A 144,179-nucleotide genomic window follows, 5' to 3' on the forward strand; every position below is an offset into this window, starting at 1 on the left:
CATGTTATAGATCCATGGCCTCCCGAATAAAGCGTTATACCTCATGTCTCCTTCGATCACATAAAATTTATTCTCCTGGATGGTCCCGACGGTGTTTACTGGCAACATTATTTCGCCCTTAGTGGTCTCACATGCCATGTTGAATCCGTTTAGAACTCGAGCTGCAGGCACGATTTGGTCTTGTAGACCGAGTTGCTCCACGACCCTTGATCGAATGATGTTGACTATCTACCGGGATCAATTAACACACGTTTAACCCAAAATTTATTTACGAGTACAAATATTATCAGTGCATCATTGTAGGGCTGCACGATCCCTTTCGCATCCTCATCATTGAAAGATAAAGGTCCTCCGGTATGTAGTCTCGAGTTCGTTTCTTCCTAGTGATGGATACTTTGGTGTGTTTCAACGTCGGCCCATATGGGATATCAACCCCACTGATGACCATGTTAATGATGTGTTGAGGTTCTACTTGTTCTGCCTGTTTGTTAGGATCCATGTTCCTGAAATGATTCCTTGCTCGGTCACTCAAGAATTCTCGAAGGTGCCCATTGTTGAATAGACGGGCTACTTCCTCTCTCAGCTATCAACAATCTTCCGTTCTATGACCGTGAGTGCCATGATATTTGCACATCTGGTTAGGATCCCTTTGGGTTGGATCAGACTATAGAGGTCGAGGCCATTTGGTATCTTTATTGCACCCGATAGTTGATACAATGACGGCAGCATCAACACTAAAGTTGTATTTTGATAGCCTCGGTGCTTCCTTAGGCCCGACAGACTTGTCGAAGCCATTTTTGGTCATGAGTCCCCGGTTGCCTTGACCTCGGTTATTTTTCCTTTCGTTTCTCAAGGAGTTCCACTCGGACCCACTGCTTCTTAGATCTTCATTATATGGTTGATACCGATCCCTATCTGGTATTGGTTCACGATTGATGTCTCTCTTGACTCAGTCAGGGGTTCCGATGGGATAGACAGACCCCGAAGGGGGCCCGAGTTGATCATCTTCGGATTTGATTTTCGATTGATACAGGTTATACACGTCGGCCTATGTAACGATCGGGTATTCTATTAAGTTCTGCTTCAGTTGCTGTGAAGCCACCGAGCTTAGAATATTGAGTCCTTGAGTGAAAGCTTGAATAGCCCAATCATCAGTGACAGGCAGCAGATCCATTCGTTCCATTTGAAACCGTACACGAACTCTCTGAGCATCTCGTTATCCTTCTGTTTGACTTTAAAAAGGTCTGATTTCCTAGTTTCGACCTTGATGGCACCAGCGTGTGCTTTTACGAAAGAGCCTACAAGCATATCAAATGACTCAATAGAATTAGGAGGTAAGTTGTGATACCATATCATAACTCTCTTTGATAGCGTCTCCCCAAATCTTTTCAATAGAACAGACTCAATCTCATCATCCTCCAAGTCGTTCCCTTTGATAGCACATGTATAAGAGGTTACATGCTCGTTTGGGTCAGTTGTTCCATTATACTTAGGTATTTTGGGCATACAGAACTTCTTGGAGATCGACTTTGGAGCCGCGCTCGGAGGAAAAGGTTTTTGCACGAACTTCCTGGAATCCAGGTCCTTCAATATTGGTGGTGCTCCTGGGATTTGGTCTATCCTGGAATTGTAGGTTTTCACCTTTTTGTCGTTAGCCTTGATTGTTTTCTCCCCTGATTCTATCCTTTTTGTCAACTCCTCGAGCATATTTATGATCTCTGGGTTAGTCCCCGATTCATGTTCGTTCGACTTTCTGCGACCGGTTCATCCCTGCGGTTGACTTCCTAGGGTGGATCGGGCTCAACCCTGCTCGGTGCACGGCTTTGGTTCTACAATTGAGCTATCGCCGCATTTTGAGCCTGCAACATTTCGAAGATCACCCGTAGACTGATCCCATCTCCTTCGACGTTTTGTGTGTTTCGAGTTGCCGATCAGGCTTCACCACAAACGTTATTTTTGGGGTCGGTACGTAAATTTGCATCGATAGCCACATGTGAATTAGCGTCAATCGGGTCTGCGATCGAAATTTCACTGGAATCAGCATGTGGTACCTCATTTCCGGGCACTATATTATTATTTTCACCTTGATGCCCGGACTCGTAGTCAACATGCAGGGGTGCTGATTGAGAGTTCGACATTTTATATTTTAGCGTGAAATCAAAGACACTTCAAAGAGCAAGTGTAAAGTAGTGTGTGTTAGGAGATTTATATCAAATAACCACTATTATCCTTAGCCCCACAGTGGGTGCCAAACTATTTACACTCAAAATTGGATAATAATTGAATTTATACGTGGCTTTAAGGATACGTGATCTAACTTGATACAAAATGAGAAATCAGATTATATTGAAATTAATGATGAAAAAGTAAATGCAAACCACACAAGTTGAACAATCTTAGCCTTGAAGGTTGATCACCCTTGAGTCAAAAATATTTTAATCGATGCCGGAACAGAATGATGAGATAATAAAAACTAAAAATAATAGTATATTATTTTGGGATGTGTGTCACAATATGTGTAATAAATTATCAGACCCCCATTTATATAGTAGAGGAGTCCTACTCTAGGTGCATTTCTATTAAAGGTAAAAATCTTTTGATTTGCTAATTGCTGGCTCTTTGCCGATATGCGCCGAGATTCCCGCTGTAATATCCGCCCGGTCGCGGATATTTCGATCTTCCATTTGTTATTTTCGAGATCGCTCGAGGCTAAGGTTGAGACCGGACTCAAAGCTCCTCGAGGGTAGGTCTTCCGACCTCAGGTTCTAGCTTGGTGAGACTCGAGGTCAATCTCCAGTCCGTGGTCGCCACGTTCCAAGCCAAATCTACCAAGTTATAGTCAATCTCGATTTCGACCGTATACAATTTACTTTGTAAAATATTTACACTAACAACAAAATTTACTTTTTAAATAACAAATTAATCATTTAAGACAGAAAAGTGAATTTCAAAGAAAAAACTTTTTTAAAAAAAGGAAGAAGAGCACAAAAAATAAAGTGGTGGACTAACGGATGTTGAGGTCCAGAACTCAAAGTGAAAATTTTGATTTGTCTATCATCACAAACAAGAAAAAGAACTAAACGTACCTAACGTAATAGCTTAAGTTTAGAGCATTGACGGTGTCAAAAATATTTAATTTACTCCTTCCAATCAATTTAAACAATAATTGTAGTTCATTCTATTAAGTAGAACTTATTGGTGAATATCTAAAATAAATTGTAAATAACCTAATATAATATGTCGAATTATACTAAAAGAAAACCGGTGCATAAATGCTTTTGTGTTCATGCAGTTTCAGAGAATATTGTAAAAGAAATTCATTATGTTGTCGATTTAAAATTGAAGAGTGACGAAAATTAGCATAGTTTATAAATTTATTGTATAAAATAACCACAATCAAGTAACAAAAAAATATATTGTAACACTTTTCTTTATACTAATTATTTATATAAAAAATTATATAGCATATATTAATAATAAAAAAAATAATAATAAGAAGAATTTAAAATAAATTTGGTGCCTTCAAATTTTTGGGGCCTAAGGCAACTGACTCAATGTCCAAAGCCTTAGAACCGTCCCGGGAGGGAATGCACGAGAATATTTTAGATATTCCATTGCGTCATTAATATTGTTTCCTAAAATATATATTATTCCCATCTATTCAAATTCATGTGATGCACTTTCTTTTTTAGTTTGTCTTAAAAAAGTGATACTTTTCTATACTTAAAATTAATTTAACTTTAAACTTCTCAATTTACCCTTAGTGAGATGATTCATAGCAATACAAATACCTATAGCTTGTTTTAGACTACAAATTTAAAAAATCTCTCTTTTTCTCAAACTCCCACTACCAAAAAAATGCAAATTTCCAACGAAGTCTAACTAGAACTCTTTTTTTTTTTTCAAAAAAGGAAAAAAGATGTCATTTGGAGGAATGTAAACCCTTCATCTATATATTCATCACTAGCTGCAAGCCTGCTCGGTTGTTCGTTTTTAAATCTTATGTTAGTTTATTATAAGAATAGCGTTATTGGGTGTTACGTTGTTCGTTTTTAAATCCTATATTAGTTTATATTATCCAAACAATGAAGTGTTAAGCTGGGTTTGATCATAATATGATCAAGTTGGCAGCTATATATGTTGTACACTCATCCAGAGAAGAATTCAAATTAATATGATATTAATATCATCAGATTCTGATAAATGGCACGGCCACTTTTGCAATTAGAGAGGACTCCTCTTGAGATACATAATAAATATAATTGGGAGACCATTGAGTTCAATTGTTTATTGACTTTCTCTTTGTGTTATATCGAGGAAATGATCTTTTATAAACAATTACAATTTACATAGAAGGAAGTGATTCTACAAAAATATATTCTGTTTTATTTACCGTCTCTTCATTATATATTTTAATAATTTCATGTAAAAAAAGATCTTATAATTAAAAAAAAAATTAATGGACCATAAAATCAAGAAAAGACCAAGAATTACCAAAAAGTTTAACAAGGCGCGAAGCTTTCTTAATAAGCCCTTATTAATTAAAAAAAATGGAGCTTAATAGGGCTGGATTTTGTCCCTCAGAATCGAAAGAAAGGATTAAAGGAGATGAAAATATATGGAAGAATGCAATTTCTGGTGGAGGTTTCTTGGGTGGTAATTTCCCTGAATTTGATAGTTTTATACAAGATCAGTTTAATTAATTTTGTAAACCAGTATTTTTGTTCTATTGTGTTTTAGTATTTATACTTAATTTGATGATTCTCAAATTATGTTACGTTTTAGAGATCTGTTGAGTGTTGCATATACACATTTTATGTATAGTCATTTACGCATTAAAATGACTGAATGTTACTCACTATTACAGTAACATCACAAAATTATACATTAGAATAACTGAAGTTTACCAATTACAATAGTAACGTCATGAAGCTATTTTTTATCACGTTAAAATAATTGAGATTTACTTAATATATAGAATAGCAAAGTCATAAAACTGCCCCCATTTTATAAGTAAAGTCACCTTGACCGTTATAGTAGGTAAAGTTTATTAACATTACTGTTATAATGAATAAAATTAAGTTAGTTTAATGTGATAAAAAATAATTTTATGACTTACTGCTATAATAGATAAAATTCGATGATCATACGTGCAACTAACCCTTCTACTTTCTTTGTTTTCTTTCATTTCCAAGATTTATTTTGTTCTTTTTGTTGTTATCTCTTAAATGCTTTGCTAGGCTTTTGTTTCTCTACATATAATACCAACTCTCACAACAACTTCGTATTTATTATACTAAACATCAACCACTACTTCAACGTCAAGAAGAACCCAATCAAGAGATAAGCACAAAATTCACAATGAATTTAGCTAATATATCATGTCTGCAGTAGGTTACCTATCTTATTTTCGATGTTCTTGATTCCACTCATTATGAAGAGTTACCTCAAGTTACCTTTTAAATGACGGAATAGAGTAAAAAATTTCTTTACACTGTCAATGTATAAAAGTTAAAATCTTTTACGATTCCTTTAGTGACATTAATCTATACAACACTTGGTGAGAAAAATGAAGCAAATGACCCGGTTCTTTCAGAGTAGTTGAGCTCCCCATTCTCGTATTAAGATAATGGTTCTGGATCAGGGGCTGGATCCAACCTTGTTAAAACCTCGGGTTCTCCTGCAGAGTTCCTTACTATCTGTTTTTCAAACAACCAACATCAGAAATTAATATGAACTTTTGGGTTCAATGCACTATCATAAGAATTGGCATACAATTGCAGTAATTACTTTATATACACAAACTGCAGATTCAAACGCAAATATTCAAGTGCATAAATCCATCCAAGTATTCCTTATATCTTGTCAGTTCTACATTATAAAAGTACTCAGTTATCAATATAGTGAAGAAGTTACATGTAGTTGTGGCTATGTTTCGCCATTTATGAAAGCATTGATGCATTTCATGTCTGTAAGATAGTTTGTTATTTTGAATTTGGCAAGTGTGGGATTGTTCCCACATCGGAAGAGAGAAGTCTCTTTTGGAGCCTTATTAGCACTTGCCACTTTCATGTCTTTGATTTTAGGACACATACTTTTGTCTGTTTGTGAAACAAGACACCTTTTCGCAAAGGAACAGTTGTGATTTCTAGAAAAATCACAAGTATTATACAAGCTTTGTTGTATCCTGAAGAGTATCATTTTGTATTTCCCCGAATACAGTCGATTTTCACGCCTCAAAGCCATTCTGTTTATTATTTTCGTATTCTTTTCTAACAATGTCCACTAATGGGAGCATTTCTAGTCTGATACCCATCCTGAATTAATAAAGCAGCTTATAAAACTAATTGAAGTGGACTTACCAGGATCTCTTCATCAAGGTAAGAAATCATAATGAGTCTTTGAAACGCCTCACCTGTAAAAAGTAACTAGGAGTATTATATGTGACTAAAATAGTAACACAAATATTACGTTAGAAAAGGTTAAACAAGTCAGCCTTCTAAGATGCCACGATAGACCTTGCCAAGCAGTTGAAGGAACTGAACAACCAGGACGAGAAATCTGACTGGAATCAAGTATATTATCTTACACTTTAATGCAGAACAATGAATTTAACTACTCAAGATTCTGAAAACAACAAGAAGTGAAATAAAGACTCAAGATTCCGGACAAAAGTGGGAAGGTTCAAAAGATAAATCACCCTCATACATTATTATTTTTAGAAAAAGAAACATCACTCTTATATGTTAATAAGCTTAAATATGCTTGTGAAGGTGCATTATTGCACATTTAGCTCTTATCAAGATACACTATCTTAGTCTAAATGGCTTAGGATTAGTCCTTAGTTGATAACAAAGACCAAATCCTAAAGAGATATTAAATGCTTACCAAGAGGAATTTTCAACCCACTGGACACAGTATCTTTGATGGGAACAGGAAGTTGCTGGAGAGTGCTAACAGCCTGACCGAAAGCACCTCTTAGTTGCTCAGGGACGGTGTCCTCATTTACCTTCGGAGTTTCAAATATCCCTTCAACATATTCCTCTTTCATTCGAAGAGGTCCCTCAACAGAAAACTTGCTGGAGAGAACAAATCTACCTTCGATCTGCATTCCACCGTCATCATATTTGTCGTTGCTAATATTCAATGATCAGAAATATATGCAACTACTTTTCCTGATGACCAGAAATAATTATGAAGCAGCTCCTCGAGGCCTTGACTAAGTTGAGCCAAGCTGGACTAACTTGCTTAGGCCAATCAGGGCTAAGGTAATTCTTCTTACTTAGAAGTATTAGGGCTAAGCTTTGAGTGTCAGGCTAACTGAGCATGAGCATTTAGGTTCAGAACTTAGTGTAAACCAAGGAATACTCAGCCCTTTAAATTGCTTAATAGAAAACTTATTCAATAATTTACAATATGTTTGTGCGGCCTAGCGGTCAATGATTTCCGACGGCCTTCATTCTAGTTGAGGCAAAATAGTCAGGTTATTTCATCTCATTTACCTAATAATTTTTTCTTATAAGGCTCCCATATGCCTAATCCTTGGTGAAGAGAGCACCAGTTACTACAGCACATTTGATTATGTTGCTTCTTTGTTTCCTGATACTACGCCGCTAATGTCAAAGTATCAAGCTTTTCTTACGCATATTGCATTTGTTATAATCCAAATAAGGGGCTAGCTGTTAGCTTACAACATCATGTCAATCAAATGTCTATCAGTTCTTTACTCTTTAACTTTTTCCATCATTAATATTTGCTAGTTCCTTTTCGCCGTTCTTCTTTGTCCTCATCAATCCTTTGTTGCTTGATTATTTTCCATAGTTTTACAGTACACGAAGCACCGATTACCAATAACTGTGAAGTAAAGGAAGGAAAGAAAACTAGAATGCAGGCTAGAGTCCAGTTCTTGCACTGCATTGACTAAGAAAGCATAACAAACTCCATTGCTATCCTTTTCATTCCACCTTCTAATTAGTAAAGAGAAAATTCTTTTCTGTTTGACCATAACATATGTTCTGCATATGAAATGTATTGAGATAGATGAGTTACCGAATTCAGTAATTTCACATGCGCAATAGCAGTCCCGTATACATTTCTGATTAGCAGATCTAATTTTGATAGATTTGCCAGTGTCGGAGGAATTCTCCTGCAACAGCACAATATTCGTATATTAGCAGTTATTTGAATCAAACTGAACTATAACAAAATCCAGTGCATAATATTTAATATAACCGGATGTAATCCACCAAAGAAAAAGAATACTTGCCCAAATAAAAGTCTGGTAGCCAAGAACACTGGACTTGCAGCTCCAAACCACTCAAAATTCCATCGACCTTCCAAATAGGGAGACCTGGATAGCTGAAAACACAAGTAAATTATCTTATCAAGAATCTTGAACAAATGATGTTGCTCAGTCAGATTATAAAACCTTACGTTGTTGGTCGAGTTGTCGGATTAAGTCTCTCAAGGGCAATGATCCTCTCGTTCACATCAATGCGCTGTACATCTGTTGTCCTCCCAGTGACTACTGCCTCAAAACCTCCAGCATCTTTCAACTGTTGTAGAATGAAAAACATACACTAGTGTTTAAGGGACAAATACTCAGAATGCCACTATTACTATTTGGCGAGTCTACCATTTTTTCTTTCAAATATTTTCCAGTTTAGGGAGAACAACATACTTTGTGACACATAGAATAGATACGAATTAAATATAAAAACTGCACTTGTACCAGTGATTGTTTTAGTATTAGGAACCCAATTAGGAATATAAAAGTTGGACCAAATAATGTTTATCAACAAATTACCCATAATTACTAAATAAATGATCATAACAGCATAAAACTTAAAGTCACAAAAGTAAACTATAAAGTGTAAGGAAATTGGAAAAGGCACATTAATGACTCACAGCAAGAAGTAAAGATTCTTTAGCTGAAAGTCTTTCCATTTCTTTAGCAAAAGGGGAAGAAGCTCCTTCTACTACCCCACTCATGGCTCTGCAAATTCTCAATTTCTTTCGGGCATTTCGGTAATTTTCTGAGAAACTGATGGTAGAAAGTGCAGAAGGAGAAGAAGGGGGTGGAAACGACGACGACGTATACAGTGGACGCTGGCATGAAAATGGAAGTGACAAGTTTTGAGTTAAAATTGCCATTAAAAATGGAAGAATGGACTGAAAGAGAGTGAATTTGATTAGTGAGTATTTTGGAATGGAATTTATAATGTGGCTCTGTTGAAAGTTGAAACTGGTCTCTTCTCAAGATTAAATTCTAGACGTCTCTACTACTTGTTTCTAGTGTTATTCTTTGAAACTGAACTTCCTCATGGGTCCATCTCCCTCACCCACCTCTTATTTGTTTTTTAAAAAAAAAAGTTTTTACCTATTTTTATTTTGTCATGAAAACATTATTGAAAGGAGTTTGGAACTAATAGTCTAACTAGTGCTTAAGAAAATATATTTATGAAAAAGTGAACGGAAAAGGCCTAAAATATCTCTATCGTTTGTTAAATAATTTACAGGTACCCTCCATTGATCTATCCGTCCAAAAAAACATACGAAATTAATGTAGTATTTATTGTTTACTACACCCCAAAGAAAGTCATAGGCTAAAAGAATGGGTTAATGTATTTTTATGACCCAGATAAGAAAATCTACAGTCGGATCAGGTAGGTATATCGAAATAAGACCCATTTTTCGTTTCAGCCTGAGATTGTTATGTGGTTTCGTACAAAGTCAACACGTCATTAAATTGAAGGCACGCAGGTTCTGTCGTCAGACGTAGGGGTGTTGGCAATTTTATTAACAGAATTAACGTCGTGCGCTTTTTTGGACGGAAAGATAGACGGAGGGTACATGTAAAACATTTAACAAACGATAACGGTAGTTTAAACCATTTCGACAAAAATTGACGTAAAAAAACGAAGATGTATGTTTGACTTTGGTTTAGTTTGATTTTAATTTGAAAAAGTTCACAATATTTGATTTTATTTGGTATTAAAGAGGAAAATTGAACCAAACAGGCGATATGTATACTTGTAGAGCTGGCAATATCAAAGAACTCGGCCTTCGGCGGTATTGACATTGTGGCTCTGGGTTTTCCTGAAAAGTGGAAATGAAAGAGAGCCCAGAATTAGTTTGTGGCTTCCTCAATCTACAGGACAAAAACCCAGATGATATCACTTATATGGCTTTGAACATTATCATGTGAAAGAAGAATTAATCTAAATACCCGCCCACCTAATCTCTTAAATTTAAAAAAAAAAATTATATGTTATAACTAAATAATGCACCCTATTTATTATAAACCAAAATACTTTAAAAATATTATATTTATAGCACTTTTAATATTTTATATCAAAGCACAAATATATACAATTGATCCCTCAACTTTTCCCCCAACCATCTCTATTATCCCTCAACTCTCTCTCCTTTTTTCCTAACCCCCCCCCCCCCCCCCCTCCTCTCCTTGTATTTCTTTGGCCGTCGTCCAGCTCTACCGGAGCCCAACCAAACACCGTCTCTCTCTCTCTCTCCTTCTCCATCTCCACCATCAGATCCAGCCACCTCTCTCTCTTTCTTCCCTTCTCTCATCTCCACCATTAGATACAGATCTAAAAATCATGAAGTCGCGATTGGTCCAATAAAAGCAGCGAAAATAATGGAGGAGGAAGATTAGAGGAGTCACCAGATCTGAATCTAACAGAGATGCCGGAATCCATGGCTTCTTCTCCTTCTTTGTATCTCATAAATGAGTGTATTCGTCTAACCGAATTTGGTAGATACATTGTGATAGTGTATTCTCAGATTTGGTCGAATTTTTATTCTTCTCCATTTTTAGTTTTAATATAATATATACAGTATTTTGCTTGGTCGGAAGACGCCATCTCCGGGGAACTTTCTTCTCTTCTTTGCTATTGAGTCACATACAATGATACAAATATACTCAAATTTGAATGTATTCTGTATTTGTCAATGTAAATACATTTTATTTTTATGTAAGTTTGCTTGTATTTATGTATTCCGAAGGATATTTTTTGTAGCAGGTCCCTGTATTTTTAAAGTTTTTGTTACTTGAATACAACTGAATTAAATATAGTGAATTGAATACAGTGTAAAAGTAGCTACGAATGAATACTGTGAATTGAATACAACCGAATATCACCGAATTTGTGATTTTTTATTGTTTGAATACAGTGAAATTGAATACAATAAAATTAAATACAATATAAAATAGTAAAGAGTGAATATGTTAGGACCGAAAAATCAGGCGTTATGCGGAAGCTAGTAAAGCAATACCTGAACGGCGATAAATCCAACAACAAAAGAGAATATACCAAAAGAGACACAAATATTTAACGTAGTTCGGTCAATTGACCTACGTCCACAGATAGAGATGAGCAGTCCATTATATAAAAGAGAATACAAAATATCGAGAGAGCAACCTCACGAAGAGGCAAACACAAGTGACACACTAACACTTATCCCGTAAAATTCTCCCCCTAAACACGACTCTCAAACCCTATATGGCTACATTGTGGATGCTACTGAATGAGAAGGAAGGATCCTCAATTTATAGAAGTCCAAACCTTTTCCTACAAGAAAAAAGACTAGCCAAACATGAAAGAATTATAGTTTCCTTCTACAAAAAGAAAAATCCTATTATGGTAAATATGTTGCCCTTTCCTTCAAGAGATAGAAAAATCAAATATGGTAGAAAATCAAGACAAACACCTAACAGTTCTCCCCCTTGGCCTAAATTTTCTGATAAAAAACACTTGATTCACCTTATTCACATAATCTTCAACAGGCCGCATCTCCAAATCTCCACTGCAAAGTTTGTCTCAACGTGCGTAGCACTCGGGGTCAAATTTCTCAGACAAAAATCACGATTATCGTCAAATATGTTGCGGCTAGAACTGAACCCGCCAAGATGAACCTGTCTTGAACCTCGCTCTGATACCACTTGTTAGGACCGAAAAAATCAGGTGTTATGCGGAAGCTAGTAAAGCAACACCTGAACGACGATAAATCCAACAATAAAAGAGAATATACCAAAAAAGACACAAATATTTAACGTGGTTCGGTCAATTGACCTACGTCCATAGATGGAGATGAGCAATCCATTATATAAAAGAGAGTACAAAATATCGAGAGAGCAACCTCACGAAGAGGCAAACACAAGTGACATACTAACACTTGTCCCGTAAAGTTCTCCCCCTAAACACGACTCTCAAATCCTATATGGCTACATTGTGGATGCTACTGAATGAGAAGAAAGGATCCTCAATTTATAGAAGTCCAAACCTTTTCCTACAAGAAAAGAAACTAGCCAAACATGGAAGAATTATAGTTTCCTTCTACAAAAAGGAAAACTCAACTATAGTAAATATGTTGCCCTTTCCTTCAAGAGATAGGAAAATCAAATATGGTAGAAAATCAGGACAAACACCTAACAGAATATAGCTGAATTGAATACAGTGTATCCAACCGAATTGAATACGGCGGTATATACCCTATTTTTCTTAATTTTTTTGTTGTTTAAATATAATTGAATTCAGTACAATATAAAATATATAAGAACGAATACATCTGAATTGAATACAGTATATACAACTGAATTGAATACAATGCTATACATCCCATGTCAAGCAATTAGTAGCTACGGAATGTAATAAGCATTATAGCTATGTCCGGTAATAAGCCTCCAAACAATAGTCATTTCTAAAAGTTCCCTAACTTAAAATAGCTGGCAGATGTATAATAGATGTTATAATTTGATAGAAACTAAGGGTCCACCAAACTATATAGAGAACCAGGCTCTCTATTAGTTTTCACAGAACGCACGCACACAACAGTAAGTAAACGACACAGTAGAGTTTTACGTGAAAAACTCCCAGCTCATGGGATTAAAAATAACGACCTACCCTTGTAGGATTTTAACTTCACTACTGAGCAAATTTCATATTACAAACTGTTATAAACTAGGAATTAACCTCTTAATCCCTCACTAACTTGTAACAACTCTATTACAATCCCCTTTGTAATAACTCTATTACAAAGCTTACAACTCGACTAACTCTAGCCCAGACACAAACACATGATTTATGATTTTACAAAGGGCTCCTACACAATGCTTCTAACTGAGCTAAGTAGGAATTACAAGTAAATTACTTTGACAAAGGTGCTACACAACTAAGGACATATGATGACTCAATGTAGGAAACTGGTACTTTATTATGTTGCTCTTTATTCTTGACGCCTTGAATGTCACGTGCAGGTTGGCAATACACTTGAGAGAAAGCTTGATGAATTTTGGAGTGTGCAAGTGTTTTTTGTCTTTCCTTCATGTTAATATTGCATAAGTGACATCACTTGAATGATGTAAGCATGTTTGGTACAAAGGCATTCCCCATAAAGTGACTGCTCCACTGTTTGTACGGTTGCGTGTGTGCAAAGGAACAGTTGCAGTCACTTTACAGCTGTGGGGAGTTGACCGGTACTGTGAGCAAGAGAACTTATATCGATTTGTTCCTTATGTTGTTTCTTGGACTCTAAAAGTTGGAGCATGTCCCAGACTTGAGACTTGTTGATCTTGAGCACTCAGAGGATGTGGAACAGGTTCCCCATCTGGTTCTTAACATTAAGTTTGTCAGATCATCAAAACATAGCAGGACACATAACTTATCAATTTTTCCTTTTTGATGATGACAAACTTGTAATTGAAATTCCCCCTAAGCATGTGTTGTTCCACCCTTTGTTCCCCCTCAATTACTTTTCCCTCTTTTGGCATCATAAAAAGATTAGGCACAAGCAATAAGCAAAAAAGAAAGTCTAGCCTAGTTAACTCGTGCCACATGTGTGCACACAATCATGACTAAAAACATAGCAGAAGAGCAAGATATGCACAACAAAAGGACGAGAAATTCATTAATTTTGGAAATAAACAGGGTCAGTTCCATTGTTACACAATCACCACAAAATAAAAACAGCCAAAAAAAAAGTACCAGTCAGCAAACATAACCAAACATAGGAAATAGAAACAACTTGAACTTGAACTTGACACTGGGAAGGGAATGACTCTAAGGAGCACTGGAAGAGGGAGGCAGAGAGGAAGAGGCGAGAGTTCTAAGGAGGATATCCATTCGAGCATCTGCTGACCCTTGCTCATTGAGCAACCTCTCCTTCAGGTCCTCAACCTGTTTCTTGAGATCAGCATTTTCTTTGGTCAGGCGAGCAACCTCTGCACTTTGTGAGCTACTAGAACCAGGTGCCTCCTGGGCCTAACTGAGCTGACCCTCAAGGATAACATTCCTTGCCTTCAACTTCAAGGATAACATTCCTTGCCCTCAGTTAGGCCTCCTGGGCCTAACTGAGCTGACCCTCAAGGTGGCCTTTCCCAGGGGAACTTTGAAGAACTCAAAGACTTTGGTGAGAAAAAACCCATAGGACAGTCCATGATTACCATCCTTGAAATCTGCTATCTTTTTCATGTGCTCAATCATGATTCCCGGCAGATTTATAGTGGAGTATGCATCCAGAGCCTCCATGAGGAACAGATCTTCTCGTGATGTAATAGAATGTCTTTCTGCATGAAGGAGCAACACTTTGTTCACCATTTCGAATAGCAGCTGGTATACTGGAAGGAGGGCCTTCTTGTGCACCCGTTCGCCCTATTGGATTGCATCATCATTCAGAATGGCATTTCTGAAGTTTGAAGAGCAAGTCCCTTCAATAGAGGATATACCATAAGTAGGCACTCCCAAGATGGTTTCCAATACAGCCTCATCAATTACAAAGTCAACCCCATTTACCTTCAAGCAGATGTTATCATCCTCAACAGTGAACAGATCGGCATTGAAACTGTGTACCTCGGCCTCATACATTTTGGGACTCTCATGTGTGAACAGATGTGTCCACTGTTGAAATTCACAAATTTCAACCAGTTGTCGCATTCCTGTCAGGTCAAGAATGTCTGGGGCAAAGGTTCTCCCCCAAAGCACCTTCTGTTTTCTTAGATTTTCCCATCCAACATCCTTGGTCACACTAACCTTGGCCTTTTTCGAGGAACCAGGTTCCTTATTGGCGCCAGCCTTTCTATTCACTAATTTTCTAACATTTTTTCCTTTCTCAGTAGATTTCTCAGACGCCTTCTCAGACACATTCTTCTCAGACACATGTTTAGCACACTCTTCAGCCATTTTCTCATCAGACTTGTCCACCGCAATGTTGCTAACTTCCATCACACTCACATATGACTTTTTACTAGATTTTGCAACATCAGATTTTTTGGAGGATTTACGGATCAAAGGATTGGGTTCCTCATCCACCTCATCATCAATATTTACTACAAGAGTTATAGGTATTACCTCAACATGTACTAACTTGCCACCCTTCATCAACCTCCTCCTCTTCTTTTCTTTCTTACTTTTCTTCAGCACTGACTCAAAAGCTTCCTTATTTTTGCAGTCTAGTAGTGGGCCTTTTAGGAGTGAGCGGTTGGGGAGTTGCCCTTTTACTCCTATCACTAATGAAACTCGTAATAGCCATATTATCATAGTCTTTTTCACTCCCTTCATTTTCCTCCTCAGACAGAGATCTCATCTCGGGAGGAAAAATGGCCAATGGCTCAGCATAGAAATGAGAAGAGGGAGCGAGATCAGTACTGACCTGGGGTTCTTTAGAAGAACAGGGAGTTTCGTCCCAAGTAGGAGCATAGGGATCCTCTTGTGTGGAGGGATCGGGTCCCTCAGGAAGTTCCCCAGTAGTACTGTCTGGTGCCAGATTTTCAACAGGCACCAGTTCCCTTCCCTCCACCAGTAGAATATCACCTTCCCCCTTAGACCCATTTATTTCAGACACGCCTTCATACTCACCAACTACACAACCCTCAGCAGCGATTGACAACATATTCTTTATGGCCTCTTGTTCTTTCAAACCCAAGGTAAACTCAGAAGACATGGGAAGAGCATTACCTATAGAATCGACGATATTCAAATCAAGGCATGAGGTAGTCTTTGCCGATTCATCACTGTTACAACCCACTCCTTGCATATCAGAACTTTCTTCTACTGGTCAACTAGAAATTTCCTGATGTTTTTTTCGCCACTGTATCTACTTCTACCATTTTTTTCTGACGAGACAGAAGGAGAGGTCGCTGTCACAAACTTCTTGGGATTTGAAGTTTTACGACTCCGATAAGAACCAGTACTTGATTGGGTTGGGGAAGAAGTGGTAGGTGGTTGTGACTCTTCTTAGGGTTTGGGCTAGAGAGCGTAGGGGTCGTAGACTCTGTTATTATTTCGACGACAAGCGGAGATATAGTGGGGACGATGCTTGGAGCATTTTTGGCTTCAAGATTCTCAAACATAGTGGAGTTTAGTAAGGATTTATGGAAGAAGAAGATGTTTGGTTATTTAAGAGAAACGGAATTTTGGGGTGTTAACAGTTGTGAGAGTGATAGTGTTTGGATATATTAAAAAGTGGTAAGGGACCGGTTGGGAAAGGGTATTAAATTTTCTGGGTAGACGGGTCGTTTTGGAACGGGTATGACTCTTGGATTCCAAAAAGAAAAAAAGGAGCAAGCTGACATTTTAATGACGTGGCACCTTTTTTAGCCGTTAAAAAAATTATGCATAAGAGTGCAGAAGGAACCACTAACATGTGTCACGGGAACCAGGTTCCCTGACAGATTTTGTAAATGTGAGCCTCATCATACTGCAAAACTGCCATATATTAGCTCCTTGTTTGCTCTGTAATTGCCATGCGTGTCTACCTGTAACGGTATAGAAGTGAGTTAGACCTTGCCAGAAAACACTTTTTAGCAGTTTTACCTGTACATTTCTTTCATAGCCAATTATCGAGGGACCAGGTCCTCAGCTTGACTTTATCATCCCTAGTGCAAAACGATTCTTCTCAAAGTGCTCTCTGCTTAGTGCTTTGGTAAAGATATCTGCAATTTGATCTTCTATACTGCAAAACATCATACAAATAAGCCATTTTTCAACATTATCTATGAGGAAATGATGTCGCACGTCAATGTGCTTTGTTCTCTTATGTTGAACTGGATTCTTTGCCATGTTAAGAGCACTGATGTTGTCACATATTAAGGGCACACAATCAGAAAGCACACAAAATCTTCTAGTTGCTGCTTGATCCATAGTAGTTGAGCACAACAAGAGGCAACTGCCACATACTCAACTTCTGCAGTTGAAAAAGCCACTGAGTTTTGTTTCTTGTACCCCATGAAATTAGACATGAACCCAGAAAGTGTGCCATTACAGAAGTGTTTTCCTATCCACCAGATAACCAGCATAATCAGCATCAGCATACCCGATCAAGTCGAAATTGTCTCCTGATGGATAGTAGAGAACCAGGTCTTGCATTCCTTTGAGATACCTAAGGATTCTTTTGGCGGCCTTCAGATGAGATTCCTTTGGATTAGACTGAAACCTAGCACACAGTCCTACACTGAAAATGATATTTAGTATGCTTGCTGTGAGATACAAGAGTGATCCAATGATACCTCTGTACATAATCTCATTCACAGGGGGACCGGGTTCATCCATATCCAGACGAGTGGCAGTGGCAATAAGAGTATAAATAATTATTGAGATTTCCATTTCAAACCTCTTCAGAAGCTCTTTGATGTACTTCTACTTACTTATCATTATGCCCTTAGAAGTTTGCTTGACTTGCAAACCTAAGAAGAACTTCAATTCTCCTATCATGCTCATTTCAAACTCGTTTCCCATGAACGTTGCGAAATCTTCACATAGAGAATAATTTGTTGCACCAAAGATTATGTCGTCAACATAAACTTTCACAATAAGCATGTTCCTCCCCCGTTTCTTCAGAAATAAAGTGTTGTCAATTTTTTCCCTTGTAAAGCCATTTTCTAGAAGAAATTTGGACAACCTTTCATACCATGAATGAGGAGCCTTCTTTAGCCCGTATAAGGCCTTGTCGAGTTTAAAAATATGCTCAGGATGCTTATGATAATCGAAGCTATGTGGTTGCTTGACGAAGGCTTCTTTTTTTAGAAAGCCATTCAGAAATGCACTTTTAACATCCATTTGGAACAATTTGAATTCTATATGAGATGCAAAGGCAATAAGAATTTTGTTGGCCTCCATTCGAGCAACTGGAGAAAAAGTTTCATCATAGTCAATCCCTTCTTCTTGATTATACCCTTGAACTACTAGCCTTGCCTTGTTCCTTGTTGTGTTCCCAAATTTATCAAGTTTGTTTCTAAATACCCACATAGTTTCTATGACAGTTCTGTCAGCAGGTCGAGGAACCAGGTGCCACACATTGTTTCTCTCAAATTAATGAAGTTCATCTTGCATAGCAGTAATCCAGTCAACATCTTTCAATGCTTCTTTGATATTTTTGGGCTCAACTTGAGAAAGAAATGCAGAGAAGGCTAGTGAATTTCTTGACTTTGATCTAGTTTGAATCCCAGAGTCTAGAGGAGTGATCACATTTTGAAGAGGATGTTAACTTTTGTGCTTCCAGTTAGATACCTGAATCTCATTGCGAGAGGATCCAGGTACTTTTGAATGTGGTCCTTGGTTGACGTGAGATCCGCTTCTCAGCTCAGCATCTGGAGTTCCCTGGACAATATCTACCACCATGTTCACAACTTCAGTTGTTATGATTAAGGGACCAGGTTCCTCCACATTAGTTGGAGGTACATATGCACCATCATTATTTGACTCCTTGACATGACTCATCATGTCATCCTTTCCATTTGCCATGTCAATGACTTCTCCAGGAATAGTTGACTGCTCTCCGTCTTGATCCATCTTATCATGTGAATCTTTTTCACATAGGTAGTGAGATTCATCAAAGATTACATGTATGTTTTCCTCAACACATTGAGTTCTTTTGTTGTATACTTTGTAAGCTTTGCTTTGTGAAGAATAGCCTAGAAAGATTCCTTCATCACTTTTGGCATTAAATTTTCCAAGTGCTTCCTTACCATTATTGAGAACAAAACATTTGTAGCCAAATGTCCTCAAATGCGTTAGCTTGGGCTTCCTTCCGTTCAGCAGTTCATACGGGGTTTTGTTCAGGAGGGACCTGATCATGCACTTGTTCACCAAGTAGCACGCAGTGTTGATTGCTTCTGCCCAGAAGCTCTTCGTAATGCCACTGTCAAACAACATTGTTCTTTCCATGTCTTCAAGAGTCCTATTCTTCCCTTCCACAACACCATTTTGTTGAGGTGTTCTTGGAGCTGAAAAATTGTGACTTATGCCATTTCAGCACAGAATTCGTCGAATTTTGCATTGTCAAATTCTGTGCCGTGATCAGATCTTATACACACCAAATTATAGCTCATTTTCACCTGGATCTTCTTCACAAATGCAGCAAATACTGGAAAGGTTTCATCCTTGATTCTGAGAAACAGGGTCCAGGTGAATCTAGAGTAGTCGTCCACTATAACAAAGATGTACTTCTTTCCTCCTCTACTTGGCACCCTCATAGGTCCACACAAATCCATATGGAAGAGATCAAGTGGCCTTGAGGTACTCACTTCCTTTTTGGTCTTGAAAAAAGACCTGACTTATTTTTCTTTTGCACATGCATCACACATCTTGTGATCTTTGAAACTTGACATCGACAGACCACGAATCAGGTCTTTCCTGACCAATTTGTTCAGCAATGTAAAGCTTGCATGACTTAATCTTCTGTGCCATAGCTCAGCATTATCATCAACAGCACTCAGACAAGTGAGATTCCCATTTTGCAAGGACTCAAAGTCTGCAACATAGATATTTTTGTATCTTTTAGCCACGAGAACCACCTCACCAGTCACAAGATTTGTGACCGTGCATATTTTTTACACAAATTATACTTGTTTCCCTTGTCACATATTTGGGAAACACTCAGCAGACTGTACTTCAAGCCGTTCACATAGTACACATTTTCAATTGAGTGAGCAAGAGACTTCCCAATCCTTCCAACTCCCAGAATGTATCCCTTTTTGCCATTTCCAAAAGACACACTCCCTCCTTGCAGGGCTTTAAGTGAAAGGAAATTATTTGTGCTTCCAGTCATGTGTTTAGGGCAGCCACTATCCATGTACCATTTTTGGCTGCTTTCTTTCACTTCTTCCTGCACAAGAAAATCAAGGGTTAGATTTAGGAACCCAAACAAGTTTGGGTCCCTTGTAGTGAGGAAAAGATGAATCAAACTTCTTCTTGTCCAGGCAGGCAATATACATTTTTTAGTGGAGGGACAAAGTTCCTTAGCAGTAGTTACCTTTTCAACAAACACCTTGTTTTTCTGTTGGGACTGAATTCTAGCCTTACAGTTTTCTTTAAAGTGACCAGTGTTGCCACAGTGAGTACAAAGCCAGTTATCAAGGATAGTAACACACTTGCTATGTGGATTGTAGGAAGTCTTTTCTCTTTGGAACCCGACTCCATGTATGTTCCCACCATTGCTTGTATACATGGCAGTAATTGCATCAGAGGACCAGGTCCACTTTAGAGATTTTTCGAGGTCACTTTTAACTCTGTCTAGGTCTTCTTGAAGTTGCATGTTCTTTTCAAGTTCTGCACATAGACTGTCTTTTATAGTTTGGAGTTCATTTTCAAGCTTAATATGTGCCTTACTTGCAACTTCCTTTCCCTTTTAGGTGATCTCATGCCTACCTTCCCTTTTTAGTTCCTCAATTATTTCCTTTAGGTCCACGACTACTACTAATAAGTCATCTCTCTCATGCTCTATGCTAGAAATTCTTTTAGTTAGAGCTTCTTTATCATTTTTAAGCACTCAATGGTATCTTTTGAATCGACCACGACAATCACTAGATCATCCCTCTCATGTTCTATTTCTCCTAATTCCATAATTAATGTATTTTTATCATTTATAAGACTATGATAAGCATCAATTAAAATATTTTCCAAAGATATAAGCTTTTTCTTAGAGTAGGACTTCAAATTTTTATGAACGTCCAGAAAGTTTACCTCATCATCATCATCTTCATCATTTTGCCATCAAGGCAAAGATAGAGTCATATTTAGCTGCTTCACTCTCTACTGCTATCATGGAGCTGTCACCTTGTTCATCATCCTCTCCAGATTTGCTAGACGAGTCTCCCCATGCAGGAAGAGCTTGCTTCACAACATTGTCAGCGACATCCCGGTTCCTCTTGACTGCTTTGTCTGTGTTGTGTTTGTACTGATCTTGCTTGAGGAGGGGGCAATCCTTGATGAAATGTCCTGGCTTCCCACACTTATGACATAGGTCATAGCCTCTTGACTTGCTAGAGCTGCCCCTTTTTGGAATACCTCTATTTTTGCGAACCATTTTCTGAAATCCCTTTGTCAAGTAAGCCATATCAGCATCCTCACCACTTGAGTCGTTTTTGTTTATCTTGAGGACCAGGTTCTTCTCCCTTTTGGGATTTCTTCTCTCATTATCCTTCTTCTTCTTCTTCATTTCATAAGTTTTTAGATTGCCAATGAGTTCATTAATGTCAGCTTCTGCAGATCCTTAGCCTTCGTGATAACATTTACTTTGATTTCCCATAATACGCTGAGTATTTTTTTGACAAGCTTGTTTCTTGGAATGATTTCTCCCAGATAATGGAGCTCATTGATGATAGAAGTGAAGCGAGTGTGCATGTCTTAAATGGACTCATCGTCCTTCATCCTGAATAGCCCATACTCAGTGGTTAGCATATCAATCTTCGACTGTTTGACTTGAGTAGTCCCTTCTGTGCTATTTGGAGAGCTTCCCAGATCTCCTTGGCAGATTGGTAGGCAAAAATCCGGTTATATTCGTCTGGTCCAATACCACATACGAGGATCTTTTTGGCTCGGAAGTTCTTCTCTATAGCCTTTCTGTCAGCATCGTTGTATTCTTTCCTAGTCTTGGGAACTGACACTTCTGGTTCTCCAATGGTCTTCATAGGAATAAAAGAACCATCGCAGATGACATCCCAAAGTTCTGAGACTTCAGCCATGATAAAATCATGCATCCTTGTCTTCCACCATCCATAGTATTGGTCATTAAATCGCGGTGGTCTATAGGTTGAGCTTACATCATTCAAGTGATGTCACTTATGCAATATTAACATGAAGGAAAGGCAAAACAACACTTGCACACTCTAAAATTCATCAAGCTTTCTCTCAACTGTATTGCCAACCTACAAGTGACATTCAAGGCGTCAAGAACAAAAGGCAACATAATAAAGGACCAGTTTCCTGCATTGAGTCATCATATGTCCTTAGTTGTGTAGTACCTTTGTCAAAGTGATTTACTTGTAATTCCTACTTAGCTCAGTTAGAAGTATTTTGTAGGAGACCTTTGTAAAATCATAAATCATGTGTTTGTGTCTTGGCAAGAGTTAGTCGAGTTGTAAGTTTTGTAATAGAGTTATTGCAAAGGGGCTTGTGATAGAGTTGTTACAAGTTAGTAAGGGATTAAGAAGTTAATTCTTAGGTTACAACAGTTTGTAATCTGAAGTTTGCTCAGTAGTGAAGTTGAAATCCTACAAGAGTAGGTCGTGGTTTTTAATCTTGTGAGCTGGAAGTTTTCCACGTAAAACTCTACTGTGTCGTTTACTAACTGTTGTGTGCGTGCGTTCTGTGAAAACTGATAGAGAGCCTGGTTCTCTATGTAGTTTGGTAGACCCTTAGTTTCTAGATTTGAAACTTGTTGATCTTGAGCACTCTGGGGATGTGGAACAGGTTCTCCATCTGGTTCTTAACATTAAGTTTGTCAGATCATCAAAACATAGCAGGACACATAACTTATCATAATTCATGTATAATATATCTATAACTATGTATAATCAATATAATATTATCTATGTATACCGGTAAGAAAAAGTAAAATATTGCATCTGACCGGCTATTTGTATAACAATCTCGTTTGTGAATCATAGCAGTGCACGTGGCTGCTAGCTCTGAAGTGCACAGATAGCCGACTTTGGTGCCATTATTTAAGTTATGTCCTAAGTTTATAAATCTTTGTACGTTTATGGTCTATCCACTTGGGAACAACTTTAAACATGCAATTTCTGAAGTTAGTTTTGACAAAGCCTAACTTCAAATATAATGTCTGAAGTTTCAAGAGGCTGAAGTTCAACCATTTTTTCCAGCACTTCAGCCTATGAAGTTTAGTAATTTTTGCATGATTTCAACTATTTCTATCCGAAGCTCATGTACATATGGCTGAAGTTCAACTTTAGACATTTTTATCTGAAATTATACTAAAGTGAGTAGATATGTAAACGAAATTAAAAATTAGGTATAAGTTAAATTGCGGTATCTGAATATGAATATAGGATAGCCGTAAAAGTTTTACACATACCAAGAGAGTGTTAAAAATTGAAAATTGAAGATAAAGCATTTCATTTTGGTGTTTCAACGAGTCAATTACAAATAGGTCGCATTTACTTGCTGCTGAGTCAGGATGCGTGGAAATAGGTCATATACTCATTATCACGATCCCAATTTCCCTCCGTAGAATGTCGTGATGGCACCTAGTCTTTAAGATTAGGTAAGCCTAACACTTACTGAATTAATGGTAAAATTCAACCAACAACTACTATTAAATATGAAACAAAAGTTTCTATACAAGCCAACAATCCCAAAACTGGTAGTACAAGTCATAAGCTCTACTGAGTTCACTAGAAAATCACTAAGTACAATTGTTCTGGAATAGAATTAAACTGTACAAAGATAACTTCCGAAGGTGACTCTGAGGCATGAGAACGCGACAGCAGGTATATCTTGAAGTCTCCACAGCAATATTTGATCCGCTATCTAATAATCAACATACTCTGAAGTATCTGGATCTGCACAAAAATATGCAGAAGTATAGTATGAGTACACCACGGTCGGTACCTAATAAGTATCAAGACTAACCTCGGTGGAGTAATAACGAGGTACAAGTCAAGACACTCACTAGACAAAATAACCTGTACAACATAGAAGTACAAAACTAAATATGAAAAGCAGAATTCAGTAAATGGCAACAAGAATCAACAAGTGATATAAACAGTAAAGCAATAAGAACACCGTGGAGTATCATTAAAACCTAATAAGGAACACAAAGGACCATCAATTAGTCAAGCCGAACTAATACAAGTTTCACAACGAAATCACTCCGCTTTATCTCATAGTCATAAGTCACGGGGCTCAACCCACCATCATATACTCACAGCACTTCGTGCCCACATCTCACATCACAACCACACGGACAACTCACGTGCCAAAATCTCAATTCGCCCGGGATGATCACAGGCCCACAATCACAATCCGTCCGACATGGTCATAGGCTCACAATCACAATCCGTCTGGCATGGTCACAGGCTTACGATCACAATCCGCCCGACATGGTCACATGCTCAATATCAACATGAAAACAGATAATACGAGAACACATGTGCATGATCAATAAATGTCAAGTTTCATACTCATAAGCTAGTATAAATGGCATGCTACGATGTATGCTTGTGAGAGCGTACTACTGCAGCCCAAGTCAACAAGTAATATCAAAGACATCGAATAGCTCATCGAAACAACAAAAAAAGTCAAACAAGGTGTATGACAAATACAAGGAAAGCACACCATCACACGAAAATCACCAACACAATGTCTCCAAACCATCACACATCATTCCTGACATTGCCACCCTTATCTCTCTGATAGCCACCCGTATCACTCTGCCCTGACATTATCATTAGCTACCCTTATCTCTCCTACAGCCACCCGCATCGCTCCGTATAATAGCCATCATTATCACTCCGTTCAGACAATAACACAATAGTCACCCGTATCACTCCATACATTTAACAACAGTGAGATGTCACCCTTATGCCCCACATAATAACAACGGTGAAATGCCACCCTTATGCTCCGCATAACAACAACGGTGAAATGCCACCCTTATACTCCACAAAACAACAACGGTGAAATACCATCCTTATACTCCACATACCAACAACTAAACCACACAACAATTCACATTTGCTATCATCACAACAACACAACATATCAACCCGTATCACAAGTGCTCGTAGGCTACAACCTTTCCAAAGATTCAACAATATCAATATTTTTACAACAAATAGCCCACGGCTCAACACAACGTATATAGAATCTCAATAACAACAAAATGAATGAAAAAATTAACTCAACAAGGAACAACACCCCTTTAAACACAACTTCAATTAGAATAGATTAATGACTCTCGATAACTTCAATTCCAATTAATTATTTAAGGATAACCTTGATGGTGAAAGTACTTCCATGAAATGAAAAACTTCAGACTCTAGTGTATGAATTGGGCTAACAATGAAGGAGATGGCACGAACTAGTACTACGTCTAAATGCATGAGAACAACCCGGCAACAAAGGATATCATGACGACAATTTTAACTAAGAGTAGCTCCACAATAAAAGAAATCACATAATGATACAAAGTGATAACAACTCCAAATAAAGCATATAAGATCAAACTCGACAAGTAAAGAATGTGACATGTAATGATAACTTCAAATAAAGCATGTGATAGTAGATATGACGAATAAAAGATATAACATGTTCTAACAATTCAAAATAAGTATATAAAAGATGCCTAAGAGTCTAGACCGGTCAATTTCCACATATAAGCTAGTACGCACTCGTCACCTCGCGTACACGGATTTCACATGACATAAATAGTACAAACGATTCAAATCCTAAGGGGTAATTCCCCCACACAAAGTTAGGCAAGATACTTACCTCAAAGAAGCTAGACTGATACTCTAAAATGACCTTATCGTGTGAAACAACCTCCGGACGGCTCAAATCTAATCAAAATAACTTAATATTATAAATAAAAATTATAGAAAATAATTTCGGATAATAAAGCTTCGATCTTTAATGAAAACTAAAAAGTCAACCCAAAAAGTCAACTCCGGGCTCGTACCCGGAACCCGATAAAATTCATAAAATCTCAACACACATCCCGATACGAGTCCAACCATACTAAAATTATCCAATTCCGACATTAAATCGTCCTTCAAATCATCATTTTATATTTTTTTTGAAAGTTTTCACAAAAAATCTCATTTTCTCCCATTCAAACCACTAATTAAATGATAAAAATAAAGATGGAATCATAAAATAAAATTAAATATGGGTAAAGAACACTTATCCCAATCAACACGTGAGAAACCTCTCAAACATCGCTCAAATCCGAGGTTTACAACTTAAGATATGATAAAAATGGCCAAACCCTCAAAATAGTCTTCTTATATTTCTGCCGAGGTATCCCTCTTACGCGATCACGGAACAAGCATCGCAATCGCGAAGACAAGCTGCTGCCCAGAGAAAATAAGCTTCGCGTTCGCGGCAAATACCTCGCGAATGCATCCATCCTACCACGAACGCGATGAGAAATATTCCGCCAGCCCTCAGCTCCCTTACGTGAACTCGTAAACATGGACGCAAATGCGGACAACAAACAGCTGGAGCTTCATGAACGCATGACCACCATCGCGTCCGCGATGAACTAATCACTGATCTCCAGTAACACTTTGCGATCGCGAAGAACAACAGGCACACCAGAAACCAGCAACTCTAAAGCATGAAGAAATGGCCCGTAGCCCATCCGCAACACACCCGAGACCCGAGAACCCCGTCGAAACATACCAACAAATTTCATAACATAACACGGACCTGCTCGAGACCTCAAATTACATCAAACAACATCAAAACTACGAATCGCACCTCAAAGCGAACTTAATGAACTTATGAACTTTCAACTTCTACAACTCGCACCGAATCATATCAAATCAACCCGAAATGACGTCGAATTTTGCATGCAAGTCCCAAATGACACATCAGAGCTATACCAACTCCCGGAATCGAAATTCGAACCCGATATCAACAAAGTCAACTCCCGGTCAAACCTCTTAACCTTCCAAGCCTTCAACTTTTTAATTTTTACAGTACATCAAATTAATCTACGGACCTCCAAGTCCAAATCCGGATACACGCCTAAGTTCGAAATCACCATACGAAACTATTGGAATCATCAAAATACTATTCTGGAGTCGTCTTTACAAAAATCAAACTCCGGTCAACTCTTTTCACATAAGCTTCTAAAACAAAAATCATCCTTCCAAATTAATCCCGAATCATCCAAAATCCTATCGACCACACACGCAAGTCATAATACATAATACGAAGCTGCTCGAGACCTTAAACCACCGAACTGGACGCTAATCCTGAAAACGACCGGTCAGATCGTTACACTCATACATTTACCAAAAAGTAAATTCTCTGTCGTGTTGGTGTAAGAAACTAATAATATAAATTCTTACGTTAAAAACTAACTATTAGTGTATATAATTTAAATTTTTGACAGAACTAATAAATGCATGGCTTGTGTATTTTCTATAAGGTTTATCATTTAATCATTATTTTTTCACAACTTAATCATAATTACTTAATTATACTTTAATATATTTATTATCGTTTACTATGATAAATTAATATACTTTTCGTACATGTCTGGACCCGAGTAATTGTTTTCCTTTCATAAAGTATGTAACAAATATGAAGTCCGAATGTTGTAAGGCGCTTCTTAATTAATGAATAAGGTCTGATCTGCCTATCAGACCAAAATGGGTAACACCTCACAATAGAAAGATCGAACCGTTATGTGTTCCGTTTGGGCTAGTAAAGAATTTGTCAAATGTTGACAACACCAAAGAAACTCCAGTGCCTAGGCTGTCAATGGAGTTCACTCCAGAATGAATCTAAATATACACCGTCAAGAGTTGTGATAGGACGAATAGAATCGATTCACCTTTAATAGTCTCACCTTCGAGCTTTATCGGGTTAATAGTGGCTTCAAAGTGAGTATCAACATCGAGTGAGAAATAAGTAGCGCAAGCAAATATAGAGCATTAAAGTTTTAACATTTCAATTTCTTATCCTTTGGTTTACCGTCTACTCAACTTTTACATTATTAGTCAAGAAAATAACTCTTTGTTAGCTAATTATCCAATTAGTCAAACACTAGGAACTTTACTTTTAAGAAAAGGATAATGTGTATAAAGAACTTTACTCTTCTAAGCTCATTATCAAAGTTCCCAAGCCAACTTCCGTAAAGAAACAGATTCATGTATCGCAAGATCAAAGCAACCTTAATTCAATCAAACAGTAAGGGGAAGAAAAACAAATAAATAACAACGTAGTAGTACTCCGTTAATTATTTGAATTACAGAGAGAATTCATCACTTTTGTACTAGCATATAAATAATCAAAACTTCAGTGAATCCTTTGAATATTAGAAGACACGAAAAGAGGCACCAGGGGCTGATGTGGCATTCCATTGACGGGTTTAATTAAACACATAATTTTTGATGCGGAGTATAAATTAATGTATAAAAATCTACTAAAATTGCAATAAATAGTATATTGAACCCATAGTTTTAAAAATATAATGGGTTCAATACAAAAAACCTTAAATATTTAACCCATAAAATTTAAATTCTGGATCCACCTCTGAATAGAGTATATATACTTGGTTGAAATAGAGCATATATAACTAATTTTAACCGACCCAACAATTTGAAATTAAGGTATACTTGGTTGATGGACTCTTTCATGATCACTTTTAACCTCCCAACAAGAAGAGGTGATTATGACTACTCACTCTAGTATTAATCAGATCACCACCGAAAACTTTTGAATCAAAGAAAAGATTTTTTTTATCAGCAAAAATAATTTTTTTGGGTTTGTTATTCGTATTTGGTTCCCATTTTGGGGCTCCAGCTAATCCCGATTCGCGGTCACTTAAAACCCTATTAAAGGAGCAGAGACGGACCTATGCAATAGGTAGAGGCCGGGTCATCGGTAGAGGTGTACAAATGAAATCGAAAAATCGTACCAACCCGATAATCGGAGTCAAACCGAGAAAACAAACCCGACTATGGTTTTGGTTAGGTTTGGTTTGGTGTTGGAAAACAAAACCGACCATATTTGGTTTGGTTTGGTTTTAACTAAAAAGAACTGAAACCAAACCAACCCGATATTATATGTATAGAAGTTTTAAATATATTTATGGTTGTGTAGTTTATAGATATTTTTTAAGTTTTTTCATATTTTATCTTTTAACGTATTATATCAAGTTTGGACTTATAATTCTTGGATGCTCCAATAAGTTTTATAGTCCATAAATGTTAGTAACTAATTCAAATAAATCCTAAACTAAAATCAAATCAATACTAATGCTAATAAAAAATATTCAATTCAATTGTATATGAATGAAAATAGTGTTGGATATCTATTTTTTTTAGTTTTTCCATGGTTTAGATAAAATGCATAACTTATTTTTCTTTTAGTCGTTAGTCATGTAAATAATAGTACTTATTAGTCATAATTTTAAATTATGTTTGTTTTCATTATGGCTTATTAATAATATTTATTTTATGCGATTTTATTATGTTTATTGTTGAATATTTTAGTACAATGCCATGACTCATCTCATATTTATGTTATTTTATTGAAAAACACATTATATAGTTCTGTCTTACTAGAATTAAAGAAATATTTGGAGCACAAATTTTACGTTTTGTGTTATGAAGACTTTATGAAAAAAAACTGAAAAAATCCGAAATTAAAAAATCCGACTTTAATTGGTTTGGTTTGGTATTTAGATTTAATAACCCGATATAATTGGTTTGGTTTGGTAATTAGAAAATCCGAACCAACTTGACTCATGTACACCCCTAGTCACCGGCACCCGTAAAGTTTGACAAAAATTTTATATATACATTTATATGTCCTTATAAAATAGTGATATATTAATAGTGAACACTCTAGTACAAAACAGATTTTGGTTGAATCAAAAAGTGCACCCTCGACCTTTCAAATCCTGCGTCCGCCAGAGGAGAAATTACTCTCTACCCGGATTTGTTTTTATTTTTAGGTTTCCAATCCAAAACTTTTGATTACAAAACGAAATATTATATTCATCTCACCTCAATTCATGAAAAGTTTTTATGAAAAGTGTTTTTAAAGGGGAAAGGCCAAACTTGATAAAGCTTCGTGGTGACAACCGTATAGTACTTTTTGCCACATGAGTTGTCTATATGTACTTTTTTCCAACAACTATATAGCTAGTGAGTGTTTGGACATATGAATTGTAAAATAAAAAAAAAATTGAAAAATAAATTCAAGTGAAAATGGTATTTGAAAATTAGAGTTGTGTTTGGACATGAATATAATTTTGGATTGTTTTTGAAGTTTTGTGAGTGATCTGAGTGAAAATTTTAAAAAACAGTCTTTTGGAGTTTTTTAAATTTTTGAAAAATTTGAAAATTCATCTTCAAGTGAAAATTGAAAATTTTATGGCCAACCACTGATTTCAGAAAAAAGTAAAAAAATTTCGGAAAAAATTAAAAAAATTCTTATGTCCAAACGGCTCCTAGGATGGATATTTTATTCTGCAGATATATATATATATATATATATATATATATATATATATATATATATATATATATATTTATTTTATTTTTTTTCCTTCAGGGATGATGTTTCTGAAGTATAGCTATCAACATTAATGATTATTAAAGGATAGCCAATTTTTTTGTTTAAATTGCTGAATAAATATGCCAGATCATCTCTGCCATGTCTTCTTTTTCTGTTAGAACCAATTGCTTTGCAACTTCCCCCTCTCCAAACAGATTGACTTGGAATATACGATTTTAATTATAAAAAAATTTGGGAATATTTTAGTTAATTCAAAGGCGGATTTACGGCGAGTTTTGCAGGCTCAACTAACAGCTTGTTTGGATGATTGTTATCCATTGTATCGTATTGTTATTCCAAAATAATATTTATTTTAATTATTTATTTAAAATTAATTGTATTGTATTATATTGTATTGTTAAATCCATTGTTTCAGAACAATGAAAAGCCTCATTTTTGTAAAACAACCGATTTGATATGGTGGGATTTTTTTTTCTTCCAATTATGCCCTTACTTATTACTCCATAATTCTATTTTACTCTTAATTCTTTTTTTTAAACTCCAAATTTCCAACCTATTGACCTACTTTGTCTTCGTCCATCTTTTCCAGAGTTGTCCTTGTCATTCTTTTCATCTAAATCTCTATATCTCCGTTTGTTTCTTTGTCTCTTTCAATCGTTTTATGCTTATTTTTTTTTTTTTTGCTAATGATAGTTAACCTTTTTATTCCGATTTTTGCTCTTGTTTCCAAGCTACATAATTGGTGATAAATTAATAGAAAGAAGCTTTCTTAAATTATTTTATGCGTAATTCTTGATAAATTTAAAATTTAAAATAATTGAGGGTATTTTAGTAAATTTATTAGTTATAATATAGTACGATACAGTCAAATCAAACAACAAAAATATTATTTAACAACTGTAAACGATACAATCTATCCAAATATTGTATCTATAATACAATACAATACAATACAATACAATATAATACATTATAAAATGATGGGTAACAATAATCCAAACATAATGTAAATCCAATCTCCCAGCCTGTTAACACTGTTTACCCGTAAAATGGTACAGTTAAATTTGTAACGTGGTTTATAGACACGTGAATTAATTGTAAGTAAGACCAAAAATAAAATTATTAAAATAACTTGAAGAAAATACAAGTCTAATTGTGGACTTAGCTTCTCTGAAAGTAGCAATAAGAACAATATCAAGAACAGAAAAGAGAGTAATTTTATAGAATGAGAGTAGATTTAAGCTTTTACATACAGATGTTTTTCATGTTCTTCCATGGATATAAATTCTCCTAATTATAGCTCTATTTAGGAAGACAAGATCCCCAAATCAAGTTCTTCGGAACTTTGTAACGGTTGCTCATTAAATGCAGTATTAATGAGAATACTGCATTTTTACCCGGTGCCAGCTATTTGCTGACTCATGCCTTACTTGTCCTTGCTTTCACGTATCAATTCGTCATGTATCCACCTGTCGTTAATCAAATTTTACCCGGTACAAACACACACCTCATATTCCATTAAATTTAGTGCGAGATGCCTCGGCTATTCCTAAGTTTTGCTAATAAAACTTTGGAATACCAAATTTAACCCATAAAAAATAACAAAGTCTTATTTATCAAGACATGCACAAATAAAACCATAGATAATAATCAATTTAATTTGTTAATTAATTTAATGTGAGTGGACATCCACCCCCACACGCGAGGGAAAGAGGCCAACATGATCTCTCGAGAAGTGTTGGGAGGTGGTAGGGGATAATTCTTTGCTGGCCAAGGGTCCAACTACCAATTATAGGAGGAGCAACCCTTCCTCATTCCTTTCTTCGTCCCCACCTCCCCCCCCCCCCCCCCACAACGTGTCATTATTATCCTCACCTACCCCACCATGTGTTAGACAATTAAAATTATTGTCAAAGATTATGACGGAATAAATATGATCTATTAATTAAGTACGTTTTAGCTTGAGATTTTAGCTTGAGCTTTCAAAAAAAAACAAAAAACAAATAAAATAGGAAACTTCTCACTTTTAATAGATCTTATGTGCCGCAAATTCAAATTATAGAGTGAAACATTTACATTTTGACCCAATTAGAAAAATAATCTCCGAACATAATTTTGGAAAGTGTTCCTGGCGATTTTCGTGGCAAATCCTAGTGATCACCGTGAAAAAAAGTTATGGTGATTGCTATATTTTATGATAAATTATGTGATAATGATATGAAAATATTTGGCCATTGCCGCCAGAAGAGCTTTCAAAATTCTGTTCGGAAACTGTTTTTCAAGACTTTTCTTACTAGGATCAAGATTTAAACAGCAACATAAAATGATCTTATTTGTGATGATCTCCCAATTATATAATTAATCGTGCCCCTATATGAATATCGGTACCGGATATGAAATGAAAAACCCCAATTAAAATGACGAGAGCTAGAAAAAAAGTATAGAATTTGGAAAAGAAGTTGCTAAGGGCCCCTTTCACATGTCAAATTTGCCCTTTGGTCTACACTAATTGGACAACTATGTCCCATGCGTTTTTTCTTAAATTTGGACACCAATGTCTAAAAATAAGATGCTCTATTTAGTTTCAAAAATCACGAGGACAAGACGGAAACCTGTAATTAGGAAAGCTCCGAAGAATCTCTACTGCCAATGAAAGGCTATGTTTAATTTAATGTTTATACATAATTTGGGGTATTTTTTGATATATTAACATTAATAGATGATACATATATGGTATCGAAATAAGATCAACTAAAAAAATTTAAATTTTAAACTGCGCCTATAATTTTATATCAACCAACTAGAATATAAGATTTACATACAGTGTAATTCACTTTTTAAGGATAAAGTGAATCGAAATTTCATTCAATTTTTCTTCTTTGTATTAGTGGATTGATACTTTACTATCATATCTATTGCTTGTATTAGTGAGAATGCAGGGTTTCTAGTTACGTCAATTCTTGAAAGAAGTTAATTTCCTTAAACCTCGTTCTTTGTGAGATTATTTTAGAGTTTATTGGGGTAGGTGAGTCCATAAATAGGAGAAAAAGGAAAAGTCAAAAAAGGCTATTGGATTTCTATACTACAGTAAATATATATAGTTATCAAGTTGTAATTCAAGTTAATTTGAGATAAGAGGCAGGTTAGGGCCTGCAAATTAACAGAATATACAATTTGTGACAACAATAACGGATAATTAAAATTTTTTTTTTTTTTTGGATGAGGTTAACCTTCCAAAATTAGAACCCGTTGCCCAGTTAGTTTGGAGGGTGTCATCCACGTGTATGATCTGGGATCGAATGCTTTCTGGGTTGAGCCTGTCGCACAGGTCTTGCCTAGTACGGTTTACATACCCTGTGTGATTTGCAGGCTATTACACAATGAGGTTTACCCAGTGCGCACAAAGTGCTCACTCGAAGGACAGAGGCTGTGACAGAGATTGTAGCGGCTGCGGTTTCCCTCTTCCCACAAAAATAAAAAATAAAAAATTAATTATTGGAGTTTAAATGAAAAGGTTAGGGGTAAATCTGTCAAGAAAGAAATGCAAAAGTGAGACAGCTATATCCACCATGAAAATGATGCTGTCATGAGGTCCACTCAGTTGTGATATAATGATAACCAACGAACTCCTCCTCAACAGAAATTGAATTTGAGGCTCATTTAAGCTCATATTTCATTTGCTCACTTCTCCCCTTTCAAAACAAAGAACAGGGAATAATATTAGCCATCAGCAACAAATACCATATTGGAAAAATCCATTAAAGGTACAAACTTTACTTTGGATTCTTGATTTCTTTCTCATTAAAGATTGATTATTTGGAGAATTTTTTTTTTGAGTGTCCTTTGGATTGATCATTAATTTAGTAGTGTATGTGATTTTTATCTTTTTTGTTTGTTCATTTATTGTGCTGAATATCAGGTGCGGATGTAGTGTATATGTGATGGGTTCATCAGACCTATCGTATAATTTCGAACTCGAATTTATAAAGTTCAAATCCTGGATTCACCCTTTGCTGGATTTTGATTAAACTTTTACTGTTGAAGACTTTTGGATCTGCAAATGGGTTCCTCCATTTGAGTGAAATGTCAAAAGCTTGATCTAATTTTATTTACATTACTTTTTGGTTTGATTTTTCTTTTCCTTTCATTTTGTGGATCTAATTCCTTATATCTGTTCTTCCATCTTCTCCATATCTGGCTGTGTATTAGGGGAAAACAATCTAGTCTTTGAGAATTGTACCCGTGGCTGGTTATTCAAAGATATACAATTGATTAGGCATGCACCTCAATGGCAGTTCTGTTGGTCTTTATATTCAATGAAATTATTTTCACATCAAAAAGGAAAATGCCAAGAATTGATGGACAGAGTCTGATCTATGTTTCATATGTGCCCATTTCATTGGTTTTTCAAAATATACGTGCAGGTATCCGAGATCATATAAAGTGATAATATGAGGTTGTCTTTAAAGCATTTCATAATCTCAGCTATAAGCGTTAAGCTTTTATGCATGTGAATTTGATTTGCTTATTTAGCCACAGGATTTGTGCAATTAGACTGAATAGATTCATATCATATGATTTAATGCAATACCTGTTTGAGTATTTTAGGAATAATAGATTCAGAACCAGTAGAGATAAAAGAAGTTAAACATATTTTGATGCTATTGTTCTATATATTAGGATTTCCTTTTTCACTTATTGTGGTGTTTGATCTTCTATATTGTATGAGATCCTTATATGTTTTCAGTTTATTAGCATAAATATAGTCTTTTTTATTTCCAGAGAGTAAAAGATGGCAGAAGGTGAGGAAATTCAGCCTCTTGTCTGTGATAATGGAACTGGAATGGTTAAGGTAATTACAATGTTTCACTCGTCTCTACTGAATGTTTTGGTGACATTAAAGACAACATTATCCTTATTTGATCTGAAACGCTGACTGTTAATTGTGTCCTAAAATTGTTAGGCTGGATTTGCCGGAGATGATGCTCCAAGGGCTGTGTTCCCTAGCATTGTGGGACGCCCTCGTCACACTGGTGTGATGGTTGGCATGGGCCAGAAGGATGCTTATGTTGGTGATGAGGCTCAATCCAAAAGGGGTATTTTGACTTTGAAGTATCCAATTGAACACGGAATCGTTAGCAATTGGGATGATATGGAAAAAATCTGGCATCACACCTTCTACAATGAACTTCGTGTGGCTCCAGAAGAACACCCTGTTCTCCTCACAGAAGCTCCTCTTAATCCAAAGGCCAATCGAGAAAAGATGACTCAGATCATGTTTGAAACCTTCAACGCCCCTGCTATGTATGTCGCCATTCAGGCTGTTCTTTCCCTCTATGCCAGTGGACGTACAACTGGTAAGCTTTGTCTTCAGTCAACCACTTTTAAGTATGTGTATGTAGTGCTTGAATCCATCTCTTGTTATGAAGTTTGAGAATGATTTTTTGGTCCAAACATTATGTTGAATCCTGTGCGTTTTGATGCCAGGAATTGTGCTGGACTCTGGTGATGGTGTCAGCCACACAGTTCCCATCTACGAAGGTTATGCCCTCCCACACGCAATCCTGCGTCTTGATCTGGCAGGGCGTGATCTCACAGATCACCTCATGAAGATTCTCACAGAACGAGGCTACTCATTCACCACCACGGCCGAGCGGGAAATTGTTAGGGATGTGAAGGAGAAGTTGGCTTACATTGCTCTTGACTATGAACAAGAACTTGAAACAGCAAAGACCAGCTCATCCGTGGAGAAGAGCTACGAGCTGCCTGATGGACAAGTTATCACCATTGGTGCTGAGAGATTCCGCTGCCCAGAAGTTCTGTTCCAACCATCAATGATCGGAATGGAAGCTGCTGGAATTCACGAAACCACATACAATTCCATTATGAAGTGTGACGTTGATATCAGGAAGGATCTGTATGGAAATATTGTCCTTAGCGGTGGTACCACAATGTTCCCGGGCATTGCTGATAGGATGAGCAAGGAAATTACAGCATTAGCTCCAAGTAGCATGAAGATCAAGGTTGTCGCCCCACCTGAGAGGAAGTACAGTGTTTGGATTGGAGGATCTATTTTGGCCTCTCTCAGCACATTCCAGCAGGTATGCAAAATCAGGATCTCTTTACCTTTTGCAGTCTGCTTCATTTCATATTTGCAAATCTTAAAAGCTTATCCACTATCTCATCACACCATTGTCAATATTAACTTAGAGAAAAAATGCCAGTTATCTGAGAACAAATGCTGAGCAGTAGTTTATGCTAAATACTTAGTTCTTTAAACTGAATGTGATGAACATTTGTCAAGGCGGCGCATGAAAATTTACTTATGGATTTTTTTCCCAATTACAGATGTGGATCGCTAAGGCAGAGTATGATGAATCTGGACCTTCAATTGTTCACAGAAAATGCTTCTAAATACAGCATTCCGAGAAAGAGAAACAGAAGAAATATACAAACTTTCATTTTGAGAGCAGCACCGCGTCTATTGATTGCATATAATATGCTTCTCATTTGTATTTCCTTTTGATTATTTTTGTTTCTATCCCTTTATCCGAGTCAATCTCAGATATTCGGTCATTGTTGGTATGAAAAAGCAAGCAGTTCATGTTAAGAGTCAATTTACAATTAATATTTTTATATAGAGTTGTATGTGAAATGATGTTGTGATTTGGTATATGGATAAGGAGCTTGTCAATTCATTTTATATATTCTCTTGGTCTCAATTTTTTTGATATCCAAATAAGAAACAGAAAAGGGCTTCCTCTGCTATCGAATATTAGTTATAGGTATCCTTCGTCATACTATTCGACACTTTTTACCCCTACCGTTATCCATTTAAAACAATTTACCCCTGGACCCCAGCCTTCCTGTTACACGTGGCTTCATCTTGAGCCCCCAAGCCTTTTTCTTATTTTTGATTTTAAAAGCCCCATCTTAAAATTTATTACTCAAATTAATACCTCTTAATAACCCACCCTAAGGACCCCAGTAATTGAATCTCCATATTAGCTCCAGTACTTGATAACTTTTCGTAAATCGTATAGATTGTTTTCAAAAAGAAAAAAAAAAAAAAATTCAATAGTAGATTTTCACATAAAAGTTACACAAAAATTCTTTAAAATTACTTTCTCAAGAGATTGTTCCAAACATATTATCCCATAATTAATCTCAATCTCTTTTCCAAAATCTAAATCAGCACCAATCCAACTACCTTATGTTATAATCAATTACATCGTAAAGAACTGCATGTTCTTTTGAGCCTTGGTGGACAGAGGTATTCAGTACATTCGTACATGTACTGATAGAAGGTAACAAATGACCTATGGAATAGTCGAGGTGCAAACAAGCTGGTCCGACATGATTCTTATAAAAAAAGAATTCTTTTGAGCAAGCGATTAGGACAAATAGGATCATTTGGTGCCATCATTTAAATTTTGACCCCGCTACGAAGTATTGAGAAAATAGTCTTCTGTCAGAATTTTGAAACACGCTGGTCAGAATTTCTTAGGCAAGTCTTGTGCTATTCGTTAGAATTCTGACAATTGCCATAATTTCATTAGTTATGATGATCATCACAAAATTCTGACGATCGCCATATTTTGTGCAATTGGCTACCAAATTCTGAGTGATCAACAAAACTTTTTGTATTGTAGCTGAAAATTTTGGTGATTGTTAGCATTTCAGGTGCTTCAAAATTCTGACCAACGTGTTTTAAAATTCTAAGCAGCGTGCTTAGAAATTCTGATGTAGGACTATTTTCTCAAATTTTTTTAATAGGGACAAAATATTAATTTAAAAAGGTGCATCACCTTAATTTAGGGGATTTGCAGCCGTACCCTATATTTGTGCCACCTTTTAACCTATACCCTAATTTTTTAAAATTATTGATTTGGTAGCTATCTCACAAAAAATCCGTAATAATATGATAATTACACCCTTGACAAAACATATAAAATGATCTCCTGCTGAAGTTATTTAGTTCATTTGCTAAAATTTCAGACTAAACATGCTGGAGTTATTTAGTTTATTTGCTAAAATTTCAGACTAAACATGCTTAAGTTATTTAGTTTATTTGCTAAAACTTCAGACTAAAGATGCTTAAGTTATTTAGTTCATTTGCTAAAACTTCAGACTAAACATGCTTAAGTTTTTTAGTTCATTTGCTAAAATTTCAGACTAAACACGCTTAAGTTTTTGTCTTGTAGTATGCAATTTTCTAATGAGTTTTTGCTAATGCATGTTGAAGTTATTTAGTTCATTTGCTAAAACTTCAGACAAAACATACTGAAGTTATTTAGTTCATTTGCTAAAATTTCAGACTAAACATGCTGAAATTTTTTAGTTCATTTGCTAAAACTTCAGACTAAACATGCATAAGTTTTTGTCTTGCAGTGTGTAATTTTCTAAAGAGTTTTTGCTAATGCATGCTGAAGTTATTTAGTTCATTTGCTAAAATTTCATACCAAAACATGCTGAAGTTTTGTAATGTAGTCTACGGTTTTGTCCTGAGTTTTATTCAAAACTTCAGTCTAAACAAGTTGAAGTTTTTTAGTTTATTTGTTAAAACTTCAGCCTAAACATGCTTAAGTTTTTGTCCTATAGTTTGTCAATAGTCTTTTATTAAAGAAGGGCAAAATCAACTTTTTAAAATACTTTTAACAAAAAAATAGGTATGAATGCAAACGAAAAAACAAAATGGGTATAAGTTAAAAAGGGGTGACCAAATAGGGCGCCCCACACAATTTTTACCTTAATTTCGCCAAAGATTCCGAGAACCAATTACCCAACAATTATGTTCAAGGACCATTTTACATTTTCCAAAACAGTCAAGGGGTCTCAGTGCTATTTTCTCTTAACAGAAGCAGTAGCCCGAGTCCCGACGACAGTTTTTTCCGGACAAAGTAACAGAAGATTTGAGAAACTCCGCGAAACGGACTACTCTCCTAGTATAAACAGCACACCACTGTGTGTTTCTTTGTGTGTGAGAGAGAGAGAAGAAGAAGAAGATTTAATAAAATGGGGGATTACCATTTCATGTACAAGGATGTAGAAGGAGCTTCAACACAATGGGATGACATTCAAAGGAAGCTTGGAAATCTCCCTCCAAAACCCCCGGCTTTTAAGCGCCCACCTTTTACTCCTGAAACTTGCAAGCCTAAAGACAAAAATTGGATCGGCGACAAAACCCAAGATGAACTTGATGAACTTGAAGATGATCCCCAACTCAACGACGATCGCTTCCTCCAAGAATATAGGTTTCGCTCTTCTTCCCCTTTTTATTTTTCAATTTTCATACTTGATTACTTAATTTCCCTTCTTGTCTATATTTTCATTAATGGGGTGCTTATGTTTTCCTGAACCGAGGTCTATTGGAAACAACGTCTCCATCCAGATAGGTTATCTCCCCGACCCCACGGTTTGTGATAATGCGGGTATGTTGTTGTTGTATACTTGATTCCTTAATTATTCTTTTGGGTTGCTCCTGAAAGATCCCTTTAGGATATTAAAAAAGAAATCAGTTCAAGTGCCTTCCTTTTTTTCAGTTCATTAGTGTCTCTTTGTGAGTTTGTTCTCTCAATATTTTGTACTATCTTTTATACATTGGATTGTTTATCTCCTCATGTGGACGTAAGTCAAATTGATTGAACAACATTAAATGTTTGTGTCTCTTTTGATATATTCTCATTTGTTAACTGATTTATCGTCTTCAATGTTTGTTTTACTAGCTTCCGCATGCCACCTGATTATTTCGATCCTAACATATTTTGGGCTGCTGTTAGTAGACCCTCTTAAGACGGAAAGGAGGAATCATTAGTCTTAACAAAGAAATTTTTTTCATTGAATTCATTGACATCCTTAGTTGAAAGATATTTCTTTTGAATGCATGATATCACCATAGTGATGTTTGTTCTTGTAGGGATCATAGTTGTCCTTTGGTTTGTAATAAATTTGATTTCTGAGCTTCTAGTTGAAAGAGAATTACTAAGGAAAGCATTATCACAGTCGTTTTACTAGGATAAAAGGGTGGAGCAGAACAGTCCGAGCAGAAAGTAAAATATGAGGAAAATAACTTGTTTAGGACTTGTCAACAACTGGTAACTCAAAGTATTCTACACTAAAATCCAAGAATAAAGCTCCCAAAATAAAAATGATTTATGACATACACTTATCATTTACCCTTTCCCCACCGAAAAAAAAGGAAAAAGGAAATCCTGAGAAGAAAGAAACGTAAGTACTCTTGGCTAAAGATATGAGTCGCAAGTGGAATAAACTCCAAATCATTGTTCACAATGATGCTCCAACTAGGTTTGTTGAGTCATTTCATTTCTGGATTAATTCAATCTTCTTCATTGTAAACGTAGAAGCGTACTCTCCCTTCATGTCATCTTAGTCCAGTATTCAGGTTCTTCAGTTTCCAATGAGTTAGAAGGTTGGTGGCACCGACTGTTTTTTCCACTCCTAAGAGAAAATGGAAAAAACACTTAGTTTTTCTGGACGTTGAATAAAGTGTAGACTATGGACATTCCCTATTAAAGTATCCCCCCCCCCCCCCCCCCACAACAAACCCCCAACCCCAAAAAAAAAAGGACGTTCACCATCAAAGACAAACGTTTAATCGGATATTCTTAGCTTTATCACATTTGATTAGAAATATATATGTGCTTATCAAGCTATCGTGAAGTTAGAAGCTCGGAGGGCACTATAAAGAATGACGATTAAGCTTGAGAATTGAGTTGAAGTTGAGCGGTTCTTGTATTTTTTTTCTTCTTGTTTTCAAATGCTATAGGAAGAAGAGGTTGGCTGAGATAAGAGAAGCTGCTAAGATTGCACGATTTGGAGCAGTGTTACCAATTTCTGGATCAGATTTTGTGCGGGAGGTTTCACAAGCTCCAGAAGATGTTTGGGTGGTTGTGCTTCTTTATAAGGATGGGTAATTAATACGTTCATCTCTTTATTTAGTTATCCGTTCGAGCTTCAAGTATGTTTTTTCAGTACTTTTCAACTTTTCTTTCTTTAATTTTAACCCTGTGTCTGTCCTTTGTTGACGTCTCTCTTTGATAGATATTCAGGATGTCAGATACTGTTGCAATGCTTAGAAGAACTGGCAACGAGATATCCTGCAACAAAATTTGTCAAAATTATCTCTACAGATTGCATCCCAAACTACCCAGATCGTAATCTTCCTACTGTTTTGGTGTACAAGAATGGCGCACTGAAGTCAAACTATGTTGGACTTCACAATTTTGGTCGGAGATGCACACCTGAAGGTATGTTCTCATTATGTCTGTCCCCCACCTCCTTCCCCTGCCCTTCTCTTTCTTTCTATCTTTTTGATGCACTGAAGTCAAACATCTAACAGAGGACTGGCTAAAAGAATTGTCATCTTTCTTTTCACATTCCAGCAATTTCATACTTGATGTATTCTGCTACTTTGTCATTTACGCATGACTGGCAAGTTTCATTTCTTTGCACTAAGCATGGTCCTGAGAAGTGAGGCTTTATTTTTATTATTACAAGTGTGAAAGAGAAAGGGAACTTCATTTTATATAGTTGTGCATGCATTGTGCAGAAAGATGAAAGGCTAGAGATTACTGGATTCTTTAGGCTGACTAGATTAATAAGGTGCAGCTACTAGCATGGCTGATTGATAGGTGATATTCTTTCAAGTGTCTTACATTTAGTTGGCACAAATGTATTAGGTGGAAATATGCCCATTCACGTTCAAAACGTTCTTGACGTCTGACATTCTTTTGGGAAATTTTCACCTGTTACCTCTTTTTGCCTATTCATTTCTAGACAAAGATTGAGTATCTCTTGAATTCCTATAGATGTTGTAACGCATATATTTTCTCTTATATAAAACATTTGGTGAAAATAGAGGTGTGCACAATATAAGACATGACTATTAATCTTCATCGATTTCTTGGTTATGTTGGTAGCTGCTCTTTTGCTAAGTTTGCCTGCATTTTAAAGACAAATTTGGACCTTACCCTGTTTTCAGGAAGGTTTTGTCTGCTGCATCTAACCATTTTCGGCGAGTTATTTCCACATGTATTTCTATAGCAACTTTTCGTCTTTGTGCACGGTTCTAGTGTTTTCTTTTCTAGTGTTTTATCAGGTATTAAGTTTGCTTTTATCAAATTGTTCTGGTAAAAAATTGCTTCTTTTAATACTATTTGCTGGCTTGTCAGTTGGTATGATTGCTCTTCATCTATTCGGTTTTAGGTGTTGCACTAACACTCTGCCAATCGGATCCTGTACTAAATGATGGACGTAGAAAGAATGAACAATCCAGAGAAGCTGTTTTGGATGGAGTACGAAAGAGTTTCCTCGAGAAGGTTGTGGCAGAGCATGAAGATGATGATGGATCTTCTAGTGATTAATTGTGTAGTTTTCTTAATGTCTTTGTGGCTTCGTAGATCATTTGTGTTTTATAGCAGTGACTCATCTAGTGGCTACTTTTTGTTTTCAGTTTTTACTTGCCGAAATGGATTAATCCATTAGTCTGATTTGCTTGATATCAGTGAATTTCGGCAAGGATTTAACTTACATACACTGACATATGGACAATGTGAAGAATCTTTGGTATAACAGTTATTGATGATCTTGAGAAATAGTTTTCAGTTATGATGACTTGCCCAAAATTAATAAGGAAATGAGTGGAGCAGTTTAAAATCTGTTTGAGAATAACAGATTTGGTTGATATATATGAACAAACAGATGATAAATGTTTAAGTGGACTATGTCCTTATCTAAAATGAGAATTATTTACGGTGCAGAAGCACTTCTCTCTTCGTCGTTTTGAGCCGAGGGTCTTTCGGAAACAGCCTTTCTACCCTCTCGGGTAGGGGTAAGGTCTGTGTACACATTATCCTCTCCAGACCCTATTTATGGGATTTTACTGGGTTGTTGTTGCAGAAGCATTTCTCTCTGAAGAATGAACCTTTTCTTCCCAATACACACACAGACACACAAAAGGAACAAACACAAAAGAGAAAGGCAACATTCTTGCCTTGCTAATGCGAAATTTACAAGTATATTTTGCTTCCTAAATAGTTAGCTGCTTTGACAACACATTATATGAGCATTTTAAGTTTGAACATAGTTGAGGTTCCTCAGAATCTGCAGTCCAATCAGATAAACCTAAGGCATAGAAGTTATCATCTGCCACTGAGAACTGTAATTGGTGTAAGTTGGCCTTCCATAAGAGAGTCACCTACAGCTTCATTCGACGACGGAGCTCTAGCTGGCCATACAAATGCAGGTTTCTCAGCAGGAATAATTGGTAGAACTGATTCCCCTGTAAGAATCTGTAAAGCAGTTTTCATGCTTGGCCTTTCATATGGATTTGGATGGCAACAAGCTAATCCTAATATTAACACACATTCAGCTTGCCCTTCATCAAAATCTCTATCCAATCGAACATCTATGGCATCAACGATCCTTTCAATCTTATAGAGATCCCATACATATTCAATGATTCTGTTGCTGTAGATATTCTCCTCATTTTGGTTTCCAGGTTTTCGACCACAGGCAACTTCAAGAATGAGAACTCCAAATGCAAAGACATCTGTCTCAACTGCTGCTCGGCCTATAAGGAAACTTTCTGGAGCCATATAGCCAAGAGTTCCAGCTATCTCTTTCGTCGAATGGTGAGTCATTCCACTCACTTGAACTGTCCGAGCCAATCCAAAATCTCCCAGCCGAGCGTTGAGTTCTGAGTCAAGCATGATGTTGCTGGCTTTTATGTCCCTATGAAGTACTCTTTTCGCGCACCCATTATGCAGATAATCCAGTGCTTGAGCTATGCCACAGATAATGACACGTCTTTTTTCCCAACTCAAGCTCAACCCTTCTCTGATTTCACCTTTTTCTTCCCAAAATATCAACTTGTCTAAGCTCCCATTTGGCATGAACTCATACACCACAAGGAGTTCATTGCTTTCATAGCACCATCCTATCAATTTGACAAGGTTTTTGTGGTGGAGATTGCCAATGGTTGTGACTTCTGCTATGAGATCTTTTGCCCCTTGACTTGAATCTCTAAAGAATCTCTTCACAGCTACCTCTTTATCAGCTAACAACCCTTTGAACACTACTCCACATCCTCCTCTTCCAAGAATGTTCCTGGGATCAAAGTTCCCGGTCCCTCGTTTCAAGTCCTTTAACTGGAATCTCTCTGGTGCAGTAGCTGAACTCCGAATCTGTATCTCTATTTTCTCATCTTGGTCTAACACTTGCATCCTCTTCTTTTTCCTCCTCCAGGTGAAATATATAAAACCCCCAATAAGAAACATAACCAGAACCGATATTATTGGTATCAAGATCCACAACCATAATAGGCTAACATCATTATCATTAGCAATTTCTATGCTTGTAAAATTCCATGCTTTTATGCAATTCAGCTGAGTATATATCCCAGTTGAAGCTGAAAATCCCACGAAAACATCCTCGGGAAGATAGCTAGAAAGATCAAGAGGCATGGAAATGATGGGATTTATCGCGTTAACATCCCCAGTCTGATTACTCATGAATGCATAAACATTCAAGATCTTTGATTCTCCATTATACTGAACACTTGCTATAACATCAACAGCTCGTGAAAGATTAACACCACGGTCGGTTAAAGAAGCTTGATTGATAGAGTAGATGCTGTTTATGTCAATGCCAACATGATTATCATCAAGATCTTCAAAGTAACTTTTCCTTGTGTCAAATTCAACTGCAAAAATGTTGTTTGATAAAGATCCATTTGTACTTGCATTCACAATTCCAAGCCATTGTCCATCACTATTATCTGGTATAAAATCAAGACCACTTTCCTTTGTCAATATGAAAGCTAATCCTTCACCCCATGGATTACTCTGAGGAGTGATATTAATCACAAACGTGGAATTAAACGATGTTGTGATGTCCTTCTTTCGATTCCATAGCTTGAGAGGCTGTGAATACCATATTCTTCCTGATAAGTTTGTGATAGAAGCTCCACGAGCATCGCCTGTTACTTGCATAGCAGCATTCAATCCTATGAAGGAATTATCAGTAGTGATGAAATCATTTTCGGTTTGCTTGGGGAAATTTGCGTAGCTGAAACTCAGGCAATCCACCCTAATAACCAAAGATCTTTGCAAGAAAAGTGTGAATATGATCAAAAGATAAAAAAGGGAGGTTAAATAACTAATCTTGCTTAGATAAAACATATTAACATGTCACAAAACTTATGTTTTATGCTTCAATATGGCAAGTATATAGGGAAAGAATTGGACTTGGAAATTTCTATGAAAAATTGAATTAAGAAGGAAATGATCTGTTAGTGCAGGACAGAAAATTCTCAGTTGAAACAAAGGAGGTGATAATTTCTCCATTTTATGGAGAAACTTTCAAGTGATTTGATCAAAACGTTTGACTTGAATTAAGAAGTAACTTCCTAGGCGTTTCCACTTTCTTATTTTAAGCTTGGTGTTGCGCTGCATGTTTGTTAAGTAATACTTTTCTCACAGTCCCTTGCTTATCAAGAAATACTAATCCAAAGAAAGCTAGAGAGAGAGAGAGAGAGTTCATGGACATAATGTTCACTTTAATTTGTCATCTCTTCTAATTAAATTACTTGATTTGGTGTAAATATTACGTGAGGATAAATATTTTTTCCAACCAAAAGGGTTGAATTATGACATTTGAGGTTTTATCTTGAGAAAAGTCTAACTAGAGGATTATCAAGACTAACTCTTTTTCAAATATATCTTAGGTCAATACCATAGAATGTTCCAACGGTATTATTTGTAAATCAATAGTTTATAGTTAGTAGAGACTTCTAAATACTTTACAGACAAATATAAGAGGGAAATGTTTAATAGATAAACTTAACTCACTTTCGCTCAAACTTCAAACTAGTTTTCAACTGATGGATAAAGTCTCCAGAGGTTAAGTTGAATTTTATGTTTTCTTCAATTCTAATTATTTATTTGAGTAAAAATCCTATTATATTGAATTAAGCACCCATCCCCTTTTGTCATGAATATGACACATATCCCTTTTAAACGGTAGAATTAGTCGCAGTAGCTTCATTGCTATATATGACTTAAAAAAATCATGTGCCATATATAGTTTGAGAACCACACTAAACTTTTTAAAATAGTTCTGAAACCTCCAATGGCTTTTGCACAAAAAGAATTTTAATATGATTGTCAAACTGGTGATAAGGATACTGTAATAGCAAAGCAACTACACACAATGGAACTAAGTGTAGAGATTCTCCAGTATTAAGTGGTAAATGCACAAGATGGTGAAATTTTGGAAGACAAGAATATATTGACTTGCCAATAGGCGTATTACTAAGAAAATTTGTTAGCATCTATCACTTATTTCTAATGCATTTACAGTGAAATTTATCTTAGGTTGCCTCTGAACTGAACTTTGCGACATATATACCTTAGTGTGAATACTTATACGCATAGAAGAAAATTTGAACAAATGAATATAGTCAGATCTTTCTATAACAGAATCGCTATATAATAGTCATTAATTATAAAAGTCAAGTTATATAAGGAACTAATTTTCATGCTATGTTATAATATTTGTTCTCTATAACAACGCTTCGCTATAACAACCAAAAGATTCGAAAAAATGAGGTTGTTATAGAGAGGTTTGACTGTATTACCCGTTTTTCAAGGCTAATTATTTCGGGATTTAGTTTAAGGGATTGCACTAATTTGATGCCTTCTTGAAATCTATCAACTGCAGCATCGTCATTCCAAGATTTCGATCAACATTATAGTATTAAAGATCTCCAAGTTTGTTCAGCAAATTAAAGAGAAAGTGTATGTTGATCTGCAGTGATATTTTAAGGAATTAAGGAAAGCACACTCATATATGAACAGATACATAGTATATCATCATAGATTATGACAAAATCAGATTAGGTATACTGCTTAGTTCACAAAAATATATCAAGATACATACATACATACATACATACATACATGTGTGTGTGTGTGTGTGTGTGTAACATCATTTACAGTTACCTCTGGATCATCTTTGGATACTTTCAAAAGGTAACATCATTTACAGTTACCTCAAGTTATTTCTTTTAACAAACTAAATGTGCAAAACTTCTATAATCCTTGGATGTCCTTCAATAAAGCGATCAACAACATTCTCAATCTTTTCAATGTCAGCACCACATATATAATGGACAGTACTTAAAGCGGGCAATACATCCTCTGTATACCAAATAGGTGTACTACTACTTAAAAATCTTTGTTTTTCTCCCTTTTCTTGCTTTTAAAATGGGGGATCGGAGTTGCGCATGTGGAAGCAGAAAGATGGTTAAAGAGCTTCCAATTTACACTTACTTGCAGAATACATATGAACAGGGCAAACATCTGCTGCAATGACAGCTAAAAGGACCCAATTTAAATGTCTGAGAACTATGCACTTAAGTGACAGCAGTTTGACAAAGGAGTATACATACTTCATTAAACAAAACTTTTGCAGGAGACAGGAGCAGTGATAATTAACTTGAGAGAAGAATTCTGACCAAGAACTAGCTACATATTGCCTTTTTTACTTCACATAAAAACCAAAGGTTGCAATACATAAAGAATCATATATCTTAGCAACAAGATAATAAAGTTTCTGCTAGCTTAAGAGTGCGTCTGGCCTGGCCCAATGAAGACTTAGTACAGTAGATTCAAATAGCAAACCACCCAAGAAAAAAAGCTACAAATATAAACAAGTAGAAAATTAACATTGTCAATGCTTTTGCTGGATTCTTGATAATGGGTGGTCATTTTCAGCTCAAAAAGAGATAATAGGACAATAAAAGAAGCATTATGAATAACGTTAGAAAATTACAAAGACGCACCTGCCTCTAGTTTGAGCAATTTCGCCATTCGTTAAATTTTGGCAACAAAAATGTTCGCGAGAACTAGTTTTTGCCCTTCACCTCTAATCTATCAAATGAAATCTTTTGTTGATATTTACCATTATCTATATAAGTTGACATTTGGCTGACACGTACAACTCTTTTTTGGTCATGACACATATAGTTTAACCTCTTCTTCCTTTATTAATCATTTAATTGATTAATTACCACGGTGGTGAACCATTTTAGGGAGAGCCCCAGACAATATTTAGAAGGGCATGGCATTTAAGTTCTGCAAAATTCCAAGACAAAATCAATGGTAAACTAAAAAACGTCAGTTTGTTGCTCTCTAGTGCTATGTACTAAGTTACTAACTATATAAAATAAGATCGGAAATATAGGATAGCAAAAAGACACACTAATGACACAAAATTCAATTTAATTAAGCATCATTCCAATAAACCACCACTGGTCTTCTGAATTAGGGATATGAATATATGATCTCTATGTCGTAAGTTGCGACGTTGAAAATGTGATCGATGCCAGTACAAAGGCCAAAGTTAATAGACCAAATTTTAGTAGCCTAGTTAACAAGGAAAAAATAAACATAGTATTTCTCGAGACCAGGTCGAAAATACCTAAAAGGTGAAAAAGAAAATTAGCGTAATGCCAGGGCGTGAGTGGGTAGCTGGGTCGAATATGAAAGGCCAACAAATTATGGTCCCATTTGGGCAAACCATTTTTTGTTCAATCATAAATCTAGTCATCATGCAACCTAAGTTTATTTAATCTGCAATACATGAATATGATCCCTTACATTTAACGGTCTTAAATTCGAGACTTAAAAAAAATTAGGATAGAGAGCACTTTTCCTTTAATGGACCTTGCACAGTAAAATTTGAATTAGTCGGGTTCTTGGTTAGCACTTAGCGGACACCGGATAAGAAATTCAAGAAAAGGAAGAAAAAAGCTTATCTAGTTATTGTGACCCCATGCTTAATTACCACCTTTTTTCTTGTTATATATATATATATATATATATATATATATATATATATATATATATATATATATATATATATATATGGGGTCCAAAACTCCGAATAGACTCTTCCTTGTATTGTGATTGGAATCCTTTTGGAATGCCATCATCTTACCTGTTAGCCAGAAAGGCAATTTGGTTGCGTGCAGCTTGCACATGACACCACCAGCAAACAACAGCTTGGAGTTGGACTTTCTAATAAACCTCGTACGTACATGTCTTTCAAATTATACCAGATGTTTGGTCATTAAACTGGCACAAGAAAAAAGAAAAAAACAACAATCTTTAACTAATTATATGCAGTAACAATGCAAAGAATTTTTTTTTTAGTGTTATCTAACCTATTTATAGCTGGTTGTTAATAATTTCACTTATTGTTGACAATTACCTATAAGTTTTCTCGTAGGTGGCTGGTAATTTAATTATGTGTCATTGTCTGTGTATAGAAGTTAAGCTCCATTTTATGTTCTTTCATTTCTTTCATATTAAATTAACCTGACATTTGGTCGTTAAATGGCAGAAAAATAGCTAGGGGACAGGTTGATGTGCCATCCCTAAAACGATAATGAAGATGGTGGAAATAGTAATGTAAGATCGAGGTGTGATTAAATGACCAGTTTTCAGAAAAGACGAAAATAAACTGAGAATAAAAGAGTTGAAGCCTACTTAGGAAGGAGGAGCTAGCGACAACCTCCTTGCATCTTTTACACTCAAATACGCGTATAAATGCGCAAAATAATTTGAAAATTTCAGTCACGTACAGTTCAAGAATATTGGTGCAAGAGATTGTTTAGACCCTTATATAATAGGGTTTAAGGCTCGATCAATTGCCCTTGTAAAAGCTTAGATTGTTAAGCTAGCTAGCCAACTCTTATGACTCTCACATTGTTAAAATAATACTGTGTTTTCTTGTTGTATTGCTTTCTCCTTTTGTTCTTTTTCTCTTTCTCTTTCTCTTTTGCTCTACCCGTCCCATCTGTTACGTTTGTCCTTTTAATTTCTGAAGGCAATGTTTTGGGGATGCTTGATAATTAATAGTAGTAGTTGTAATTAGAATCTCCCAATTTATTAGGAGAACACAAGAATATTTGACTCGACAAAATATCTAAAAGAAACATATTGCCATTGTGTAGGATTGGTCTTTCGTCAAAATGATTATTTCAACGTTGGTGAGCTCTTAGAGAAGACGTTGTTGACGACCAGTAATCCTTTTTTTTCCTTCATAAACTACTAATTAGAGAATATTTATATAAAGAAAATCTTAATTGGTGTGTGATCTAAACGTTTAAGTTAGAAATATAATTTTATTTTAGATTTACAAGACGCCTCTTAATATGCTCTAGTCTGATTCTTTTTAATTTTTACTCGGACCAAATAGATGAAAATGCTAATAGTTGACTGTGACATTGATGAAATCTAATATCCCAAATACCCGAGCTTATGCTTGCTTTGAGCGCTCTAATCAATTGTTTTTCAAAATGCTTGAGACACGACTTCACTAATTAAGGTCAGGAACACATCACCAAGAAAAAGAACAAGAACGATATAACACACCTAGAGCAGACTAGTCCGGACTCAGGTCGTCCCAAGTCCAACTATGAAGTATGGCCTTTTAACTACATACTGGATACTCCTGTTGTGCCATTGCCATTATATTATAGGTCATTACAAAAGACACTTAAATAATTTGACATACTTTCATTGTTTAAGAATGAAATCTACAAGAAAGTTTCATACAAGATTAAAATAGCACTTGCCTCATTTCCATCCACGGCAGATCGAGACAAACCAAACTGAAGTTTTTAGATTGTGGGACTGGGACATGAGCTGCAATGCGCCTCAACTGAGTGGTTTGAGGAAACACATGCATAAAAACAAGGTTTGAAAATACTCTAGAAAAGCAGATGCTTTAGTTGTCCATACCATGTGGAGGTTAATTCTTTTATAAATTAACGGCCACAATAGTACTCTAGAGACAGAAGTTTTTGTTATCTTATTTTGTCCGTGTAAGCCGGATTCAAGATTTGAACTTTACGAAATCTGATTCAAGATTCAACTCGGTTATTTTTAAAATCTATTTTTTTTTACGTATTTAGTGGATTTTGAACACATATATAAAATCTAAATTAAAACTATTGGATTCGAATTAACCCGTAACTCCTTCACTGGCTTTGCCCCTGCGTGTGCTTCCTTCGAAATATTTTGTAACAGAAAGATCTAATAACATCACAAATTGACGTCCTATCTAAAATGGCTTTAATTTTTATACGCTTACAATATTAAGATGTTTTACACTATAAAGTTATTTGTAAACTAAAAGTCTAAAATTAACTGTTCATAAGGAGTGGTGTGGGTTCATATATAAACTGAAAAAGAAGACAAATTCACTTCCAACATTGAACTTGATTCAATTGATTTTAGAACATGCTCTTTCGTTGCTATACTATGTCAAAGTAATAAATTCCCTAGCATTGAAAGTCCTTTTTTTTTCTTCTTCTTCTAATTTTCCACCCGGTGTCGAGCATTCGCATTGGGATTCTGGCTATCCAAATTCGCTCGGTGTAAGGTCCATTAAAGGGAGCAGTGCTCCTTACCAAAAAACAAAAACCCTTATTCAGTACTCGAACCCGAAAGCATTGGTTAACAATGGAGGGATCCTATCGATCCACCCAGAACCCTTTGTGGTCTAGCAATGAAAGTAAACATAAGAATATGGAGCAGGTAATAATCTTGATGCATGAAACTAGAGGAGGAGGTACGATAATTGCTTTTCCGTATGGTATTAATCCCACTGGCGAAACTAGAAATTTTCTCAAGGGTATTCAAATTTGAAATAAGTGAAAAAATATTCCTGACAAAGGGTGTTCAATATGTGTTATATACCTCTAAAACGTAATATTTTACTTATATACATAGTGTAATTTTTCGACGAAGGGAGGTCAGTTGACCACCTTGTAACCATGTGGCTTGGCCACTGATTAATCCTATATATAACAATGTGCCATTATATTGCAAGACGCATACTTCACGAAGAACAAAAATAACATTAGCACAATCATAATGGAGGATTAATTTATCATCAATATCTCGAGGTTATATTAAGAAAGTTTTTGTACAGAATGTGCACCTGATTTTTTTTTCTTTCAAAAGACACATAAACTAAAGAATTAGTATTACGAAATATATATAGCACTATCTTTGAAAGTTTGAAATGTCAAAATATATACAAAAGAGTACTTCAAGAACTTGAGTGGAATTGTCCACGAATCAAATTGACCATACATGTCGCCAATGCATTCTCTCATAAAAAATATTCATCACATGTGAGCAACTAAGTATCTGCACATTTCTTTCCTTTATTGGTGATAAAGTTATTATTATTATTATTATTATTATTATTATTATTATTATTATTATTATTATAACAACATTAAGGAATTAATCACAAATGTGGAGGCTAGCTTGTGGCAACTGCATAAATCAATCTTTAAGCTATACCCAAGAGTAGCTCCAAAAAGAGTAAGAGAACATTAAAGCTAGCAAATGGACAAAATTCATGCAATTAAAGAACATACTATGAGCAAAATTCCTTAGCTCCGTCTTAAAGAAAAACACACAACAAATTGTAGATATACAATAAGCTTAACTATGACTTCCAACTCTTCCCAGTTATGTTGCTTGAATCCTCTAAAAATCTCGCCACATTTATGTCGGTATTCTTCCAAAATGCAAAATCTTTGAAGAACTTTGACACAAGTGCGACAATATATTTGGAGGATCGAACATCATATAGCTTCTGAGTACATGAAATGATATCCGATTGTCTTCATTTGCTAGTCTTTCTTAATATTATCAACTACAAATGCTGCAACTACATTGTCTGTTTGACCAAGTAGACTGCTTAAAGATCTAGCTTTCACCACTCTAAGCTTTTTCATCTTCTTCATTAATGGCTTTTTCTTATCATCTTCACCATAATCATGACCTTCCATATTATCATTTGACAAAGGATTCTCCTTTTTTTCTTCTTCTTTCTTCTTCTTCGCATTTTGAACACTAGTCATGCTTCTAAGTCTTCCTTTTCCCAAATGATGTTCACACAATGAATAACCCACAAGGGTTTGTTGGCAACATCTCCATCCTCTCCCGTTTACACGACTGCACCTTGATCCCTCTAATATAACACTCCCTCTTTTGTTCTTCTTATTTACACCAAAACCCTCTTTAGTAATTAGTCCATTTTCCCCCTCTTTCTCCTCTTGGCCATTTTCTTGTGGGCATTTCTTGTTTGTCTTTGACTTCATCTTAGCCTCTATTGTGTTAATATTGCTTGTGTGGTTGTAGCTGTCTCTTCTCTTTTTGAATGGAATTACTTTATCTCCTTCACACCATCTCCCATCTACTATACATATGCATGTTCAATATTATTATAGCATAAAAAGAAGAATAGTAGTAGTAAATACCTTTGATGAAGCATTAATCTTGATGGTAGGATAAGCTATGTTGCTCGGACTCTCCAAATATAGCAAAGTGCATGTCGGATCCTTTTAAAATAACGCATTTTGGAAGATCCACACGAGTGCGACAACATATTTTAGAGAGTCCGTGTGGGATAAGTAATATTGAAGATTTACCTAGATCAGGTGAAGATGATGGCTGTGGAAGCAAAGAACCTAGTTGTGGAGTTGTTGAAAAGATTTGCTTACTGAGAACAAGCAAGAACAAGAAGATCCAGAAAAGTTCGTGAGTTCCCAAATTACAAAAGGAAAGTGCACAGTGCAACAATCAGAATTTTCCGCGTGATGTGTTTTTTAATATAAATGGGGACCATGTTAAAATTTATAGGGGAGAAAAAAACAAAACAAAAGATGGAAAAATGCAAGACAACACAAAAACAAATGGATTAGATGAGATGGGAAATTGAATCATTGGATAGGAAGGTATCGTAGCTACATATTATAGCCAAAGCTAAAACAAACCTAAACAGTATTTTCCAGTTACAGTAATATTTCTTGTTTCCTCGTATTATTCACCTTTTTTTTACTATCATAGAAGAATTCATGAAAGAAATAAAGGTAATTTTTAACTTTTCTTTTTTATGCATTATATTCTTACTTGTTATCATTGTCATTACTACCAAAACTCTTCTCTTTCTCTCTCCATAATTTCTCATCTTCAGCTTCCACATCCTGCAAATCAAATCACATCCAAAAAAAGAACAGATAATAGTAAGAAAATAATAACACTATACATCACAGGCAAAGTTCTTTGGGTGCGAAACTCCATTTTAAAGAAAACAAAAGGACAGATAGAAAGACAGTGCAATTCTCGATAAAATAATTAGGCTTATTTTAGGATGCATATATGATAATAATAGCAATATTTTTACCAACCAAACAAATAATAACTCACCTTTTCTTTCATTTTCTGTTGATTACTATTGCCACCAAAGAAAACCCAACTCGTTGCTTTGCCCCTAGAAACCGCCGGTTGATCAGACGGCTGTGAAATAGTTAGATTTGGAAGATCAGACGGTAAAAATTCGTTCTTTGTTGTTTCTTGGAACGGATTTATCTCACGTTTCAGTTGTTGCACCACTACTGGCCTATTGAGTTGGGGATCTGATTCTGAAGGAGGAGGAAAACGCTTCCTGATTCTCATAACTAGATGATACCAAAGTTATAAAAAAACTATACTTTAATTGTATGTGTATATTTATGGTAAAAAAAAAAACAAAAAGGGAGGAAAAAAGGGCTCAAATGTAAGAAGCAAAAAACTGGGATTTTTCAGGTTTGATCTTGAGGATTTTGAGAAGAATTTTTGACAAAGTGTTTGTGAGTTTCTCTCTTTAACTTGGGTTTTTCTCTCTCTAGCTTTTATTTGTTGCACCACACAGACTAATAAGACCACTAGGATATAAAGAAAGAAAGAAAGAGATAGAGATAGTCTGCGAAGTGGCACGTGCAAGGAGGAACGTAGATGGTGAGCAATGGCACGTGTGTACCATTGTGGGTCCGGAGGTGACCGGCAACCGGAATCGGTACCGGATGGTGACAGAGTGGGAGTTAGTGTGTGAATGTGTGAGAGAGAGTACAAAATGATGGGAGGGTTTTTTGGGGTTTGTATTATGGTTTTACACCTTTAGATGATTAGAAGAAAAAAAGGGCATTGGGTCCCATACTAACAATTAGTTTGGACTTTCTTTCTTTTCTTTTTTTAACTATTACTCCCTAGTTTGATAGTTTGATGCAGAGAAAGAAACGAAAACTTTATAAAGAATCTATTTTAAATATACCATAATATTTATATAAATATAAGATTTTAATTTTAAAAGTATCATAATATTTGTATGAATATAATAATTTTTCCTTAAGAAAATATAAAAATATGTGATTCTTTTTAAAACATACTAATAAGAACAAAGTGTCAAATAAAGTGGAACAGATGGAGTATTTTCTTCATCCCAATTTATGTGGCGTGTTGTATTCTTTTTCTTCTGAAGCTCTACGCTCAAATCTCAATCATATAAATAGGAGAGAGAGAGGGTGTGTGTATTATCAAAGTTAGACAGAAAAAGAGAATTATATTACGGGGTAGGGTTGAATAAATGGACATATTGCTTAAAAATAGAGAAAGGAACGGAAGGAGATGACATAAGGTTTTAAGAAAATGTAGGCAAATGACATATGGCAATTTATTCTTTTATCAATTCCTTTCAAATGAGCACACATATTACCTCATATTATACATAATAGGAGAGCTGAGTAATATCATAAATGTTGGTATATAGACTACAAAAAAATTCGAATTCACATGGTTGAGAGAAAGTGAAGAAAAACTCGAGAGAGAACAAAGCCAAAAAGGAGCGCGGATGAGGGAAAATCTTTTCTCTACATTTTTTAGGGGAAAAGCAAAACAAAACATTGGCATTTTAATATGAAAAATAACGGTAAAGTTGTTTTTGTGTGATCAATATATTACGGACTCGAGCCACAGAATTAAACAATCACTAATATTTGCATTAGGGTAGGCTGTGTAAATCACACCTCTTAGGGTGCGGTTCTTTTCCGAATCTTGTGTTAATGCAGAATACTTTGTGATAGGAAAGTAACTCCATTCCATGGTCTTAGCTCGGGCAGCTTATATTTTGGGTCCTCCATTTTCTTATTCAAATTATTGAAACAAGGTCAACTCTTATTTGTTAGATTTACAAGACCATAATCCATAAAATGAGGATAATGCTGAAAATATACTTTGGAAGCCCAACTAAGAAAATATGAGGTTAGCCCGTTTCGTCAAGTCCGCCAAAGCCCTTCGCAACTTTAATTTCCATGACACATCTGCAAAGTTCATGGAAAATATAAAAGGAAAGTAAAAGAGAAAAACAGGACATATCAATTAGTGTTGTGGCTATTTACAAATTTATTTTTAGTTTTATAAATATTCTTCTTTTTTTTTTTACACATAAAAGATTATACGTAAGAGATTTATTTTTTTTAAACGAGAAATATTTTTAAAGTCGCTATTTTGGATCTGGCTAAGATAAAATAATCAGCGAATAATTTAAATGTTATGCGCATAAATAAAAGAGATCAAATACCAAGTGATTTTCAAACAAACTTTCTACAAGCTAAGGAGAAGAAACCAGAATGTGGAATCTTCCATGCCACAACCTTGCGTTTAACAAATCTTTATGGCTACTTTTGCTAGTTTTATCTGCACTCATCAGTGTTTATGTTAGTAAAATTTACCTCTAGAATTTTCATCTACGTTTGTAGTTGCATTAATTACTTATCCAATAGCATGTTTGGCCAAGTTTCTTCAAGTTCAAAGGTAATTTTTTTCAAAAAAAGTGATTTTTTTCCAAATTTGAAGTGTTTGGCCAAGTTTTTAGGAGAAAAAAGTGCTTATGAGGAGAAGCAGAAGCGGTTTTGAAGTAGTAGAAAAAAATAGTTTCTTCTCGGAAGCACTTTTTTGAGAAGCACTTTTGAAAAAAATACACTTAGAATCACTTTTTAAAAGTTTGGTCAAACACTAATTGCTGCTTAGAAGTACTTTTTAAATTAATTAGCCAAACACAAACTGTTTCTCACCCAAAGTACTTTTAAAAAAAAACACTTCTAAAAATAAGTTAATTTTTCTAACTTGGCCAAACGGGCTACAAGCCGCGTTTCTTTTGATTGGATGGAATCGGAAGGAATGAAAAGAAAAGGAAAAGAACAATGCAACAAATTACTTTGTTTGTATAGTCAATCATATATACTTACTCCGATTCAATTTTTACGACCCACCTCCTTTATTAGTCCGTTTATAAAAGAATGACATATTTCTATACTTAAAAATAATTTAATTTTAAAAATTTTATTTTTTTTATCCTTAATGAAAAGATTTTATAATCACACAAATGTTATGTTTTCCCTATAATACTTTTATCATTTAAGCTTTTAAGCAATAAATTTTAATTTTTTCTCAAATTTCGTGTCGAGTAATACCATGTCATATACGAGTAGTATATGACCAAACACAACAGTTTAGGTACCCCAAATTAGAAAGCCACGGAGTATATTCAAAATTACTGTAAAAGTTAAGAAATATATTTTTAACGTGACTTCTATATTACTCATTAGTTTTCACACTTTTTCTTTTCTTCTTCTAGCTCTTCTGTTTGCCTTTAAATTTCATATTGTAAGAAAAGATTTGGACGCAACTATTACTTGTGACAAATTTCTCGCTAGTAACTTTTCTGTTTGCCTTTAATTAGTTGACTAACCACAATAGGGTATTCACTTTCCTTTCAGGTTTATCATCACATATAACGTATTAATGTATTCCAATCAATTGTTCACTGTTACTTTTTAGAGTAAATTTCATGGTTGGTAACTCAACTTTGTATTCATTACCCAAAAGTCATTTTTCTTTTCTTTATTATGTAAAAGTCATTCAACTTTATGTTCATTACCCAAAAATTACTTTTCTTTCTCTTGTTACACAAAAATCATTTGTCTATGCTCTAGTTATCACAATAATCACTTTGACCAGATTTTACAAATTTTTCATCTGAAAAATCTATTATGCTCTTGATATTATAAATCATTCCATTTATGTAATACCTTCAATATTATATGCTACATAATATACTCTTACCCAAGTATTTTACTTATAATTGAAATAACTTGATATTATTTTTTTTTATAATATATTCGTACATTTAATTTTTTCTTAACGATAATTTTCAAGATATCTAAGTAGCATTATTAAATTTTTCAATAAATATTACCATGAACAAATCTCAAGTCCACGTTCTTAACCATGCTTAATGAAATATTTTTAATGATCAGCCAAGCCATATTCATTAATCCAATAAATAAAATACTCATATTTAGCACAATGACACACTAAATTAATACTTTCAAATAAATAATATTAACAGATAAAGTTTTAAAAATCTTAATATTAAATACATATATCTTTGAAACTTTTTTCAAATTTTGTATTGGCTATAAAAAAAATTATCATTTATTAAATAAATCTGTTTGTTATTATTTCAAATAAATATAAAAAATAAATATTTTTTTAATGGTTTTTAGATTTAAAATATATTCATGTGTAAATATGATTAAACAAATCGAGTGCCGTGAAAAAAATTAAATGTATGGATATATTTTCGAGGGTCTATTGGAAACAACCTCTCTATCCTCACAAGGTAGGGGAAAGGTCTGCGTACACACTACCCCTCTGTCACGACCCCAAATTCCCTCCGTAGGAGGTCGTGATAACACCTAATCTCTAAGACTAAGTAAGCCTATCAATGCGGAATAATCATAAATATTTGAAATAAATAAACTACTATTCAAATAATTACAACTCCCAAAACCCGGTAAAAATAAGTCACAAGCTTCTAAAAATTTATTCTCAATGTCTCTATGTATCAAGGTCTAAATAAAAATAAGAAAGCAATATAAAAATGATAGAAGGGGACTCTGGAGTCTGCGGACGCTGGCAGATATACCTCGAAGTTTCCGTGCGCAGGTAACTCACTGACGTCTAGACTGGTAAGATGTACCTGGATCTGCACAAAAAGATGTGGAGAAGCGTAGTATGAGTACACCACAGCGGTACCCAGTAAGTGCCAAGCCTAACCTCGGTAGAGTAGTGACGAGGTCAGGTCAGGCCCTACTGGAGAATAGATAATGACATAAAAAAATATTTAAATAATTTAATAAGATAAAATAACTATGAAAATGAATCAAATAGTATGTCACATTTAATGACACCAAATAATTGCAACTAATATCTCGTGGAATCAAAACAAAATTCCTTTCAACTTTATGAAAATCACAACAATTAATCGAAGGCAACTATGGCCATAAATCAATATCAACAAGGGCACTACCGAGGTACCGCCTCGTAGTCCTAAATCATAAATAAATTCACAATATCTCATTTCTTTATCTCACCGCGGGAGCCTTCACAATTTATTTTAAAGAAAACATTTTTTTCGAAATAGCATCCCGCGTTTTAGCCATCCTTATCACACCACATGACTTCTAGTAGTTCCCCCTACTAGCCACGCGTATCAAGCCACCCTTATCTCACTGCATGCATTTCAATACCCAGACCTTATACCACCGCATGCGTATCAATATGATAATATTTTACAATTTGCACCACAAGTGCCCAAATATTTTAATTTGCCAAAATAAATCAACGATATTTTTCACAATAAAGAGCTCACGGTTTATGACAACATAAATCATGAATAATATTTTTCCACAATAAAGAGCCCACAGCTCCATCACAATGAGTACAAAAATCTTATAAAAATATTCAGGAATAAATAATTTAGCAAAATAATATTTCAAAATTTTTAATACGTTGCTTTAATACCAAATTTAAAATATCAAATACTTCATATTAATAATATTTAATTTAAAGAAAATTAATTTCAAATAATACACAGAATAAAAGAAACCAAGTTTCAACCAAACAGGTAAAACAATTAGCAGAAAAAGGTCAAGCAAATTTAAAGTATACAAATCAAATCAATGATGGAGAATATAACAAGATTTAATAATTTAATTAATATGTAACAATGATCTTCATAATTTAAACACATAATCCTTCACATTTAGTCCGTGTACACACTCGTCACCTCGTGTACATGACTTTTATTACATTACAATTAATACCAATCCTAGGAAAAATTTCCCCCCACAAGGTTAGACAAGTCACTTACCTCGACTTGCTCCAATTTAACCAAGTAGTATGCTTTTTTCTCGATTTTTCGATTCCGGCCGACTCGTATCTAGTCATAATTAATTCGATACAGTCAACAAAAGTTATAGAATTAATTCTATAAGAAAATACTATATTTTTCAATAAAAATCCGGAATTAACTCAAAAAGGCCTGTGGGGCCCACGTCTCGGAATCCGACAAAAATTATGAAATATGAATGCCCATTCAATCACGAGTCTAACCATACCAAAATGACTAAATTTCAATAACGATTCGACCCTCAAATCCTCAAATCTATCCAAGAGGGTTTTCAAATGTTTTCAACTTAAATCACCAATTGAATGTTAAAAACAGTGTTGGATTCGGGTAATCTAACCAAGATTGAGTTAAGAACACTTAACCTAATGTTTTCCCTTGAAAATATATCAAAAATCACCTCTGATCAAGCTTCAAGTTGTTAAAAATGGCGAATGGGACGAAGCCCCCCTCTTTTTATAACTTACAGATCTGTCCAGGGTGACCTCGATCATGGGGTCCGATCTTGGACCTCGATCATAGGAGTCCGATCATAGGGAGTCCTATTAAGGGGAGTGCGATCATGGGGAGTCCGATCATGGTCCTCGATCATGGACCTCGGTCATGGCCTTCGACCCTGGGGCTCGATCATAGCCATCGATCCTGGCTATCGATCATGGCTTCGATCTTTATGGCCTTCGATCACTGGACTTCGATCTTGCCTTCGATCCTTGGCTCAATTTCTGGCCTTCGATATTTGGGCTCGATTGCACAACAGAAGAAAATTTGCAGCAGCTTTTGCAGCAACTGTTTAAGTCCCATTTTTAATCCGTTAACCATCCGAAACTCACCCGAGGCCCTCGGGACCTCAACCAAATATACCAACAAGTCCTAAAATATCATACGAACTTATTTGAAATCTCAAATCATATAAAACGACTCTAAAACCAAGAATTATGCTCCAATTCAAGCTTAATGAAACTTAAAATTTTCAACTTCTACATTCGATGTCGAAACCTATCAAATCAAATCCGATTGACCTCAAATTTTGCAAACAAGTCATAAATGACATAACGGAGCTGTGAAAATTTTCAGAACTGGATTCCGACCCCAATATCAAAAAAGTCAACTCCCCGGTCAAACTTTCAAACTTTAAATTCCTATTTTAGCCTTTTCAAGCCTAATTTCACTACTGACTTCCAAATAAAATTCCGATCACGCTCCTAAGTTCAAAATCACCATAAGAAGCTGTTGGAATCAACAAAATTCTATTCCGGGGTTGTTTGCAAATAATTCTACATCCGGTCACTATTTGAACTTAAACTTTTAATTTTTTATCAAAATTCCATATCTCGGGCTAGGGACCTCGGAATTTGATTTCGGGCATACGTCCAAGTCCCAATTCACGATACGGACCTATCGGAACTGTCAAAATACTGATCCGAGTCATTTGCTCAAAATGTTGACCAAAGTCAACTCAGTTGAGTTTTAAAGCTCTAATTCATATTTTAATCCATTTTTCACATAAAAACTTTCCAGAAAATTTTACGGACTGTGTACGCAAGTCAAGGAATGATAACTAGTGATTTTCGAGGTCTTAGAACACAGAATTAATTATTAAATTTAAAGATGATATTTTGGGTCATCACATTCTCCACCTCTAAAACAACCGTTCGTCCTCGAATGGAGTTAGAAAAAGTACCTGAGCTGGTGAATAAGTGTGGATAATGGCTGCCCATATCATGCTCGGTCTCCCAAGTCGCCTCCTCGACCGAATGACCCCTTCACTGAACCTTCACGGAAGCAATGTTCTTTGACCTCAGCTTTCGAACGTGCCTATCTAAAATAGTCACTGGTTCCTCAACATAAGATAGATCCTTGTCTAACTGAACCGAACTGAAGTCTAACACATGAGATGGATCGCCGTGATATTTACGAAGCATAGAAATATGGAATACCGGATGAACTGCAAAGAGACTAGGTGGTAGCGCAAGTCTGTAAGCCACTTCTCCAACTCTTTCAAGAATCTCAAAAGGCCCAATATACCTAGGGCTCAACTTGCCCTTCTTCCCGAACCTCATCAGACCCTTCATAGGCGAAACCCGCAGCAACACCCGCTCATCAACCATGAATACAACATCACGAACCTTTCGATTCGTATAAGTCTTCTCTCTGGATTGGGCTGTACGAAGTCGATCCTGAATTAACTTAATCTTTTCCAAGGCGTCCTGAACCAAGTCTGTGCCCAATAGCCTAGCCTCGCCCGGTTCGAACCAACCCACTGGACACCGGCTCTGCCTACCATACAAGGCCTCATACAGAGTCATCTGAATGCTCGACTGGTAACTGTTATGTAAGCAAACTCAGCAAGTGGTAAGAACTGGTCCCAAGCACCCCCAAAATCTAACACACACGCACGAAGCATATCCTCCAGTATCTGAATAGTGCGTTCGGACTGCCCGTCCGTCTGAGGGTGAAATGCTATACTCAACTCCACACGAGTACCCAACTCTCGCTGTACATCCCTCTAAAACTGTGAGGTAAACTGTGTACCCCGGTCAGAGATGATAGATACCGGTACAGAGTCTGACAATCTCACGAATATATACCTGAGCTAGCTGCTCTGAAGAGTAAGTAGTAATCACAGGAATGAAATCAGCTGACTTGGTCAATCTATCCATAATCACCCAAACTGCATCGAACTTCTTCTGAGTCCGTGGGAGCCCAACAACGAAATCCATAGTGATCCGCTCCCATTTCCATTCTGGAATCTGTAACTTCTGAAGCAATCCACCCGGTCGTTGATGCTCATATTTTACCTATTGACAATTTAGACACCGAGATATATATCCCACTATGTCTTTCTCCATCCGCCTCCACCAATAGTGCTATCTCAAGTCTTGATACATTTTTGTAGCATCCGGATGAATGGAGTACCGCGAACTGTGAGCCTCCTGGAGAATAAACTCACGCAAACCGTCCACATTAGGCAAACATAGCCTAACCTGTATCCGTAATACATTGTCATCTCCAATAGTGACTTCCTTGGCATCACCGTGCCGAACTATATCCTTAAGGACAAGCAGATGTGGGTCATCATACTGACGTTCCCTGATACGATCATAAAGAGAAGACTGAGAAACCACGCAAGCCAAAACTCGACTCGGCTCGGAAACATCCAGTCTAACAAACTTGTTGGCCAAGGCCTGAACATCCAAGGCTAAAGGCCTCTCTGCTACCGGTAAATATGCTAAGCTGCCCAAACTCTCCGCCTTACGACTCAAGGCATCATTCACCACATTGGCCTTCCCAGGATGATAGAGAATGATGATATCATAATCCTTAAGCAACTCCAACCATCTCCGCTGTCGCAAATTAAGATCCTTCTGTTTAAACAGATGTTGTAGACTCCGATGATCGGTGTAGATCTCACAATGGACACCGTATAAGTAATGCCCCCAAATCTTTAAGGCATGAACAATAGCTGCTAACTCAAGGTCATGTACATGATAATTCTTCTCATGCACCTTTAACTATCTGGACACGTAGGCAATCACCCTACCGTCTTGCATTAACACTGCGCCAAGACCAATATGCGACGCGTCATAATACACAGTATACGATCTTGTACCTGTAGGTAATACCAATACTGGGGATGTAGTCAAAGCTGTCTTGAGCTTTTGGAAGCTCTCCTCACATTCCTCAGTCCACCTGAACGGAGCACACTTCTGGGTCAATTTGGTCATAGATGTAGCAATAAAAGAGAAACCCTTTACAAATCGGCGATAATACCCAGCCAAACCAAGGAAACTCCGGATTTCCGTAACTGAGGATGGTCTGGACCAACTCTGCACTGCTTCAATCTTCTTTGGATCTACCTTGATCCCCTCGCACGAAACTATATGACCCAAAAATCCCACTGAATCAAGCCAATATTCACACTTTGAAAATTTTGCATATAACTTCCTTTCTCTCAAAATATGAAGCACAGTCCTCAGGTGCTGTTCATGACCTTCCCGACTCCGGGAATACACCAGAATGTCATCAATAAACACAATGATGAAGGAATCAAGATAGGGCTGAAATACGCTATTCATTAAGTGCATAAATGATGCTGGGGTGTTGGTCAGCCCAAAAGACATCACAATGAACTCGTAATGACCGTACCGAGTCCTGAAAGCAGGCTTTGGGATATCTGGCTCCCGAATCTTCAATTGATGATAGCCTGAATGTAAGTCGATCTTAGAGAATACTCTGGCACCCTGAAGCTGATCAAATAGGTCATCAATACGTGGCAATGGATACCTGTTCTTCATGGTAACCTTGTTCAGCTGACGGTAATCAATGCACATCCGCATAGAACCATCCTTCTTCTTTACAAATCAGACAGGAGCACCCCAAGGGGATACACTAGGTCGAATGAAACCCTTATCAAGAAACTCCTGTAACTATTCTTTTAATTCTTTCAACTCTGCTGGGGCCATACGGTATGGTGGAATAGAAATAGGCTTGAGTGTCTATAACAAATCAATGCCAAAGTCAACATCCCTGTCGAGTGGCATACCCGGAAGATCCGCTGGAAATACATCATGAAAATCCCTTACTACAGGAACTGATTCTACAGTAGGAGTATCGATACTAACATCTCTCACATAGGCCAGATACGCATCACACCCCTTCTCAACCATTCGTTGAGCTTTAAGAAATGAAACAACCCTGCTAGGAATATGATTCGAGGTACCTCTCCACTCTAGCTGCGGTAGACCTGGCATAGCCAATGTCACCGTCTTGGCGTAACAATCAAGAATATCGTGATAGGGAAACAACCAGTCCATGTCCAAAATAATATTGAAATCCACTATACTGAGCAATAATAAATCAGCTCTGGTCTTAAAACCACTGATAATAATTAAACACGACCGATACACACAGTCTACAATAATAGATTCACCCACGGGTATAGATACATAAACAGAAGAACTCAAGGAATCACATGATACGCCCAAATACGAGGCAAAATAAGATGACACATAAGAATAAGTGGAGCCTAGATCAAATAAGACTGACGCATCTCTATGACAGATCGGAATAATACCTGTGATAATAGAATCGGATGCAACAGTATCTGTCCTAGCAGGAAAGGCATAATATCTGGCCTGGCCTCCTCCTCTAGGGCGACCTCTACTTGCCCAACCTCCACCTCTAGCTGGATATGCAGGTGGAGTGGCAACTGGTGCAGTAATCATGGCCTGAGAAGCCTGAGGACCCTGTGGAATAGGTGAGGCCTGAGAAATCCGTGGAGGTGTACCCCTCCTAAGTATGGGGAAATCCCTCATGATATGACGAGTGTCACCACACTCAAAACAAGCCCTCAGAGGATGTGGTTGCTGGGACTGGCTCGGGCTTGATCGACTAGACTGTCCGCTGAAAGCACCCCGTACAGGAGGTACAGAAGACAATGGTGGTGCATTATATGGAACCTGAGGTCTGGGAGTAGTCAGAATACCACTGGAAGCTGGACGTGCTGAATGAATAGGACAGCTCACATAACCTCTACCATGACGGGCTGCAACTGGGGCACGGGAATTATTATATGTGCCAGAATCTCGGGGTCTCTTAGCTTCCCTCTCTTCCCTCTCCCGAGTCCGCATACCTTCCAATCTCCTAGCAATTGACACCACCTGTTAGTATGTGATGTCCATCTCTAGTTCTCGGGCCATACCGTATCTGATACTAGGGTGAAGACCCTCAATAAATCTGTGAACCCGCTCTCGAACAGTAGCAACTAATCACTGAATCAGACCGTATACTCTGACACGGTCATAGAATCCTGGTGCAACTGCTCAAACTTTGCACGCCATGCATCCCTAAGACTCTGAGGAACATACTCCCTTAAGAACATATCCGAAAATTGAGTCCAAGTGAGTGAAGATGCCTCAGCGGGACTATCCAACTCATATGCCCGCCACCACTGGTAGGCTGCTTTTCTAAACTAGAACGCCGTGAAAGAAACCCCACTGGAATCCACAATACCCATAGTACGAAGGATGCGGTGACATTCCTCCAGAAAACCCTGAGCATCCTCTGAAGCTAAACCGCTGAAAGTGGGAGGGTGGTATTTCTTATACCTCTCGAGCCTGAGCTGCTCCCCCTCTGAAACTATTGTCCTAATCTCAGGCCAAACTGGGACAACTGGGTGCACTGGTATAACCTCTGGGGCATGGTCAACTTGGGCCCGTGGTTCTGGAGTACGGGAGGCGGGAGTCTGTGCTCCTCCCCCGGCCTGAGATGTGGTAGGAGTAAGTGGAATTAACCCTGCCTGAGCTAGAGTGCCAAACATGCTCAAAAACTGAGCAAGAGTCTCCTGAAGTGCATGAGTAGTAACAGGCGTCTCAGGTGCATGTTCTCCAACTGGAGCTACTGGTGGCTCTGGTGCAGCAGCTCGTGCAGGTACTCTGGCTACACAACGTGGTCTTCCTCGGCCTCTGGCTCGGCCTCTGCCCTGACCTCGGCCTCTTGCGGCTCCAAGAGGGGGCACGAGTGTCTGATCATCGGATCCAGTTGTGCGTGTCCTCACCATCTGTGAGAGAATAGAGAGACAATTGTTTAGAACTTTGAAATCAACAAAGGCGTACGATAAGGAATCAAAGAAGTGAATATTTCCTAACAGTTCTATAGCCTCTAGAAGTTAAGTACAAACGTCTCCGTACCTATCCGCAAAACTCTACTAAACCTACTTGTGACTCATAACACCTATGAACCTAGTGCTCTAATACCAACTTGTCACGACCCCAAATTCCCTCTGTAGGAGGTCGTGATGGCACCTAGTCTCTAAGATTAGGTAAGCCTATCAATGCGGAATAATCATAAATATCAGAAATAAATAAACTATAATTCAAATAATTATAACTCCCAAAACCCGGTAAAAATAAGTCACAAGCTTCTAAAAATTTATTCTCAATGTCTCTATGTATCAAGGTTTAAAGAAAAATAAGAAAGCAACATAAAAACGATAGAAGGGGACTCCGGAGTCTGCGGACGCTGGCAGATATACTTCAAAGTCTCTGTGCGCAGGTAACTCACTGACGTCTAGACTGGTAAGATGTACCTGGATCTGCACAAAAAGATGTGCAAAAGTGTAGTATGAGTACACCACTGCAGTGCCCAGTAAGTGCCAAGCCTAACCTCGGTTAGAGTAGTGAGGAGGTCAGGTCAGGCCTTACTGGAGAATAGATAATGACATGAAAAAATGTTTAAATAATTTAATAAAATAAAATAACTATGGAAATGAATCAAATAGTATGTCACATTTAATGATACCAAATAATTGCAAATAATATCTCGTGGAATCAAAATAGAATTCCTTTCAACTTTATGAAAATCACAACAATTAATCGAAGGCAACTATGACCATAAATCAATATCAACAAGGGCACTACCGAGGTACCGTCTCGTAGTTCCAAATCATAAATAAATTCACAATATCTTATTTCCTTATCTTACCGCGGAAGCCTTCACAATTTATTTAAAGAAAACATTTTTCCCGTAATAGCATCCCGCGTTTTAGCCATCCTTATCACACCACATGACTTCTAGTAGTTCCCCCTACTAGCCACGCGTATCAAGCCACCCTTATCTCACCGCATGCGTTTCAATACCCAGACCTTATACCACTGAATGCGTATCAATATCACAATATATCACAATTTATACCTCAAGTGCCCAAATATTTCAATTTTCCAAAATAAATCAACGATATTTTTTCACAATAAAGAGCTCACGGCTCATGCCAACATAAATCATCAATAATAATTTTTCACAATAAAGAGCCCACGACTCCATCACAATGAGTACAAAAATCTTACAAAAATATTCAGGAATAAATAATTTAGCAAAATAATATTTTAAAATCTTTAATACGTTGCTTCAATACCAAATTTAAAATGTCAAATACTTCATATTAATAATATTTAATTTAAATAAAATCAATTTCAAATAATGCACAGAATAAAAGAAATCAAGTTTCAACCAAACAGGTAAAACAATTAGCAGGAAAATGTCAAGCAAATTTAAAGTATACAAGTCAAATCAATGCTGGAGAATATAACAAGATTTAATAATTTAATTAATATGCAACAATGATCTTCATAATTTAAACACATAATCCTTCACATTTAGTCCGTGTACACACTCGTCACCTCGTGTACACGACTTTCATCACATTACAATTAATACCAATCCTAGGGGAAATTTTCCCCACACAAGGTTAGACAATTCACTTATCTCGACTTGCTCCAATTTAACCAAGTAGTATGTTGTTTCCTCGATCTTTCGATTCCGGTCGACTCGTATCTAGTCATAATTAATTCGATACAGTCAACAAAAATTATAGAATTAATTCTATAAGGAAATACTATATTTTTCAATAAAAATCCGAAATTAACTCAAAAATAGCCTGTGGGGACCATGTCTCGGAATCTGACAAAAGTTACGAAATATGAACGCCCATTCAACCACGAGTCTAACCATACCAAAATGACTAAATTCCAATAACGATTCGACCCTCAAATCCTCAAATCTATCCGAGAGGGTTTTCAAATTTTTCCTACTTAAATCACAAATTAAATATAAAAAACATTGATGGATTTGGGTAATCTAACCAAGATTGAGTTAAGAATACTTACCCCAATATTTTTCCTTGAAAATATATCAAAAGTCGCCTCTGATCAAGCTCCAAGTTGTTAAAAATGGCGAATGGGACGAAGTCCCCCTATTTTTATAACTTACAGATCTGTCCAGGGTGACCTCGATCATGGGGTCCGATCCTGGACCTCGATCATAAGAGTGCGATCATGGGGAGTCCGATTAAGGGGAGTGCGATCATGGAGAGTCCGATCATGGTCCTCGATCATGGACCTCGGTCATGGTCTTCGATCATAGGTTCGATCATGGCCCTCGACCCTGGGGCTCGATCACAGTCATCGATCCTGGATATCGATCATGGCTTCGATCTTTATGGCCTTCGATCATTGGCCTTCGATCTTGCCTTCGATCCTCGGCTCGATTTCTGGGCTTGATTTCTGGCCTTCGATTTTTGTGCTCGATTGCACAGCAGAAGAAAATTTGCAACAGCTGTTTAAGTTCCATTTTTGATCTGTCAACCATCTGAAACTCACTCGAGGCCCTCGGAACCTCAAACAAATATACAAACAAGTCCTAAAACATCATATAAACTTATTTGAAATCTCAAATCACATAAAACGATGCTAAAACCGCGAATTATGCTCCAATTCAAGCTTAATGAAACTTAAAATTTCCAACTTCTACATTCGATGTCGAAACCTATCAAATCAAGTCCGATTGACCTCAAATTTTGCACACAAGTCTTAACTGACATAACGGAGCTGTGAAAATTTTCAGAACTCGATTCCGACCCCGATATCAAAAATTTCAACTCCCCGATCAAACTTCCAAACTTTAAATTCCTATTTTAGCCGTTTCAAACCTAATTTCACTACGGACTTCCAAATAAAATTCCGATCACGCTCCTAAGTTCAAAATTACCTTATGGAGCTGTTGGAATTATCAAAATTCTATTCCGGGATCATTTTCACATAATTCTATATCCGGTCACTATTTAAACTTAAACTTTTAATTTTTTATCAAAATTCCATATCTCGGGCTAGGGACCTCGAAATTTGATTCTGTGCATATGCCCAAGTCCCAGTTCATGATACGGACCTACTGGAACTGTCAAAATATTGATCCGAGTCTGTTTGCTCAAAATATTGCCCAAAGTCAACTCAGTTGGGTTTTAAAGCTCTAATTCATATTTTAATCCATTTTTCACATAAAAAATTTCCAAAAACTTTTACGGGTTGCGCACGCAAGTCGAGGAATGATAAAATAGTACTTTTCAAGGTCTTAGAATACAGAATTTATTATTAAATTTAAAGATGATATTTTGGGTCATCTCACCCTCCCCCTAGACCCCACGATGTGGGATAATACTGGGTATGTTGTTGTTGTATATTATAAAAATAACAAATAAAATAATTTAAAGTTATTTTAATTATAAGTAAAATACCTAGTTAAAAATATATTATATAGTATATAATATAGAAGGCATTACATAAATGAGAGAATATATAATGTCAAGGGCATAATAGATATTTCAAGTAAAAGTATTATAAAATTTGGTCAAGGTGACTTTTGTGATAAACATAGCAAAGTAAAATGAATTTTGTGTAACAAAAGAAAGAAAAGTGACTTTTAGGTAATGAACACAAAGTTGAATGATTTTTACGTAACAAAAAGAAGAAAAGTGACTTTTGCGTAAAGAACACAAAATTGAATGACCATCCTTAAAATTTACTCTTACTTTTTAGTAGGTGAGTTGTTAAATAGTTTAATGGATAAAACTACTCAAAACTGTTCAAATCTCTATCTTTTTTTTTTCTTTTCCTTTTCTGTTTTTTGGCTGGACCGGGAAAATTTATTTCTAGGAAATTAACTAGAGGAGCAACCACTACTAGAAAACTGTCAAAACCCATCCACCGCAAACCGATCGAAATCGATCGGAAAATAAACTGACCGATTGCGGTCGGAAAAGAGGTAAATTGGTCACAAAAGTCAACGAAAATATTTCTCACAAAGATATCAACCACCGTCGGTCGAAAAATAGTGGTCCCACAACATAAAAATAAATATTCCGACCGATGTGGGACGAAAATTGGTCAATCTTTGACTAAGACCTGGCCATACTTGCATATTATCTACCAAAATAAGTTTTGATTAAAAACTTTCAGGTATACCGACCGAAATCGGTCGGAAAGTTAAAATTATTTTTTTCCGCCCAAGTGCAATTGTTTTTTTAATATAAAAAAATTATATATATATAATTCACCGACCGATTTCGGTCGGTATTATTGTTAGATTATTTGTTATTTACAATATCTACATATATTTAACAACACACACACTCATATTGTCACAATCCAAAATTTCACATGTCGTGATGGCGCCTATCTCGATACTAGGCAAGGCAGTAACCTCAATAAATCCCATAAGTTTGAAAACATAATAATTAGATTTTTACAGAAAATCCCACAATATCTGGTACAATTACACTCCCAAAATCCGGTGTCACTGAGTACATGAGCATGTAATGATAATAAAGTCTGGCTAATAAAACACTGTCTAAAAGTATAGAACAGTACAATAACTGAAAGAATGAGAGTCAAGGTCAGCGGACTCCAGGCAACTACCTTGATAGTCTCCAACTGATAGCACTCTAAGATCTAACATTCGCCGTGTCCGAAAGCACATGGATCTGCATACGAGGTGCAGAGTGTAGTATGTGTACAACCAACTTAATAAGTAACAAAACTAACCTCTGGGCTGAAATTAGTGACGAGCTCCGCATGTACAATTCAATACATAAATAATGGTACAGAAATGAAGGCATGCTTTCAAGTTCAATAGTTAAACTCGGTACAAGCAAAAATAGATCAATACTGCATGATATGAGGAATATGACATCTCAGTGGTAAGATCTCATGTACTACTGGTCACAAATTATTCGGTCACTTGGTACGTTTTATGGTCAATCCAGCTCTGGAAAATTCCATCCTATACACACACACACACACACATTCCTAAATGTAAATGATACAAACAAGATTCATGTCCATTGAAATTCATCACAATATAAACAAGTAAGGCAAGTCCATGCCATGGGAAGTCCATCCCGAATATATAATCATCTACGCTCACTGGGGGTGTGTACAGACTCCGGGGGAGGGGGGGGAGGGGGCTCTTTCAGCCCAAGCATGATATAAAGCCGATGTGGCCTGCCGCAGGCGGGCAACCCCGATCCATATAATAATAAAGCCAATAAGGCATGTTGCGGCGTGAAGCCCCGATCCACAACAATACCTATAAGGCCTGCTGCGGCGTGCAACCCGATCCCATAATAATAATAATATATATAAAGCCGATATGGCCTGCTGCAAGCGGGCAGCCCCGATCCTATAAATATCCTCACAATGGATGAACATGACTGAGCATGAAATGTACATTTTAAAATAATTAATTCAACAGCAACACGACCCTATGGGTTCCAAAATATCGCCACGTAGCTTAAACATGATCTTTAATACGAGCTTCAGCTCAATTTCTTTAATATGTGGAGGATACGCGGATAATAACATGATTCTTTAATTTTACAACTCCACAACATTTATTTAAGTCACAATTTCTATGGTGCACGCCCACACGCTCGTCACCTAGCATGTGCGTCACCTCCAACAATTGATATAACATAAAATTTGGGGATCCATACCCTCGGAACCAAGTTTAGAAATATTACTTACCTCAAACCACGTAATTCTTTGTCACGACCCGAAATTTTCCACCAACGGGACCGTGATGGCGCCTAATATTTCACTTGCTAGGCAAGCCAACGTTAGAAAATCGTTAAACCAATTCCTTATTTCCATTCAGTAAATAATAATAATTAACTAAGATAAAATATAAGAGGTGCGGAATTCTATAAAACTGTATTAATTACTACCACCCGGATCTGGAGTCACAATTCACGAGCATTCTAGAATTTACTACAAGTAATAGTATGAAAGAAATACAACTGTCTGAATGAAAGCAAACAACAGTGATATAAAAAGCAGATGGGGACTTCAAGGTCTGTGAACGCCGACAGATCTACCTTGAGTCTCCGGACAACGGACCAATAGAAAAATCTCGATCAACCTGAGCCGGTAGCAAAGTCTGCACAGAAAGTGCAGAGTGCAGCATCAGTACAACCGACCCCATGTACTGGTAAGTGTCGAGCCTAACCTCGGCGAAGTAGTGACGAGGTTAGGACAAGACACCGACATATAACCTGAACAGTATAATCATGCTTGTGGAAACAATAGTAAATAAAGAAATAACACAGAAATAATGGGAAGGGAACATACAGTGGGGGAATACAACATAAAAAGTGAGAATAATGGAAATACAGAATTAAACCGAAAATCCTTAAACGAATTGAGCAATTAAAACAGCAAGAAAAACTGTACGGCATCACCCTTCGTGCTTTTACTCTCAACCTCACCAAATAAATAAATAGAACGGCACGACATCATCTTTCATGCATTTACTCTCAACCTCACCAAATAAATAAATAGAACGACACGACATCACCCTTCGTGCATTAAACCTCTCATAGTATACACGACATCACCCTTCGTGCTTTAAACCTTTCATAATATACACGGCATCACCCTTCATGCTTTTACTCTCAACCTCACCAAATAAATAAATATAACGGCACGACATCACCTTCGTGCATTTGCTCTCAACCTCACCAAATAAATAAATAGAACGGCAAGACATCACCCTTCATGCATTAAACCTCTCATAATATACACGGCATCACCCTTCGTGCTTTAAACCTCTCATAATATACACGGCATTACCCTTTGTGCTTTACACTCTTCCTCACAATATAAATAATGCATGCACGGCATCACCCTTCGTGCTTTACATTCCTCCTCACCAATCACAGAATCAATAACAACGGATAGATAGGAGTATCACAAAGAAACCAGTATTTTACCCATAATCAATAGCACAATGTAATCTCAACCTTGAATAAATATTCGAAAGTTACCAAATCTCAGTGAAACCAGATGTGAGTCACCCAACATTTCAAATAACCCGCTAAGCATGGATAGTAGAATTAAGGCTACAAAATAGACATGAATAGAATTTCACTCGCATACTATGACTCTACAACGACGCATAGATGCTCGTCACCTCACCTATACATCGTATTTAACAACCAAACACGTAGAAAATGAACACATAATACCTATTCCCTCAAGCCAAAGTTAGACATGACACTTATCTCGCTCCGAAGGCCACTTAATTCTTAATCACAGCTTTTCCTTTGGAATTCACCTCCAAACCACTCTTATCTATTCAAAAATGACACAACAATATCAAATATTGCTTAAGAAATCAATTATATTGCATAAATTAGATTCCCTAAATTTTCCTCCAAAAAGTTGAAAAATCAACCCCGGGCCCGCTTGGTCAAAACCCGAGGTTCAGACCAAAATCCTTTTACCCATTCACCCCCGAGCCCGAATATGTAATTAGTTTTGGAATCCGACCTCAAATTGAGGTCTAAATCCTCAAATTCCCGAAATACCTAGTTTCTACCCTAACCCCTAATTCTACCATGAAAACTCTAGAGTTTAGGTTGAAATCTTGTTATAAGATGTAAAAGATTGAAAGAAAAGAGTTAGGAATCACTTACCTATGATTTGGGGAAGATTTGGTCTTTGGAAAATCGCCTCTTAAGGTTTAGGGTTTTGAAAATATGAAGAATGAATGAAAAATCCCGTCTAAGTACCTTTTACTCAGTTGCAGGTGTCGCAATTGCGACCCGAGCTTCGCAAATACGAAGGAACAATCACAATTGCGATGCCCTTCATAATCCCGCTGCCTTCGCAAATGCGAGGAAAGTGTCGCATTTGCGACCACTGAACCTCGCAAATGCGAGTAGATGTTCGCATTTGCGAACCTGCCCTTCCCAGAATCCCTTTGCATTTGCGAAGGTAACATCGCAAATGCGAGAACTCTTGGCCCAGGCTTCTGATCGCAATTGCGATGAAAACCTCGCAATTGCGGACCCTATTATGTTCACATTTGCGATGCCTGATCTCGCAATTGCGAGATCAGAGGCCTGCAACAGGTTCAGTTATACCAGCAAAAGTTTCTAAGTTCAAAACATCCCGTGGCCTATCTGAAACTCACTCGAGCCCTCGGGGCTCCAAACCGAACATGCCCACAAGTTTAAAAATATCATACGGACTTGCTCGCGTGATCAAATCACCAAAATAACACCCAGAACTACGAATTTAGCACCAAATCAAATGAAATTCTCAAGAACTCTTTAGAATTTCTATCTTCTCAATTGGACGTCCGAATCACGTCAAATCAACTCCGTTTCTCACCAAATTTCACAAAAAGGTATTAAATATCATAACGAACCTGTACCGGATTCCGAAACCAAAATACGGACCCGATACTAACAATGCCAAATATCAATCAATTCTTAAAAACAAATAATTTCCAGACTTTTAATTTTCATCAAAAATTCATAACTCAAGCTAGGGACCTCTAAATTCAATTCCGGGCATACGCCCAGGTCCCATAATTCGATACGGACCTAGATGGACCGTCAAAGTACGGATCCGGGCCCGTTTACCAAAAATGTTGACCGAAGTCAATAAAAATTAACTTTTAAGGCAATTGTTTTTATTTTCATTAGTTTTCAACATAAAAGCTTTCCGGAAACCTACCCGAACTGCGCACGCAAATTGTCACGACCTGAAATTCCCACCTTCGGACCGTGATGGCGCCTAATATTTCATTTGCTAGGCAAGCCAACGTTAGAATAATATTATCCATTTTTAAAACAATTTTAAATTTATTAATAACAAGGAAGCAAATGCGGAAGCAAGTTTGAAATATAGTGAAATAATCCATAAAAATAATGGTATCTAAATACCATCCCAGAATTGGTGTCACAAGTGCACGAGCTTCTAGAATAATACAAATAAAGGTCTAAATAAAATAAAGTTATCTAGAAATAAATACACAGCTAAAGTAAAATAGACGGGAACTTCAGAATTGCGGATGCCATGCAGTTATACCTCAAGTCTCCTATGAATAGCTGAAATCCGAGCAAGTCTATGGCACGCCGCTGGGACCAACTCCGAAATATGCACAAGAAGTGCAGAGTGTAATATCAGTACCACCGACCCCATGTACTGGTAAGTGCTGAGCCTTACCTCGATGAAGTAGTGACGAGGCTAAGGCGGGTCACTTACATTACCTGTACGCAATATTAGTAACAACAACAATAATAGAAATAAATCATGTAACTCATTTATAAAAATTGAAGCCAACTCAGCAGTTATAACCAATTATCATTTCCATCAATGCTGTTGCAGTCTCACAATATATTCACATTCAATTATGTTGCAGCGTGCAACCCGCTCTCACAATATATTCACATTCAGTTCTGTTGCGGCGTGCAACCCGCTCCTCCAATATTTTTATTTTAATCAAGTCTGTTGCGGCGTGCAACCCGATCCCCCAATATATTCATTATAATTAATTCTGTTGCGGCGTGCAACCCGATCCTCCAATATATTCATTATAATCAATCCTGTTGCGGCGTGTAACCCGCTCCTCCAACATATTCATTTACCAACTAATGCAGGAATTCAAGAATTAATATTTCACAAAGAATAGGAGAGAAACAATTATTATAATAATTATATCATGATTTAAAATAATTTATAATTTTTTAAGTAAGCAGGCAAATAATTAATTTGACGACGTATAGACACTCGTCACCTCGCCTATACACCGTTCACATGCAATTCATATAACAAATAATTTGAGGGTTCTATTCCCTCAAGTCAAGGTTAACCACGACACTTACCTCGCGTTGTAAATTCCAACCAATTACTCAACCACAACGTTTCCTTTTAATTTTGTCTCCGAAAGATTCAAATCTATTTACAAACAATTTGATATATTTAATACTAATCATAGGAATTAATTCCATATGAATCTACAAATTTCCGGATAAAAATCCCAAATTTATTAAAATATTTGACAGTGGGACCCACGTCTCAAATCCCAGAAAAACTCACAAAATTTGAACACCCGTTCCGCTACGAGTTCAACCATACAAAAATTGTCCAATTCCGATATCAAATGGACCTTCAAATCTTAATTTTTCGTTTTTGAAAGATTTTATAAAAAGTCCAATTCCTTCCATCTAAATCCGAAATAAATGATGAATATAGACATGGATTTGTGAAATATAATCACTTTTGGTTAAAGAATACTTACCCAATTCAAAGTCGTGAAAATCCCCCTTGAAATCGCCCAAATCTGAGACTTGAAACTCAAAAATGAGTAAAAATGGCTAAGACCCGATTTTATGTATTCTGCCCAGCATTTTCACATCTGCGGGCTATATTTTCGCACCTGCGTCCACACATTTGCGAGACAAAGCTCGCATTTGCGGAATAGGGCAGCTTGTCCAGTGGTCGCATATGCGCCCAAAAATGTCGCACATGCGACATCGAAGAAGCACACAAGTGACCGCAGGAGCGGTCGTCCTCGCAGGAGCGGCTTGTCCATCGTGGATGCGGTTTCGCACCTACGCTCATTTCTCCGCAGAAGCGGAGCTCAGTAAGGCTGACCAAAGTTGCAGAAGCGACTGGAATTCCGCAGGAGCGACCACGCACCTGCGCACAAAATGTCGCAGATGCGACACACCATAACCAGCACTGGGCAGCAGGTGTTCTGTGGCTCGTCCGAAACTCATCTGGGCCATTCGGGACCTAGTACGAATATTCCAACAAGTCAATAAACATAATACAGACTTACTCGGGGTTTCTCTTCACGTCAAACAACATCAAAATTACAATGCACACCCCGATTTGAACTTTGAGTTTTAAACTTTTCCATTTTCAAATCTTATGCCAAAACATATTAAATGAATCCAGAATGACTTCAAATTTGGCACACAAGTCATAAATGACATAACGGAGCTGTTCAAATTTCCAGAATCGGATTCCGGCTACGATATCAAAAATTCAACCCCGTGGTCAAGCTTGGAATCTTTAGCCTTTAAATTGCTAGTTCCGTTAAATGGTCATAACTTGAGCTAGGGACCTCCAAATTAAATTTCGGGCATACGCCCAAGTCCCAAATTACGATACGGAGCTACCGGAACTGTTAAAATACGGATCCGGGTCCGTTTACTAAAAATGTTGACCAAAGACAACTCAGTTGAGTTTTAAAGCTCTATTTCACATTTTAATCTATTTTTCACATAAAAACTTTTCGGAAAATTGTACGGACTGCGCACGCAAGTCGAGGAATGATAAATGGTGCTTTTCGAGGTCTTAGAACACATAATTACTTATTAAATTTAAAGATGACATTTTGGGTCATCACGTTCTCCACCTCTAAAACAAACGTTCGTCCTCGAACGGAGTTAGAAAAAAAGTACCTGAGCTGGTGAATAAGTGTGGATATTTACTCCGCATGTCCGACTCGGACTCCCAGGTAGATGCCTCTACCGGCTGACCTCTCCATTGCACCCGAACTGAAGGATAACTCTTTGACCTCAACTGTCGGACCTGCCGGGCTAGAATAGCCACCAGCTCCTCCTCGTAAGTCAAATCTTTGTCCAATTGGACTGAGCTGAAATCTAACACATGGGACGGATCACCATGATATTTTCGGAGCATAGACACATGGAAATCCGGATGAACCGCTGATAAACTAGGTGGTAATGCAAGCCTGTAGGCTACTTCACCCACCCTTTCAAGAATTTCAAAGGGTTCGATATACCTAGGGTTCAACTCGCCCTTTTTTCCGAACCTCATTACACCTTTCATAGGTGAAACCCGGAGCAATATTCTTTCTCCAACCATGAATGCAATATTACAAACTTTACGGTCGGCATAACTCTTTTGCCTAGACTGAGCTGTGCGAAGTCGATCCTGAATAATCTTGACCTTATCCAAGGCATCCTATACCAAATTGGTACCCAACAACCGAGCCTCTCCCGGTTCAAACCAACCAACTGGCGATCGGCATCGCCTTCCATATAATGCCTCATATGGAGCCATCTGAATGCTCGACTGGTAGCTATCATTATAAGCAAACTCCGTAAGTGGCATGAAATAATCCCAAGAACCTCCAAAGTCTATAACACAAGCGCGGAGCATATCTTCCAATATCTGAATAGTGCGCTCTGACTGTTCGTTTGTCTATGGATGAAATGTTGTACTCAACTCCACCTGCGTGCCTAACTCACGATGTACAACCCTCCAAAAATGTGATGTAAACTGCGTACCTCGATCTGAAATAATAGACACAGGCACACCGTGAAGGAGGACAATCTCACGAATGTAAATTTCAGCTAACCTCTCTGAAGAATAGGTAACTGCCACTGGAATGAAATGTGCTGACTTGGTCAACCTGTCCATAATGACCCAAACAACGTCAAATTTTCTCTGAGTCCGTGGGAGCCCAACAACAAAATCCATAGTGATACGCTCCCACTTCCACTCAGGAATTTCTAACTTCTGAAGCATACCACCAGGTTTCTGATGCTCGTACTTAACTTGTTGACAATTCAGACACCGAGCTACATATGCAACTATATCCTTTTTCATTTCCTCTACCAATAATGTTGCCGCAAATCTTGATACATTTTGGCGGTACCTGGATGAATAGAATACCTAGAATTGTGTGCTTCTTCAAGATTAATTCACGAAGCTCATCCACATTAGTCACACAAATACGACCCTGCATTCGCAGAACCCCATCTTCCCCTACAGCAACCTGTTTGGCATCACCGTGCCACACCGTGTCCTTAAGGACAGGTAAGTGAGGATCATCATACCGCCTCTCTCTAATGCGCTCATATAAAGAAGACCGAGCGACTGTGCAAGCTAGAACCCGACTAGGTTTCGAAACATCTAACCTCACGAATTGATTAGCCAAAGTTTGAACATCTGCAGCTAATGGCCTCTCACAAATCGGAATATACGCAAGACTGCCCATACTCACAACCTTTCTACTCAAAGCATCGGCCACCATATTGGCCTTTCTGGGGTGATACAAAATGGTGATATCATAGTCTTTCAACAACTCCAACCATCTTCTCTACCTCAAATTAAGATCTTTTTGTTTAAACAGATACTGAAGGCTATGATGATCAGTAAATACCTCACATGAGACACCGTAGAGGTAATGCCTCCAAATCTTCAGCGCATGAACAATGGCTGCCAATTCTAAGTCATGAACATGATAATTCTTCTCGTGAACTTTCAACTGCCGCGATGCATATGCAATTACCTTGCCATCTTGCATTAATACTGCACCAAGACCAATATGAGATGCGTCACAATATACCATATACGATCCTGAACCTGTGGGTAATACCAACACTGGCGCCGTAGTCAAAGCGGTCTTGAGCTTCTGAAAGCTCAACTCACACTCGTATGACCATCTGAATAGGACACCCTTCTGGGTTAGTCTGGTCAGTGTGCTTGCTATAGATGAAAACCCTTCCACGAACCGACGATAATAACCTGCTAAACCCAGGAAACTCCGGATATTTGTAACTGAAGTAGGTCTAGGCCAATTCTGAACAACCTCAATCTTTTTAGGATCCACCTTTATGCCTTCTACCAATACCACATTCCCCAAAAAGGCAACCGAGTCTAACCAAAACTCACATTTTGAAAACTTGGCATATAACTGGTTATTCTTCAAAGTGTGAAGCACACTTCGAAGATGCTGCTCATGCTCCTCTCGACTGCTGGTATAAATTAAGATATCATCAATGAATACAACCACAAAAGAGTCTAAATAAGGCTTGAACACCCGATTCATCAAATCCATAAATGCTGCTGGGGTATTTGTCAACCCAAATGACATCACTAGGAATTCGTAATGCCCATACCGAGTTTGAAAAGCTATTTTAGGGACATCAGATGCCCTAATCTTCAACTGATGGTAACCAGACCTCAAATCGATCTTCGAAAAGACCTTGGCACCCTGAAGCTGATCAAATAAGTCATCAATTCTTGGCAGCGGATATTTCTTTTTGATAATGGCTTTGTTCAACTGCCGATAATCTATACACATCTGCATAGAGCCATCTTTCTTCTTTACAAATAATACTGGTGCACCCCCAGGGCGAGACACTGGGTCTAATGAATCCCTGATCAAGCAAGTCTTGTAACTGCTCTTTCAACTCTTTCAACTCTGGCGGGGACATACGGTATGGTGGAATAGAAATGGGCTGAGTGCCCGGAGCCAAATCAATACAGAAGTCAATATCTCTGTAGGGTGGCATCCCCGACAAATCTGCAGGAAATACTTCTAGAAATTCACGAACAACTGGTACTGAGCCCATAGAAGGAGCATCCGCATTGGGATCACGAATATAAGCCAAATAGGCTAGACACTCTTTCTCTACCATACGCCGAGCTTTCATATAAGAAATAATCCTGTTGGCAGAATGGCCAGGAGTTCCTTTCCACTCTAACCGAGGTAACCCCGGCATAGCTAGGGTCACTGTCTTGGCATGACAATCCAATATAGCATGATAAGGGGACAACCAATCCATACCCAAGATGACATCAAAATCTACCATATCAAGAAGTAGAAGATCCACACTAGTCTCAAGATTACCAATAGTAACCACACACGTACGATAAACATGATCTACTACAACGGAGTCTCCCACCGGTGTAGATACACACACAGAAGCACTTAGAGAATCACAAGGCACAACCAAATATGAAGCAAAATAAGAGGACACATATGAATAAGTAGATCCTGGATCAAATAGAACTGAAGCATCTCTATGGCAAACTGGAATAATACCTGTGATCACAACATCAGATGACTCGGCCTCAGACCTAGCTGGAAAAGCATAAAATCGGGGCTGGGCCCCACCACTCTGAACTGCGTCTCTGGGACGGCCTCTAACTGGCTGGCCTCCACCTCTAATGGCCTGACCTCCACCTCTAATGGCCTGAACTCCACCTCTAATGGCCTGACCTCCACCTCTAGCTGCCTGACCCCTACCTCTAGCTGGCTGAGCAGGCGGTGAAGCAACCGGTGCCAGTATAATGGCACGAGAATCTTGCCGAGATCTGTTACTCACCAATATAGGGCAATACCTCCTGATATGACCAATGTTTCCACACTCATAACACCCATCCTGATGCCGTGGCTGCTGAAGATGAAGCTGAAGCTAACCCAAATGGGACGGATAAGCGCTGTAGTAACTCTGGAGTGGTGATGCACTAATAGGAGCTGAATGTGCACTGAATACTGGCTACCCAGAGTAAGGCATAATAGGACCGTGACTCCCTGAAGCACCGGGAGAGGCATGAAGTTCTGAATGAAACGGTCTGGGAGGATGACCCCTACCAAAATTACCTCTTCTTCCAGACGAGGTACCACTGAAACCACCGAACTGACGAGGCCTCTTATCAGACCTCTGCCCTTTCTCCTGTGCAAGAACCATCTTGATCTTCCTTGCGACATTAGCAGCCGCCTGAAAAGAAATCTCACTTCCGGTCTCCTTGGCCATCTGAAGTCTGATGGGGTGAGTGAGTCCCTCAATAAACCTCCTCACTCTTCTGTAGACGCTCAAATTGCTTGCGGAATTCCTCTCTCAGTGTGATAGGGAGGAACTTTTCCAGAAATAGCTGAGAGAACTGCTCCCATGTAAGTGCAGGCGATCCAACTGGTCGGTCCAATGTATAATCTCTCCACCATCTCTTGGCAGAATCCGTCATCTGAAATACTGCAAAATCAACCCCATTGTTCTCAACTATACCCATGTTTCGCAACACCTCATGACAGCGTTCAAGATAATCCTGTGGGTCCTCAGAAGGTGTACCACTGAAGTGGACTGGAAAAAGCTTGGTAAACTTATCCAGTCTCAATAAGGCCTCAAAAGACATTGCGGGCCTATCACCGATCTGTGCCGCAACAACTGACTGAACTACCCCAACTGGCAGGGCTGTTGGAGCCTGATTCTGGGGAGCCATCTATTCCGGAGCGGGAGTAGTGGGAGTTTGTGCTCCTCCCCCAGCCTGTGAGATGGCTGGTACCACTGGAAATGTACCATTCTGGGCCACGCCCTCCATAAGACTTACCAAACGGACTAGAGCGTCCTGAAGTACTGTAGTGGCTATGAATCCTTCCGGGACCTGAACTGGTCCAACCGGTACATTCTGAACTGGAACCTCCTCCTGAAGATCCACCTGAGGTTCTACAACGGGTGCAGCTGCTCGAGCTCTGCACTGAGCTCTACCTCGGCCTCAGCACGACCTCGGCCTCGACCTCTACCCCTGGCCATAGTTGCCACCGGGGGTTCTGGTCCCTGTCCATCGGTAGAGGTGTTACGTCTTCTCACCATCTGCGAGAGAATAAGAGTAGAATGGTTTAATTATCGATGATAGAATAAAATTGAATGACAGAATAAGAAAGAAGTGATATTGTTCCTACACTTTATAGCCTCTGAGAGATAAGTACAGGCGTCTCTGTACCGATCCTTTAGACTCTACTAAGCTTGCTCGTGACACGTGACACCTATGTAACCTAGTGCTCTGATACCAACTGTCACGACCCGAAATTCCCACCTTCGGACCGTGATGGCACCTAACATTTTACTTGCTAGGCAAACCAACGTTAGAATAATATTATCCATTTTAAGATAATTTTAAATTTATTAATAACAAGGAAGCAAATGCGAAAGCAAGTTTGAAATATAGTGAAATAATTCATAAAAACAACGGTGTCTAAATACCATTCCAGAATTGGTATCACAAGTGCACGAGCTTCTAGAATAATACAAATAAAGGTCTGAATAAAATAAAGCTCTCTGAAAATAAACACACAGCTAAGTAAAATAGACGGGGACTTCAAAACTGTGGACGCCATGTAGTTATACCTCAAGTCTCCTCTGAATAGCTGAAATCCGAGCAAGTCTATGGCACGCCGCTGGGACCAACTCCAAAATCTGTACAAGAAGTGCAGAGTGTAGTATCAGTACAACTGACCCCATGTACTGGTAAGTGCTGAGCCTAACCTCGACGAAGTAGTGACGAGGCTAAGGCGGGTCACTTACATTACCTGTACACAATATTAGTAACAACAACAATAATAGAAATAAATCAGGTAACTCATTTATAATAATTAAAGCTAACTCAGCAGTCATAACCAATTATCATTTCCATCAATTCTGTTGCAGCGTGCAACCCGCTCTCACAATATATTCACATTTAATTATGTTGCAATGTGCAACCCGCTCTCACAATATATTCATATTCAGTTCTGTTGCGGCGTGCAACCCGCTCCTCCAATATATTCATTTTAATCAAGTCTGTTGCGGCGTGCAACCCGATCCCCCAATATATATATATATGTACGTCAACTTTTAAATAAGTCTGTTGCGGCGTGCAACCCGATCCTCCAATATGGACTTTTAATAAGTCTGTTGCGGCGTTCAACCCGATCCTCTAATATATTCATTATAATTAATTCTGTTGTGACATGCAACCCGATCCTCCAATATATTCATTATAATCAATCCTGTTGCGGCGTGCAACCCGCTCCTCCAACATATTCATTTACCAATTCTTATAGAAGAAATTTCTCCAATAAATGCAACAATTAATATAAAATTATAAGACAACAAGCATATAATAATTATGATTTAATTATGAAACGAACAAAGGCAAATAACAAATTATTATAGAAATCAGAGAGAAAATATGCAGTTTAATATTTAATATGCTAAATGTCAAATAACAATTAAGGCACATAATTCAAATAGCATGTAACAACTAATGCAGGAATTCAAGAATTAATATTTCACAAAGAATAGGAGAGAAATAATTATTATAATAATTATATCATGATTTAAAATAATTTATGATTTTTCAAGTAAGCAGGCAAACAATTAATTTGACGAAGTATAGACACTCGTCACCTCACCTATACGCCGTTCACATGCAATTCATATAACTAAATAATTTGAGGGTTCTATTCCCTCAAGTCAAGGTTAACCACGACACTTACCTCGCTTTGCAAATTCCAACCAATTACTCAACCACAACTTTTCCTTTTAATTTTGTCTCCAAAAGCTTCAAATTTATTCACAAACAATTTGATATATTCAATACTAATCATAGGAATTAATTCCATATGAATTTACAAATTTTCCTGATAAAAATCTGAAATTCATTAAAATATTCGACAGTGGGACCCAGATCTCAAATCATGGAAAAACTCACGAAATCCGAACACCCGTTCCGCTACGAGTTCAACCATACAAAAATTGTCCAATTCCGATATCAAATGGACCTTCAAATCTTAATTTTTCGTTTTTGAAAGATTTTATAAAAAGTCCAATTTCTTCCATCTAAATCCGAAATAAATGATGAATATAGACATGGATTTGTGAAATATAATTACTTTTGGTTAAAGAACACTTACCCAATTCAAAGTCATGAAAATCCCCCTTGAAATCGCTCAAATCCGAGACTTGAAACTCAAAAATGAGTAAAAATGGCTAAGACCCGATTTTATGTATTCTGCCCAGCATTTTCGCATCTGCGGGCAATATTTTCGCACCTGCGTCCATGCATTTGCGAGACAAAGCTCGCATTTGAGGAGCAGGGCAGCTTGTCCAGTGGCCGCATCTGCGCCCAAAAATGTCGCACATGCGACATCGCAGAAGCGCACAAGTGACCGCAGAAGCGGTCGTCCTCGCAGGAGCGGCTTGTCCACCGCGGATGCAGTTTCGCACCTATGCTCATTTCTCTGCAGAAGCGGAGCTCGGCAAGGCTGACCAAAGTTGTAGAAGCAACTGGAATTCCGCAGGAGCGACCATGCACCTGCGCACAAAATGTCGCAGGTGCGACACACTAGAACCATCACTGGGCAGCAGGTTCTAATTGTTCTGTGGCTCGTCCGAAACTCATCCGGGCCACTCGGGACCTCGTACGAATATTCCAACAAGTCAATAAACATAATATGGACTTACTCGGGGTTTCACTTCACGTCAAACAACATCAAAATTACAATGCACACCCCGATTCGAACTTTGAGTTTTAAACTTTTCCATTTTCAAATCTTGTGCCAAAACATATTAAATGAATCCAGAATGACTTCAAATTTGGCACACAAGTCATAAATGACATAACGGAGATATTCAAATTTCCAGAATCGGATTCCGGCTACGATATCAAAAAGTCAACCCCGTGGTCAAACTTGGAATCTTTAGCCTTTAAATTGCTAGTTCCATTAAATGGTCATAACTTGAGCTAGGGACCTCCAAATTAAATTACGGGCATACGCCTAAGTCCCAAATCACGATACGGAGCTACCAAAATTATCCAAATACTGATCCGAGTCTGTTTGCTAAATATATTGACCAAAATCAACTCAGTTGAGTTTTAAAGCTCTATTTTACATTTTAATCCATTTTTCACATGAAAACTTTCCGGAAAATTTTACGGACTGCGCACGCAAGTCGAGGAATGATAAATTATGCTTTTCGAGGTCTTAGAACACATAATTACTTATTAAATTTAAAGATGATATTTTGGGTCATCACACAAATCGAGGAGGGTAAAAATGAGATTTGTAAGGCTTAAGAGCTCAGATTCGAGTTCTAAAATATAAGATGACCTTTTGGGTCATCATATTCTCCACCTCTAAAACAACCATTCGTCCTCGAACGGACAGAGAAAAGTACCTGGGCTGGTGAAAAGATGGGGATATCTACCCCCCATATCGGACTCGGACTCCCAAGTGGCTGCCTCAATAGGCTGACCTTTCCACTGCATTCGAACTGAAGGGTAACTCTTTGATCTCAACTGGCGAACTTGCCGGGCTAGAATATCCACCGGATCCTCCTCATAAGTCAAATCCTTGTCCAACTGGACAGAGCTGAAATCTATTACATGGTACGGATCGCCGTGATACTTTCGAAGCATGGACACATGGAATACCAGGTGAACAATTGCTAAACTAGGTGGCAACACAAGCCTGTAAGCTACCTCCCCCACTCTCTCGAGGATCTCAAATGGCCCGATATCCCTAGGGCTCAACTTGCCCTTCTTCCCAAATCTCATAACACCCTTCATGGGCGATACCCGAAGTAATACCCTCTCTCCGACCATGAATTCCACATCACGAATTCTACGCTCGGCATAACTCTTTTTCCTGGACTGAGCTGTACGAAGTCAATCCTGTATAATCTTGACCTTGTCCAAGGCCTCCTGAACTAAATTTGTACCCAATAACCGAGCCTTCCCCGGCTCAAACCATTCAACTAGCAACCTACATCGTCTACCATATAATGCCTCATAGGGAGCCATCTGAATGCTCGACTGGTAGCTGTTATTGTAGGCAAACTCCGCTAACAGGAAGAACTGATCCCAAGAACCTCCAAAGTCAATAACACAGGCACAGAGCATATCCTTCAAGATCTGAATAGTACGCTCGGACTGTCCGTCCGTTTGAGGATGGAATGCTTCTCAACTCAACCCGCGTACCTAACTCACATTGTACAACCCTCCAGAAATGTGAGGTAAACTGCGTACCTCGATCTGAAATAATAGACACGGGCACACCGTGAATACGGACAATCTCATGAATGCAAATCTCTGCCAACCGCTCCGAGGAATAGGTAACTGCCACAGGAATGAAATGCGCTAACTTAGTCAACCTATCCATAATAACACAAACTGTATCGAACTTCCTCTGAGTCCGTGGAAGTCCAACAACAAAATCCATAGTGATACGCTCCCACTTCCACTCAAGAATATCTAACCTCTGAAGTAAACCACCAGGTCTCTGATGCTCACACTTTACCTGCTGGCAATTTAGGCACCGAGCTACATAGGCAACTATGTCCTTCTTCATTCGCCTCCACCAATAATGCTGCCTCAAGTCCTGATACATCTTGGCGGCGCCCGGATGAATAGAATACCGGGAACTGTGGGACTCCTCAAGGATCAAATCACGAAGTCCATCCACATTAGGCACCCAAATACGACCCTGCATCCTCAAAACTCTGTCATTTCAAACAGTAACCTGCTTGGCACCACCATGTCGCACTGTGTCTCTAAGGATAAGTAAATGAGGATCGTCATCCTGCCGATCTCTAATACGCTCAAACAAAGAAGACCGAGCAACTGTACAAGCTAGAACACGGCTGGGCTCGTAAATATCTAACCTCACGAACTGATTGGCCTAGGCCCGAACATCCAATGCATGCGATCTCTCACCATGGAATATATGGAAGGCTACCCATACTAACTGACTTTCTACTCAAAGCATCGGCCACTACATTGGCCTTCCCAGTATGATACAATATGGTGATATCATAATCTTTCAATAGCTCCAGCCACCTCCGCTGCCTCAAATTGAGTTCCTTCTGCTTGAACAAATACTGCAAGCCATGATGATCAGTGAATACCTCGCATGACATGCCATAAAGATAGTGCCTCTAAATCTTTAGCGCGTGAACAATGGTTGCCAGCTCTAGATCATAAACAAGGTAATTCTTCTCGTGAACCTTCAGCTGCCGCGAAGAATATGCAATAACCTTGCCACCCTGCATCAATACCACACCCAGACCAATACGAGATGCGTCACAATATACTGTATAAGATCCTGAACCTGTGGGTAACACCAATACCGGTGTCGTGGTCAAAGCAGTTTTGAGCTTCTGAAAGCTCGCTTCACACTCGTCTGACCACCTGAACGGGGTACCCTTCTGGGTTAATCTGGTCAACGGGGCTGCTATGGATGAAAACCCTTCCATGAACCGACGATAGTAACCTGCTAAACCCAGGAAACTCCGGATCTCTGTAACTGGCGTAGGCCTAGGCCAATTCTGAACAACCTCTAACTTCTTAGGATCCACCTTTATGTCTTATGCCGATACAATATGTCCCAAAAAGGCAACTGAGTCTAACCAAAACTCACATTTTGAAAATTTGGCATATAACTGATTATTCTTCAAAGTGTGAAGCACACTTCGAAGATGCTGCTCATGCTCCTCTCGACTGTGGGACTAGATCAAGATATCATCAATAAACACAACCACAAAGGAATCCAAGTAGGGTTTGAACACCTGGTTCATCGAATCCATGAATGCTGCTGGGGCATTTGTCAGCCCAAATGACATCACTAGAAACTCATAATGCCCATACCGAGTCTGAAAAATTGTCTTAGGGACATCAGATGCCCTAATCTTCAACTGATGGTAACCAAACCTCAAATCGATCTTCGAAAATACCTTGGCACCCTGAAGCTGATCAAATAAGTCATCAATTCTTAGCAGCGGATATTTGTTCTTAATAGTTGTTCATAATCAATTACCGAATTGCCAATTAACCTCATGTTAATAAAAACTCTCATTGCAAACCTTCACAATACTGATAACGAGATGCGAGGCATGAAGACCTCACAATTATTTACCCAAATTAACGAGTAACATTTAACGCCACCTGAGCGAGCATCTACCTCGTAGGTTAAAACTCAATAATTACAAAATTCAATATTTTGGCAAATATGCACAGAGAATTTCATACAAGAATTCTCAAATAAGCCTAATAGGCATGACTCCCTATTAGTACTATAGTACAAATTTAATTTCACAAGGGAGAACTTAAACACAAGAATATTTTTTCCTCATACGGATCTCATCCTTATATAACTTTCACCGTAGCTCGTAGCCCGGTTTAAACATATCGATTTATATAAAAAAATGTGAGGATCTCGTCCTCAGTTCTGGATCACAAGTAATATGCATATCATGCCAATAGAAAATTTCCATTTTATCCTTTTACATAATTTTGGTTACACAAAATCAAAACACGTAATGAACCCCACACCGGTAGAGCATATAATTCATAATTTGTAATTAATTATCCGTAAATTACATCAAAACATACCGAAATGAGTAACAGAAAGCCACATTTGGCCTCACAGCTCTTATTAGTGACCAACATGGAATTATAGGCGTAGTTATCTCCATAGAATCTCCCAATAGGAGTAAACACATAAGAAGATTATAGAATTACGAAGCTCACTCATAAGTGGAGCACAATAGGAGGACTCGTCTTGATACTCAGAATCGAATCAAGTTAAGGAAATTATTCCTTTATTTTTAATCGAGGTCGTACCCATAACAGTAGCATCTGATGTAACGACCTCCGCCATACCATAAAACAAATATAACAACAGATGGGTCTCCACCTCTAGGACACCTTCTACTCGCTTGTCCTCCACCACTAATGGTCTGACCTCCACCTCTAGGTACCTGACCCCTGCCATAAGTACCCCTACCTCCAGATGAGGCACCACTGAAATAACTGAACTGATGAGGCCTCATATCAGACCTCTGCCCTCTCTCATGTGCGAGAACCATCTCGATCCTCCTAGTGACATTAGCAGCCGTCTGAAAAGAAATTTCACTTCCGGTCTCCTTAGCCATATGATGCCTGATACGGTGAGTGAGTCCCTCAATAAACCTCTTCACTCTCTCTCCCTCAGTAGGTAGTAAAATAAGAGCATGACGAGCCAAATCCACAAAACGGGACTCGTATTGAGTAACAGTCATACTGCCCTTCTGTAGATGTTCAAATTGCTTGTGGAAGTCCTCTCTCAGTGTGATAGAAAGGAACTTCTCCAGAAATAGCTGAGAGAACTGCTCCCAGATAAGTGCAGGCGATCCAACTGGTCTAGTCAATGTATAATCCCTCCACTACCTCCTGGCAGAACCCATCATATGAAATACAGGAAAATCAACCCCATTGGTCTCAACTATGCCCATGTTCCGCAATACCTCATGGCAGCGTTCAAGATAATCCGGTGGGTCCTTAGAAGGTGTACCTCTGAAGTGGACTGGAAAGAGCTTGATAAACCTATCCAGTCTCAATAAGGCCTCAAAAGACATGGCGGGCCTATCACCGGTCTGTGCCGTAACAATCAGCTGAACAACCCCAAGTGGCGGGGCTGCTGGAGCCTGATTCTGGGGAGCTATCTGCTCTGCAGTAGGAGTAGTGGGAGTTTGTTCTCCTCCCCCAGCCTATGAGATGGCCGACGCCACTTGAAATGTACCATTATGGGCCACACCCTCCATAAGACTCACCAAACGGACTAGAGTGTCCTGAAGCACTGTAGTGGCTATGAACCTTCCGGGACCTGAACTGGTCCAATTGGTACATTCTAAACTGGAACCTCCTCCTGAAGATCCACCTAAGGTTCTACAACAGGTGCGGCTTCTCGAGCTCTGGACTGAGCTCTACCTTTGCTCCTACGTCGGCCTCTAGCACGACTTCGACCTCGTCCTTTGCCCTTAGTCGTAGCTGTCACTGGGGGCTCTGGCTCATATCCAGTTGTAAACGCAGTGCGTGTTCTCCCCATTTTGCGAGAGGACAAGAATAGAAAAGTTCAATCATCAATGATAGAATGAAATCGCACGACAAAGTAGAATAGAAGTGAAATTGTTCCTAAATTCCATAGCCTCTGAAAGATAAGTACAGACGTCTCCGTACCGATCCTTCAGACTCTACTAAGATTGCTCGTGACTCATGAGACCTATGTAACCTAGTGCTCTGATACCAACTGTCACGACCCAAAATTTTCCACCGACGGGACCGTGATGGCGCCTAACATTTCACTTGCTAGGCAAGCCAACATTTGAAAATCGTTAAACCAATTCCTTATTTCCATTCAGTAAATAACAATAATTAACTAAGATGAAATATAACAGGTGCAGAATTTTATAAAACTGTATTAATTACTACCACCCGGATCTGGAGTCACAATTCACGAGCATTCTAGAATTTACTACAAGTAATAGTCTGAAAGAAATACAACTGTCTGAATGAAAGAAAATAATAGTGACATAAAAAGTAGACGGGGACTTCAAGGTCTGTGAACGCCGACAAATCTACCTTGAGTCTCCGACAGCAGACCAATAGCAAAATCTCGATCAACCTGAGCCGGTATCAAAGTCTGCACAGAAAGTGCAGAGTGCAGCATCAGTACAACCGACCCCATGTACTGGTAAATATCGAGCCTAACCTCGGCGAAGTGGTGACGAGGCTAGGACAAGACACCCACATATAACCTGAACAGTATAATCATGCTAGTGGCAACAACAGTAAATAAAGAAATAATACAGAAATAATGGGAAGGGAACATACAGTGGGGGAATACAACATAAAGAGTGAGAATAATGAAAAGACAGAATTAAACCGAAAATCCTTAAACGAATTGAGCAATTAAAACAACAAAGAAAACTGCACGGCATCACCCTTCGTGCTTTTACTCTCAACCTCACCAAATAAATAAATAAATTGGCACGGCATCACTTTTCGTGCATTTACTTTCAACCTCACCAAATAAATAAATAGAACGGTACGACATCACCCTTCGTGCATTAAACCTCTCATAATATACACGGCATCACCCTTCGTGCTTTAAACCTCTCATAATATACACGGCATTACCCTTTGTGCTTTACACTCTTCCTCACAATATAAATAATGCATGCACGGCATCACCCTTCGTGCTTTACATTCCTCCTCACCAATCACAGAATCAATAACAACAGATAGATAGGAGTATCACAAAGAAACCAGTATTTTACCCATAATCAATAGCACAATGTAATCTCAACCTTGAATAAATATTCGAAAGTTACCAAATCTCAGTGAAACCAGATGTGAGTCACCCAACATTTCAAATAACCCGCTAAGCATGGATAGTAGAATTTAAGGCTACAAAATAGTCATGAATAGAATTTCACTCGCATGCTATGACTCTACAATGACGCATAGATGCTCGTCACCTCACCTATACATCATATTTAACAACCAAACATGTAGCAAATGAACACATAATACCTATTCCTTCAAGCCAAAGTTAGACACGACACTTATCTCGCTCCGAATGCCACTTAATTCTCAATCATAGCTTTTCCTTTAGCCACTCTTATCTATTCAAAAATGACTCAATAATATCAAATATTGCTTAAGAAATCAATTATATTGCATAAATTAGATTCCCCAAATTTTTCTCCAAAAGGTTGAAAAATTGACCCCGGGCCCGCTTGGTCAAAACCCGAGGTTCGGACCAAAATCCTTTTACCAATTCACCCCCGAGCCCGAAAATGTAATTAGTTTTGGAATCCGACCTCAAATTAAGGTCTAAATCCTCAAATTCCCGAAATCCCTAGTTTCTACCCTAACCCCTAATTCTACCATGAAAACTCTAGATTTTAGGTTGAAATCTTATTATAAGATGTAAAAGATTGAAAGAAAAGAGTTAGGAATCACTTACCTATGATTTGGGGAAGATTTGGTCTTTGGAAAATCGCCTCTTAAGGTTTAGGATTTTGAAAATATGAAGAATGAATGAAAAATCACGTCTAAGTCCCTTTTACTCAGCTGCAGGTGTCGCAATTGCGACCTGAGCTTTGCAAATGCGAAGGAACAATCGCAATTGTGATTCCCTTCACAATCCTGCTGCCTTCGCAAATGCGAGGAAAGTATCGCATTTATGACCACTGAACCTCACAAATGTGAGTAGATGTTCGCATTTGCGAAGGTAACCTCGCAAATGCGAGAACTGCTGGCCCAGGCTTCTGATCGCAATTGCGATGAAAGCTTCACAATTGCGGACCCTGTTATGTTCGCATTTGCGAAGCCTGATCTCGCAATTGCGAGATCAGAGGCCTGCAACAGGTTCAGTTATACCGGCAAAATTTTCTAAGTTCAAAACATCACGTGGCCTATCCGAAACTCACCCGAGCCCTCGGGGTTCCAAACCGAATATGCCCACAAGTCTAAAAACATCATACGGACTTGCTCGCGCGATCAAATCGCCAAAATAACACCTAGAACTACGAATTCAGCACCAAATCAAATGAAATTCTCAAGAACACTTTAAAATTTCTATCTTCTCAACCGGACGTCCGAATCACGTCAAATCAACTCCGTTTCTTACCTAATTTCACATAAAGGTCTTAAATTTCATAACGAACCTATACTGGGTTCCCGAACCAAAATACGGACCCGATACTAACAATGCCAAATATCAATCAATTCTTAAAAACAAATAATTTCTAGACTTTTAATTTTCATCAAAAATTCATAACTCAAGCTAGGGACCTCCAAATTCAATTCCGGACATACGCCCAGGTCCCATAATTCGATACGGACCTATCGGGACCATCAAAGCATGGATCCTGGCCCGTTTATAAAAAATGTTGACCGAAGTCAACAAAAATCAACTTTTAAGGCAAAAATTCTTATTTTCATTAGTTTTCAACATAAAAATTTTCTGTAAACCTGCCCGGACTGCGCACGCAAATCGAAGAGGGTAAAAATGAGATTTGTAAGGCTTAAGGGCTCAAATTCGAGTTCTAAAATATAAGATGACCTTTTGGGTTATCATATTCTTTTACTTCGCTATGCCTTTTCCTCACGAATCGGCCTCTGAACGCCTCAAATCTAGCCATAATTAATTCGATTCAGTCAATACAATTTATAGGAATTAATTCCATATGAAAATACAGATTTCACATCAAAATCCGAAATTTTACCAAAATATTGCCGTGGGGACCACGTCTCGGAACCCGATAAAACTTACAAAATCCGAAAGCCGATTCAATCACGAGTCTAACCATATCAATTTTACCAAATTTCGACATCAACTCGACCTCCAAATCTTCAAATCTTATTTTTAAATTACTAGGTCCAAATCCCCAATTTACACCTCAAAATAATGTAATCTAGTCGGATTATTCGATGATAATTCAATATTATGGAGTAGAAATGATCACAAGTGACTTACCTCAAGATTTACTGTGATTTCTTGCTCAAAAATCGCCCCAAGTCGTGTTATTTCATCCAAAAATGTTGAAATGAGCTAAAAAAATAGAACTTCTCAATAAAAACTCTATTCTAGTCGCTACAAGCCCAATTTCCGTGGCTAAAAGTGCCAAATCTGATCGTTAAAGGTGCGCACCAGAACCTGTTGCACCAGCAATATTTATTTTCACTAAAAAGGCTCTAACTCCATCATACGAGCTCAGAATTTGACGATTCTTGTTCGTATGAGTCACAAATAATAATACCAACCTAGTCCTTCAATCGAAACTCAATTCGGAGCTCATTTGCTTAATGCGATTCTAATTTTGCTCGTTAAACAATTAACTCATGTTTTGCACTAAAAACCTAATCGTGACGATGAAATTAGACCAAACTTTCCAGATCATTCCTACAATTCATTATCAAACTCCCAAAAGTATCAAAATCGAATTTTGATCTCTAGAACTAAAAATGGACCTTTGGATCATTACATGCTTATGCTGAAAAAATCAAACTCTTCCAAAACTCTTCCCCGACAGCCTATAGTATATCCACCATAACTTCTTGTACCCAACTCCAACTGCCAAATGGTTTAAATTTCTGAAAACTAGATACAAACAGCTACAACTTTCATTTTTAGATCATTGCCAAATTCCTTATATATTACGAGATATAAGCTTCCAAAGTTAGTTGTGTGCAGTAGAAATTTCTGCGATGCACACTGCTGTAGCAAAAAAACCAGCAGTTAAAAATGGCCTAGAAATAGTCCGAAACCACTCTGAAACTCACCCGAGCCCCTCCGTACCCCGTCCGAACATACCAACAAGTCTTAAAATAAATTACGGACTTAGTCGAGGCCTCAAATCATATCAAACAATACTAAAATCACGAATCGCACCCCAATTCAAGCCTATTCAAAACTAACAAATTCCAAATTCTACATTCGATGCCGAAACCTATCAAATCAACTCCGATTGACCTCAAATTTTGCACACATGTCATAAATGACATAACGGAGTTGTTCCAATTTCCAGAATCAGATTTCGATCCCGATATCAAAAGGTCAACTCCCCGGTCAAACTTTCAAACTTAAATTTCCTATTTTCTCTATTTCAAGCCTAATTTAGCTACGAACCTCAAAATAAATATCCGGACACACTCCTAAGTTCGAAATCACCATACGGAGCTATTGAAACAATCAGAATTCCATTCCGGGGTCGTTTACACATAATTCACCATCCGGTCAATTATTTCAACTTAAGCTTCCAAAACAAGAATTGTTCTTTCAATTAAATCCCGAATCATCCGAAAACCAAACTTGACCACCCTCGCAAGTCATAATACATATTTCAAAGCTGCTCGAGACCTTAAGCCACTGAACAGAACGCTAATTCTCAAAATGACAAGCCGGGTCATTACATTCTCCCCCACTTAAATATATATATTCGTCCTCGAACGTGCCAAGAGTTGTTCCTAAACCTTCAAATCACTATTTCACCTTATCACGCACATACCCGGGGGTGATCCCACATTACCATATTCTATATAGGCCTGACGACACCACATAACTGAAAATTACTAATTTAGCATTAGCCCATAAACCTTGGAATTCAATTTCCAACATCCAAAGATTTCTTTTCAAGACCCGAATCTCATATCTACACTCTGTATGAATCTTAACAAGCTGTATTAAGCTTTAGCCATAACTCCAGATGTAGTCACATGATATACCACACAATTTGCATACTTGCAATAATTTTTAATCACTGTAGCTGCTAAAAAAAACAAACCTGATACCGGTATTAACCCCATATCAAACATCACCTCATTCCAAACAATTCGTACACTGCCGATAATGAAAGAAACACGCAAAATTTCATGACCACTTACCAGATCAACAAGTCATGGAGCTTTCCCTTGTTCAACAAGTACCATAGATAATTAATTAAGCCGAATTCTAAATTATTCTTCCAACACGCTGTAATCAAACCTGATAGTAACCATTCTAGGTCCAATGACCTTATATCTCCAAACTCAATTATTCTAGCTATTCTGGTGTAATCCTGCCTTTCCGGCACAGAACATTATTTAAAACCAACTCATCAAATTCTATGAGAAGAACATATGTGTGTGCATGTGCATATTTTTCTCTCTCAAACTGCCCCGATTAGGCGATAGCATAGCATGTACAGGAATGAAACAATTAATCAGATAAATGATCAAGGAAACGGAAATTCCACACACTACACGGACAAATCACGTGCTAACAATAGAACCCGCACGGACAACTCACGCACCAATAATATAATCCACCCGGTATAGTCCCAGGCCTCCAGTACAAATATATCGTATGGGAGCATTTAAATAGGTATACAGGTATATGATGAGTAGGATAAGATTCTCATGTTCCTGGACTGGTATAAATGACATGCTAAAGTGTAGAAAGTGTACTATCGTAGCTCAAATCAAAAATCTTTCATCACTGAGGAATTTATCAAGTTCATTAAGGGAGTTTAACTCCTATGTAGCCTCAATCATGGCTCAAATAGATCATGCAATGTTACAGATATAAGAAACATCATAGCTTAAAGCTCAACAGTCGATTCCAGGCTTATTATAGCCCAAATGCAATCTGAGCATGGATAAATTGCCCTCTATAAAGTCCTCAAGGACTTAACCATAACGCATACTATTATCTAGTTAACTTGGCCACACCTTCACAGTCCGCGGCCCCGAAGCAATTTTCTTCTGAGAACTCCCAGTCCCCATATTCGTAGAACACATGAACCACCATAACTGATCACAACTCCAACACTCGAATGACTAAAACATCCTTCATGCGCGATCATCCCACTAGGAATACTTCCATAATTCTTCCATGCCACATAACAATAATTTGAATATCATCAGCCTATCAACCGGGTGAGTACCGCAATACCAATGAACATCCGTAGGTCAAAACACAATGCGCCTTCTGAAATGCGCACCATTCTCAGGAATTACCGAGCAGTTATAACATTAATCTAAATATCTGAAACTGACCATGTTGTCCATAATTCATGACCTTCCCTTCAAAACTGAACTGCCACCTTGTACATGCAATTCTCAATCCTACGGGACATACCGCCACTATTAGACCACCATACAAAAAGTACGAGAATTTCATATCAACTCTAAGTCACCAGTAGAATATACACCCGATTAGTAAGAAATCTTCCATCTGCTCCCTTCCAGGAGGAAATCACAATACACAACATGTTTCTCACACCGGTAGAAAATATCTGGATCAAACCATGGTAGAAATCATCAAGAACACTTTGAAATCTGTTTGCACATAACCAATCTATCACAACTGAATTCCTCTAACTCGACCAAGCCATGTAGGTTGCCAAACCTAAGAATATTGCCACCAAAATGTCACGACCAAAAATCTCACCTGTCGTGATGGCCCCTATCTCAATACTAGGCAAGCCAAAAATCTCAATAAACCAAAATTTCTCTCAAGTTTGAAAATATAATATTTAAATACAATACAAACACTCCCCAAAACCTGGTGTCACTAAGTACATGAGCATCTAATATGAATACAAGTCAGGAAAATATAGACTATAATAGTCTGAGACCAAATACGGAAAACAAAGAGATAGAGAAGGAGAGCCAAGGTACGCAGAACACGGCAGCTACCTCAAAATCTCCTGGGAATCAACCGCGCGAAAGGACCAACACCCGCTATGTCCGGGAACTCCTGGATCTGCACACGAAGTGCAGGGTGTAGTATGAGTACAACCAACTCAGCAAGTAACAATAATAAATAAGGAACTGAAGATAGTAACGAGCTACACAGTTATGGTTCATTTCGAGCAATTCCAGCAAAGAATAGACATGCTATCAAATCTGGCAGATAAATGTCAAATCACTTTTTTATACAGTTCCTGTTCATGTAATCCGTATATCAACAATCTTTCATAGATTTCACAATAATGACAGATAGCAACTAAGTGCAACAACAAATAGAAATCAAGTACAAACTCTTAGGACAACAATCACTCACTGGGCTCCCAGCCCTCATCACTCTCTCAATGGGTACCCGCGCTCAGTGGGGGTGTACGGACTCCGGAGGGGCTCCTACAACCCAAGCGCTATAAACTACACGGATAACTCACATGCTGTACGGATAACTCACGTGCTATAATATAAATATTTGGATCCGCACGGCCAACTCACATGTTGCACGGCCAACTCACATGCTATAGTATAATATAAGGATCCGCACGGCCAACTCACGTGCTATAGTATAATATAAGGATCCGCACGGCCAACTCACATGCTATAGTATAATATAAGGATCTGCACGACTAACTCATGTGCTATAGTATAATATAAGGATTCGCACAGCCAACTCACGTGCTATAGTATAATATAAGGATCTGCACGGCCAACTCACATGCTGCACGGACAACTCACGTGCTATAGTATCAATATCTCACAATCAGGCCCTCGGTCTCACTCAGTCATAAATCTCTCCAGTCTCTCGGGCTCTTATTAATCATGAAATCAGCCCAAATAACAATGATATGATGTATTAATAATAATAATAGAGACTGAGATAAAATGTGCAAGTAAAACCTGCGACTGAGTACATATAGCATTTAGCAGGCAGTTCAACAAGTACGCGACCCCTGTGGGTCCCAACAGTACTATCACATAGCCTAAGCATGATTTCTAACATGATTTACAGTCAAATTTTATCAACACATAGAGAGCATATAGCTAACCACAAATTATTCAACTTTACAATTTCCCGGGACGGACCAAGTCACAATCCCTTCGGTGCACGCCCACACGCCCATCACCTAACATGTGCGTCACCTCCAAAATAATCACATAATACCAAAATCCGGGGTTTCAAACCCTCAGGACCAGATTTAAAACGTTTACTTACTTCAAGACGTGAAATTCTTATTCTGCAATGTCATTTCCTCGTGAATTGGTCTCCAAACGCCTCGAATCTGGTCATATATAATTCGTTTCAGTCAATAAAATTTATTGGAATTAATTCCATAAGAAAATAATGATTTATCATAAACATCCAAAAATTAGCTCAAATATCGCTCGTGGGGCCCACATTTCGGAACCCGACAAAAATTACAAAATACGAAAGCCCATTCATCCACTAGTCTACCCATACCAATTTTACCAAAATCTGACCTCAACTCGACCCTCAAATCTACAAATCTTATTTCCAAATTTCTAAGTTCCAATCTCCGATTTACACCTCAAAATTATGTAATCTAGTCGTATTATTCGATGATAATTCGATATTATGGAGTAGAAATGATCACAAGGGACTTACCTCAAGTTTTCCTTGAAAAAATATCAAAAATCGCCTCTCCTCTAGCTCCAATTTGCCAAAAATGGCGAATGGTATGAAGTCCCTGTTTTTTATAATTCTGCCTAGACTGCCTCGATCTTGGCCTTCGATCGAGGTCCTTGATCCTGGGTCTCAATCCTGGGCCTCAATCCTAGGCCTCGATCCTGGCCCTCGATCCTGGTCCTCGACCCTGGGCTCGATCGTGGCTTCGAGCCTGATCCTCAACCCTGACTTTGATCGTGGCCCTCGACCCTGGGCTCGATCGTGGCTTCGAGCCTGATCCTCGACCCTGCCTTCGATCGTGGCCCTCGCCCCTGGGCTGGATCGTCCTCGATTCTGGGCTCGATTCGTTAACCATCCGAAACTCACCCGAGGCCCTCGGGACCTCAACCAAATATACCAACAAGTCCTAAAACATCATACGAACTTATTCGAATCCTCAAATCACCTCAAACAACGCTAAAACCATGAATTACGCCCCAATTCAAGCCTATTGAACTTTGAAACTTTCCATTTCTACAAACAACGCCGAAACCTATCAAATCACGTCCGAATGACCTCAAATATTGCACACCAGTCATAAATAATATAACAGACCTATTAAAATTTTCAGAATCGGATTTCGACCCCGATATCAAAAAGTCAACCCCCCGGTCAAACTTTCCAAAAATTTAACTTTCAGCATTTCAAGCCTAATTCCTCTACGGACCTCCAAACAATTTTCCGGACACGCTCCTAAGTCCAAAATCACCATACATAGCTATTGGAATCATCAAAATTCAATTTCGAGGTCATTTACACATAGGTCCATATCCGGTCCACTTTTCTAACTTAAAATTTTCAATTATGAGACTAAGTGTCTCATTTCATTCCGAATTCCTTCCGGACCCGAACCAACTAACTCGATACGTCATAAATCAATTGCAAGGAATAAATTGAGCAATAAATGGAGGAACAGGGTAATAATATTCAAAACGACCGGATGGATCGTTACATTCTCCCCCTCTTAAACAAACGTTCGTCCTCGAACGGGTTTAGAATAATACTTGGAGTCTCAAATAAGTGTGGATATTTGTTCCATATCTCCTGCTCCATCTCCCAAGTAGCTTCTCCGACTGGCTGGCCTCTCCACTGCACCTTCACTGATGCTATGTTGTTTGACCTTAGCTTTCGAACCTGCCGGTCTAAAATAGCCACCGGCTACACATCATAAGTCAAATTACCGTCCAGCTGTACTGTACTGAAATCCAGAATGTGAGACGGATCCCCGACATACTTTCGGAGTATGGATACATGGAACACTGGATGAACACCTGATAGACTAGGTGGCAAAGCAAGTTCATAAGCCACCTCCCCAATTTTCTTAAGTATCTCAAAAGGCCCAATATACCGAGGGCTCAACTTGCCCTTTTTCCCGAACCTCAACACACCCTTCATGGGTGAAATCTTGAGTAGAACCTTCTCCCCAACCATGTGAACAACATCACGAACCTTCCTATCGGCATAACTCTTCTGTCTAGACTGTGCCGTGGGAAGCCGTTCCTGGATTACTTTGACCTTCTCTAAAGCATCCTGAACCAAGTCAGTACCCAATAGTCTAACCTCACCAGGCTCAAACCAACCCATCGGAGACCGACACCGTCTCCCATATAGAGCTTCATACGGAGCCATCTGAATGCTTGACTGGTAGCTATTATTGTAAGCAAACTCTGCGAGTGGCAGAAATTGATCCCAAGAACCCCCAAAATCAATGACACAAGTGCGTAGCATATCCTCCAATATCTAAATAGTGCGCTCGGACTGTCCGTCCATCTGAGGGTGAAATGTTGTACTCAACTGAACCTGTGTGCCCAATTCTCGCTGCACTGCCCTCCAAAACTGTTAGGTAAACTGCATACCCCGATCTGAAATAATAGACACCGACACACCGTGTATGCGAATAATCTCGCAAATATAAATCCCAGCCACCGATCTCGCGAATAATTAGTACCGACTGGAATAAAATGTGTGGACTTGGTCAACCGATCTACTATCACCCAAACAGCATCAAACTTTCTCAAAGTCCGTGGGAGTCCAACTATGAAGTCCATGGTAATATGCTCCCACTTCCGCTACAAAATTTCAAGTCTTTGTAGCAACCCGACCCGTCTCTGGTGCTCGTACTTTACCTGTTGACAATTTAAACACCGAGATACAAACCCAACTATATCTTTCTTCATCCGCCTCCACCAATTGCTGTCTCAAATCCTTATACATCTTCGCGGTGCCTGGATGAATAGAGTACCGCGAACAGTGAGCTTCCTGGAGAATCATCTCACTCAAACCATCTACATTAGGTACACATAGCCTGCCCTGCACCCGTAATACACCGTCATCTCTAATAGTGACTTCCTTGGCATCACCGTGCTGAACCGTGTCCTTAAGAACAAGCAGATGTGGATCATCATACTGGCACTCTCTGATGTGATCATATAAAGAAGACCGAGAAACCACATAGGACAAAACTCGATTCGGCTCGAAAATATCCAATCTAACAAACTGATTAGCCAAGGCCTGAACCTCCAAGGCTAAAGGCCTCTCTGCTACTGGTAAGTATGCTAAGCTGCCCAAACTCTCTGCCTTACGACTCAAGGCATCGGCCACCACATTGGCCTTTCCGGGATGATAGAGAATGGTGATATCATAGTCCTTAAGAAACTCCAACCACCTTCGCTACCGCAAGTTAAGATCCTTCTATTTAAACAAATGTAGTAGACTCCGATGATCGGTATACACCTCACACTGGACACCGTACAAGTAATGTCGCCAAATATTCAAGGCATGAACAATAGCTGCTAACTCAAGATCGTGGACTGGATAATTCTTCTCATGTACCTTTAACTGTCTGGACGCATAGGCAATCACCCTACCGTCTTGCATAAGTACTGTGCCGAGACCAATCCGCGATGCGTCATAATACACAGTATAAGACTCTAAACCTGTAGGCAACACCAATACTGGAGCTGTAGTCAAAGCTGTCTTGAGCTTCTAAAAGCTCTCTTCACATTCATCTGACCACCTGAACGGAGCACCTTTCTGGGTCAATTTAGTCATAGGCGATGCAATAGACGAGAAACCCTCAACAAAACGACGATAATAACTGGCCAAGCTGAGAAAACTCTGAATCTCAGTAACTGAGGATGGTTTGGGCCAATTCTGAACTGCCTCTATTTTCTTCAGATCCACCTTAATACCTTCACTGGACACTATATGTCCCAAGAATGCCACCGAACTAAGCCAGAACTCACACTTAGAGAATTTGGCATAAAGTTTCTCCTCTCTCAGCCTCTGTAATACAATACCCAAGTGGTGTGCGTGCTTCTCCTAGCTACGTGAGTACACCAGAATATCATCAATGAATACCACGACAAACAAATCAAGATATGGCTGAAATACACTATTTATCAAATGCATAAATGCTGCTGGGGCATTTGTTAGCCCAAAAGACATCGCAAGAGAAATGCATAGTGGCTATAACGACTCCTGAATGCTGTCTTTAGAATATCCGAATCTCGAATTTTTAATTGGTGATACCAAGACCTCAAATCAATTTTGGAGAACACCCTCGCTCCCTGAAGCTGGTCAAATAAATCATCAATACGCGGCAATGGATATTTATTCTTGATTGTATCTTTGTTCAACTGCCTATAATCAATGCACATTCGTATAATACCATCTTTCTTTTTTTCACAAACAGAACCGGTGCACCCCAAGGTGACACACTAGGCCTAATAAATCCCTTTTCAAGGAGTTCCTGAAGTTGCTCTTTCAATTCCTTTAATTCAGCTGGTGCCATACGATACGGAGGAATAGAAATGGGCTGAGTGCCCTACACCAAGTCAATACCGAAATCAATATCCCTGTTGGGTGGCATACCCGGCAGGTCTGTAGGAAATACATCTGGAAAGTCTCGCACGACCGGTACTGAATCAATAATAGGAGCATCTGCATCAACATCTCTCACAAAGGCCAAATATGACAAGCATCCCTTTCTAACTATAAGTTGGGCCTTCAAATAAGAAATTACCCTGCTAGGAAAAAGATCTAGAGAACCCCTCCATTCAACCTTTGGCAACCCCGGCATTGTCAACGTCACGATTTTTGCGTGACAGTCCAGAATAGCATGACATGAAGACAACCAATCCATATCTAGGATTACAGTGAAATAAACCATACCAAGTAATAAGAGATCAACTCTAGTCTCCAGTTCCCCAATAGTTACCACACACGACCGATACACACGATCCACAATAATAATATTGCCCACCAGTATAGATACACAAACAGGTGAAACTAAGGACTCACAGGGCATATCCAGATAATGAGAAAAATATGATGATACATATGAATAAATGGAACCAGGGTCAAATAATATAGAAGCCTCCCTGTGGCACACTGAAACAATACCTGTGATCATGGCGTCTGAGGCAACAACATCTGGCCTGGCAGGAAAAGCATAGAATCGAGCCTGCTCACCTCTTGATCGACCTCCCCCTCTTGGGCAACCCCTAGCTGCCTGACCCCCACCCCGAGATGGCAGGGTAGGTAGTGTAACTGATGGTGCTGGTGCCGTCGGTCGAGAACTCTGTTGTGAAACCCCATTCAACAGCCTAGGACACTCTCTCTTGAAATGACCAAATTTTCCGCACTCGAAACAACCCTTCCTCTGATGGAACTGTTGCTCCTGATACCCCGAGGGATGACCTGCAGAAGCCTGTACGGATGAGGCATGATGAGAACTCTACATTGGTAGTGCACTTAATGAAGACTGGCTTGAGTGAGCACTGTAAGAACTATGGCTAGCTGATGTACCCCCTGAAGGAACACAGCCATAATCACCTGGACCACGAGGCCTCTTAGCCTCTCTCTCTCCATGTTCCTCGCTACGAACCATCTCTATCTGCCGAGCAATGTCCACTACCTTATCAAAAGTAGCACCAGATACTCTCTCCCTAGTCATAAGTAACCGCAGCTGATATATGAGGCCATCAATGAACCTCCTAATCCTCTCCCTATCAGTGGAACCAACCAGACTGCGTGACGAGCCAACTCAAAAAATCTCATCTCGTACCGTGTCACAGACATATCACCCTGGCGAAGCTACTCAAACTGTCTGTGCAGCTCTTCTCTATGGGACTGGGGTACGAACTTCTCCAAAAAGACCACAGAGAACTGATTCCAAGTAAGGGGTGCTGCGCCAACAGGCCTACGTCTCTCGTAAGTCTCCCACCATCTGAGTGCAGACCCAAAAAACTAAAAAGTAGTGAATGAGACCCCACTAGTCTCCAGAATACCCGCTGTCCGAAGCATCCGTTGACACCAATCCAGAAAATCATGAGCATCCTCTGACTCAGTACCTCTAAATAGTGGAGGTCGAAGCCTCTCAAATCTCTCAAGTCTCCTCTGCTTATCATCTGCCATAACAGGAACTACCGGGGCCTGAGTAGCTGCAACCGGCTGGGCTGGTAGTGCCCCCGGTATATGAAGTCCCTGTACTACCTGGTCTGGAGTACGGACAACGGGGGTATGAGTACCTCCCCCATCCTGAGAAATGGCAGGTACGGCCTGAGCCAAAACCACCTGAGCAAGGCCAGTGCAGGCTGCCAATATCTGGGCCAAAGTCTCCTGAATGCCTGCAATCTCAATGGGCACAGCTGGTGCCTGAGCTGATCCTGTCGGCTCAACTATATCTGGAATCTGCTCATGTGCTGGAACAATTGGTGGTACTATGGGTGTTATTCCAACTATGGTTCGAGCTACACCTCGACCTCTACCTCGGCCTCGGCCTCTACCACGGCCCCGGCCTCTCGCGGCCCTAACTGGTGGCTAACCGTCCAATTCGGTAGTACGTGTCCTCACCATATGTGAGAGAATAGAATAGTAGAAATTTAGTTTCCAGAATCAATAAATTCTCACGATAAAATACATGAAAGTGAAATTTTCCTAAGAGTTCTGCAGCATCTCGAAGATAAGTACAGACTTCTCTGTACCAATTCGCAAGACTCTACTAAACCTGCTCATGACTCGTGAGACCTATGTAACCTAGGCTCTGATACCAACTTATCACGACCCAAAATCTCACCTGTCGTGATGGTGCCTATCTCAATACTAGGCAAGCCGAAAATCTTAATAAACCACAATTTTTCTAAAGTTTGAAAATATAATATTTAAATACAATACAAACACTCCCCAAAACCTGGTGTCACTGAGTACATGAGCATCTAGTATGAATACAAGTCTGGAAAATATAGACTATAATAGTCTGAGACCAAATACGGAAAACAAAGAGATAGAGAAGGAGAGACAAGGTCTTCGGAACATGGCAGCTACCTCAAAATCTCTTTGGAATCAACCACGCGAAAGGATCAACACCCGCTATGTCCGGGAATACTTGGATCTGCACACGAAGTGCAGGGTGTAGTATGAGTACAACCAACTCAGCAAGTAAAAATAATAAATAAGGAACTGAAGAAAGTAACGAGCTACACAGTTATGGTTCATTTCGAGTAATTCCAGCAAAGAATAGACACGCTATCAAATCTGGCAGATTAATGTCAAATAAAATTTTTATACAGTTCCTGTTCATGTAATCCGTATATCAACAATCTTTCAGAGATTTCACAATAATGACAGATAGCAACTAAGTGCAACAACAAATTGAAATCAAGTACAAACTCTTAGGACAATAATCACTCACTGGGCTCCTAACCCTCATCAGTCTCTCAATAGGTACCCGCGCTCAGTGGGGGTGTACAGACTCAGGGAGGGGCTCCTACAGCCCAAGCGCTATAATCTACACGGACAACTCACGTGCCATAATATAAATATCTGAATCTGCACGGCCAACTCACGTGATGCACGGCCAACTCACGTGCTATAGTATAATATAAGGATTCACACGGCCAACTCACGTGCTATAGTATAATATAAGGATCTTCAAGGCCAACTCACGTGCTATAGTATAATATAAGGATCTGCACGGCTAACTCACGTGCTATAGTATAATATAGGGATATGCACGACCAACTCACGTGCTATAGTATAATATAAGGATTTGCACGGTCTACTCACGTGCTGTACGGACAACTCACGTGCTATAGTATCAATATCTCACAATCAGGCCCTCGGCCTCACTCATTCATAAATCTCTCCAGTCTCTCGGGCTCTTATTAATCATGAAATTAGCCCAAATAACAATGATATGATGTATTAATAATAATAATAATAGAGACCGAGATAAAATGTGCAAGTAAAACCTGCGACTGAGTACATATAGCATTTAGCAGGCAGTTCAACAAGTACGCGACCCCTGTGGGTCCCAACAGTACTATCACATAGCCTAAGCATGATTTCTAACATGATTTACAGTCAAATTTTATCAACACATAGAGAGCATATAGCTAACCACAAATTATTCAACTTTACAATTTCCCGGGACGGACCAAGTCACAATCCCTTCGGTGCACGCCCACACGCCCATCACCTAGCATGTGCGTCACCTCCAAAATAATCACATAATACCAAAATCCGGGGTTTCAAACCCTCAAGACCAGATTTAAAACGGTTACTTACTTCAAGACGTGAAATTCTTATTCTGAAATGTCATTTCCTCGTGAATTGGTCTCTCGAATCTGGTCATATATAATTCGTTTCAGTCAATAAAATTTATTGGAATTAATTCCATAAGACAATAATGATTTATCATAAACATCCGAAAATTAGCTCAAAAATTGCCCATGGGGCCCACATCTCGGAACCTGACAAAAATTACAAAATCTGAAAGCCCATTCAACCACTAGTCTACCCATACCAATTTTACCAAAATCCGACCTCAACTCGACCCTCAAATCTACAAATCTTATTTCCAAATTTCTAAGTTTCAATCTCCAATTTACAGCTCAAAATCATGTAATCTTGTTGGATTATTTGATAATAATTCAATATTATGGAGTAGAAATGATCACAAGGGACTTACCTCAAGTTTTCCTTGAAAATATATCAAAAATCGCCTCTCCTCAAGCTCCAATTTGTCAAAAATGGCGAATGGGACGAAGTCCCTATTTTTTATAATTCTGCCCAGACTGCCTCGATCTTGGCCTTTGATCGAGGTCCTCGATCCTGGGTCTCAATCCTGGGCCTCAATCTTAGGCATCAATCCTGGCCCTCGATCCTGGTCCTCGATCCTTGCTCTCGACCCTGGTCTCGACCCTGCCTTCGATCGTGGCCCTCGACCCTGTGCTCGATCGTGGCCCTCGACCCTGGGCTCGATCGTGGCTTCGAGCCTGATCCTCAACCCTGCCTTCGATTGTGGCCCTCAACCCTGGGCTCGATCGTGGATTCGAGCCTGATCCTCGATCATGCCTTTGATCGTGGCCCTCAACCTTGGGCTCGATCGTCCTCGATTCTGGGCTCGATTTTCTGTGCTCGATTCTGGCAGAAGAAATTTCCAACAAAAGGAAATTGCAGCAGCTATTGTAGTTCAATGTTTTTGATCCGTTAACCATCCGAAACTCACCCGAGGACCTCGGGACCTCCACCAAATATTCCAACAAGTCCTAAAACATCATACGAACTTAGTCGAATCCTCAAATCACCTCAAACAACGCTTAAACCATGAATTACGCCCCAATTCAAGCCTATTGAACTTTGAAACTTTCCATTTCTACAAACAACGCCGAAACCTATCAAATCATGTCCGAATGACCTCAAATATTGCACACCAGTCATAAATGATATAACAGACCTATTAAAATTTTTAGAATTGGATTTCGACCCCGATATCAAAAAGTCAACACCCCGGTCAAACTTTCCAAAAATTCAACTTTCGGTATTTCAAGCCTAATTCCTCTACGGACCTCCAAATATTTTTTCGGACACGCTCCTAAGTCCAAAATCACCATACGGAGCTATTGGAATCATTAAAATTCAAATCCGAGGTCATTTACACATAGGTCCATATCCGGTCCACTTTTCTAACTTAAAATTTTCAATTATGAGACTAAGTGTCTCATTTCATTTTGAATTCCTTTCGGACCCGAACCAACTAACTCGATACGTCATAAATCAATTGCAAGGCATAAATTGAGCAATAAATGGGGGAACAAGGTTATAATATTCAAAACGACTGACCGGGTCATTGCATAAAAACATCTGTAGAGCCTCACCACATCGTAATTATCCTCATAAATACCACAACCGAGATACCCACTCTAAATAGACCTTATGTGGACTTAAAATTGTTCTTTACCTTTCTTATACTGCAATGTAGAATCCATAGTCATACAGAATTACCACAAGTCCCAACACCATCAAATACAAATCTCAGATTCTTTCCATTCTCAATTGTCATATATACATCTCGGACCCATTAGAACCTTCTAGAGAGTCACCCACTCTGCTCAAACCTGAATTGCACTGCCCAAACGGTCAAAAAGACACATGCCCCATTAGCACAACACTCAAAGAAGTAACCCTGCCTTAACACCACCGGTCGAATTCATATTCCATGCGAGCTACATTCTTCGCAATTAACAACTTAATCATTCCATGATTTCTTTTTCATATATTTATAAGTGAATTATATCCCATATTTAGGAAATTTCCTTACTCGAGTCATCCTCGATCTCAGCCTATGCAGTCATAACTGCTCCACAAGTATGTCTCGGACCAAAACCTAAATTTAACCTATAACCATCAAATCGAATTGTCAATAGCAGGCTCCCCCACTTGGCTCAAAGTCATAGATCAAAACATTCAATAATTTACAATACCCATATTCAATTACTGCCATAACACCGTAGTGAGATTTAACTAAATTCTTCCCAAGCTCATGCAACACAACCTATATGGTACCTCAAATCGTCTACTAAGCTCGCCTTCATTCCCATGACGGCCAGGTCAACTTTCTTGACTAATTCAAATTCTAATCTCAATGCATCTACCCTACTGATAGAAAATAATATTCTCCACACAACATTATAAAGATCACACCTATGTAGTTTATTCCGCAAGTGATAACCCGCTTGTTTAGCCTCAAACTGACATCTTGATACGCCCTGCCGCATCCATAATTACTATACAATCGCTTAATCTCCCTGGGTCTGAACTCACCACAAGACATGAAAAATCTACTTAGTTCCACAATTAAACAACATGAAAAGAAAAAAAAATCTTTCAACACACTCATAACTCGGGACTATACGTCACATCAAGATTGAAATCAAGCACCCAATAGTCTTTTTTACATCCCAACAAACTTATCCCGTCATATCTGAACCATCTGGACACATTCCGCAGTCACACATACTCATCATATGGTCATTTAACCTCTCATCGAGCCACAAATTCCACTCATAGGGACATTTCCAAACATATGAGTTCAAATGTAAAACTTCACACAGTTGAAACTACCGAGTCTAAGTTGTGCTCTAAACCCGGCCTCAAGTCCTCCAAACTGGCCCATCACCAAAATACAGAATACACATCTCAAACCTTGTTCATGGAATCACAAGCCGGCGATGCACAACTGATATCGAGCACTCATATGCGCAGACGAATGCGTGGAAGGAATTCAAAGAGTTATATTTCAAGATGAATCAATTCCGCATGATAAGGAGAGAAAGATGGGAAGTTTAATCCTAAAATGCCCTGTAGCCTCTCAAAGATAAGTATGGACATCATCATATCGATCCGGAAGACTCTACTAGACACTTGCTCATGACTCGTGAGACCTATGTAACCTAGGACTCTGATACCAACTTGTCACGACCCAAAATCTCTCATGTCGTGATGGTGCCTATCTCGATACTAGGAAAGCCAATAACCTTAATAAATCCCAAATTCTTTTAAGTTTGAAAACATAATAATTAGATTTTTACATAAAATCCCAATATATCTGTTATAATTATACTCCCAAAACCCGGTGTCACTAAGTACATGAGTATCTAAATAATAATCAAGTCTGGGTGTTAAAACACTATCTAAAAGTATTAAACAAAACAATAACTGAATGAATGAGAGTCAAGGTTAGCGGACTCCAGATAGCTACCTTGATAGTCTCCAACTGATAGCACTCTAAGATCAAACATTCGCAGCGTCCGAAAACACCTGGATTTGCACACGAGGTGCAGAGTGTAGTATGAGTACAACCAACTCAATAAGTAACAAAACTAACCTCTGGGCTGAAAGTAGTGACGAGCTCCGCATGTACAGTTTAGTACATAAATAATGGTACATAAATGAAGGCATGCTTTCAATTCCAACAGTTAAACTCAGTACAAGCAAAAATAGATCAATACTACGTGATATGAGGAATATGACATCTCAGTGGTAAGACCTCATATACTACTGGTCACAAATCATTCAGTTGCTCGGTACTGTTTAAGGCTAATCCAGCCCTGGAAAATTCCACCTCGTATATATATACACACACATTCCTAAATGTAAATGATATAGACAAGATTCATGTCCAGAGAAATTCATCACAATATAAACAAGTAATGCAAGTACATGCCCTGGGAAGTTGAAACGACCCGACCGGTCGTTTTGAGAGTTAGAGCCCTGAACCCCTATTAACTTCTTTCCCCACATCTATTTCTGCTATTGTCTTGCCGGGATGATTGGTTTTGAGTTTCGGAGTATTTTGGGACACTTAGTCCCTAAATGAGAGCTTAAGCCTTAGGATTTGGACCGTAATTGGAACTATGAGAAGACGACTCTGGAATGGAATTCCGTCGGTTCTGTTAGCTCCGTTAGGTGATTTTGGGAATAGTGACGTGTTCGGATTGTGTTTTGGAGGTCCGTAGCTCATTTAGGCTTGTAATGGAGAAAGTCAAATTTTTGGAGTTTTGGGCCGGTAGTGGAATTTTTGATATCGGGGTCATTTTCTGATTTTTGAAGTTGGATAGGTCCGTAATGTGGATTATTCCTTGTGCGCAAAATTTAAGGTCAATCAGACGTGATTTGATAGGTTTCGGCATCGGTTGTAGAATTTTGAAGTTTCAAGTTCTTTAAGTTTGAATCGGAGGGTGATTCGTGATTTTAGTGTTGTTTGATGTGATTTGAGAGCACTACTAAGTTCGTATGGTGTTATATGATTGATTGGTAGGTTTGGTTGAGGTCCCGGGGGCCTCGAGTGAATTGCGAGTGCTTAACGGATCAAAAGTTGGATTTGTGTTGCTGCTGAAGTCTTCAGGCATCTGTCATTTTTGCACCTGCAGAGGAGAGACCGCAGGTGTGTGATCGCACGTGGGGAGAGGCAAGTGCAGAAGCGGATTTGGTATGTGTGGTAAGGGGTCACAGGTGCGATGGGAAATGCCGCATCTGCGATGCCCGCAGATGCGCTAAAGGATGAGTCTATTATTGTTGTATTTATGATACGTAATTTCTTTTGGCTAGATTTGGGCCTTTCAGAGCCGGATATTAATGGGAAAGGCATTGTGACCGATTAATTGAGCTTGACTCGAGGTAAGTGGCTTGCCTAACTTTGTGTGGGGGAAATCCCCTTAAGATTTTGGAACTATTATGATATGTGAGCGCCGTTTACGTGAGGTGACGAGTACGTACCCGGGCTAGTGGTGGTAAAACCCGATTTTCTTACCGAGCAGCAACATGTTTTCCAGTTATTTTGAGCTATAAAATTTTAATGAGTACTAATCTATTTTCATTCTTAATTGAGTTATTCCAATATGTGTAGCTGCCATGTTTAGTCTAATACAACATGTCTACGTGTCTTAATTGTTTATGTGAATTATGTGCAGCATGCTTAGTGAATTTCCTGCTTCTTCCCTGACTGGTACTTAGTCTAAATTGTAAGAATTTCGTGATGTAGTTGTATTTCTACCATTCGCGCTGCATATTTACTTTGGGACTACACAACGATATTCCGGGAGATCCCCCTGTACTGCATAATTACTTTGGGACTACAGAACGGTATTCCGGGAGATCCCCCTGTCTTGCATATTTACTTTGGGACTACGGAACGGTATTCCGGGAGATCCCCATGCAAATTTACTTTGGGACTACGGAACGGTATTCCGGGAGATCTCCCAGCACATTTACTTTGGGACTACAGAACGGTATTCCGGGAGATCCCCCTGCTCATTTACGTTGGGACTACGAGACGGTATCTCGGGAGATCCCCTGTTGTATTTCTGTGTACTGAGCTGTTACAATCTATGATTTCATTATTGTTAAATTTCAGCCTTTATTTTATTGTTGTATTACACTCTATATTGTTTTATTTTATATTTACCAGTAGGGCCCTGACCCGACCTCGTCACTACTCGACCGAGGTTAGGCTTAACACTTATTGGGTACCGATTTTTGTGTACTCATGTTACTCTCTGCACATGTTTTTCGTGTGCAGATCCAAGTGCACCTTATCAGCCGCACTATCAGTGAGCCGCGACAGTTTTGGAGACTTCAAGGTATATCTGCCGCGTCCGCAGACCTCGGAGTCCCCTTCTACTCTTTCCCATGTCCATTATCTTATGTATTTTTCCTTGTTAGACTCTTATGTATAGAGACACTAGATCTTTCCTTCTGTAGTTTGTGATTCACGATATTCCGGGTTTTGGGATTTGTTGTGTATTTTTGTATAGTTGGTTAAATTTATATTTTTATTTCATATTTCCGCAAAAATGTTAGGCTTACCTAGTTGTAGAGACTAGGTGTCGTCACGACGTCACACAGAGGGAAAATTGGGTCATGACAGAAGTCCATCCCGAATATATAATCATCTACACTCATTGGGGGTGTGTACAGACTCCGGAGGGGCTCCTTCAGCCCAAGCGTGATATAAAGACGATGTGGCCTACTGCAGCGGACAACCCCGATCCATATAATAATAAAGCCAATAAGTCCTGTTGTGGCATGCAGCCTCGATCCAGAACAATAAAGCCTATAAGGCCTGTTGCGGTATGCAACCCGATCCCATAATAATAAAGCCTATAAGGCCTGCTGCGGCGTGCAACCCCGATCCAGAACAATAAAGCCTATAACGGCTGCAGCGGAGTGCAGCCCGATCCCATAATAATAATAATAATAATAATAATAATAATAATAATAATAATAATAATAATAATATATAAAACCAATATGGCCTGCTGCAGGCGAGCAGCCCCGATCCCATAAATATCCTCACAATGGATGAGCATAACTGAGCATGTAATGTACATTTTAAAATAATTAATTCAACAGCAACACGACCCTATGGGTCCAAAAATATCGGCACGTAGCCTAAACATAACCTTTAATACGAGCCTCAGCCAAATTTCTCTAACACGTGGAGGATACGTGGATAATAATATGATTCTTTAATTTTACAACTCCACAACATTTATTTAAGTCAAAATTTCTATGATGCACGCCCACACGCTTGTTACCTAGCATGTGCGTCACCTCCAACAATTGATATAACACAAAATTCGGGGATTCATACCCTTAGAACCAAGTTTAGAAATGTTACTTACCTCAAACCGCATAATTCTTTTACTTCTCTATGCCTTTGCCTCGCGAATCGGCCTCTGAACGCCTCGAATCTAGCCATAATTAATTCGTTTCAGTCAATACAATTTATAGGAATTAATTCCATATGAAAATACAGATTTCCCATCAAAATCCAAAATTTCACCCAAAAACCGCCGTGGGGACCACGTCTCGGAACCCGACAAAAGTTATAAAATCCGAAAGCCTATTCAACCACGAGTCTAACCATAGCAATTTTACCAAATTCCGACATCAACTCGACCTCCAAATCCTCAAATCTTATTTTCAAATTCCTAGGTCCAAATCCCCGATTTATACCTCAAAATCATGTAATCTAGTCGGATTATTCGATGATAATTCAATATTATGGAGTAGAAATGATCACAAGTGACTTATCTCAAGATTTACCGTGATTCCTTGCTCAAAAATCGCCCCAAGCCGTGTTCTTTCGTCCAAAAATATTGAAATGAGCTAAAAACAGAATTGCTCAATAAAAACAATATTCTAGTCGCTAAAAGCCTAATTTTGTATCGCTGAAAGTGCCAAATCTGGTCGCTAAAGGTGCGCACCAGAACCTGTTGCACCAACAATATTTATTTTCACTAAAAAGGCTCTAACTCCATCATACGAACTCAGAATTCGACGATTCTTATTCCTATGAGTCACAAATAATAATACGAACCTAGTCCTTCAATCGAAACTCAATTTGGAGCTCATTTGCTCAATGTGATACCAATTTCGCTTGTTAAATAATTAACTCATGTTTCGCGCCAAAAACCCAATCGCGACTTGATGACATTAGACCAAACTTTCAAGATCATTCCCACAATTCATTATCAAACTCCCGGAAGACTCAAAATCGAATTTCGATCTCTAGAACTAAAAATGGACCTTTGAATCATTACATGCTTATGCTGAAAACATCAAACTCTTCTAAAACTCTTCCCCGATAGCATGTAGTGTATCAACCATAACTTCTTGTACCCAACTCCAATTGCCAAAGGTTTAAATTTATAAAAACTAGATATAAAAGGATACAACTTTCATTTTTAGATCATCACCAAATTCCTTATATATTACGAGATATAAGCTTCCAAAGTCAGTCCTGTGTAGCAGAAATTTCTGCGATGCACACTGCTGTAGCAAAACAACCAGCAGTTAAAAATGGTCTAAAAATGGTCTGATACCACTCCGAAACTCACCCGAGCCCCTCGGGACCCCATACGAACATACCAACAAGTCTCAAAATATATTACGGACTTAGTCGAGGCCTCATATCACATCAAACAACACTAAAACCATGACTTGCACCCCAATTCAAGCCTATTCAAAACTAACAAATTCCAAATTCTACATTCGATGCCGAAACCTATCAAATCAACTCCGATTGACCTCAAATTTTGCACACAAGTCATAAATGACATAACAAAGTTGTTTCAATTTCCAGAATCAGATTTCGATCCCGATATCAAAAAATCTACTCCCCGGTCAAACTTTCAAACTTAAATTTTCTATTTTCGCCATTTCAAGCCTAATTTAGCTACGGACCTCAAAATAAATATCCGAACACACTTCTAAGTCCGAAATTACCATACGGAGCTATTGGAACCATTAGAATTCCATTCCGGAGTTGTTTACATATAATTCGTCATCCGGTCAATTATTTCAACTTAAGCTTCCAAAACAAGAATTGTTCTTTCATTTAAATCCTGAATCATCCGAAAACGAAACTTGACCACCCTCGCAAGTCATAATACACATTTCAAAGCTGCTCGAGACCTTAAACCACCGAACGGAATGCTAATTCTCAAAATGACAAGTCGGGTCGTTACACACACACACACACACACACACACACACACATATATATATATATATATATATATATATATATATATATATATATATATATATATACACACACACACACACACACACACACACACACACAATTTTTAATGTTTTATTCTTGATCATCTTATTAGTACTTTGCTCGGATACTTCATCAGTGGATCAATTGGAAATTCAATTATATTCGACCCTAAACTTACTATAACACATTTAAAAACAAAGTATATAGTTCTATAAGATGTAGTGCTATATTAATACTTAAGTTTTAGCAACAATAACATATGTATACTTATATTAATATTGCATATGTTAATATAGCAATAATATGTATACATATGTTGTTGCTATAACTTATGTATTAATATAACATTAATATGAATACATATGTTGTTGTTACTACAACTTAAGTATTAGTATAACACTACGTCTTGTAGAACTATACACTTTATTTTTAAATGTGTTATAATAATTTTTAATCGAATATAATTGAATTTCTAATTGATCCACTGATGAAGTATCCGAGCAAAGTACCAATAAGGTAATCGAGAATAAGACATTCAAGACTATGTCGATTGTACACATCTTGAAGCATCTAGTCACTCATTATACCAGAGCATGTAGTCACTTAAACTTCAAGATTTGTTTTCTTATTTGTTCACCTATCAAGCATTCGAGCGATGTAATGAAAAGTTGATAATAAATCATCAACCCTTGTCATATATATGTAAGTATAAATAATCATATATAAAATAAAATCATACACTCTATTGTACTCTACTACACGTATATAGATATGAAGTGTAATTTATACGAAAGCACACATATGATAAATATTATAAATATAATTGATCGAGCTTAATAGAAATAATCGTTTTATCCAACATGCTATGATACAATTAGTGTCGTAGTAAATAGATAATAAAGAAGGCTCGAGCATCTGAGAGGGTGGCTCCTTGTTCTGTGTGGGTGTGTGTATATGTGTATATGTATGAATATATACATATATATATACATACATAATTAATTATATACTATATAGTACCTATAATAATTAATTATATATTTTATAGTACCTATAATTAATGTTGGAGCGACTGAGTCTAAGTATCTGCTATAACACATTTAAAAATAAAATATATAGTGTTATAAGATATAGTGCTATATTAAAACTTAAGTTGTAGCAACAACAACATATACTCGGTCTAATCACACGATTGGAGTATGTGTGTGTGTGTGTGTGTATATATATATATATATATATATGTATGTATGTATGTATGTATGTATGTATGTGTGTGTGTGTGTGTGTGTATGTGTGTATGTGTGTGTGTGTGTGTGTGTACACATTTTAAAAATAAAATATATAGTATTATAAGATGTAGTACTATATTAAAACTTAAGTTGTAGCAGCAATAACATATACTCGGTCAAATCCACGATTTATATATATATATATATATATATATATATATATATATATATATATATATATATATATATATATATATATATAGAGAGAGAGAGAGAGAGAGAGAGAGAGAGAGAGAGAGAGAGTATCTATAATTAAATAATTTCTTTTTTAAATCTAAAATTAAATTATCTACCGATTTCGGTTAGTATTTAAATTATTATTTTTAATTTAACATTAAATTACCGACCGATTTCGGTCGGAATGGTCGTGGTCAAACGGGTCAAAGGTCACTTAAACTTACATACCGAAATTTCAGACCGATTTCGGTCGAAAATATTTAAATTAGGTTAGCACCAGACAAGTTTTCCTCAATTTCACACTTTTCTCTATCTCTCTTCCATCTCTCTTCTTCTCCTCCCCACTTTCGCTATTCCCCAAAATCTCCAACCAAAATCAACTCCTATTTCCCTCCTCACTCAAAAACAAAGCACTTTGAAGTCTCCCTCCCCTCCCTCGCCACTGTTCCGCCGGCCCCACTGCGTCCTCCTCCACCCAAAATAATACCCCCTATCCTAGCATTTCAAGGTTAGTTATCTTTATTTTTTAATTTAAGTAATCTTAATTATTTTAATTGTATAAATTAGGGTTTAGTTAATATTTAATTAAATTTAGTTGTATAATTGTGAGTTGCCTTGTCATTGAACAATTGAAATATTTCATGTGTTATCATTTATCATTTAGGATTGTTCATATTAGAAGAGTTCATATTTGTACTCTAGCCCATCTTTGTGAATTGGTATTTTGTGTAATTTTGAATTTTATATTTTGGAAGACCTAGATGCTTGTCTTATGTGCCAATAGCATTTCAAGGTTAGTTATCTATATTTTTGAATTTAAGTAATTTTAATTATTTTAATTATCTAAATTAGGGTTTAGTTAATGTTTAATTAAATTTAGTTGTATAATTGTGAGTTGATGATTAAAACTTAAAATAAATTACAAGGATAAATCAATCTTATTATATGGACTTTTAAATAAATTATATCAACTGACCCCCTGAAGGAACACAGCCATAATCACCTGGACCACGAGGCCTCTTAGCCTCTCTCTCTCCATGTTCCTCGCTACGAACCATCTCTATCTGCCGAGCAATGTCCACTACCTCATCAAAAGTAGCACCAGATACTCTCTCCCTAGTCATAAGTAACCGCAGCTGATATATGAGGCCATCAATGAACCTCCTAATCCTCTCCCTATCAGTGGGAACCAACCAGACTGTATGACGAGCCAACTCAAAAAATCTCATCTCGTACCGTGTCACAGACATATCACCCTGGCGAAGCTGCTAAAACTGTCTGCGCAGCTCTTCTCTGTGGGACTGGGGTACGAACTTCTCCAAAAAGACCACAGAGAACTGATTCCAAGTAAGGGGTGTTGCGCCAACAGGCCTACGTCTCTCGTAAGTCTCCCACCATCTGAGTGCAGACCAAAAAACTAAAAAGTAGTGAATGAGACCCCACTAGTCTCCAGAATACCCGCTGTCCGAAGCATCTGTTAACACCAATCTAGAAAATCATGAGCATCCTCTCACTCAGTACCTCTAAATGGTGGAGGTCGAAGCCTCTCAAATCTCTCAAGTCTCCTCTACTTATCATCCGCCATAACAGGAACTACCGGGGCCTGAGTAGCTGCAACCGGCTGGGCTGGTAGTGCCCCCGGTATATGAAGTCCCTGTACTACCTGGTCTGGAGTACGGGCAACGGGGGTATGAGTACCTCCCCCATCCTGAGAAGTGGCAGGTACGGCCTGAGCCAAAACCACCTGAGCAAGGCCAGTGCAGGCTGCCAATATCTGGGCCAAAGTATCCTGAATGCCTGCAATCTCAATGGGCACAACTGGTGCCTGAGCTGATCTTGTCGGCTCAACTATATCTGGAATCTGCTCATGTGCTGGAACAATTGGTGGTACTATGGGTGTTATTCCAACTATGGTTCGAGCTATACCTCTACCTCTACCTCGGCCCTGGCCTCTACCACGGCCCCGGCCTCTCGCGGCCCTAACTGGTTGCTAACCGTCCAATCCAGTAGTACGTGTCCTCACCATATGTGAGAGAATAGAATAGTAGAAATTTAGTTTCCAGAATCAACAAATTCTCACGATAGAATACATGAAAGTGAAATTTTCCTAAGAGTTCTGCAGCATCTCGAAGATAAGTACAAACGTCTCTGTACCAATTCGCAAGACTCTACTAAACCTGCTCATGACTCGTGAGACCTATGTAACCTAGGCTCTGATACCAACTTATCACGACCCAAAATCTCACCTGTCGTGATGGTGCCTATCTCAATACTAGGCAAGCCGAAAATCTTAATAAACCACAATTTTTCTCAAGTTTGAAAATATAATATTTAAATACAATACAAACACTCCCCAAAACCTGGTGTCACTGAGTATATGAGCATCTAATATGAATACAAGTCTGGAAAATATAGACTATAATAGTCTGAGACCAAATACGGAAAACAAAGAGATAGAGAAGGAGAGACAAGGTCTTCGGAACATGGCAGCTACCTCAAAATCTCTTTGGAATCAACCACACGAAAGGATCAACACCCGCTATGTCCGGGAATACTTGGATCCGCACACGAAGTGCAGGGTGTAGTATGAGTACAACCAACTCAGCAAGTAACAATATAAATAAGGAACTGAAGATAGTAACGAGCTACACAGTTATGGTTCATTTCGAGTAATTCCAGCAAAGAATAGACACACTATCAAATCTGGCAGATTAATGTCAAATGAATTTTTTATACAGTTCCTGTTCATGTAATCCGTATATCAACAATCTTTCAGAGATTTCACAACAATGACAGATAGCAACTAAGTGCAACAACAAATTGAAATCAAGTACAAACTCTTAGGACAATAATCACTCACTGGGCTCCTAACCCTCATCAGTCTCTCAATGGGTACCCGCGCTCAGTGGGGGTGTACAGACTCCGGGGGGGCTCCTACAGCCCAAGCGCTATAATCTACACGGACAACTCACGTGCCATAATATAAATATCTGAATCTGCACGGCCAACTCACGTGATGCACGGCTAACTCACGTGCTATAGTATAATATAAGGATTCACACGGCCAACTCACGTGCTATAGTATAATATAAGGATCTTCAAGGCCAACTCACGTGCTATAGTATAATATAAGGATCTGCATGGCTAACTCACGTGCTATTGTATAATATAGGGATATGCACGACCAACTCACGTGCTATAGTATAATATAAGGATCTACATGGCCAACTCACGTGCTGCACGGACAACTCACGTGCTATAGTATCAATATCTCACAATCAGGCCCTCGGCCTCACTCAGTCATAAATCTCTCCAGTCTCTCGGGCTCTTATTAATCATGAAATCAGCCTAAATAACAATGATATGATGTATTAATAATAATAATAGAGACTGAGATAAAATGTGCAAGTAAAACCTGCGACTGAGTACATATAGCATTTAGCAGGCAGTTCAACAAGTACGCGACCCCTATGGGTCCCAACAGTACTATCACATAGCCTAAGCATGATTTCTAACATGATTTACAGTCAAATTTTATCAACACATAGAGAGCATATAGCTAACCACAAATTATTCAACTTTACAGTTTCCCGGGACGGACCAAGTCACAATCCCTTCGGTGCACGCCCACACGCCCATCACCTAGCATGTGCGTCACCTCCAAAATAATCACATAATACCAAAATCCGGGGTTTCAAACCCTCAGGACCAGATTTAAAATGGTTACTTACTTCAAGACGTGAAATTCTTATTCTGAAATGTCATTTCCTCGTGAATTGGTCTGCAAACGCCTCGAATATGGTCATATATAATTCGTTTCAGTCAATAAAATTTATTGGAATTAATTCCATAAGACAATAATGATTTATCATAAACATCCGAAAATTAGCTCAAAAATCGCCCATGGGGCCCACGTCTCGGAACCCGACAAAAATTACAAAATCTGAAAGCCCATTCAACCACTAGTCTACCCATACCAATTTTACCAAAATCCGACCTCAACTCGACCCTCAAATCTACAAATCTTATTTCCAAATTTCTAAGTTCCAATCTCCAATTTACAGCTCAAAATCATGTAATCTTGTCGGATTATTTGAGAATAATTCAATATTATGGAGTAGAAATGATCACAAGGGACTTACCTTAAGTTTTCCTTGAAAATATATCAAAAATCGCCTCTCCTCAAGCTCCAATTTGTCAAAAATGGCGAATGGGACGAAGTCCCTATTTTTTATAATTCTGCCCAGACTGCCTCGATCTTGGCCTTGGATCGAGGTCCTCGATCCTGGGTCTCAATCCTGGGCCTAAATCCTAGGCCTCAATCCTGGCCCTCGATCATGGTCCTCGATCCTTGCTCTCGACCCTGGTCTCGACCCTGCCTTCGATCGTGGCCCTCGACCCTGGGCTCGATCGTGGCCCTCGACCCTGGGCTCGATCGTGGCTTCGAGCCTGATCCTCAACCCTGCCTTCGATTGTGGCCCTCAACCCTGGGCTCGATCGTGGATTCGAGCCTGATCCTCGATCCTGCCTTCGATCGTGGCCCTCAACCCTTGGCTCGATCGTCCTCGATTCTGGGCTCGATTTTCTGTGCTCGATTCTGGCAGAAGAAATTTCCAACAAAAGGAAATTGCAGCAGCTGTTGTAGTTCAATGTTTTTGATCCGTTAACCATCCGAAACTCACCCGAGGACCTCAGGACCTCCACCAAATATTCCAACAAGTCCTAAAACATCATACGAACTTAGTCGAATCCTCAAATCACCTCAAACAACGCTTAAACCATGAATTACGCCCCAATTCAAGCCTATTGAACTTTGAAACTTTCCATTTCTACAAACAACGCCGAAACCTATCAAATCATGTCCGAATGACCTCAAATATTGCACACCAGTCATAAATGATATAACAGACCTATTAAAATTTTTAGAATCGGATTTCGACCCCGATATCAAAAAGTCAATCCCCCGGTCAAACTTTCCAAAAATTCAACTTTCGGTATTTCAAGCCTAATTCCTCTACGGACCTCCAAATATTTTTTCGGACACGCTCCTAAGTCCAAAATCACCATACGGAGCTATTGGAATCATCAAAATTCAAATCCGAGGTCATTTACACATAGGTCCATATCCGGTCACTTTTCTAACTTAAAATTTTCAATTATGAGACTAAGTGTCTCATTTCATTTCGAATTCCTTTCGGACCCGAACCAACTAACTCAATACGTCATAAATCAATTGCAAGGCATAAATTGAGCAATAAATAGGGGAACGAGGTTATAATATTTAAAACGACCGACCGGGTCGTTGCATAAAACATCTGTAGAGCCTCACCACATCGTAATTATCCTCATAAATACCACAACCGAGATACCCACTCTAAATAGACCTTATGTGGACTTAAAATTGTTCTTTACCTTTCTTATACTGCAATGTAGAATCCATAGTCATACAGAATTACCGCAAGTCCCAACACCATCAAATACAAATCTCAGATTCTTTCCATTCTCAATTGTCATATATAAATCTCGGACCCATTAGAACCTTCTAGAGAGTCACCCACTCTGCTCAAACCTGAATTGCACCGCCCAAACGGTCAAAAAGACACATGCCCCATTAGCACAACACTCAAAGAAGTAACCCTGCCTTAACACCACCGGTCGAATTCATATTCCATGCGAGCTACATTCTTCGCAATTAACAACTTAATCATTTCATGATTTCTTTTTCATTTTTTTATAAGTGAATTATCTCCCATATTTAGGAAATTTCCTTACTCGAGTCATCCTCGATCTCAGCCTATGCAGTCATAACTGCTCCACAAGTATGTCTCGGACCAAAACCTAAATTTAACCTATAACCATCAAATCGAATTGTCAATAGCAGGCTCCCCCACTTGGCTCAAAGTCATAGATCAAAACATTCAATAATTTACAATACCCATATTCAATTACTGCCATAACACCGTAGTGAGATTTAACTAAATTCTTCCCAAGCTCATGCAACACAACCTATATGGTACCTCAAATCGTCTACTAAGCTCGCCTTCATTCCCATGACGGCCAGGTCAACTTTCTTGACTAATTCAAATTCTAATCTCAATGCATCTACCCTACTGATAGAAAATAATATTCTCCACACAACATTATAAAGATCACACCTCTGTAGTTTATTCCGCAGGTGATAACCCGCTTTTTTAGCCTCAAACTGACATCTTGATATGCCCTTCCGCATCCACAATTACTATACAATCACTTAATCTCCTTGGGTCTGAACTCACCATAAGACATGAAAAATCTACTTAGTTCCACAATTAAACAACATGAAAAGAAAAAAAAATCTTTCAACACACTCATAACTCGGGACTATACGTCACATCAAGATAGAAATCAAGCACCCAATAGTCTTTTTTACATCCCAACAAACTCATCCCGTCATATCTGAACCATCTGGACACATTCCGCAATCACACATACTCATCATATGGTCATTTAACCGCTCATCGAGCCACAAATTCCACTCATAGGGACATTTCCGAACATATGAGTTCAAATGTTCAACTTCACACAGTTGAAACTACCGAGTCTAAGTTGTGCTCTAAACCTGGCCTCAAGTCCTCCAAACTGGCCCATCACCAAAACACAGAATACACATCTCAAACCTCGTTCATGGAATCACAAGCCGGCGATGCACAGCTGATACCGAGCACTCACATACGCACACGAATGCGTGGAAGGAATTCAAAGAGTTATATTTCAAGATGAATCAATTCTGCATGATAAGGAGAGAAAGATGGGAAGTTTAATCCTAAAATGCCCTGTAGCCTCTCAAAGATAAGTATGGACATCATCATACTGATCCGGAAGACTCTACTAGACACTTGCTCATGACTCGTGAGACCTTTGTAACCTAGGACTCTGATACCAACTTGTCACGATCCAAAATCTCTCATGTCGTGATGGTGCCTATCTCGATACTAGGAAAGCCAATAACCTCAATAAATCCTAAATTCTTTTAAGTTTGAAAACATAATAATTAGATTTTTACATAAAATCCCAATATATATGTTATAATTATACTCCCAAAATCCGGTGTCACTAAGTACATGAGTATCTAAATAATAATAAAGTCTGGCTGTTAAAACACTATCTAAAAGTATTGAACAATACAATAACTGAAAGAATGAGAGTCAAGGTTAGCGGACTCCAGATAGCTACCTTGATAGTCTCCAACTGATAGCACTCTAAGATCAAACATTCGCAGCGTCCGAAAATACCTGGATCTGCACACGAGGTGCAGAGTGTAGTATGAGTACAATCAACTCAATAAGTAACAAAACTAACCTCTGGGCTGAAAGTAGTGACGAGCTCCGCATGTACAGTTTAGTACATAAATAATGGTACATAAATGAAGGCATGCTTTCAAGTCCAACAGTTAAACTCAGTACAAGCAAAAATAGATCAATACTACGTGATATGAGGAATATGACATCTCAGTGGTAAGACCTTGTAAGAATTTCGTGATGTAGTTGTATTTCTACCATTCGCACTGCATATTTACTTTGGGACTACAGAACGATATTCCGGGAGATCCCCCTGTACTGCATAATTACTTTGGGACTACAGAATGGTATTCCGGGAGATCCCCCTGTCTTGCATATTTACTTTGGGACTACGGAACGGTATTCCGGGAGATCCCCCTGTCTTGCATATTTACTTTGGGACTACGGAACGGTATTCCAGGAGATCCCCATGCACATTTATTTTGGGACTACGGAACGGTATTCTGGGAGATCTCCCTGCACATTTACTTTGGGACTACAGAACGGTATTCCGGGAGATCCCCTGTTGTATTTCTGTGTACTAAGCTGTTACAATCTATGATTTCATTATTGTTAAATTTCAGCCTTTATTTTATTGTTGTATTACACTCTATATTGTTTTATTTTATATTTACCAGTAGGGCCCTGACCCGACCTCGTCACTACTCGACCGAGGTTAGGCTTAACACTTATTGGGTACCGGTTTTTGTGTACTCATGTTACTCTCTGCACATGTTTTTCGTGTGCAGATCCAAGTGCACCTTATCAGCCGCACTATCAGTGAGCTGGGACAGTTTTGGAGACTTCAAGATATATCTGCCGCGTCCGTAGACCTCGGAGTCCCCTTCTACTCTTTCCCATGTCCATTATCTTATGTATTTTCCTTGTTAGACTCTTATGTATAGAGACACTAGATCTTTCCTTCTGTAGTTTGTGATTCACGATGTTCCGGGTTTTGGGATTTGTTGTGTATTTTTGAATAGTTGGTTAAATTTATATTTTTATTTCATATTTCCACAAAAATGTTAGGCTTACCTAGTTGTAGAGACTAGGTGTCGTCACGACGTCACACAGAGGGGAAATTGGGTCATGACAGATGTCCATCCCGAATATATAATCATCTACACTCATTGGGGGTGTGTACAGACTCCGGAGGGGCTCCTTCAGCCCAAGCGTGATATAAAGACGATGTGGCCTGCTGCAGCGGACAACCCCGATCCATATAATAATAAAGCCAATAAGTCCTGTTGCGGCATGCAGCCTCGATCCAGAACAATAAAGCTTATAAGGCATGTTGCGGTATGCAACCCGATCCCATAATAATAAAGCCTATAAGGCCTGCTGCGGCGTGCAACCCCGATCCAGAACAATAAAGCCTATAACGGCTGCTGCGGAGTGCAGCCCGATCCCATAATAATAATAATAATAATAATAATAATAATAATAATAATAATAATAATAATAATAATAATAATAATAATAATAATAATAATAATAATAATAATAATAATAATAATAATAATAATAATAATAATAATAATAATATATAAAACCAATATGGCCTGCTGTAGGCGGGCAGCCCCGATCCTATAAATATCCTCACAATGGATGAGCATAACTGAGCATGTAATGTACATTTTAAAATAATTAATTCAACAGCAACACGACCCTATGGGTCCAGAAATATCGGCACGTAGCCTAAACATGACCTTTAATACGAGCCTCAGCCCAATTTCTCTAACACGTGGAGGATACGTGGATAATAATATGATTCTTTAATTTTACAACTCCACAACATTTATTTAAGTCAAAATTTCTATGATGCACGCCCACACGCTTGTTACCTACCATGTGCGTCACCTCCAACAATTGATATAACACAAAATTCGGGGATTCATACCCTTAGAACCAAGTTTAGAAATGTTACTTACCTCAAACCGCGTAATTCTTTTACTTCTCTATGCCTTTGCCTCGCGAATCGGCCTCTGAACGCCTCGAATCTAGCCATAATTAATTCGTTTCAGTCAATACAATTTATAGGAATTAATTCCATATGAAAATACAGATTTTCCATCAAAATCCAAAATTTTACCTAAAAACTGCCGTGGGGACCACGTCTCGGAACCCGACAAAAGTTATAAAATCCGAAAGCCTATTCAACCACGAGTCTAACCATACCAATTTTACCAAATTCCGACATCAACTCAACCTCCAAATCCTCAAATCTTATTTTCAAATTCCTAGGTCCAAATCCCCGATTTATACCTCAAAATCATGTAATCCAGTCGGATTATTCGATGATAATTTAATATTATGGAGTAGAAATGATCACAAGTGACTTATCTCAAGATTTACCGTGATTCCTTGCTCAAAAATCGCCCCAAGCCGTGTTCTTTCGTCCAAAAATATTGAAATGAGTTAAAAACAGAACTGCTCAATAAAAACAATATTCTAGTCGCTAAAAGCCTAATTTGCATCGCTAAAAGTGCCAAATCTGGTCGCTAAAGGTGCGCACCAGAACCTGTTGCACCAACAATATTTATTTTCACTAAAAAGGCTCTAACTCCATCATACGAACTCAGAATTTGACGATTCTTGTTCCTATGAGTCACAAATAATAATACGAACCTAGTCCTTCAATCGAAACTCAATTTGGAGCTCATTTGCTCAATGTGATACCAATTTCGCTTGTTAAACAATTAACTCATGTTTCGCGCTAAAAACCCAATCGCGACTTGATGACATTAGACCAAACTTTCTAGATCATTCCCACAATTCATTATCAAACTCCCGGAAGTCTCAAAATTGAATTTCGATCTCTAGAACTAAAAATTGACCTTTGAATCATTACATGCTTATGCTGAAAACATCAAATTCTTCTAAAACTCTTCCCCGATAGCATGTAGTGTATCAACCATAACTTCTTGTACCCAACTGCAATTGCCAAAGGTTTAAATTTATAAAAACTAGATACAAAGGGATACAACTTTCATTTTTAGATCATCACCAAATTCCTTATATATTACGAGATATAAGCTTCCAAAGTCAGTCCTGTGTAGCAGAAATTTCTGCGATGCACATTGCTGTAGCAAAACAACCAGCAGTTAAAAATGGTCTAAAAATGGTCCGATACCACTCCGAAACTCACCCGAGCCCCTCGGGACCCCGTACGAACATACCAACAAGTATCAAAATATATTACGGACTTAGTCAAGGCCTCATATCACATCAAACAACACTAAAACCATGACTTGCACCCCAATTCAAGCCTATTCAAAACTAACAAATTCCAAATTCTACATTCGATGCCGAAACCTATCAAATCAACTCTGATTAACCTCTGGGCGGAAAGTAGTGACGAGCTCCGCATGTACAGTTTAGTACATAAATAATGGTACATAAATGAAGGCATGCTTTCAAGTCCAACAGTTAAACTCAGTACAAGCAAAAATAGATCAATACTACGTGATATGAGGAATATGACATCTCAGTGGTAAGACCTCATATACTACTGGTCACAAATCATTCAGTTGCTCGGTACTGTTTATGGCTAATCCAGCCCTGGAAAATTCCACCTCATATATATATATATATATATATATATATATACACACACACACACACATTCCTAAATATAAATGATATAGACAAGATTCATGTCCAGAGAAATTCATCACAATATAAACAAGTAATGCAAGTATATGCCCTGGGATGTTGTAACGACCCGACCGGTCATTTTAAGAGTTAGAGCCCTAAACCCATATTAACTGCTTTCCCCATATCTATTTCTGCTATTGTATCTTGCCGGGATGATTGGTTTTGAGTTTCGGAGTGTTTTGGGACACTTAGTCCCTAAATGAGAGCTTAAGCCTTAGGATTTGGACCGTAGTTGAAACTATGAGAAGACGACTCCGGAATGGAATTCCGTTAATTCTGTTAGCTCCGTTAGGTGATTTTGGGAATAGCGGCGTGTTCGGATTGTGTTTTGGAGGTCCGTAGCTCATTTAGGCTTGTAATGGCGAAAGTCAAATTTTTGGAGTTTTGGGCCGGTAGTGGAATTTTTGATATCGGGGTCATTTTCTGATTCTGGAAGTTGGATAGGTCCGTAATGTTGATTATTCCTTGTGCGCAAAATTTGAGGTCAATCAGACGTGATTTGATAGGTTTCGGCATCGGTTGTAGAATTTTGAAGTTTTAAGTTCTTTAAGTTTGAATCGGAGGGTGATTCGTGATTTTAGTGTTGTTTGGTGTGATTTGAGAGCTCTACTAAGTTCGTATGGTGTTATATGATTGATTGGTAGGTTTGGTTGAGGTCCCAGGGGCCTCGGGTGAGTTTCGAGTGCTTAACGGATCAAAAGTTGGATTTGTGTTGCTACTGAAGTCTTCAGGCATCTGTCATTTTTGCACCTGCAGAGGAGAGACCGTGGGTGTGTGATCGCACGTGCGGAGAGGCAAGCGCAGAAGCGGATTTGGTATGTGTGGTAAGGGGTCGCAGGTGCGATGGGAAATGCCGCATCTGCGATGCCCGCAGATGCGCTAAAGGATGAGTCTATTATTGTTGTATTTATGATACGTAATTTCTTTTGGCTAGATTTGGGCCTTTCAGAGCCGGATATTAATGGGAAAGGCATTGTGAACGATTAATTGAGCTTGACTCGAGGTAAGTGGCTTGCCTAACTTTGTGTAGGGGAAATCCCCTTAAGATTTTGGAACTATTATGATATGTGAGTGCCGTGTACGTGAGGTGACGAGTACGTACGCGGGCTAATGGTGGTAAAACCCAATTTTCTTACCGAGCAGCAACATGTTTTCCAGTTATTTTGAGCTATAACATTTTAATGAGTACTAATCTATTTTCATTCTTAATTGAGTTATTCCAATATATGTATCTGCCATGTTTAGTCTAATATAACATGTCTACGTGTCTTAATTATTTATGTGAATTATGTGCAGCATGCTTAGTGAATTTCCTGCTTCTTCCCTGACTGGTACTTAGTCTAAATTGTAAGAATTTCGTGATGTAGTTGTATTTCTGCCATTCGCATTGCATATTTACTTTGGGACTACGGAACGATATTCCGGGAGATCCCCCTGTACTGCATAATTACTTTGGGACTACAGAACGGTATTCCGGGAGATCCCCATGTCTTGCATTTTACTTTGGGACTACGGAACGGTATTCCGGGAGATCCCCCTGCACATTTACTTTGGGACTACAGAACGGTATTCCGGGAGATCTTCCTACACATTTACTTTGGGACTACAGAACGGTATTCCGAGAGATCCCCCTGCTCATTTACGTTGGGACTACGAGACGGTATCTCGGGAGATCCCCTGTTGTATTTCTGTGTACTGAGCTGTTACAATCTATGATTTCATTATTGTTAAATTTCAGCCTTTATTTTATTGTTGTATTACACTCTATATTGTTTTATTTTATATTTACCAGTAGGGCCCTGACCCGACCTCGTCACTACTCGACCGAGGTTAGGCTTATCACTTACTGGGTACCGATTTTTGTGTACTCATGCTACTCTCTGCACATGTTTTTCGTTTGCAGATCCAAGTGCACCTTATCAGCCGCACTATCAGTGAGCCGGGACAGTTTTGGAGACTTCAAGGTATATCTGCCGCGTCCGCAGACCTCGGAGTCCCCTTCTACTCTTTCCCATGTCCATTATCTTATGTATTTTTCCTTGTTAGACTCTTATGTAAAGAGACACTAGATCTTTCCTTCTGTAGTTTGTGATTCACGATGTTCCGGATTTTGGGATTTGTTGTGTATTTTTGAATAGTTGGTTAAATTTATATTTTTATTTCATATTTCCACAAAAATGTTAGGCTTACCTAGTTGTAGAGACTAGGTGTCGTCACGACGTCACACAGAGGGGAAATTGGGTCATGACAGATGTCCATCCCGAATATATAATCATCTACACTCATTGGGGGTGTGTACAGACTCCGGAGGGGCTCCTTCAGCCCAAGCGTGATATAAAGACGATGTGGCCTGCTGCAGCGGACAACCCCGATCCATATAATAATAAAGCCAATAAGTCCTGTTGCGGCATGCAGCCTCGATCCAGAACAATAAAGCCTATAAGGCCTGTTGCGGTATGCAACCCGATCCCATAATAATAAAGCCTATAAGGCCTGCTGCGGCGTGCAACCCCGATCCAGAACAATAAAGCCTATAACGGCTGCTGCGGAGTGCAGCCCGATCCCATAATAATAATAATAATAATAATAATAATAATAATAATAATAATAATAATAATAATAATAATAATAATAATAATAATAATAATAATAATATATAAAACCAATATGGCCTGCTGCAGGCGGGCAGCCCCGATCCCATAAATATCCTCACATTGGATGAGCATAACTGAGCATGTAATGTACATTTTAAAATAATTAATTCAACAGCAACACGACCCTATGGGTCCAAAAATATCGGCACGTAGCCTAAACATGACCTTTAATACGAGCCTCAGCCCAATTTCTCTAACACGTGGAGGATACGTGGATAATAATATGATTCTTTAATTTTACAACTCCACAACATTTATTTAAATCAAAATTTCTATGATGCACGCCCACACGCTTGTTACCTAGCATGTGCGTCACCTCCAACAATTGATATAACACAAAATTCGGGGATTCATACCCTTAGAACCAAGTTTAGAAATGTTACTTACCTCAAACCGCGTAATTCTTTTACTTCTCTATGCCTTTGCCTCGCGAATCGGCCTCTGAACGCCTCGAATCTAGCCATAATTAATTCGTTTCAGTCAATACAATTTATAGGAATTAATTCCATATGAAAATACAGATTTCCCATCAAAATCCAAAATTTCACCTAAAAACCGCCGTGGGGACCACGTCTCGGAACCCGACAAAAGTTATAAAATCCGAAAGCCTATTCAACCACGAGTCTAACCATACCAATTTTACCAAATTCCGACATCAACTCAACCTCCAAATCCTCAAATCTTATTTTCAAATTTCTAGGTCCAAATCCCCGATTATACCTCAAAATCATGTAATCTAGTCGGATTATTCGATGATAATTTAATATTATGGAGTAGAAATGATCACAAGTGACTTATCTCAAGATTTACCGTGATTCCTTGCTCAAAGATCGCCCCAAGCCGTGTTCTTTCGTCCAAAAATATTGAAATGAGTTAAAAACAGAACTGCTCAATAAAAACAATATTCTAGTCGCTAAAAGCCTAATTTGGATCGCTAAAAGTGCCAAATCTGGTCGCTAAAGGTGCGCACCAGAACCTGTTGCACCAACAATATTTATTTTTACTAAAAAGGCTCTAACTCCATCATACAAACTCAGAATTCGACGATTCCTGTTCCTATGAGTCACAAATAATAATACGAACCTAGTCCTTCAATCGAAACTCAATTTGGAGTTCATTTGCTCAATGTGATACCAATTTCGCTTGTTAAACAATTAACTCATGTTTCGTGCTAAAAACCCAATCGCGACTTGATGAAATTAGACCAAACTTTCAAGATCATTCCCACAATTCATTATCAAACTCCCGGAAGTCTCAAAATCGAATTTCGATCTCTAGAACTAAAAATGGACCTTTGAATCATTACATGCTTATGCTGAAAACATCAAATTCTTCTAAAACTCTTCCCCGATAGCATGTAGTGTATCAACCATAACTTCTTGTACCCAACTCCAATTGCCAAAGGTTTAAATTTATAAAAACTAGATACAAAGGGATACAACTTTCATTTTTAGATCATCACCAAATTCCTTATATATTACGAGATATAAGCTTCCTAAGTCAGTCCTGTGTAGCAGAAATTTCTGCGATGCACACTGCTGTAGCAAAACAACCAGCAGTTAAAAATGGTCTAAAAATGGTCCGATACCACTCCGAAACTCACCCGAGCCCCTCGGGACCCCGTACGAACATACCAACAAGTATCAAAATATAATACGGACTTAGTCAAGGCCTCATATCACATCAAACAACACTAAAACCATGACTTGCACCCCAATTCAAGCCTATTTAAAACTAACAAATTCCAAATTCTATATTCGATGCCGAAACCTATCAAATCAACTCCGATTGACCTCAAATTTTGCACACAAGTCATAAATGACATAAAAAAGTTGTTTCAATTTCCAAAATCAGATTTCGATCCCGATATCAAAAAGTCTACTCCCCGGTCAAACTTCCAAACTTAAATTTCCTATTTTCGCCATTTCAAGCCTAATTTAGCTACGGACCTCAAAATAAATATCCGGACATACTTCTAAGTCCGAAATTACCATACGGAGCTATTGGAACCATTAGAATTCCATTCCAGGGTTGTTTACACATAATTCGCCATCCGGTCAATTATTTCAACTTTAGCTTCCAAAACAAGAATTGTTCTTTCAATTAAATCCTGAATCATCCGAAAATGAAACTTGACCACCCTCGCAAGTCATAATACACATTTCAAAGCTGCTCGATACCTTAAACCACCAAACAGAATGCTAATTCTCAAAATAACAAGTCGGGTCGTTACACACACACACACACACACACACATATATATATATATATATATATATATATATATATATATATATACACACACACACACACACACACATATATATATATATATATATATATACACACACACACACACACATAATTTTCAATGTTTTATTCTTGATCATCTTATTAGTACTTTGCTCGGATACTTCATCAGTGGATCAATTGAAAATTCAATTATATTCGACCCTAAACTTACTATAACACATTTAAAAATAAAGTATATAGTTCTATAAGATGTAGTGCTATATTAATACTTAAGTTTTAGCAACAACAACATATGTATACTTATATTAATATTGCATATGTTAATATAGCAATAATATGTATACATATGTTGTTGTTGCTACAACTTATGTATTAATATAGCATTAATATGTATACATATGTTGTTGTTACTACAACTTAAGTATTAGTATAACACTACGTCTTGTAGAACTATACACTTTGTTTTTAAATGTGTTATAATAATTTTTAATCGAATATAATTGAATTTCTAATTGATCCACTGATGAAGTATCCGAGCAAAGTACCAATAAGGTAATCGAGAATAAAACATTCAAGACTATGTCGATTGTACACATCTTGGAGCATCTAGTCACTCATTATACCAGAGCATGTAGTCACTTAAACTTCAAGATTTGTTTTCTTATTTGTTCACATATCAAGCATTCGAGCGATGTAATGAAAAGTTGATAATAAATCATCAACCCTTGTCATATATATGTAAGTGTAAATAATTATATATAAAATAAAATCATACACTCTATTATACTCTACTACACGTATATAGATATGAAGTGTAATTTATACGAAAGCACACATATGATAAATATTATAAATATAATTGATCGAGTTTAATAGAAATAATCGTTTTATCCAACATGCTATGATACAATTAGTGTCGTAGTAAATAGATAATAAAGAAGGCTCGAGCATCTGAGAGGGTGGCTCCTTGTTCTGTGTGGGTGTGTGTATATGTGTATATGTATGAATATATACATATATATATACATACATAATTAATTATATACTATATAGTACCTATAATTAATGTTGGAGCGATTGAGTCTAAGTATCGGCTATAACACATTTAAAAATAAAATATATAGTATTATAAGATATAGTGCTATATTAAAACATAAGTTGTAGCAACAACAATATATACTCGGTCAAATCACACAATTGGAGTATATATATATATATATATATATATATATACATATATGTATGTATGTATGTATGTGTGTGTGTGTGTGTGTACACATTTTAAAAATAAAATATATAGTGTTTTAAGATGTAGTACTATATTAAAACTTAAGTTGTAGCAGCAATAACATATACTCGGTCAAATCCACGATTGATATATATATATATATATATATATATAGAGAGAGAGAGAGAGAGAGAGAGAGAGAGAGAGAGAGTATCTATAATTAAATAATTTCTTTTTTAAATCTAAAATTAAATTATCTACCGATTTCGGTTAGTATTTAAATTATTATTTTTAATTTAACATTAAATTACCGACCGATTTCGGTTGGAATGGTCGTGGTCAAACGGGTCAAAGGTCACTTAAACTTACATACCGAAATTTCAGACCGATTTCGGTCGAAAATATTTAAATTAGGTTAGCACCAGACGAGTTTTCCTCCATTTTCCTCTTTTCTCTATCTCTCTTCCATCTCTCTTCTTCTCCTCCCCACTTTCGCGATTCCCCAAAATCTCCAACCAAAATCAACTCTTATTTCCATCCTCACTCAAAAACAAAGCACTTTGAAGTCTCCCTCCCCTCCCTCGCCACTGTTCCGCCGGCCCCACTGCGTCCTCCTCCACCCAAAATAATACCCCCTATCCTAGCATTTCAAGGTTAGTTATCTTTATTTTTAAATTTAAGTAATTTTAATTATTTTAATTGTATAAATTAGGGTTTAGTTAATGTTTAATTAAATTTATTTGTATAATTGTGAGTTGCCTTGTCATTGAACAATTAAAATATTTCATGTGTTATCATTTATCATTTAGGATTGTTCATATTAGAAGAGTTTATATTTGTACTCTAGCCCATCTTTGTGAATTGGTATTTTGTGTAATTTTGAATTTTATATTTTGGAAGACCTAGATGCTTGTCTTATGTGCCAATAGCATTTCAAGGTTAGTTATCTATATTTTTGAATTTAAGTAATTTTAATTATTTTAATTATTTAAATTAGGGTTTAGTTAATGTTTAATTAAATTTAGTTGTATAATTGTGAGTTGATGATTAAAACTTAAAATAAATTACAAGGATAAATCAATCTTATTATATGGACTTTTAAATAAATTATATCAAACTTAAAATAAATAACAAGGATATATGAAGCTAGTTCTCAATCTAATACTAAGTGTAACGATATAATCTAAGCTAATTGAATTCATTTAGGGATATATATGAACTTTTAAATTACTTCTTTTAATTAAATTTTAAATGAACTTATTTAGGGATATATGTGAACTTTAAAATTACTTCTTATAATTGAATTTTAAAAGAATTTATTTAGGGATATATGTGAGCGTTCAAATTAACATAACATGCAATTTATTTGTTCTCAGTGTAGATGGAATATCATAGTTGGATGTATAATAGGAATTATCCTAATCGTCGATTTTTGATGGTGGAATTTATAGAAGGGATTAATGAATTTATTAGGCATGCAATGTCACTTGAACCATTTCAAATCGGAGGGATGATTAGGTGTGAAGTACAAGTGTTTGCATTTTTTTGGATCGGAGGATGTTAAGACTCATCTTTATAAAAAAGGGTTTATGGATAATTATTTTGTGTAGACTAGTCAAGGAGAGGTTGATGGTAGTGATGGTGTATTTCATAACATAATTGTTGGTGAAAGTAGTAGGTCGGTGGGGAATAACGTTCAACATCCTAGATACCATGAAACGGTTGCGGATGCTTTTGGGATGCACTTTGAGTTTGAACCCCATGAAAGTGTTGAACAAGCTCCTAACGAAGAGGCAAAATATTTTTTTAAACAGTTAGAGGCCGCTAGTTGTCCACTAAGTGAAGGGAGTATGCACTCTCAGTTGTCTGTTGCGGTTAGATTATTAAGTATCAAATCAGATACCAATATTTCTCAAGCGGGAATGGATTCTTTCATTGGTCTTATGAGTGAACTAGTTGACCCAACTTTCAACATACCTGAAGATTTCTATAAGATTAACTGATTGGTTTCTAAGTTAGGACTCTGGTCTATAAGAATCGATTGTTGCGAAGATGGTTGCATGTTGTATTATAAGGGTGATGCAGATTTAGAAAGTTGTAAATTTTGTGAAAAATCTTGTTTTAAGCGGGTTTCCAGCGGGAAGAAGGTTGTTGTGAAGTCGATGCATTATTTACCTCTTACTCCTAGATTAAATAGGTTGTACACATTGATGAGTTATGCTCCTCATATGAGATGGCACTATGAAAATAGAAGGTCGCCTGGTGTTATGTGCCATCCTTCAGATGGGGAAGCTTAGAAGCATTTTGATAGGACGTATCCGGATTATGCTAGTGAACCGAGGAATGTTCGGTTGGGTTTGTGTGCTGATGGTTTCATGCCATTTTCTATTTTTGCAACACCATATTCATGCTAACTAGTCTTTATTACGCCGTATAATCTTCTGCCTGAAATGTGTATGACTAGTCCATATATTTTCTTAAATTGTGTTATTCCTGGTCCTCGCAATCCAAAGAGTTTGATTGATGTATATTTGCAACCTCTGATTGATGAGATAAAACAATTGTGGTATGATGGAGTTGAGACATATGACATATCAACTACGCAAATTTCAACTTGCGTGCTTTCTTAATGTGGACCATTAATGATTTTCCTGCGTATGAAATATTGTTTGGGTGAATGACTGCTGGAAAGTTAGCATGTCCTAACTGCATGGAAAATGGTAAAGCGTTCACTTTAAGACATGGCCGAAAGCAGTCATGATTTGATTATCATCGTTAGTTCTTGCCAGTTGATCATGAGTTCAGAAGGCTGAAGAACGTGTTCAAAAAGAATATAGTTGAACGTGATTTGCCGCCTCCAATTTTTCCGGTGAGGAAATTTGGGAGAGGGTTCAGAACTTCACTAAAGTTACCAAGGCCCCACCTTCTAGATTTCCTGGATATGGTGTTACTCATAACTGGACAAAACAGAGCATATTTTAGGAGTTACCATATTGGAAGGATAATCTTCTCCGACACAATCTTGATGTCATGCATATTGATAAGAACTATTTTGAAAATTTGTTCAACACAGTGATGGATGATAAGAATAAGACAAAAGATAACCCGAAGGCTAGACTGGACTTACAAGAATATTGCAGGTGACCTGATTTACATTTGCAGTCTACGAACAATGGTAAGGTGTTCGAGCCCAAGACCAGCAACATATTCACTTTGGATCAAAGACGACAGATTTGTGAGTGGGTTGCAAACCTAAAGATGCCCGAGGGCTATGCTTCGAACCTGGGAAAACGTACCGATATAGTTGTAGGAAGCTGACTCATATGAAAAGTCATGACTGTCATATCTTCATGGAAAACTTAATCCCTATTGCATTTTGCGGTTTGCCTGAAAATATCTAGAAACCCATCACAGAGATAAGTTTGTTCTTCAAAGACTTATGTTCTACCACATTAAGGGAAGAAAACTTATTTCAAATGAATCAGAACATTCTTGTAAGCAGTAATAAGCTGGAAAAGATTTTTCCATGTGGTTTCTTTGATGTGATGGAACACCTTCCAATTCACCTTGTACACGAGGTGCGATTTGGAGGGCCGGTTCAATGCAGGTGGATGTATCCATTCGAGAGGTAATGATCAAACCTTGATTTATTCTTGTAATTTTCTTTAACGTTATTGTCTAATATAACAATGTACAGAACTATCGGCAAGTGTAAACGATTTCTTAAACAGAGGAATAGGATTGAAGGATCCATATGCGAAGCCTATCTTGCAAAGGAAACTACCTATTTTTGTTCTTACTACTTCGGCAGTCATGTGCCATGTGCTAGAAATAGGCCCAATCGGCACAATGTCATAACTGAGATTGATCCATTATATCCATCAATGTCCATATTCAATCAACCAGGCCGGGGTTCTAAAGATTGAACAAAAAGGGGCCTAAGTAGTATAGAGTACAAATTAGCTTCAAATCTTGTGTTACTAAATTGTCTCGGTGTAGTGCTGATGTAAGACGGTGGTGTGATTGCCTACGCGTCCAGACAACTGAAGGTGCATGAAAAGAACTATCATGTCCACGACCTTGAGTTAGCAGCTATTGTTCATGCCTTGAAGATTTGAAGGCACTAATTGTACGGTGTCCCTTGTGAGATCTACACTGATCACTGGAGTTTGCAACATCTGTTCAAGCAAAAGGATCTTAACTTGCATCAGTGGAGGTGGTTAGAGCTACTTAAGGATTATTATATCACTATTCTATACCATCCTAGAAAGGCCAATGTGGTGGCCGATGCCTTGAGTCGCAGGGCCGAGAGTTTGGGGAGCTTAGCATATTTACCAGCAGCAGAAAGGCCATTGGCATTGGATGTTCAGGCCTTGGCCAACCAGTTTATTAGATTGGATATTTCTAAGCCGAGTCGAGTTTTGGCTTGTATGGTCTCCCAGTCTTCTTTTTATGATCGTATCAGGGAGGGTCAGTATGATGATCCCCATCTGCTTGTCCTTAAGGACACGGTTTAGCACGGTGATGCTAAGGAGGTCACTATTGGGGATGATGGTATATTGAGGATGCAGGGCAGGCTATGTGTACCCAATGTAGATGGTTTGCGTGAGTTGATTCTCCAGGAGGCTCACAGTTCGCGGTACTCCATTCATCCGGGTGCCGTGAAAATGTACCAGGACTTGAGGCAACATTACTGGTGGATGAGGATGAAAAATGAGATAGTGGAGTATGTAGCTCGGTGTTTAAATTGCCAGCATGTGAAGTATGAGCATCAACGGCCAGGTGGGTTACATCATAAGTTAGAGATTCCGGAGTGGAAATGGGAGCGGATCACTATGGATTTCGTTGTTGGACTCCCACAGACTCAGCGGAGGTTTGATGTAGTTTGGGTGATTGTGGATAGGCTGACCAAGTCAACTCATTTCCTTCCTATGATGACTACCTATTCTTTCTAGCAACTGGCTTTAATTTATATGCTCGAGATCGTCAGGCTTCATGGTGTACCGGTATCCATCATCTCTGACCGGGGTACGTATTTTACATCACAGTTCTGGAGGGCCGTACAATATGAGTTGGGTACTCGAGTGGAGCTGAGCACAACATTTCACCTTCAAACGGATGGACAGTCTGAGCGCACTATTCAGATATTAGAGGATATGCTCAATGCGTGTGTGATAGATTTTGGAGGTTCTTGGGATCAGTTCTTGCCACTTGCGAAGTTTTCCTACAACAATGGTTATCAGTCAAGCATCCAGATGGCACCGTATGAGGCTCTGTATAGTAGGCGGTGTCGGTCTCTAGTGGGTTGGTTCGAGCCGAGCGAGGCTAGATTATTGGGTACAGACTTGGTTCAGGATGCCCTGGATAAGGTGAATGTGATTCAGGATCGACTTCGCACAGCTCAGTCCAGACAGAAGAGTTATGCGGATCGAAAGATTCGCGATGTTGCATTCATGGTTGGAGAGCGGGTCTTGCTCCGGGTTTCGCCTATGAAGGACGTTATGAGGTTGGGGAAGAAGGACAAGCTGAGCCCAAGTTTCAACCGTTATCCTCATCTTTTCACCACTTCAGCTATGTCTCTATACTCGTTCAAGGATGAACGATTGTTTTAAGATGGGGAGGATGTAACGACCCGGCCGATCATTTTGAGAGTTATAGCCTCGATCCCCTGTTTACTGCTTTCCCCGTATCATTTTCTGCTTATGTGACTTGCCGGGAGGCTTAGGTTATGTTGTCGGAGTGTTTTGGGACAATTAGTCCATAAAATGGAAGCATAAGACTTAGGATTTTGACCGTAGTCGGAACTGTGTGAAGATGAATCCGAAATAGAGTTTTGTCAGTTCCGTTACCTCTGTTCGGTGATTTTGTACTTAGGAGCGTATCCGAACTGTGAATTAGAGGTCCGTAGCTGATTTAGGCTTGAATTAGCGAAAGTCAAATTTTTGGAGATTTTGACCGGTAGTGGACTTTTGATATCAGGGTCGGATTTCGATTCAGGAAGTTGGAGTAGGTCTGTAATGTTAAATATGACTTGTGTGCAAAATTTGAGGTCAATAGAACGTGGTTTGATAGGTTTTGGCATCAGTTGTAGAAATTTGAAGTTTTAATTTCATTAAGTTTGGATTGGAGGGTGATTAGTGTTTTTGTTGTTGTTTGATGTGATTTGAGGGCTCGACTAAGTTCGTGTGGTGTTTTAGGACTGATTGGTATCTTTAGTTGAGGTCCCGGGGGCCTCGGGTGTGTTTCAGATGCTTAATGGATTGAAAGTGGACTTAGGCAAAAGATTCAAAGTTTTCTGGTTTCTGGTGTTTCGCACCTGTGGTGGGGAGACCGCATGTGCAAGATCACACGTGCGCAAGGTCTATCGCAGAATCAGAGTGAGGTAGGTGCTCAGGGGTCACAGGTGCGAAGCAATTTTCTGCATCTGTGATGCCCGCAGATGCGCCAAAGGAGCGTAGGTGCGAAGTGAGACCACAGAAGCGGACCAGGTTTCGCAGGTGCGGCCCCTTCATCGCAGATGCGGACCCAGCCCCCTTAAGTCATTTCCGCACCTGCGAGGGAAATTTCGAAGATGCGGCGGCGCAGGTGCGACCGGTGGTCCGCAGATGCGGAAATGCCTGGGCAGAACCTTTTTAAGCGAGGCTTCGAGATTTTTGGCCATTTTCTTCATTTTTGAGCTCGGGTTGGCGATTTCTTGAGAGCATTTTCGAGGGATTTCGTGGGGTAAGTTCCTTGTGCTTATTTTTGATCAATAATTTTGCTTCCCCGTTTATTTTTCCACCTAGTTAGTGGGTTTTTAAGGTGGAATTTGGGGGTTTGAGGCTAGGGATTTGGAGAGTGAATTTTGGGGATTTGAAGGGCCATTTGGTGTCGGACTTTAGTAAATTTGATTTGGTTAGACTCGTGAGCGTATAGTTGTTCATATTTTGTGACTTTTACCCGATTCTGAGACATGAGCCCGGGTCAACCTTTTGGGGAGATTTTCTAATTTCTTCCTTTAGCTTTGATTTCATTAATTAAATTAGTTTCTTATAGTTGTATTTATGGTATGTAATTGATTTTGGCTAGATTTGGGCCATTCAGAGTAGGATATTCGTGGAAAAGGCATCGTTACCGATTGATTGATCTTGATTCAAGGTAAGTGATTTGCCTAACCTTGTGTTGGGGAAATCCCCTTAGATTTGGTATTGTTGTGATACGTGAGCGCCGTGTACGTGAGGTGACGAGTACGTACACAGGCTATTTGTTGTAAAACCCGGTTTATTTTTACTGAGTAGCAACCTGTTTTCCTTTAATTTGAGTTATACCGTTTAAATGGGTATTAGTTTGTTTTTCATTCTTAATTGAGCTATTTCAATATGTGTAGTTATACTGTTTAGTCTAATATCGCATGTCTACATTCTTTAACTGCTTATTTGAACTCTGTGAAGCATGCCTAGTTGATTTCCTGCTTTTCCTTGTTCTTTATTAGTATAACTGTAGAAATCTTGCTGTTAACTGTTGTATTTCTCGGTTTGAGCTATGTGTTTACTTTTGAGACTATGAGGAGGTACCTCGGGAGTTCTCCCTGTATATTTACTTTTGAGATTACGAGGCGGTTCTCGGAAGTTCTCCCTGCACATTTACTTTTAAGACTACGAGGCAGTTCGTCGGGAGTTCTCCCTATATATTTACTTTTGAGACTACGAGGCAGTTCCTCGGGATCTCCCTGAACATTTACTTTTAAGACTACGAGGCGGTACCTCGGGAGTTCTCCCTGCATATGTACTTTTGAGACTATGAGGCAGTACCTCGGGAGTTCTCCCTGTAAATTTATTTTGGGACTACGAGACGGTATCTCGGGAGATCCCCTGCTGTTTACCCCTGTGTGTTATACTGTTGCCTTGTTGTGTTTCCTTTTGTTAAATTCTAGTCTCTTATTATACTGTATATTCTCCTGCTTTATTTATCATATACCAGTGGGCCTGACCTGATCTCGTCGCTACTCGACCGAGGTTAGTCTTGGCACTTACCGGGTACCGTTGTGGTGTACTCATGCTACTCTTCTGCACATGTTTTGTGTGCAGATCCAAGTACTTCTTATCAACCCCGCTATTAGCTGAGAGTGCTGCTACTGCACGGAGACTTCAAGGCACATCTTCCACGTCCGCAGACCTCAGAGTCCCCTTCTATTCTCCCCTATGTCAATTACCTTCTGTACTTCTTTTATTAGACTCCAGTGTATAGAGATACTAGTTTCCTTCTGTAGCTTGTGACTTACGATGTTCCGGGTTTTGGGAAGACTGTGTATTTATAGAGTATTGGTTATTGTACATGTCGAGCGGCATTGTTACTAGTTATTCAGTTATCCACTATTGTTAGTTGCCAAGTTTTAATTTTGTTTTGTTATTTTTCGCAATTTGTTAGGCTTACCTAGTCGTATAGACTGGGTGCCGTCACGACGTTATACGGAGGGAGTTTGGTTCGTGACAAGTGTGTAAGTTCATCTTACATACTTTCTCACATGTGAATATACATACTTGGTCACTTGTGATTTATTTAACACTACATGTAGGTCAATAATCCAAACAACGGTATTAATCAATTTTTGAAAGATATATCTTGGGGACCTACACCTACGGTTACA

The 144,179-nt window shown here is 38.2% G+C and overlaps 7 protein-coding genes across 12 annotated transcripts; 2 read left to right on the forward strand and 5 right to left on the reverse strand.

The window, feature by feature from the left end:
* Positions 1 to 5,432: 5,432 nt before the first annotated feature.
* LOC104113372 (probable plastid-lipid-associated protein 13, chloroplastic) lies at positions 5,433 to 9,324 on the reverse strand. The gene is made up of 7 exons (XM_009623509.4): positions 8,908 to 9,324; positions 8,434 to 8,555; positions 8,267 to 8,350; positions 8,050 to 8,146; positions 6,889 to 7,105; positions 6,363 to 6,415; positions 5,433 to 5,699 (listed from the first exon to the last, which is right to left on the reverse strand). The coding sequence occupies exons 1-7, from the start codon at positions 9,151 to 9,153 to the stop codon at positions 5,622 to 5,624; spliced, it is 897 nt and encodes a 298-aa protein (XP_009621804.1). The 5' UTR covers positions 9,154 to 9,324; the 3' UTR covers positions 5,433 to 5,621.
* Positions 9,325 to 17,273: 7,949 nt separating this feature from the next.
* On the reverse strand, positions 17,274 to 17,618 carry LOC138904280 (secreted RxLR effector protein 161-like). Its single transcript, XM_070192782.1, has one exon. The coding sequence runs from the start codon at positions 17,616 to 17,618 to the stop codon at positions 17,274 to 17,276; it is 345 nt and encodes a 114-aa protein (XP_070048883.1).
* A 3,376-nt stretch (positions 17,619 to 20,994) lies between these two features.
* LOC138904281 (uncharacterized) lies at positions 20,995 to 21,450 on the reverse strand. The gene has a single exon (XM_070192783.1). It carries the CDS (start codon positions 21,448 to 21,450, stop codon positions 20,995 to 20,997), a length of 456 nt encoding a protein of 151 aa, XP_070048884.1.
* A 12,650-nt stretch (positions 21,451 to 34,100) lies between these two features.
* On the forward strand, positions 34,101 to 37,215 carry LOC104113373 (actin-like). 2 transcript variants are annotated; one of them, XM_033660572.2, is made up of 5 exons: positions 34,101 to 34,276; positions 35,279 to 35,364; positions 35,476 to 35,869; positions 36,000 to 36,613; positions 36,861 to 37,215. In XM_033660572.2, exons 2-5 carry the CDS (start codon positions 35,305 to 35,307, stop codon positions 36,924 to 36,926), a joined length of 1,134 nt encoding a protein of 377 aa, XP_033516463.1. In that variant the 5' UTR covers positions 34,101 to 34,276; positions 35,279 to 35,304; the 3' UTR covers positions 36,927 to 37,215. The 2 variants fall into 2 exon arrangements, with proteins under 2 accessions (XP_033516463.1, XP_009621805.1); XM_009623510.4 differs by having other exon boundaries at positions 35,295 to 35,364.
* Positions 37,216 to 39,359: 2,144 nt separating this feature from the next.
* Positions 39,360 to 43,139, forward strand: LOC104113374 (uncharacterized). Of its 3 annotated transcripts, XR_690206.4 has the most exons (5): positions 39,360 to 39,766; positions 41,299 to 41,442; positions 41,574 to 41,779; positions 42,514 to 42,630; positions 42,738 to 42,863. XR_690206.4 is itself a non-coding variant. In XM_009623511.4 (4 exons), the coding sequence occupies exons 1-4, from the start codon at positions 39,528 to 39,530 to the stop codon at positions 42,893 to 42,895; spliced, it is 762 nt and encodes a 253-aa protein (XP_009621806.1). In that variant the 5' UTR covers positions 39,363 to 39,527; the 3' UTR covers positions 42,896 to 43,139. The 3 variants fall into 3 exon arrangements, 2 of the variants coding, with proteins under 2 accessions (XP_009621806.1, XP_009621807.1); XM_009623511.4 differs by lacking the exon at positions 42,514 to 42,630 and having other exon boundaries at positions 39,363 to 39,766; positions 41,574 to 41,794; positions 42,738 to 43,139; XM_009623512.4 differs by lacking the exon at positions 42,514 to 42,630 and having other exon boundaries at positions 39,372 to 39,766; positions 42,738 to 43,139.
* A 362-nt stretch (positions 43,140 to 43,501) lies between these two features.
* LOC104113376 (probable L-type lectin-domain containing receptor kinase S.5) lies at positions 43,502 to 48,454 on the reverse strand. Of its 2 annotated transcripts, XM_009623515.2 has the most exons (2): positions 48,376 to 48,454; positions 43,502 to 45,537 (listed from the first exon to the last, which is right to left on the reverse strand). In XM_009623515.2, the coding sequence occupies exons 1-2, from the start codon at positions 48,401 to 48,403 to the stop codon at positions 43,673 to 43,675; spliced, it is 1,893 nt and encodes a 630-aa protein (XP_009621810.1). In that variant the 5' UTR covers positions 48,404 to 48,454; the 3' UTR covers positions 43,502 to 43,672. The 2 variants fall into 2 exon arrangements, with proteins under 2 accessions (XP_009621810.1, XP_009621809.1); XM_009623514.4 differs by having other exon boundaries at positions 43,502 to 48,422.
* A 4,468-nt stretch (positions 48,455 to 52,922) lies between these two features.
* On the reverse strand, positions 52,923 to 55,318 carry LOC104113377 (uncharacterized). 2 transcript variants are annotated; one of them, XM_009623519.4, is made up of 4 exons: positions 54,830 to 55,318; positions 54,533 to 54,606; positions 54,052 to 54,122; positions 52,923 to 53,816 (listed from the first exon to the last, which is right to left on the reverse strand). In XM_009623519.4, exons 1-4 carry the CDS (start codon positions 55,076 to 55,078, stop codon positions 53,251 to 53,253), a joined length of 960 nt encoding a protein of 319 aa, XP_009621814.1. In that variant the 5' UTR covers positions 55,079 to 55,318; the 3' UTR covers positions 52,923 to 53,250. The 2 variants fall into 2 exon arrangements, with proteins under 2 accessions (XP_009621814.1, XP_009621813.1); XM_009623518.4 differs by having other exon boundaries at positions 52,923 to 53,819.
* Between the last annotated feature and the right edge of the window lie 88,861 nt (positions 55,319 to 144,179).

The sequence above is a fragment of the Nicotiana tomentosiformis genome, chromosome 2, assembly GCF_000390325.3.
Source record: "Nicotiana tomentosiformis chromosome 2, ASM39032v3, whole genome shotgun sequence".
Lineage (NCBI taxonomy): Eukaryota > Viridiplantae > Streptophyta > Magnoliopsida > Solanales > Solanaceae > Nicotiana > Nicotiana tomentosiformis.

Bases quoted from the DNA above. Each gene is read 5' to 3' on its own strand.
- LOC104113372 (XM_009623509.4), bottom strand. From the start codon at position 9,153: ATGGCAATTTTAACTCAAAACTTGTCACTTCCATTTTCATGCCAGCGT. The intron at 8,556-8,907 runs GTGAGTCATTAA...ATTCTACAACAG, and splicing joins AAGAATCTTTACTTCTTGCT to TTGAAAGATGCTGGAGGTTT. The intron at 6,416-6,888 runs GTAAGCATTTAA...TACTTTTTACAG, and splicing joins TGGGTTGAAAATTCCTCTTG to GTGAGGCGTTTCAAAGACTC.
- LOC138904280 (XM_070192782.1), bottom strand. From the start codon at position 17,618: ATGGAAATCTCAATAATTATTTATACTCTTATTGCCACTGCCACTCGT.
- LOC138904281 (XM_070192783.1), bottom strand. From the start codon at position 21,450: ATGAAGAAGAAGAAGAAGGATAATGAGAGAAGAAATCCCAAAAGGGAG.
- LOC104113373 (XM_033660572.2), top strand. From the start codon at position 35,305: ATGGCAGAAGGTGAGGAAATTCAGCCTCTTGTCTGTGATAATGGAACT. The intron at 35,365-35,475 runs GTAATTACAATG...TAAAATTGTTAG, and splicing joins ATGGAACTGGAATGGTTAAG to GCTGGATTTGCCGGAGATGA. The intron at 36,614-36,860 runs GTATGCAAAATC...TCCCAATTACAG, and splicing joins CTCTCAGCACATTCCAGCAG to ATGTGGATCGCTAAGGCAGA.
- LOC104113374 (XM_009623511.4), top strand. From the start codon at position 39,528: ATGGGGGATTACCATTTCATGTACAAGGATGTAGAAGGAGCTTCAACA. The intron at 39,767-41,298 runs GTTTCGCTCTTC...CAAATGCTATAG, and splicing joins CGCTTCCTCCAAGAATATAG to GAAGAAGAGGTTGGCTGAGA. The intron at 41,795-42,737 runs GTCTGTCCCCCA...ATTCGGTTTTAG, and splicing joins TGAAGGTATGTTCTCATTAT to GTGTTGCACTAACACTCTGC.
- LOC104113376 (XM_009623514.4), bottom strand. From the start codon at position 45,712: ATGTTTTATCTAAGCAAGATTAGTTATTTAACCTCCCTTTTTTATCTT.
- LOC104113377 (XM_009623518.4), bottom strand. From the start codon at position 55,078: ATGAGAATCAGGAAGCGTTTTCCTCCTCCTTCAGAATCAGATCCCCAA. The intron at 54,607-54,829 runs GTGAGTTATTAT...TTTGATTTGCAG, and splicing joins AACAGAAAATGAAAGAAAAG to GATGTGGAAGCTGAAGATGA. The intron at 53,820-54,051 runs GTAAATCTTCAA...GCATATGTATAG, and splicing joins ATCATCTTCACCTGATCTAG to TAGATGGGAGATGGTGTGAA.